We start from the raw sequence: 144,179 nt of genomic DNA, 5'->3' as shown, positions 1-144,179 counted from the left end.
CATCTCAAGTAATTCTGTTTGATTCCTCTTTATGATTTCAATCTCTTTTGTGAAGTAACTCCAGAACTCGGCTTGTTTCTCTATCTTTCTCTCTACCTCATTGAGTTTTTTTATTATAGCTGCTCTGAATTCTTTATCACTTAGTTTACCTAATTCCAAGTCCTCAGGACTTAATTCTGTGTTTTTATTGTTTTCCTTCTGGTCTGGGGCTTTTATAAATTGCTGGATGGTAGAGGAGCGGTTTTTTTTCTCATGGTGGTAGAATTCAGTTGCAGTTACAGCCTGTTGCCACTAGATGGGGGTCGAGAGCGGCGTGTTAGCTCTCTGCCTTCAGGGTAAGATGGCTGCGTCCACTGGCTTTGTTAGGGGGGAGGGGCTGTTACTCACACGCGTCAGTCTGGGTTCAGATCGGTTCTGTTCTCTGGTCTCCCAAGGCCCTTGATTTATAGGGTCCCTGTGGACGGAAGCTTTCCCCCCATCAGCGGGTCTCCACTGAATCAGCGGCAGGAGTCCTGGATGATTCCCCGGTGGTGCGGCCCCTCCCCCGCTCGTTCCCGACCCGTGCCGCAGCGATCGCAGACTCTAGGGGAGGGAGCGATGTTCTCTCCTACCATTCCAGCGCCTCCGAAGGGGTAAAGCAAGGTTTATGATCTCCGCCTTCTTGGTATTGTAGATCTCTAACTAGCTGGCATTATGTTTTTTCTCTGAAATTCAGTTCTTCCAATCTTTTGTTGTATTTTGGAGGGGAGAGAATCCCGGGTCAGCTCACCCCGCCATTTTGCTCTGCCACTTCTCCAGTATTTTCCCTTTTTGTTGACTTTTGCTAGTTTCACTACTATATGCGTTGGGGTTGGTCTTCTTGGGTTAATAAAGTTTGGAGATCTATTGGCTTCTGTCACATGAAGTTCCATCTCTCTTCCCAAGTTGGAAAGTTCTCAGCTATTATTTCTTTGAACAGGCCTTCTGCCCCCTTCTCCTTCTCTTCTCCCTCTGGTATACCTATAATCCTTATGTCACATCTCCTAATTGAGTCGGATAATTCTTGGAGAGTTTCTTCATTTCTTTTTAGTCTTAGTTCTCTCTCCTCCTCTGTCTGCAGCATTTCTATATTCCTATCCTCCAAATTGCTAATTCTGTCCTCCATATTATCAACCCTACTATTCAAAGAGTCCAGATTTTTCTTAATCTCCTCCATTGTGTTCTTCATCTCCAGTATTTCTAATTGGTTCTTCTTTATAGTGTCAAGCTCTTTTGTGACATAGCTCCTGAACTCATTGAGTTGTCCATCTGAATTCTCTTTTAACTCATTGAGTTTTTTAATAATGGTAGTTTTGAAATCATAGTCATTTAGGTTATAGATTTCATTGTCTTTGGGATTGTTTTCTGGGTGTTTATCATTTTCCTTGTGTTCTGGAAATTTAATATATTTTTTCATACTGCTTGATGGTGTGGATTTGTGCCTCCACATAGAGATAGAGTTTAGTCGCCGCTTCCATTTGTTGTGACTGATGTGGGGGAGGGGACAGCTGTTTAGACTGCACCAACCAGGAACCCTGTCAGCTGTTACTGACTGGACCTTGGCCCCTCCTCGTAGTCACAGTGGTCTTGTGAGGTCCCTCATCGGTTGTGGGGGCACTCAGAAGGGGGCCTCAGGCTGCTGGTGCCTACTGTTGCAGCCCACTTAGACGCGCTCCCTCCTTGTGTTCTGCAGTGGTGTTGTGGGCTTTCCCAGCAGCCAGGAGCAGGATCACCTATAATCGCAGCTTTGTCCCTGACAGAGCCCACAAGATCACACTTGTCCACTATAGGTCCTAACAGAGCTATGGGTATCTTCTGAAGTCTGTTGTTAGCTCACCTAGCTGTGCTACTTTTGCCCCAGGGCCTTCCTGCCTTGTGATTGCCAGTTGGGACCTCTCCACTAGTGCTGTGCAGAGGCTTTCGCTGAGGCTGCTGTAGGAACCTGGAGTTCCCCCCTGGGCTACATAGCCATTTCACTGGAGCTCCACTCTGCCCCACTCCACTCTCACGGGATCTCTGGGAGCCCCTTGCCTCGTCTGGGACACAGCCAGAGTCTGTGGGCCTGGTGGTGGCTGGTAAGCTGCTGCCTTGTGAGGAATTCTGCTCTAGGGAGCTTCCTAGTGTTCTGAATGCTGGGCGGGGCCTCCCTGCCAATGGCGAGCAGAGGCCCTCCCTGCTGGGGGGCTGCGGGACCCTGGAGCATCCCCCCAGGCTGCAGAGCCGGGAGCTGGAGCTCCAACCATGTCCCCAAGCACGTCCATGGGAAGTCTGGTCGCCCCCTGCACCGACCCATGTGCCGGAGACCGTGTGCCCAGCAGCAGCTGGTGGTCTGGAGCCATGCCAGGGAATCCGCTCACCGGGAGCTTCCCTTTGTTCTAGATTCTGGGCAGGGCTTCCCTGCTAATGGCGAGCAGAGGCTTTCCCTGCTGGGGAGGTGCGGGACCCCGGAGCCTCCCCCTGGGCCGCAGAACCAGGCACTGGAGCTCCAACCCTCTCCCCAAGCACGTCCATGGGAAGTCCAGGTGCCCCCTGCACCGACCTGTGTGCTGGAGACCATGGGCCCAACAGCAGCAGGTGGTCTGGTGCCATGCTGGGGAATCCGCTCGCTGGGAGCTTTCTTTTATTCTGGTTTCTGGGTGAGGCCTCCCTGCTAATGGCGAGCGGAGGCCTTCCCTGCCAGTGGGTGTGGGACCCTGGGGATTCCCCCTGGGCTTAGGTCTAATCGCAGGGGGCTTTGGTAGGGCTGTTGTCACCTGTTTCCACCGTCACTCCACTGGTGAGTGCACACTCCCGCCCTTGGTGTGTGGTGATGCTATGGGGGAATCCGCTGGAAGAGAGCCTTTTGCAGGAACTAGGCTGTCCAGGGGTCAGGGGTTGGGTGTCGGGGGTCAGAGAATTTTCACCTATTTTCACCTCCTCCCGGGGGGTGAAGTCCATCTGCCTTCTGATGTATAGTAGCACGAGTCTCTTAGGCGTCTTGAGATGCTGTCTGGATATCCTTTGTTAATCAGTGAATGTCCAATTAGTTGTAGATTCAACGGGGGAGAGACAAAGAAGACCACTCACTCTGCCATCTTGGTCCCGCCCCACGTTACGGACCCAGAACTCTTTCTTTACTCAGTCTTTTTTTCTATTCAAGTCTTCAGTGAATTGGGTAAGGCCCACTCACATTGGGAGGGCAATATGCTTTACTCAGTCTACTGATTCAAATGTTAATCTCATCCAGAAAGTCTCTCACAGACACACCCAGAAATAGTGTTTAACCAAATATCTGGGCATCCCTTGGCCAGGTCAAGTTAACACATAAAATTAACCATCACATCATCATTGAACACAGATAGAATAAGTGATAAAATTTGGGAGGTGACCATAAAACCAACCCTTTGTCTGGTGATGTCTAGGGGCCTTCCTAAGCTAATTTCAGGCAGAGTGGGCTGACAATGGGGCATACAAACCCAAACATCACATCATAAACAACATGGCCTAGGAATTAATGAAGACAAGCTACATGAGAGGGTCAGTGGAAATCTGGCTGGGAGCTATGGGAGGATGTACCTTTTTCTGTTATAACTCAGCCCCTTAAATGTATTAAAAAATCAGCATTTGAAGAGAAGGCCAAAACCACATGGTATAATTCTGGCCATATTGTTAAAATAATGCCAGAAGCATAGAAATGAAATGATTAGAGCTTGATTTTGGAAACAGAACAATGTGTAACCAATATAAGGTTGGAAAGATTTCTCTAAAATAGATATCAAGTGTATCCCTTATTTAAGTCATAGTAACTTACATTCTTCATATTTTTTGTTGACCACATTGCGTTATTAAAACTCCATATTTGTGGTTAGTTCACAGAATTTCTCTTATAAATTTTTCTCACTTTGAATGCAGCTGCACACGTCTTTAGTCAAAATAGCTCATATTCATATATTTTTTCATCTTAACTGAATTGCTCTGTCATCGTTGTGGAAAAAATATTGATTTACAGGTCTTATTAACTGTCTATTAATGTTTATTGGATAATGCACCATCATCTTTGCCTTGCTTGATGAATATCTGCTCTCCTGCTTGTTCCATGTGATTTACTTCTCTTTCTTAGTGCAGCTGGCAGTACATAATTAGCATTTTATATAATATAGGAGTTTCTTCGCTAGAATTCAGGAGAGTCTCACTTGGTGCAGGGAAGTTCTGACGATAATTTTCTGCTACTGTTTTGTGAAAGCATGGGGAACTTGAAGAGATTGTACATTTTAAATCCAATGCCCTGTGAATGACCTTGAAGGTCATTCATATTCCTAGGCCCCATTGATAGTGGAGCAGTTTGTGTGGAGCACAAAGGTGGTCAGGCTGAGGTGCTCACTGATCAGAGCTCAGCAGGTCAAGCCTTGGGGGCCTTGGCACGGAGCTGTACTAGCTTTTCTAATCCATCAACTCAGGGAGGCCACCTGCGTGCTTTCAAGAGTCTTACAGGTGCTCCATGTTTTAATTTAATATATTTTTTCAACTAGCAAGTTATATGGCATAGTAATAAAGACATGGACTTTGGAGAGGAAAACATGCATATTTGAATTGTGGTTTTGCCGTTTATCACCAATTTGATTCTTGTTAATTTAGGATACACTATTTTTACATCAATTTTTTGCTTCCTAAAATGATGCACTTTTAATTACAAAAATTATTCATGCTCATGGAAAATGAATAAGTACACCAAAAAGGGCAAAAAACCCTCTCAGAATTCCACTAGAGAGGGATAAATACAGTTAAGCTTGGTGTACATACTTTCAATATTTTTTCTTTGCCTACATATAAACATATAATTGTTTTAAGATTAGAATCAGAATATGTATGCATTTACTTGCTTAAATTGTAAATATTTTAATTCAACCTCCTTTTTATTGACTGCATCTTAGGAATGTACCACAATTTATTTCATTAATCAGCTATTTCACATATGTGCATATATATATGCATACATTTAAGACTTTTGCCTGCTAAAGATATTTTTCCAAATTGCTTTCTCCAAATTTATGTCCATAACTGTCACATATGAGTAGTATGTAAAAAATACTTACTGTTGCATATTATTATCCTTTAAACAATGTATGACTTTTTGATACATAAAAATTACATTTTTTGGTTGCTGTAATTTGCTTTTTGTTGATTAATAATAAAATTGAACTTGTTTTCATGTGTTTATTTGCACTTGTATTTCTTATTTTATGAATTTCATGATTTTGACTTTTCCCTATGTTTCCATTCTTAAAAATGTATTTTTCTTATTGGTTTGTAAGAGTTCTTTATATATTAAAAGAATGTTAACCTTTTCTATGTCCTGTCTTTTAGGCGATTCTAAATCAAAGATTAGAGGAGACTGCTTTCTTTTAATTTATGCATCGATTGTCTGTAACAGGCAGAGAGGGTTCAAGAGGGTGACATTAGTCAGAAAGGTTTGTTTTAAGTCCCCTTTACTTTCTGGACAAATAGTATTAATGATTGGGTGCAATCTGCATGGGATTTACAGTTTTGTGTTAACAAGGTGTATTTCTTTGTTTTGTTTCCTACATCCATGCAGAATAGGACCCTACATCTGCCTTAGGAGATGAGGACAAAAATAAGGTTGGTCCGTTGTAAATCTTTCTGAACACAATCTAGTCACTGCTTTTTCCTGGGTGAAGAACTCACCTCCTTTAGTATGTGAGATGAATCCCTGTGATGGCATCCAATTACAGCTTTTCCTTTTTCACTGGGGTACAAAGTTGCATTTTCTTTATATTCTAATAGAAACAATGGAGCATGCATGAAAACATTTTCATGATATGAAAATCAGAGCAAGCTATGATTGTTTTTATCTCATACTTTAGTTCTTTCTGTTTGTTACAATTTATATGCTAGTCTTGTGGGGCCCAATGTTATCCTGATATCAGTTTTCCAAGTTGTTTTTCCTGAATGAAGGAAGGACATATTTTTCATATGGCAAATGGCCAAAAATTTTTCATGCTAAGGCAAGATTTCTCTAGGTTCTCTGGCACAGTAAGTTGCAAATAAATTTTCTTAGTATATATTTGCCTTTTCATTTTGGTTACAGCATATTTTTCCAAAACTTTATTGGTAATATTTTCAAACATCCAGAAACATTGAACTAATACAATGAATATTTATATAGTCTTTATGTATCTTCGTGAATTGTAAACCATTATTCCTATTTAGCATGTTCTCTATATATTTCTCTAAAGCATTGGAAAGTAAATTGCAGCTATCATAATATATCACCCCTAAATCCTTCAATATGTATCTGTAAGAATATTGAATTTTCTACATAACCCTGTATACCATTGCTTCAATTCATAAAATTCACAATCCTATATTACCTAATATCCAGTTCAAATATGATGTGTTTTTGACATATATATTCACATTCTTAAATCATCAAAGCTATCAATCTTTTCCTTTGAGCTTTTTTCCTTGATAATATGCTTTAAAATAACTTCTCTACTTCAAGAACTAAAAATGCTTTGTTATACTTATGTATATTTTTATCCTATGTGATCTTTTTCTCATTTGCATTTCTAATGTATCTAGAATTCACTTGGATGATTTGGTTCTAAGGTAAAAATAAAATTTTATTTTTTCCATGCTGTTAGATGATTATCTCAGCACAGTTGATCAATCGTTCCCTCACTGATTAAAAGTGACACCTTCCTACTTGACAGGAAGCCATTATGTACTTGGTCTGTTTCACTGCCTGTCTATTCTTGTGCTAGTGATGCTCAGTTACAAGTACTACAGTTTGTTCTGAGTTTTAAGATCAGATATTCTATACTAGATAGATATTAGATATCCATATACTCATTCCATAAATCCTTGGGTTTTTCTATCTGTATCCGTCTTGCTGCCTCCTGTCTGGTTTGGTCATCATTTTACTTAGTGACTGGGCTTTCCTTAAATACAAATGTCAGTAACATCCACTGTGCATAAAATGTCAGAAGCACCTCGTTCATTGTGAGAACTAAAATTACTCATACAGATTTACAAAATGCCACCTAGGAGTCCTGTTTGAGACCACTTAGTTTAAGCATCATTTCATTAAGAAATGTCTCAAGATTACTAAGTATACTATTATCACATAAAGCACATTTGAACTCCCTTAAAAAAATATTTATGTTGTTCGTTGTACATGCAGCACCTGTCACTTGGTGTGCGCTTAATAAATATTTGTTAAGTGGTTAAGGAATAGAATAACCAGAAATAAATGGTATTGGAAAAATACAATGGCATCACAAGTCTATACTAACTAAAGATAAGAAATGTGAGAGCTATATAAATCATGTAAAATTATTACTAAAAACATAAAAGAACAGACGAATAAATTGAGAGAAACAAATAGTTTATGGCTGAAAATATCAACCATTATAAATTAGACACCGCTATCATTGGATCTAAATGATTTATTGGTTTAATGCAATTTGAAGCTTAAGTCCCATTTTTTAAACCGTGATTTAATGGTTCTAAAGGCCTTTGGAAAATAAACAGATGAAACTAACCAAAACAATATTAAAAATTTAAACTTTAAGATGGTAGTGCAAGAACCAACTGACAAACTACTGTAAGGAACAGACCCCAGATGGGCCTGGTATATATATACAAGAGTACTATGTATAAAACTGAAGAGGATGAGAGAGGCTATTCAGTACATGGCTTTAGAAAAACTGGCCAAGTAGTTGAATTAAAAAAAGATAGATCTTCATTTCACAGCAGGCAATGAAATAATTTTAAGGTGGAATAAAGAATTTAGTGTAAAAAATAATAAATAAACATTTTACTTACAATCTACCTTTTGCCTTCTAATGAAGTGGATGCAAAAGAGAGAAGGGTAATGGGTGAATTTGATGGTGAAATTGAAGAAGACTTCAGGGGTTAAAACTGCCTTACGTAAGAAGAGAGGCAGTAAGTGTGTGTGGGGGTGAGAGAGAGAGAGAGAGAGACATACAGACAGACAGACAGAAGGAGGAGTAGATACCAGGGCAAATAGGACTATGGAAGCTGAGGATGACAAATCACTATATCGTTGAAATATTTAAAGAGAATTTATTTTAAGGAAAGTGTTTTTTATTTGAATTTGTGAACTGAGATATTTCTCTGTCACTACACACACACACACACACACACACACACACACACACACCGTTGACTCCAGTCTGCTCCAATCTTATCATCACTCACCTGAATACAGTCACCTCTGTCAGGTCTTCCCACGTCTCCTCAAGCTGGAGTCATCCAGAGGGATATAGTAAATATCCCTTATCTCCAGGTGACTCTGCTGCTGCTGAAGGAGTTTTCACAGCTTCCCATTCTTCCTAAATGGTCCTCAAAGTCCTGACTTAACCGGTCACTACCAAGGTCTCCAAACTCATCTCATGTCATCTTTATCTTACTCCATTTGCCCGAGCCACATCTGAATATTTTTCTGTTCATCACAAGTGCTTACTTTCCCACTTCAGCGCCTTCATCACGTACAGTTGCTTCCATTTGAATATTCTTTTTTCACTCTTCCCCCAGCCAACGAACGCTTCCTCTTCAGGTCGTATATTTAACCTCCAAGTTTTCACTGGACTTTCAGCCTGGTAGGTCCCTGTATTTCACATGGACCTGCCATCACCGTGCACATTGTACCTACAATTCCTCATCCAGTGTTTGTCTCTAAACAGTGAGCTCTGTGAGGAGAGGGACCGCATTTGTCTTGTGTCTCTGTGCCTAGCACTGTGCTCAGCATTAAACTCTCAATGAATATTTTTTAAAGAGTGAATGGCAAATTATATAAAAGATCTGAAGGAAATATACTAAAATGCTTTCAGTGCTTAACTCTCAGTGTTGGCATGTTGACTGATTTGTATTTTCTTACTTTTACTTTCCCATGTTTCCCAAACTTGAGGAGGAAATATTGTCATGTTTTTCAGCTTTATTGAAGTATAATTGACAAATAAAATCATAATATATTTAAAGTGTACAATCTGATGATTTGCTGTATGTATACATTAAGAAAGGATTCCCACCATTGAGTTAATTAAACATCCAACAGCTCTCATATTTATTTATTTATTTGTTTTATATGAGAACTCAAGTTTTACTCTCAGCAAATTCCAATTGTATAATATGGCATTGTCAACCATGGTCATCATTTTATACATTAGATCCTCAGAACTTATTCATCTTATAAGTGAAAGTTTGTACATTTACCAACCTCTTCTATTTCCCCGATCCCTAGCCCCTGGAAAACCATCATTGTACTCTCTGTTTCTATGAGTTTGACTTTTTTTTAAGATTCCACATACAAATGATACCATGCAGTATTGTCTTTATCTGACTGGCTTATTTCACTTAGCATAATACCCTCTTGATTCATCTATATCATTGCAAATGGCAGGGTTTCCTTCATTTTTAAGGCTGAATTCTATTCCATTCTGTATATATAGACCACATTTTCTTTATTCAAGCAACTGTTGACGGACACTTAGTTGTTTCCATACTTTGGCTGTTGTGAATAATGCTTCAATGAACATGGGAGTACAGTAATCTCTTTGAGATAATGATTTCTTTTCCTTTGGCTATATACTCAGAAGTGGGGATTGCTGAGTCATATGGTAGTTCTATTTTTAATTTCTTGAGGATCTCCATGCTGTTTTCCAAAGTTGCTGTATCAGTTTACTTTCCTGTCACAGGGTACAAGGGTTCCCTTTTCTCCACATCCTCACCAACACTTGTTATCACTTGTCTTTTTGGTAATAGACATCTTAACAGGTGTGAGGTGAGATCTCATTGTGGTTTTGATTTGCATTTCCCTGATGATTAGTGATGTTGAGTACCTTTGCATGTACCTGTTTGCCATTTGTATGTCTTCTTTGGGAAAACGTCTATTCAAATCCTTTGCTAATTTTTAATCGGGTTATTTGTTTTTCACTATTGAGTTCTATGAGTCACTTGTATATTTTGGATATTAACCCCTTATCAGATATGTGGTTTGCAAATATTTTCTCCCATTCCATAGTTTTTATTTTGTTGATGGTTTTCTTTGCTGTGCAGGAAGCTTTTTAATGTGATGTAGTCCCACTTATTTATTTTTGCTGCTGTTGCCTTTGCTTTTTGTGTCAAATCCAAAAAATCATTGCCAACACCACCGTCAAGGAGCCTACCCCAATGTTTTCTTCTAGGAGTTTTATGGTTTTAGGTCTTATGTTCAACTCTTTAATCCATTTTGAGTTGATTTTTGTGTATGGTATAAAATAGGGATCCAGATTCATTCTTTTGCACATGGCTGTCCAGTTTTCCCAAACCATTTATTGAAGAGACTATCACTTCCCCACTGTACCTCTTGGCTCCTTTGTTGAAAATTAATTGACCATATATGCGTGGGTTTATTTCTAGGCTCTCTATTCTGTTCTATTGATCTATGTGTATGTTTTTATGCCAATACCATACTGTTTTGATTATAATAGCTTTGTAATATAGTTTGAAATCAGGAAATGTGATGTTTGTTCAGCTTTGTTCTTCTTTCTCAACATTGCTTTGGCTATCCGGGCTCTTTTGCTGTTCCATACGAATTTTAGGATTGTTTTTCTTTTATGTGAAAAATGCCATTTGAATTTTCATAGGGATTGCATTGAATATGCAGATTGCTTTGGGTAGTATGGACATTTTAACAATATTATTTCTTCCAATCCATGACCATAAAATATCTTTCAACTTAGTTATGTCTTCCTCCATTTCTTTCATCAATGTCTTGTAGTTTTCACTGTACAGATCTTTCAGCTCCTTGGTTAAATTTATTCCTAAATATTTTATTCTTTTGATTATATTGCAAATAGGATTGATTTCTTAATTTCTCTTTCCAATAGTCTGTTGTAAGTGTATAGAAATACAACAGATTTTTGTATACTTATTTTGTCTCTTTTTAAATTTATTATTATTATTTTTTTATTTTTCCTTCTTCTCCCCCAAACCACCCAGTACCTAGTTGTATATTTTAGTTGTGGGTCCTTCTAGTTGTGACATGTGGGACACCACCTCAGCATGGCTTGATGAGACTTGGTATGTCCCAGGATCTGAACTGGTGAAACCTTGGGACACTGAAGTGGGGCATGTGAACTTAACCACTCAGCCATGGGGCTGGCCCTGTGTATTTATTTTGTGTCCTACAACATTACTGAATTCATTGATCAGTTCTAACAGTTTTTTTGGTGGAATCTTTAGGGCTTTCTATCATGCCATCTGCAAAGAGAGACAATTTTACTTCTTTTCTAATATTGATGCCTTTTCTTTCTTTCTTTCTTTCTTTCTTTCTTTATTTTTCTGATGTAATTGCTCTGGCTAGGACTTCTAGTAGTATGTTGAATAAAAGTAGAAATAGTGGGGTTCCTTGTCTTGCTTCTGAGCTTAAAAGGAAATTTTCAGCTTTTCAGTGTTGAGTATAGTGTTTTCTGTGGGCTTGTCATATATGGCTTTTATTATATTGAGGTACATTTCATCTATACCTAATTTATTGAGAGCTTTTATGTGAAAGGATATTGAATCTTGCCAAATGTTTTTTCTCCATCTATTTAGATGATCATATGATTTTTAGCTTTTATTCTATTAATGTGGTGTATCAATTGATTGATTTGTAAATGTTATGCCATCCTTGCATCCCAGGAATAAATCCCATTTGATCATGGTGTATGATGGTTTGCTAGTATTTTTTGAAGATTTTTACACCTATGTTCATCCTGGACATTAGCCTGTAATTTTCTTTTCTTGTAGTGACCTTGTCTGGTTTTTGTATCAGGGTAATGCTGGCCTTGTAAAATGAGTTTAGAAGTAGTCCCTCCTCATCTACTTTTTGGAAGAGTTTGAGAAGGGTTTGTATTCTTTAAATGTTTCATAGAATTCACCAGTGAAGCCATCTGTTCCTGGACTTTTCTTTGTTGGGAGGTTTTTTTTTTTTTAATTACTATTTGAGTCCTCTTACTTGTAATTAGCATGTTTAGATTTTCTATTTCTTCATGATTTGATCTTGGCATATTCTATGTTTCTAAGAATTTATCCATTTCTTATAGGTTGTCCAATTTATTGCTTTGTAATTATTCATTGTAGTTTTTTATGATCCTTAGTGTTTCTCTGTTATCAGGTGTAATGTCTCCTTTTTCATTTCTGATTTTATTTGAGTCTTCTATCTTTTTCTTAGTTATTCTAGATAAAGGTTTGTCAATTTGGTTTATCTTTTCAAAAAAACAGCTCTTAGTATCATTGATCTATTTTACTATCTTTTTAGTCTCTATTTCATTGGTTTCCACTGTGATTTTTGTTATTTCCTCCCTTCTGCTATCTTTGGGCTTCATTTGTTCTTTTTATAATTCCTTGAAGTGTAAAGTTGGGTTGTTTATTTGAGCTCTTTCTTTTTTCTTAATGTAGGTATTTATTGCTACAAGCTTCCCTCTTAGAGCAGCTTTTGCTGGCATCCTGTAAGTTTCAGAATGTTGTGTTTCCATTTTCATTTGTCTCAAATATTCATTTTTTGAGGAAGATTAGCCCTGAGCTAACATCTGCCATGAATCCTCCTCTTTTTGCTGAGGAAGACTGGCCCTGAGCTAATATCTGTGCCCATCTTCCTGTACTTTATATGTGGGATACCAGCCACAGCATGACTTGACAAGTGGTATGTGTTCTGCACCCAGAATCCAACTGGTGAACCCCGGGCCGCTGAAGTGGAATGTTCAAACTTAACTGCAGCACCACCAGGCTGACCCCTCAGATATTTTTTTACTTCTTCTTTGACCCATTGGTTGTTCAGGAGCATGTTGCTTAATCCTCACATATTTTTGAGTTTTCCAGTTTTCTTCTTGTTATTGATTTGTTAGTTTCATATCATTGCAGTTGGAAAAGCTGCTTGATATAATTTCAATCTTCTTAAATTTATTAGGACTTGTTTTGTGGTCTAATATATTTTCTATCCTGGACGATGCTCTACATGAACTTGAGAAGAATGTATATTCGGCTGCTATTGGATGGAATATTCTCTATATGCCTGTTAGGCCATCTAATCTAATGTTTAGAGTAAGTCCAATACTTCTTTACTGATTTTCTGTCTTGATAACCTGTCCATTATTGAAAGTGGGGTATTGAAATCTCCTACCTTTATTGTAGTATTGTCTATTTCTCTCTTTGGATCTGTTAATATTTGCTTTATATATTTAGGTGCTCTGATGTTGGATCATAAATATCTATAATTGTTATATCCTCTTGATGAATTGACCCCTTTATCATTATATAATGTCCTTCTTTGTCTATTGTTACAGTTTTTGGCTTAAAGTCTATTTTGTCTGATGTAAGTATAACTAACCCTGTTCTCTTTTGGCTTCCATTTGTGTGGAACGTCTTCCATCCCTTTGCTTTCAATCTCTGTAACCTTAAAGCTGAAGTGAGTCTCTTGTATGCACCATAGAATTGGGTCTTGTTTTTTAACCCATTCAGCCCCTTTATGTCTTTTGATTGAAGAATTTAGTCCATTTATATGTAAAATATTTATTGATAAGTATGGACTTACAGTTGCCATTTTGTTTATTGTTTTCTGTCTGTTTTATAACTCCTTTGTTTCTATGTTTCTCTCTTCCTTTGTGATTTGATGATTTTCTGTAGTGATATGGTAAGATTCTTTTCTCTGTGTCTTCTGTATCTACTCTAGATTTTTGCTGTGTGCTTTCCATGAGGCTTACATAAAATATCTTATAACGGTCTATTTTAAGCTGATAATAACAATTTCAAACACATACAAACGCTCTACATTTTTACACTCTTTTCCTGACTTTTTCATTTTTGATGTCACAACTTACATGTTTTATACATATATATGCATTAACAAGTTATTTTTTTCATAGTTGTTTTTAATACTTTTGTGTTTTAACCTTTATACTAGAGTTATGATTGAATTACCCACTACCATATAATATTTGGGTATTCTAAATTTAACTATATACTTATTTTTACCAGTGAATTTATACTTTCCTATGTTTCCATGTTACAAATTAGCATCCTTTTGTTTCAGCTTGAAGGACTCCTTTTAATACTTCTTGTAAGGCCAGTCTAGTGGTAATGAATTTCTTCATCTTCTGTTTATCTGGGAAACTCTTTATCTCTCCTTTCATTCTGAAGGACAACTTTGCCTGGTGGAATATTCTTGGCTGGTGATTTTTTCTTTCAGCAATTTCAATATACTATCCCACTGTTCTCTGCCTGCAAGAATTCTGCTTAAATATCTGCTGATGTTCTTATAGGAGGGTGGGCAGCAGTTGGGACAGTATGCAGTCAAATCTCCCTTGGCAGGGAGAATCTTGGAGATGACATTTTTGCCTGCTCCCTCTGTCCTGAGCCTGAGGATGATAGGTACAGAAAGTGCTTGGGTGTCCATTTGAAAACTGCTTTGTTTGTTGCTTGTTTAATATGTTTCTGTGGAACTCTTGAATGCTGAGTCCCTTAGCTATCAGAACTAGGTGATTTGAGGACCTGTCCCTCAGGTGGAATTCATAAAAGTTGAGGCACTAGATGTGTGGACAAGCTCCTTCTAGGGAGATGCTGGTGTCTTGGTTTTATTGTTGGGGTTAGTCAGAGGGAGAAGTTAGGGGAAGGGTCACTGGCTCTTTCAGGATCTGTGGAATATTGCAGTCAGCACCTAGATTTGTGCTTATTAGTACCTGGATCCTCAGGTAGCAGCTTGTAAAGTATGTAGTCAAACCCCTTCCAGGGAAAGACTGGGAGATGGGCATTTTTGCCTGCTCCCTCTGCACTGAGCCCTGGAGGAGAGCCACAGAGAGTGCTCTGTGCCTCTTAACAACTGCTTCTTTGCTATAGTGCTGTGGGACTCATAAATGCAAGCCCATTGACTATGAGAGCTTGGTGATTTGGGGGCCCATCCCTAAGGTGGCAGCCTTAAATCCTGGGGCACTAGATGTGTGGTCAAAACCCTTTGCTCCTCAGAGAGAAGCTGGGAGTTGGGGGTTCCCTCCCAATTGTATGGTGCTTTGCCAGTGTTGGGGTTTATGGTGAGAGTGTCTCAGCCTTTCCTACTTATTTCAATGTATTTTCTCAGTTTTTCAATGTGTGGGAGTCACTCAACTAGTTTCTGAATTTCTCTCCTCTAGAACTGCTCCAGTTGTAGCTGTATATTTGGTGGATCTGTGGGAGGAAGGACATTCAGGAGCCTCCTATGCTGCCATTTTGGGGATGCCCTACTGTATCATTTTTATAATAATTAATATTACTTTTATAATTAGGGACAAACCCCCTAACAAATGTTGCTATTAAATTCTTCAAAGACTTCTCATAGTTTCAAGAGAAAGTCAAAGTGTCTTAGATAATCTACGAGACCCACATGATGTAGTCCTTAACTACTCTTACTCCTATGTTTCATTGTTCTTGTCAGTGTTGGGAGGCAGTATAGACCAAGTTTTGGCTTCACATTGTCCCATATTCCAGTCCCAGTACTACTACTTGGTAACCATATGACTTTAGAAAAGTGGCTCAACCTCTCTCAGACTCATTTTCCTCATCAATAAAAGGAATATAATATAATAGTATCTATATCTTGTGCCTTGACATGGATCTGAGCCTTTGATTTTCGTATTGGATATAGGGCCTAGATTTGACCTGGATTTGGAACTAGAATTTGAACCTTGTGCCTTGACTTGGACCTTGATATTGCAACCAGCATTGGATATTTTCAATAGACCTCAGACTTTGTTTTGACTTGGACACTGGACCTGGAAAAATCTAGATACAACATTGAAGTCCAATGTCCAGGTCTAAATTCTAGGTGTAAGGTCCAGGTCCATTGCCAATGTCCAGTTTTAAGTTGTAGGTCCATGTCCAAGGTCTAAATCCATAGTCCAAGTTTGAGATTCAGTTCCAAGGTTCAAGTACAAGATCTAAGGTTTGTGTGTAAGGCCCATGTCCAGGTCCAGGTCAAAGGTTCATGTCCAAGGTATAAGTCAAGGAACACATTCTATGTCAAGTGCAAGGAATTGGAAAAACCCAGGACCAAGGTCCAGGTTCAGGATGCATGTTCAACTCATATCACCAGATCCAATGTCCCTGTCAAAGGTCAGGTCTGTATCTGGGCCATAATTCCAGGTCTGAGGTCCAGGTGTGAGTTTAGAGGTTAATATCCAAGGTCCAGTTCAAAGGTACAGGTTGAGGTCCAGGTCCCAGGTCCAGGTCCAACGTCAAGGGCCAAGGATCAAGAAGTTCAAGGTCAAGAGCCAAGATCCTTGTTCCATGATCTAGGTATAGTATTGAGGGCCAGGTACAAGTTCTCTGTCTAGATCCAGGTTGTGATCTTCATCTCTGTTTCTAGCACAGAGCTCCTAAAACTCTTGGAATTTCTAGTGATGAGAGCAATAAAGGTGTCTTTTTTGTTTTAATGAGGAGACAATTGGAAAGAACCTAAAGATGGAGGCTGGTTGCCACTGAAGACAGTAATGTGATTAGAGGGTTGGAACTTTCAGTTGTAACCTCCAGGGAGGTAAGAGGGGTTAGAGATTGAGTTCAGTCACCAATGGCCAATAATTTAATCAATCACCTCTATGTATGAAGCCTCCGTAAAAACCCAAAAAGATGGGGTTTGGAAACCTTCCAGGTTGGTGAATACGTGGAGATTTAGGGAGAGTGGTGTGCTCTGAGAGAGAATGGAGGCTCTGCACTCTTTCCCCATACCTTGTCCTATGAATCTTTTCATCTTGTTGTTGATTTGTATTCTTTAACATCCTTTTAAATAAACCAGTAATCTAGTGAGTAAATGGGTTCCCTAAGTTCTGTGAGCCACTCCAGCAAATTAACTGAACCCAAGGAGGGGGTTGGAGGAACCTCTGATTTATAGCTAGTTGGTCATAAGTACAGGTAACAACCTGGACTTATGATTGGCATCCTGAGTTGGAGGAGGTCATTGGAATTTCCAGTCTGTAGCCACTCATTCAGGAGCACAGGTAACAACCTGGGTTTGTAATTGGTGTCTGAAGTAGAGGGTCGTCTTGTGGAACTGAACTCTTAATCTGTGGGATCTGATTCTATCTCTGATTCAATCTCTGTTAGAATTGAGTTGAACTGTAGGACACCCACCTGTTGGAGAATTGCTTGGTGATGTGGGAGAAAAAAACCCCTTTACACATTGAAATTGAGTCCAGAACCTAAATATATGTCAAAGGTTTAGGTATAATGTCCAGGTTTAGTATTTGTGTAAAGCAGTATTTGTAAAAGGGTACTCAGATTTGCACATTGCTCTCAAGAGAAACTACCTATTTAGAGTTGGAGCAAATTATGATGAATCTAGACAGTATTTGTGAACAAGATCCCAGAGTCACATGTTGTTCTTAAAAATACCTTCTTATTTTGCGTCAGAGCACGTTATAATGAATCCAAAGCATATTTGTGTAAATGAGCCCATAATCACACATTAATCTCAAATATACCTTCTTAATATTAGTCCAGCCAAATTAAGATATCAAAGCAGTTTTTGTGAAAACAAGCAATGTAAGTATAAACAAGTTCAATAGCATACATTGTTCTTTAAAGTTCTTAGTAGAAGTTAGAGGAAATCTAGATGAAATTGGAGTATATAAAGAAGCATTGTAAGAAGAAATCAAAATCAGAATCAGACATTCCTTTATAAAGAAAATTCCTGCCTAGTAGAAGACTCTGAGATGAAAGTAGGATTTATGTGAGAAAAATAGCTCACAAACACACATTCGTCTCAACTGTACTATTTTACTGTGGGTTAGAGTAACTTAAGATGAATCAAAGCAGTATCTATGAAATCTATGAAAACAATAATATATGTGTAAACACACTAAATATCATACATTGTTCTTCCAAGTATGTTCTTGTTATGGATTAGATGAAATCTAGTGGGTATTAATAAGATGTCGGTAAACAAGCTTAGAATCAGACATGACTCTAAAATTCCTTTGTGCCTGTTAGAAAGGCGTTATATGGGCAGAAAAGTCAGAAACACACCTTTGTCTCAAAAGCATTTTTTTAACTGTTAGAGCAAGGTAAGATGAATCTGAGCAGCTTTGGTGGAAAGACCTAGTATAATGGTAAATAAGCTTAGTCTCTGACCCTCTTCTCTAAAGTAACTTCTTACTGTCTGTTGGAATAAACTCAAGATTCATATGAGAAAAACAAAGCTCAGAAACACACATGCTTCTCAATTACACTTTCTTCTTGTGAGTTAGAACAAATTCAACTGAACCTGAGCAGTATGCATGAAAATAAGCTTAGATTTACACATTGTTCTCACCACTACCTTCATATAGTGAGTTAGAGAAAATCTAGAAGGAAATAGTGTGCATGTGTACAAATCAGCATTATAAAAGAAATCAGGCTTAGAATCAGACATTGACCTCTCAAATAGATTCTTATTGAATGTTAGAATACATTAAGGTTAAAATAAGCTGTATCTGAACAAAGACCACACATTCTGAGAATCACATATTCTAGTCAACTTTCTTTTTTTTTGCTGAGGAAGATTAGCCCAGAGCTAACATCTGTGCCAATCTTCCTCTGTTTTGTATACGGGTTGCCACTACAGCATGGCCTCTGCCAAGTGGTGTAGGTCCATGAATGGGAGCTGAACCCAGGCTGCCAAAGCTGAGTGCACTAAACTTAACCACTAGGCCACAGACCCAGCCCTCAACTGCACTTTCGTTGACCTGCAAAACTCTAATCTGAACTTTTAACCTTGGCCATAGACAATGAGCATGGAAATGAACATTAAACATAGATCTTGAACATGCATTTATCTAGTTGCTTGGACTTGAGCTTAGAACTGGACTTTGGACCTGGACATGAATCTTGACTTTTGAACTACATCCTGGACCTTTTACCTAACCTGTGGACCTGAATCTTGAATCCAGGCTTTGGTCTTATACCTTAAACCTGGAATTTGGATCTGGATCTGGCCCTTGAATCTGGACAATGGACCTGGACATAATACCTCAACCCAAAACATAGATGTCAAGAGACTTGGAACTGACTTTGGACCATTTCTTTGGTCATGGAACTAAACTTTCAACTAGAATCCTGGATCTTTACCTCTACCTTTATCTTATGTCTTAGACCTCGTTCAGGACATGATCTTGGCCCTGATACTAGGATCTTGCTCTTGATCCTCAACTAAGATTGTGAGCCTCAAACTTGGACCAGGATCTTAGACCTTGACCTTGACCTGGTCCTAGATTTGAGCCTGGATCTCTGACATGGATTTGGTCTGGACCTTGGACATTGGACTTGTACCTTGGACCTAGATGTCTAAACTCAGATATAGACCTCAGACCTTGAACTCAAGTCTGGATGTGAAATAATCTTTGATATGGTCATTGGAACTGAACCTCAGACCCTGATTTGTCAAGTTCCTTGTACCTTCCCTTAGGCCTGAAACTTAGGCCTGTACTAGACTTAGCTATTGGACGTAAACTTAGACTAGGAGCTGGACCTTAGACCTCAACTTTGGATTCTCTGCACTAGGCCTACCTTTGGATCTGACCTATGAACCTGGAGCTATATTTGGACCTTGAACATCAATGTTGAAGCTTATACTTGAACTTTGGACTTGATGTCAAACCAGGACTTGGACATTTGACTTGGGCTTCTAATCTTGGACCTAAACCTTTGAACTTAACCTCTGTTCTGGATATGGATATAAATATGACCTTGAGCATTGATTTTGAACCTGTATCTTAGATCTAGACCAGGACCTTGGACCTAGATCTGGATCTGGACATTAGAAGGAGACTTTAGACCCTCTACCTGGACCTTGTAACTGGACCTCTGAACTCAGATTTGGACCTCAGATCTGTACTTCTGACCTGGATCTAAACATGACTATGGACACGAATCTTGGATTTGGATTTCAGACCCAAATGTAGATCTTAGACTGGATTTTGGACTTTGCACCTGGACTTTGATAATGGAATTCAGATGGCATTCCTAGACCTCAGACCTAGAGATGGTTCTTAGATACAGATCTCAGAGATCTAGAACTGAACTCACATATAAATATTATCCCTTATACCTGGACCTGTGTCTCTGACATGGACCAAGACTTGGACAATGGAACTTACACTTTGGCCTCAGATTTCAATCTGGACCATGGACCACGACTTTGACTTCGGACCTGGATATAGGACATCAACCTTGGGCCTGGATTTGTCCAGGACTTTGGGCTTGATCTTTAACATAGTCATTGGTCATGGACTTGGACCTTGGACCTAGACCTCTAAAGTCTATGTTGGATCTTCCTAGATCTGGGCATAAGTTTGGACCTAGAACTTGCACCTGGACCTCTATCCTTGATCTATACTGTGGACTTGAACTTTGAATTAGCACTAGATGTTAAACATGAATTTGTAATTGATTTGACCTGGTCTTTGGATCTTGACTAAGACCTGGACTTTGGAACTATTCCTAGGACCATGGTGGTGAACTTTGTAACTAGACTTTGTACCAGGGACTCAGATCTGGACCTTAGACCTGGAACTGGACCTAATCTTGGCCATGGATGTTAGACACAAAACTTGGACCTGAAACTTTTCTGTTTCTTGTATACAACCTGAAACCTGAAACCTGAAACCTGGACCCATACCTTGCATTTGGACATTGGGCTTAAAACTAGACCTGGACTTAGCCTTTGGACCTGGACTTTAGACCTTTGCACCACAACTTGGCCAACAGGAAAGAAAAAATTTACTAACTATATTATATAATAAAAAGATTAAAAAGGTGCTGATTGGCTTTTGTGTCTCTACAACGTAGATTCTAAATTAACTTTAACATCAGCTGAAATGCTCCAACCAGTAAACCTTCCTGGCCTTAATCTATACTGGGCTCAAATTACAGTTATACCTGGAGGGATCTCACTAAATTTAAATAAGTTATCCTATAACTGGGGATCTCACTAAATTTAAATAAGATATACCCTGTACTCTTAAAGGAGTTTCAAACATAAAATAGAAGGAACATATGTATGCCTCACCTTAACAATTAGAACTATTGCCTCGCTAAATTCCCCATGGTCATAGTTCCATTTGCCCTAAAATATCCTAGAATGTATGGATGCTCTGACCTAATGAATAATAAATTAAAATTAAATTAAGGCTTGGGCACTTAAAATTGCCTTGACAAAATGGGATCCTGTGGATTTGTCCCAATCTATTATAATTGCTAATACAGCCCCAAAAGAATTAAAACAGGACTTCCAAGGATCAAAACCTATTATATGAGGCCTATTGAGGCCCAATTTAGCCTGTTCTTAAACCTGGAAAGAGTGAATGATACCTCACAATGAATTATTTAATGCCATGGTCCCATTCATTAAGGTCTCCAATATCCAGTATTGTTGAAATTATTGACTCCATCCAATCAGCAACTGGCATTTCTTTGCAGATATAGATTTGGCTGATATGTTCTGTTCAGTGCCTATTTCAACAGTCTCTCAGAATTAATTTGCCTTTACCTTTGAAGGGACACAATGCACCTTAACCTGGCCACCCATGGGGTACCTCAACAGCCCTGCCATCACACAGTTCTTGCAGGAATAATCTTAACCACATCCAACTTTCTCTAGAAACATAGGTATGACATTGCATTGATGACATTCTCCTTGAGGAGATTCATTTGGCACATTCATTCAGAACATACAAACATTCATAAAACTATCACGAGAAAGGAATGTCCCACACATAGCACAAGGCCCCACCACCTCAGCAAAATTTCTGGGCATTATTTGGTCTGTTGAGGCCACTCCATCCCTGACACTGTTAAGAAACAACTATTGACTCTATAAGCACCTACAACATTAAAAAACTTGGCGTTTTTTAGGACTTTTTGAGTTTTTGGGGCAACATTTTCCTCATTTACAATTTTACTTAAGACCATTTACTCTGTTACTTGCTCAGTGACTCACTTAGAATGAGGCCTCCTACAATAAAAGGCCCTAGAATCTGTCCAAATTGCAATATAATAGCACTTCCATTAGTGCTCCCACAGACTCTTTTATTGTAAAGTCTTCAGTAATCTCCTTTTCTGCTTTCTGGAGTCTGTGAACCACCCAGGATGACCAAAAGTTGCCCATGGGCTTCTGCCCTCCTAGGCTCCGTGTTACATACTAGTAGCATGAAATTGATGGCTGCATATTAGGTCCTCCTGGAGACGGAGTCTCTCCACCCATAGCTGTCATTATGCTTTGTGTCTTGGAGGCAGCAGCCAGCAGGTTTGGCATGACCACTGAAACCTTGCTAAAATAAAAAGGATATTTTAAGGATAAAGAGAGACCTGGGCCATCTGCCATATCCCCTTTGGGCCAATTTCGACTTCTAAGGTCTACATCCAAGACGTAGCTAGAGGTCCAGGTCCAACATCCATGAAAAAGTGGATGTTGGTCCAGGTCCAACATCCATGAAAAGTCTAATGATAAGACTGAAGTTCAGGTCTGAGGTAAGAGGGCTTATTCCAATATCCAGCATCAAAGTCCAGGCCCAGGGCAGAGGTTCAAGCTTTAGATCAAAAATCCTAGTCTAAGATTCATGTCCCAAGTACAGTTCCAAAACCAAGTTCCATAGCCAAGGTCAGGTGCAGTGAATTGGACAAATCATGTCACAAGGACTAGGTCCAGTGTCCATATCCACTCACTACCTATCTACTCACTAACTGCATCCTGCCCCAAACCCACTCAATATTTATCTACTTACTATTAACACCCTGCCTCAAATGCACTCAAAAACTACACTTCATGTCATACAAACTGACAACATAACCGCTCACTATCCACAATGCACTCCACATCCACTCCTTACCTACTCACCTCTAACCCCCTTAACCACTCACCCAAGAGTTAAAGAGTTAGAGGTAGTTACCTTCTAACCATACACACTCATTGTCTACTTCCCACCCCATACCCACTCTCTACCTACCACCCTCTCCACATCCCTTCACACCTAATCCCTGCCCCATACCCACTTATTAACTACCCTTCCCCAGGCACACTATCTATGCCCATACCACTTTACCTGTCACCACTCCACACCTACTCACTCCTTACTGTCAGCCCCACACCCACTTGCTACCCACTTGCTATCTCCATACCCACTTACTACCTATCCATTCACTATCTAACCTCTGTCCCATAGCTACTCATTACCAAGCCATTTACTACCTACTCCCCACCCCATGCTCACTCACTAGCCCCCAACCTCACACACTCAGTACTTATTCCTCACTCTACACCCACTTACTATCAACCCCCACTCCATACCCATTCACTACCGGTGAATATAAACATTATAAACACACATTACCTACTCCCTGCTCCATACTCATCCACAGTTTATCCTAAGTTCCCTATGGATAATTATTTGTTTATTCGATCATTCTATCTCTCCCTCTCTCTCTCTCTGTCCATCTTTCTGTCTATTTGTCTATCTCTCTATCCATCCATCCATTCTTCTTAATTAGCAGGTTAACAAAGAGCTAGGAAAGGCCAATTTGACTTTCTTAGCTACTCACCGTCTTGAACTGGAACCCTTATCTTATACTCATTTAATTCAAACTACTTGTGACTGAACTGTGGAAACTTTTGCATTCTGGAGAGTTTGTGTCTCACACCCCAGAAATGCTCTCTTGCTTCTCTTGTCCGAAGTGGTTCTCATGCACACATGCAGCATGTGGGCAGAGCCACACTTTTATGATTTGTTGGAGATTCACATGTATGACATATAGTGGCCACAAGTCATCAATAGTAAGAAGCTTTAATAATCCCACGTTGAAAATTATGTAATATTAGAAAACGTCCTTATGTCATGTGATGAACTATGTTAAAAACAAATGATTGAAAAAACTTGTTTGAATTATTGGTTATTTCTTTACTCTGTCCTAAGAAACATTGTTGAAGTGAGTTATTAAGAAGCATTCAGAGGCCAGAGATAAATGATACAGGGGTGGAAGAACCCAGGCAGTCTTTCTGTCTCTCCCCAGGAATTGAAGTTGTTTTGAGGTCAAATATCTTGACCCAGACATTAAAAATAGATTTTATTTTAGTTCTTTTTTCCAGGCTAACTATTATAGAATAAATTATTGACTTCCCATTTATTTCTTTCCTGAAGTCTCTTCTGGACCACAGCAAATACAATTTAGACAACTTAAGATGATCCAAACTATTAGACTACAATTTATCAGGAAAATTGTCTCCTGTAAAAGTCTTCTTTATTCACTCCTTCTTCCTCACAGATTGTTCAGTGCTGAGTCAGTGAGAGGCTGCTTTTTGAACACCATTCGTATAAAAAGGTATGCCTTTGAGAGGGCCTCAAACCATTTTATTCCTGACTCCCATGCAGCTGTTTCTCTGCAAGAGATAATATAATCTTTTAGGTTCAGTTAGCCTTTAGTTTTTATTTATGTAAGCTAGAACCTAGAGTGCATAACTATAGACTCACAATTTACAAGAATGGGTCCCAAGTCCCTTATACGTATCAATAGATTTTATAAAATTAGCTTTATTTAAACGATATGGTCATTTTCAGAAGAATTTTCCAGAGAAAATTCCAATCATAGTGATTTATATCAAAAGTATAAAACAACAGGGGCTGGCCTGATTGCATAGTGGTTAAGTTTACCTGCTCTGCTTCAGAGACCCGGGGTTTGAGGGTTCGGATCCCGGGAGCAGATCTATACACAGCTCATCAAGCCATGCTGTGGCAGCATCTCACATACAAAAAATAGAGGAAGATTGGCACAGATGTTAGTTCAGGGCCAATCTTCCTCACCAAAAAGAGTATAAAACAAGAGCTGAAATATTCTTTTCAAGTTAAGGGGAATTGGTTTCTTTACAAGTGTTTTAAATAACATGACATAAGCCCTCAAATTTGACAAAACAGTCCAGAGTTGGTTGCTTTATCCTTTACCTGTTTGAAATCTCTTTGTGTGTCCAATAGTTTTGTGATTCAGAGATTCACTCATCCACTTCATAATTCATTCACAACACATCTGCTCCAAGATTTTGTCCTTGAGTCTCAATAAGCATCATCACTCCAGATGTCCCATAGGTCTTCAACTATTCACCCACCTAATATACATTGATTAAAAGCTAAAAACATTACCTTTTCATTTTTTGAATAGTGGTATTGCAAAAAAAACCTATAGCACACAATTTCACATAATGTGTGCCTACAATTATTTTTGGTCCACAATCTATAAAGAATAAACAGTTATGCAAATTTCTGTAAATATATACTTCCAAATCACATGAATTGTTGATTTATTTAAAAATGACTATTAAAGCAATATATATTTTTTTGGTGAGGAAGATTGGCCCTAAGCTAACATCTGTTGCTAATCTTCCTCTTTTTCTTTTTTGGCCTGAGGAAGATTGTCCCTGAGCTAACATCTGTGCCAATCTTCCTCTATCGTTTTGAGATGCTGCCACAGCATGGCTTGACAAATGATGTGCAGGTCTGCGCCCGGGATCTGAACCTGTGAACCCTGGGCTGCCGAAGTGGAGCACGTGAACTTAACCACTACACCACCAGGCTGGCATATAAAGCAATATTTTTAATTGACTTAACAAGGTGCCAAGATAACAAAGAGTAAATTATAAGTGTAAATTTACCTTAGAAAATTAGAATTTTCTTGGCTGTAGGGTGGACAAACTTCTTGATTTTCCTGGAACTGAGGGTTTTGCTAGGATCTTGCATTTTCAATGCTAAAATCAGGATGGTTAGTTTGCCATTTCCTCCACTATTGTCTTCTCCCACCTGCTGGGCATTGTCTTGACAGAACTAGTTCTCAAATCAGTGCTGACCAAAGTGGTGACTAAATCAGTGTCCTCAATGCATTCACCCAGTGGGACCTGAACTTAATGTTGCTGACTACAGACCTGCGTTTATGTGCTGGGGATTAGCTCTAGATATCTACATAGCTTGTGTCACAGCAGTGTTCATGTTTTCCTTTGCTCTATTTGTCTAATGACTATATTCGATTCTAATTTGACTCTAACCTTTATGACTGGACTTAAGTTTTGGTTTACTTACTTAACAAGCTAGTTCCCTGCAGGGAGTAGAATAAAGCTGTTAACTCTACTTAGCTTGTGCAGGCTTTAAAATCTGTATAATTCCTGCAAATAATCCTGCCAGTCAAAAGTCTATACCTCCTCCCTGGACCTCTCCTCTACAAGCTGTGGGCTAAGGTCTTGCTCTGAGTGCACCAATCCTAGAAGCCAGGTGACTATTTCTGTGTGTCTTCCCAATTAGTTCTGACTCCTTGAATTTCTTCTTCTACCCAATTTGCCTAATTGAATCTCTTCCTCTACCTCAGTGGTTCTCAAACTTTAATGGACATAAGAATCTCCTAGAGAGCCTTTAACACACTGTTTTCTGAGCTCCATCCCCAGAGATTCTGATTCAATAAGTGATGGAAGGGCCCATGAATTTGCATTTCTAACAAGCTCACAAGTAAAACTGATGCTCTTGGTTCAGGGACGCAGTTTGAGAACCAGTGTTTTGAATCAAACACTATCTAGAGGGAAGACCTCCCTGATGCCTGGTTAGGTTTCTTCCAAACCTCTATCAAGCCTGGTTCCCACATCTTGTCCTTCTCTTCAGCTCGTTTTAGCCAGTGAGGTGCCGGTACACCACACAGCTCAAATAAAACTTTGCAGAAAGGCTGGAATAACTGACATTGATGCTGACACTCTCCTTTTATAATATCCTTTCACTTCACATATCATAGAGCCTATTTCAAATTTTACCTTTAGTTTACTCTTTAAAAAGGGTGCATGGTTTTTCAGATTAAGTCAGCACCTGAAATAGATTTAAATTCATTCTATGTTCCTGCCTGTTTCCTCAATGCATTTTTACTGAATCCAACAAGGTAAAGTAGGACAAAATGTAGAAATTTGCCCCAAGTAGCTTCCAGCTACTTACACACTCTTCACTGCCTGAGTGGGTTGAGTTTGAAGGTAATAAAATGGATATAAATAAGTCTTCTGAATTCTTTTTATTTCCCTTCTCAGTTTGAATTGTCATCAGAGTATGTAAGAGATAAAGAAAAAAGTAGTGTAAAGCTAACATTATGAAATGGAGGCATGCATTACTAAAACAAAATCTCATTATTTTATTGGTTATATTGTCAGCTAGGGGGAATTTTAGTCAGGATCCCATCAGCAGTCAAAGACAGGAAATAGCAATGAAGCTTGCTGAGGTAGAATTTCTTGTGTTTCTTCCTGAGGACAGATAAATAGGGAATTTGATGACTTGGGGCTTTTCTTTTATGGTTCATATAGTGGGAAATGTATATATAGAAGAGATGAAAAAAGGTTTAAAATTAGATAAAGGGTGATTTATTCACTGAATCACATTTTTGATGCAAACTCCCCAAAATTCCTAAATAGCTCTTAGGCCAAAGAAGACATAAAAGAATATAATCGTAGGTTACCGAGAAAATGAAATTCATGATTTGGTCAACCTCTGAAGCCTAAAATGTTTCATTTTGTTTGTTTGGTTTTTGTATTTTAAGTCTATTTTTACAGCAGTTTTAGATTCACAGCAAAATTGAGAAGGTACAGAGATTTCCCATATACCCTCTCCTGGATATCGGCATAGTCTCCGCCATTATCAACATCCCCCACCAGGGTGGTACATTTGTCGCGATTGATAAACATACAACCTAACAACACGTCATTATCACCCAAAGTCTAGAGTTTACATTAGGGTTGACTCTTGGTGTTGGACATTCTATGTCTTTTGACAAATGTATAATGAGGTATATCCACCATTATAGTATCAAAAATGCTTCTGTGTTCTGACTATTCATCTTTCTCTCCCACCAACCCCTGATAACGACTCATATTTTTACTGTCTCCATAGTTTTGCCTTTTCCAGAATGTCAGATAGTTGGAATCATACAGTATGTAGCCTTTTCAGATTGGCTTCTTTCACTTAGTAATATGCATTTGTGTTCCTCCATGTCTTTTCATGGCTTGATAGCTCATTTGTTTTTAGTGCCAAACAATATTCCATTGTCTAGATATATCACAGTTTATCCATTCACTTACTGAAGGACATGTTGGTTGCCTCCAGTTTTCACAATTATAAATAAAGCTGATATTAACAGGCTTGTGCAGGTTTTTCTGAGGATATAAGTTTTCAATTACTTGGGTAAATACCAAGATCTATTGGATCACATGGTAAGATCAAGTTTAGTTTTGTAAGAAACTGCCAAACTGTCTTTCAAAGTTGCAGCACCATTTTGCATTCCCACTAGCAATGAATGAGAGTTCCTGTAGCTCCATATCCTTGTCAGGACTTGATGTTGTCAGTGTTTTGGATTTTAGCCATTCTGATATGTGTATAATGGTAGCTGCTTGTTTTAATTTGTATTTCCCTGATGGCATATGAGGTGGAGCACCTTTTCATATGCTTATTTGCCGTTTGTATATCTTCTCTGGTGAGGTATCTGTTAATGACTTTATCCTATTTTCAATTAATTTTTTTGTTTTTAGTGTTGAATTTTAAGAATTCTTTGCAGATTTTAGATAACAGTCCTTTATCAGATGTGTCTTTGCAAATATTTTCTTCCAGTCTGTGACTTTCTTTTTATTCTCTTGACAGAGTCTTTTGCAGAGCCAATTTTTTTTTATTTTAATGAAGTCCTGCTTATCAATTATTTCTTTCATAAATATGCCTTTGGTATTGTATGTAAAAATCATCACCAAACTCAAGATCAAGTAGATTTTCTATGTTATCTTCTAGGAGTTTTATAGTTTTGCATTTTACATTTAGGTATGTAGTTCATTTTGAGTTAATTTTTCAGAAGGGTGTAAACTCTATGTCTAGATTCATTTTTCTTTATGTGGATGTCTAGTTCTTCCAGAACTATTTGTTGAAAAGACCATCTTTGCTCTCTTACATTGCCTTTGCTCCATTGTCAAATACCAGTTGACTATATTTATGTGGGTCTATTTACGGGCTCTCTATTCTATCCCATTGATCTATTTGTCTACTCTTTTGCCAATATCACATTGTCTTGATCACTGTAGCTTATAGTAAGTCTTGAAGCCGGGTAATGTCAGTCTGCTGACTTTGTTCTTCTCCTTCATTACTGTGTGGCTATTCTGGGTCTTTTGCTCTCCATATAAGCTTTAGAATCAATTTTTTGATCTCCACAAAGATAACTTGCTGAGATTTTGATTGGGATTGTGTTAAATCTACAGATCAAGGTAGGAAGAACTAACATTTTGACAGTATTATATCTTCCTGTCTGTGAACTTAATATATCTCTCCATTTATTTAGTTCTTTGATTTCATTAATCAGAGTTTTGTAGTTTTCCTCATATAGATCTTGTGCATATTTTGTTAGATTTATACCTGAGTATTTCATTTTGGGGGTGCTAATGTAAATGGTATTATGTTTTCAATTTCAAATTCCACTTGTTCATTTCCTGATATATCGGTATGTGATTGACTTTTGTATATTAACCCTGTTTATGGCAATCTTGCTATACTTGCTTATTAGTTCCAGGAGTTTTTGTTGATTCTTTTGGATTTTCTACATAGATGATCATGTTATCTGTGGACAAAGAAGGTTTTATTTCTTCCTTCCCAATCAGTATACTTTTGTTTTTAAACAGAGAGATGAAATAAATGAACCAAGTATTCAATTCAATTCAATAAGTTAGAATAGATAAGGAGATTCTGGTTAAGATGGCATATTAAGTTCATGCTTTGGTGCCTTCCAAATCCTCTACCCCTCCCCTAAAAAAACAGATAAAATATTAAAAAAAGACAAAGAAGCAATGTTGATAGCAGAGGTTGCTGGACTGTGGCTGTGGGTATAGCACTGTGGAGGAAGAGGAGTGAGCACCTCTTGGGTAAAGATTCTGGAGCCAGGATGACAACTGAAGCGAAGTGAGGGCTGAGCCTTCTTGCTCATGAAAGAAGACGGAAAAAAGAAAAGAAATCAAGTCTCCCTTATAGAAGGCTTTGGCTTGGAAAACAGACCAGAACAAACAACTGGACACAGGCATGACTTCATGTCCACACCTGAACCAAACTGCCCACTGGCTCAACAGCATTGACCTAAGATCATTGTTCAAACAGCATTGTCCCCAGTGTGAATACAGACTATGAGTCTTAAAACTGCCTGTTTCTCAGCTGGTATTTGGTAGATTAGGTGGAGGCAGCACAAAAATCTCTGCATTTAGGGAAGAGGTAAACAGAGAGAACAAGAAAGAGAAAATGAAAACAAAACAAAACCCAAAAGAACAACATAAAAGCTTCTCTAAACACAAGCTTGCAACATATATAAAACATATAAAATATTTAATGATAAAAAGACATAAGACAAAATCAAAAATGAGATGTTAAATTTACTGCAGATAAAATTATTGAGCAGTTTGACAAATATTTGCAATAATTACATTTGACCTGAAAAGATATAGAAAGGAAAGCATCTATAGAAATGTGAACAATATGTTAAAAAAGCAGAAAATCTAAAAAGAGCAAGATATAAAGAATCAATTAAAACCTTGGGAACAAAACTGTTTAAAAAAGGTAGATGGGAGGGCTTTTAGATTAGACACAATTGAATAGGGAAATAGTGAAGTAGAATCTAGTACTAAGAAATTTTCTGAGAGTGCAACTCAAAAAGCTAGAACAAAAAATCGAAAGTAGTAGTATAATATATTATAAATATAAACATATATTTTATATATTTATATAATGTATAATTAATGTGTAAATATAAAAACAAATTAATATATAAATATATTATAAATATAAGAAATAGTATCAGGACCTGGAAAATGGGCCTGGAAAAAGACTCTACCACATATATTTAATGAGAGTTCTACCATAAGTGAAGAGAAGCCATGATGAAGACAGTATTTTAAGAGAGAACTTTTGTCATTGAAATGTGTAAACAAACAAAACTATTTGAGACCTGAGTTAATGAGAACAGTCTAAGTTGTCCAGGCTGGATAAATAAAAACACACTGCAGAATATTAAGGATATAAAGAAAATCTAAATGCATCCTAAGGGAAGAGACCAATAATCTACAAAGGGATGAACATATTGACAGCAACAGTAGGCACTGGTAAGTAGGGATAATATTTTCAAAGTGCTGATATAGCTAATTTAACCTGTATGCTGGACAAGCCCAACTGGAAGAATGACATAACTGCAAACTTAATTGGTCTCCCATTCTCCCTTTAAAATATTTTCAGTGGAGGAAATACATTTCCTCCACTGAAAATGAGCAGGCCCATGATGTTTCTGAGCACTTTGGGGTTAATAAAAGGTTTTATTGACACTTTAAGATACAAAACACTTTTTCACGTCAGTACCTAGACTGTCCAGTCCAATTCCATAGTAAAATCTCCTAATTTAATTCAAAATTATGCCACTCTCCCTCCTTTCAGCTGAGGTTTCTGAAGAGGAGACCATGGAGGGAAACAGGAAAATTTCACTGCACTTATTCAGAGCTGGTTCTGCACTTTCTGGGCCTGAGTAATGTTTGGAGTTGGCTCTGATTCTCACGGAACTGACCTTCATACCTTCTGATGTTCTCTTTCCTGCAGCTGCCTGTACCCTCTGTCCTCTGTCCTCTGAGAACTCAATGGTCCACATTCAGCTTCTGGCGCTGAGTCCCCACTGCCCACTGAACCTCAGAGGACTTATGCCAGCACTCTCAGAGTGTAGCCCACATTTGGCCCATGGATAATGTTCATGCTTCCCTCTGCCCTGACAAACTCTGAGGTGCTGGCTGATCCTACTCTGGTCACCTCTCTCTCAGCTCTTCTGTCAGCAGTTAACCTGCTGTCTCTAGCCCTTCAGATTTCACAGGCAGGATTCAGAAGCCAGCCTGGTGTGTCCACTGCACTTCACAGACTACACACTAAGCTCTCTACATCATCCAATTGGAGCTCGATAGTAGGAGTTGGCACCACTCCTGCCTACTACCATTGCCCTGGGTAAGGATAGCAGACACAGCATAACTCCTCTCCACTGTTTTTCATAGGATAGCTAAAAGGTTGTTCAACCACTATTGAACCATTTCCTGTGAAAATGTATACACCTTAGAGGGTTGTCAGTCTTAGAACTCATTTTTGTACCTTGGTGCCTTGAATTTTCCTACTGAATATCCTATTATACCAACAAAATTATCATTTGAAATAATTTAGAAATTTTTAGATATAAGAAGACTAAGAGACTTGACAACTGCCAAAACATATTGATATGTCTTTTAGCAAGAAGAAAAAATAGAAAAATGAACTTGGAGGGAAAGTACAGATGTAATATACATAGAAATTAATTATGAAAGTATATTTAATTAACCACTACATTTATTTTTATTTTTTGTTTTGTCAAAGTTATGCAGCCACATAATTTAAGGAGTCAAATAATTCTATAGAACATGTTTTTTATTTTATTTTTTATGTTTTTGAGGAAGATCAACCCTGAGCTAACCTCTGCCACCACTCCTCCTCTTTTTGCTGAGGAATACTGGCCCTGAGCTAACATCCATGCCCATCTTTCTCTACTTTATATGTGGGACACCTGCCACAGGATGGCTTGATAAGGGGTGCATAGGTCCACGCCTAGATCTGAACTGGCGAACCCCAGGCTGCCGAAGCAGAGCGCATGAACTTAACCCATACACCACTGGGGGACCCCTAGAGCATGTTTTTAAAAACCCAACAGTTCCCATCCCCTCCACCCCCCAGGCTCTCTCTTGTTGATTTTATCCAGTCTCATTATTAAAAAAAAAAAAAGTATATTCTATGAACTTAAAAATTAAAATTTCCAGTGTAGACCATTTTCTTGAACTCCAGGCATATATATCCAGCTGCCTACTTGAGCATCGTACTTGGGTATCTATTACATTAATAGAGTCACAACTGAACTCTTGACTTTTCTCTCTAAATTTGCATCTTGCCCCATATTCCTCACATCTATAAAAGAAAACTTCAGGCTACCAGATGATCAGACTCAAAATAAAAATCTGCTATCTTTAAAAAATTCTACAGCAAATCCATCAGCAAATCCTGTTGGCTCTATCCTTGAAATATTCCCAGAATCTCTCCATTACCATCACATCCCACAGATCTCACTCCTCCACTCTGGTTTTCTCACTCTGGTCCACTCACACTAGCCTCTTTTCTGTGCCTCAAGCCTTCCCTGCACTAGCCCACGTTAGTCTCTGCTGTTCCCTTAGCCTGAAAACTTCTTCCATCTGCATAGCTTCCTGGCTGCCTTCATCCTGCCTGCAGGCCCTCTGCTTAACCCACACCTTATCAGTCAGCCTTTTCATGACCACTATATGCAAAGGGTCACTTCACTTGGCACCAATCATTTTCTTTCTTCTCTCTTTCATTTTCATTCAGTATCTATCACCATGTCATGCTCTCTCTTGCTAATATTCTCTCTCTGTCCCCTTGTCTCCATCTCTGTCTCTCTCTCTACACATACACACACTTATTTTGTTCATTTATTTTTGCTTATTAGGTTATGAAATGTCTTCTCTCCCTAGAATGTAAGTTCCGCAAGAGCAGAGACTTTATTTTACTCCTGTGCCTAGAATAATTCTTACCATGTAATAGGGATTCAATACATTCATTTTTTGGTCTTGAGGTATAAAATACATACATGTCTGGTAGCCTTGCCAGCAGCATGGCTCGCCTATATGCCATTCCTGCAGCACTCATACTCTGCACAAAGTCAGACCCAGATGTCCTAAGTGGATATGGGTCTCACTCTTGATTTTGGAGGCCTACTGGAAAGATAACTATCCAGGAGACAACAACAGTAGAATATGGATCAATAAAGAAAAGGAAAGCAGAAAGACAGACAAAAAGCAATGTGAGGACTAGTTTGGCTGCAGTGCCGTGATGATCTTGCATGTTTCCACATAGGTCACATAGGGAAGGGTTAGCCGTGATCTGACCCAAGACTATAAAAGACCCTGTGATCACCCTGGAACACAGGGAGATGAACAACCTTGTGAGCAGCTGCCAGAGGTAGTTGCTTATCTCCCTCGCTATCTCACAGGAGGCTGCCAGGAGGCTGTCTCTCCGGTGTCAGTAAAGCACTGGACGTCCTCTATATGCCACAGTGGGTACAGCTGCAGGCTATAAAACTACGTGGCTACAGTTAGAATTGGCTTCTCAGAAGCCGACCGACCCACCACCCATGCTGCATGTCATCTGGACCTTCTGGCTCAGTGTCACCCTGTGGGACTAGGACCTGGGGAAATGACACTGTACTATTTGGCATTTGCTGTAACTCATAAGCCATGTGAATCCACTGGGGTTTGGTGTCTCCTTACAGACTGAATCTATGGGAGTATGGCAGGCAGACCTATCAGATATAAGTAGTGATACTTGTTCTGCTTCTCCCCTTGTGACTGCTTGGGGACTGCTTGACTACTTGGCAGTACCATGTATCTGTGGAAGAAACATAATCTCCAGAAGCAGTTCTGATAAGCACGTTGGACGACTTACTAAACCACTCTGAGCCTTAAGTCTCTCTTTTGCTAAGTGGGGATTATAATACCTATTTTTCAGAGTGGCTGTGACAACAGCATGAGATGCTAAATTCTCGGGCTTTATTGATAATATCAAAGTCCCATATGTGGAAGTAGGGAGTCAAATCATGTGAGATTGTCTTGTGCCAAAAAATTTTCCTAAAAGGCTGTAAAATTTAAAGTTAGCCATGATAATCTTGTTTCATGATAATCACATCCCTTGGATGTTTTTTCATTTTTACGCTATAGTTTTTGCTATTAAGTAAGTGAAGATACTCAGCTGTTGCTCTAATTTTCAGTTGTGGTTATTATTTGGGATCATATTTTCTCATGTTTTGTTTACTGTTTGTAAACCTCTATAGAGTTGTGTGTGTGAAATATTTTAATCGTTTTTTTGCAGATATCTAATGAGATGTTAATATAAAAATCAACTAAAATGCAGAGTTAAATTTTGAAAAATATGATTATTTCCCAATTGTAATATTTTAAAAAATATTTTTCTAGTTTGCTGCTTTTTATTTTTTTCTCCTTCTGTAGGTTGCAAATATTTTATATTCAAATATGTTTGTTTATCCTGCTGTGATCTCTTGTATTGCTTCAAAGCTGAGATTGTTCTCATGATACAGATCTGATAAATATTCTACTATATTACTTGTAGATTTTCTTTTTAGATTTTTAAAGTTTTACTTTTTGTTTCATCTGGAAGTTATTTTGTTTAGATTTACCTTAAATATTTTTACAAAATTGCTAGGCACTACAAATACTATCTTATTAAATGATATTTCAATGTATACTTGGTCTTTACATCCTATTAATCAAATCATACATTTTAATATAAAGTTACACTATTTATGCTCTCTCCACTTTTTTTGTTGTTGATACTGAGATTGAACACTTACTTATTGTTGGTTCACTGTACTTATTTGAGCTATGTTTTTGTCAAATAACTAATTTAAAAAAATTAAGTTCATTGCTTTTTATCACAATTATAAAAACAATAGATTCTCATTTATAAGATGTGTAAAAAATAAGAAAAGTAAAAATAAAACTCACTCATAATCTAGACATTTTAACATTTGTTATATTTCATTTCAATTTTTATTGTATATAACTTTTAGTTTATAAAGTTCCATCATGTATAAAATTGGGATAATACTTGAGTCTACTCATAGAGTTGTAAGGATTACATTAAATTAAATCTATGAAGCGTTGAACATTGTATTCAACATATAGTATTTAATCAATAATTATTTTTTATTTATATGGTCGTGCAATTTTGTAATTTGTTTCACTTAATATGATACAATTCACTTAATATGATATTGAATTTCCCTATTCAGTTATAAATATTTTTAAGGAAAGATTTTAAACACAATTTTGACTGAGTGTATAATATGCCTACTGTATGTGAATATGCACATATGTGTATGTTTGTGTGTGTCATTCAATCTACCACTTTCCTCTCATGCATTTTGTTTTTCTCTGGTAGTTTGCATTGTGAGAAAGCTTTATCTGTTTAAGAATTGGGTGCTCAGTATAGAAATCTAGAGCTAAAGTTGTTCAATCAGTGATTAAGAATGATAAGTAAGTGTGTATATATGTATACGTGTATATGCACACACATGTACACATATATAATGCATATCTATACTTTGAAAAGGCCTCATTCCGAATTATACTCCAGTTCAAACATTTTAAAGTCCCAGTTTCATTTCACTTTGTCCATAGAGCATATTTACTTTACTAATTTTATACTGTTTTTCTTTTTTGCTACTATCTGAGACTGGGCATTTTCCCATGTGCTTGTTGATTATATTATGAAATAGTAGAAAGAAAACTTATAAAGTATGAATCACTAATTTAAGTCCTTTATCTATTTATCTAATTTCTTTCATCATTTCGTGGTTTCTAAATATAGCAAGTTCTTCTGTCTCCAAGTGTCAAATAAGGTTCTATTCAATTTCCGTTTGTAATTTTTCTATGCTATCCTTGTATTTTCTTCATTATTAAAGTGCTATTGCAGAAATCTGGTAATAGCTGATATGTGACAAGATGCAAAAATAAAAATAACCATATATTCCAATAATAACAATAAATATGGTGATTTTTTCAAAAAATTTCTGTTCAGCTTCTCTTTGCATCCTTGAGATTTTTGTTATTTTATGCATTGTTAATATAGTACAAATGTATTTAATTTCACAAAAATTATTTGTAAATCCCATTATTTGTTACCAAGTATGTTATCACATAGATGTATTATAATTACTTTAACCCTTATTGAGATTTAAATATTTAATTTCTCACAATTTTTCCTTTTGCAAATAATGATATGAGTATCTTTTTATTGGTAACATTTCTAATAACTTCCATTGTGAAATATATTTAAACGTGTAATTACTTGGTAAAATTTTGAGATTTATAAGGCTTTTGAAACATAAGGCAAGCTGTTTTTAGGACTTGGTCTGTGTCAGCATTCATTTATTGTGTTTGGTCTTTGCTGGGCCACTTTCAATCCGGCATCTCATGTTTTTTAATTCTGGAAAAGGTGGTACAAGTTTATTTATTTAAAATTATACATAATTGTAGACAAGGAAAAAGTGAGGGAACGTAGAGTTCTTGGAATAGAGCTCCATGAATTTACATTAACCCACTGATGTGCTAGTCCATTTTAACAACTGGCTTTCTGGATAAGAAAACAATATGCGTCATATATGTAAGTAATTTGTTATATATTTTACTGATATAAAGGATATGTAGCATTAACTTACAAATAATAGTAAACTGTACAATATTCTTTATTGTAAATTCCAAATAGTCAATTGATTCTCACATAAGGCTTTCACTGATAATTGCCCAACTTTTGTATCTGAAACCAATTTATGGTTGCAATTGACGAGTGAGTATAGCTCTGACATGAATGTTGGTTGATGTTTTCATTTGTGTTGACAAGTAAGACCATGAAGACATGTTGAATTTCACTCCTTTGTCAGAGGGCTTCTTTGCTGAATTGAATAATAGTTTTTAAACACTGGAAGAACATTTCTTAATACTTTTTATGCTATTCACAAAACAGCAGCTACAGATATGGCACAATTTTAAGCTTAATCTTCATTATTAACATTTTGCTCATCAATTTATGAAGTTAGACAATAAAAATACAATGAATCAAGCTCTTAATTGAAGCATTTGCTAATGTCCATGTTGTAAATACTTCCACCAAAGCCAATTTAGACTACTAATGTGATATCAGTGAGTGGGAAACTGGAGAGAAATGCACTGGAGCACGCCGTTGTATCATGTTTCTATCATAAAATACAATAGACATAACCTCAGAAATATAACAATAATAAAATGTAGTAATAATTAGGAAGTGATGAATTTTGAGTGTTTATTATCTTTTAAGCATAATATATTTAATTGTAAGTTTATATAATTCAATTTTTAATAAAAGCTGCATTTACCTACTAGCATGCAATATTCCTGAAAATCTAAACCATATAAAATGTAAAATCATGTAAAATGTAAATGTAAACCTGAAAATGTAAACCACAAAAATGACCCATTATGAGGCAGCTCTGGCATACCACTGCTTAACCCCAAATACAATGAAAACTTTATCTGTAGACAGTTCAAGTAAAAGTGCTAATGTCTTATCATAAAAAACAGCAGGACTTCATTTCACCTGTTACCACCACTTAGACCTGATCCCAAGGAGGGATCAGATTCAACTCTTAAAGCTGATTCCACTAGTATATCTCTACATAAAAAAAGAGAAAAGGCCTTATTCTCTTTCTTGACTTATTCATATTGAACATAGTGTATTGACTTCCTGCATTATTCTCCTCCAATCCATATCACTGTTAATAGTTACATTATAATTTGTGGTTAAATCAACACAAGTATTTATAATATAAAAATGTACTGTTGAATCATGTGGTTAATATTTCTTTTTTCTTATAAAATTCTTAATATAGTCTTGGTATTAATACCCCTCATTTCTGATTGATTTCTCTATCTATTTATTTCTTTCTATATAATTTTCTTCCACATATAGCAATGTCTTTGCTCTAGCATATTAGTAGTATTTTTTGTGTGCTTAATAATATCAGCTCTATTTTATTTTATTTTTCTTGTAGACTTCTGTGTTCTTTTTCTATTGCTGTGTAACAAGTCGTCACAAATTTTGTGCCTTAAAACCACCACGTTTATTATCTCATAGTTTCTGTGGGTCAGGAGTAGAGTTGTGGTTTGGCTGGTCCTCCTTTTAGGGGTTCCCAGGTTGCAATCAAGGTGGGGGTTGGGCTGTATTCCTTTCTAGAGCAACGGCTGCTCTTCTAAGCTCATGTGGCTGTTGGTAGAATTCAGTTATGTAAGTGTATGTTTTACTGTGATATTCTCTCTTTGATATGTCTTTTAAAAAATAATTTCATTTGGTTTTTAGCCAAACTTGTATTATCATTCTAGAGGCTTCCTTTACAGTGCTCCTAATTCGTTTTTCTTACTTAACATTTTACTATCTCATCTATCAGTTTTTGGAGGTATCCTTCATCCGTCTTATTACGTATGTAACAATTAATGATCTTATTCTACTTTCCCCTCTCTCTCCCATTTTTAGTGGCATTCTTTCTACTCTGTTAGGACATATTATATTGACATTCTATTCTTCTACCTAGAAGACTTAATTTCCCTTCCTGTTTCCTCTTTGCCTTCACTACCATGCTTCCAAAAGGCACTGCACCTTTTCTGGGTAGCTGGTTCTCCCACAGAAGCTCTGCTTCTTCATGGCTGCCATTCTAGCTCCACCCACTTTCAGGCTTTTCTCTGTAGATTTATCAAGTCCTGACCAGTGTGCAGCATTTTGGCATTTAACGTAGGACTTTCTTTTTATGGGGTGACTTGTTCTCTTCTCTACATCCCTCATGCTTCTCTACGCTTTTACAAAGTCTCTCGTCACCCCTGCCCTGCTCTTCACACTCAAAGTCTTGGTGTTGGTAGAAGCTTTGTTGGAATGTGGAATTTGGTCGAAAAGTATGGCAGTCTCTGCTTCCTGGTAATGGCCAAGGTACAACTCCTGTGTGCATTTAATTGCACATGTGTGGGAGGGTGTGTGGGAAGATTTGAAATCAGGCAGCTGCCATTTTCTTACAGATCTGAAAGTTGAGTAAATAAGGCAGACTACCCATCTTATTAGTCTTCTTGCTATATCCTCACATGGCAGAGAGAGAGAAGGGGGCCTCTCTCTTCTTATAAGGGCACTAATCTTATCACAGGAACTCCACTCTCATGACCTCATCTAAATCTAATTATCCCTGCACCTCCTAGTACCATTACAGTGGGGGGTTATGGCTTCAACATATGAGTTTAGCGGGGTGCAAACATATAGTCCATAGCACCCTTTTTATTGAATTTTTTGTTCTATCATGTTTTCAATTTTAAATAGCTTTACCTTGTTTTTTATTTTTATCATAGCATCTGATTCTTCTTCCATGCTTATTGCGTATTTTTGTATCTCTCAGGGTTGTTATCACTTTTTAGAAATTTTCCCCTCAATCCCTGAGTTGTTTCTGTTTTTCTGCTTTTCTGTTTTGGTCTCTAGCTATCAAATCCTAATTCAAACCATAATCATTTCTTGCCTGGATTATGGCACTCACCTCTGTATCAATCATGGTCCAGTCAGGACAATCATAACTACTCTACGTATTTCAAATAGAGGGATTTTTATACAGGAAATCACTTACATAATGATGGCGGAACTGAGAAGGTGAATGGGATTGTGGGGAAACATTCTGAGGGCTGGAGGTACAATTGAGTGAGATGATATTTCAGACTCTGAAAACCAGTGTTGTACAGAAAACTCTAGAATCATGTGGGGTCTGCACAGTGGGTTCTGGCACCAAAGAGAAGTTGCTGCCTGAAACAGAAAGAGGGAGAGAAAGACCTAGCCTCTCCCTCAGCCTGTCCCCCCATCTTTCCCAGAGCATCTCCTGGCTTTCTTTGGAAGTGACCTCAATTTTCAGTGCCTGAAGGCATTTTCTCTGGGGCTCCTTGGTAACTTCAGAGAGAAGCCTCAATCTGGTGCCTAGAGTGGGGAGGGGTAGAGATGGAGTGGGCAGGAGAGGGTGGCAAACTCCTGGCTGGTTGAGATTCCTATAGTTCCATTTGTGAACTTCCCCTAATTCCTGCCACTTTCATGGATTTGGAGTGTTTCCAGATGGACCCCTACCTTACTGCACAGGGAGGGACCTTGGTCTTCAGTTGCTCTCTACCCAGACTCCAGTCAGCTCCTTTCTCGGTCTCCTTGTCATCACCATGTTTGTGTTCCTGTTGCCTACCTTGGGGCTTCTGTGGGAGGAGAGTGGCTGTACTCTTTTAAACAGTCCCCTCAGCAGGGACTTAGCTGTGGACCATTCCTGGATCACCTCGGTTGCTATCACAGATCCACCCACTTTTGGTTTTCAAAATATTATTTGAAACCTCTTGCCTACTGTTCTTCTCTTCTCTTGTAATTTTTGCCTTTGTGGGTTAAGGTCTTGTAAAAAATCCTTTATTGTTGTTTAAGCAGACTTTCGGGAGAGAGAAAAGAGAAATGTATGTGTTCTGCCCCATTAACCAAAATTCTCCTGATTCTTTTTTATTATAAAGACCCAGGGCTGATACAAGTGGGAATAAACACTTTCACAATCAAATTTTATTTCACTTTGTCTCTGTCTTTTTGTTGTTCGGCATGTTTGTGTAACTTCCAAATCCTCAATGAAAAGTGAAAACAAAACAAAGAAATGAACAGAAGGAAAATGAGAATTGACATGACTAGGAGAGGTAGGAATCCTTCCTTTATTGCTGTATCTAGGATGAGAGTTCCCCCAGCTCTCCTTAGATCTGCTCCTTAAAGGAGCAAGGCAGACACCAGGGCATGCGTCATTGCACAGGAAACCCTTTCCCTGTATTGCTCCCCCACATTCACAAAAGCGGGGGTGATGGGTGTCCTGACTCTATCTTTACAAAATCTGCATAATTTATTGAATTGGAAACCCAGAGGCTTATCTCTCTCTGGTATTGCTCCCAAAGGATTCAATTCTAAAAAGCAGTCAGCAAAAATTATGACTGTTCCCCCAAAACAGTTCTGCAGAATGAATAAATATTCTTGAAATGCAGAACTGAGAGGAGAGAAAATAAACCAATCAGCCAAATAAACAATACAAACCATTTGCCTTAAAGCTGCCTCACCCATTTTGTGAGCTGATGATGAAGAGATTGCCTTGAATTTTATTTCTTATATATGTTGCATAAATTAGGAGGAGGGAGAGTAATCCATAGTGCAATTGGCATCACTCCCAACTTTTCTCCAAAACACACAGAAAAAGAAATTCTAAAAAAACAAGCAAGTAAAGTCATCAATAGTTCAACTACTCAGAAAATTACTGTTAGTATTTTTTATTTCTTTTCTCTTTTGCTCTTGCTTCACCATAGCACTCTTTCAGTGTATAAACAAAAACATGAGTGTGCATGCACCCATGTACTCACACACACACACACACACATACAGTCAGACCCACACAGATTTTCCTGTCTCCCCAGCACTTAGAATAGTGCCTTCTCCAAACAAAGAAAAAGAGTTAGAAGGGGAGGTGGGTCAGGAGTTCTATCATCAGTTGTGTGCTGTGCCTGGATGCCCTCGTCTTCAGCACAATTTACAAGACCATTTTCCTACCTCTTTCACAGTACGTGCTCTAGAAGTAAAGGGCTTCTGGTAGGCTGCCCTCATGGCTATTTCAGCACATTGAGAATTTTCTCATAAAATGTAGAGCTTCAAAACAGAAGGAGGAGATTTTCTTCTTCTCTCTGTTCTTCACAAGAACCATCTTGGCCCCTTTACAAATTTGCTCATCCTTCTCTAATAACTTTTGAGTTGTTATGATTGAGATCTTCCTAAAATATTTTTGAGTTATTTAATTCTTAGCCTGTGCCAAGCCAGACACACAACTAATATTCTGGTCTTGCTCTAAAATAAGAAGCTGAGTTACATCTATATAAAAAGTGAAATGCAATTGATTCTTCTTAATACAATTTAATATCTCAGGCACACAATTTCAGGTGGAATTTGACTTTTCTCATGCACAAACTTACAATTCAATGGGCCTGTGTTAGACACACACAGACACACATACATACACATACATATATGTATTTACTATTTTTAATGTTTCATGAACAAGTCAACCTGGTTCATGTAAAATTATAAATGTATTTAATGTATTTCTCAATATGAAAAATCTTGATCTATAGCATAATTTTTAATATCATAGTATTCAATGTCAATGAATGTATCATAATTTATTTGGGCTATTTTCTATTATTGGAAACATAGTTTGTTTCATTTTTATTTTTTGCAAGGATAAATAGTATTGCTATGATCAGTCTTCTATAAACATCTTTTAAAATATCTCCAATTATTTTCTTTAAAACATTAACAAAAGTGAAAATGTAACAAAGGATTCTGGAAAGATGGTGGAGTAGGAAGCACCAGGAGTCTGTCTCCCCATCTACAGAGCAATTACACTGGCAGAATCTGTCTGATGTAACTATTTTGGAATTCTGGAGTCTATTGAAGGCTTAAAACTTCCAGGGGAGGATTTGCCTGGTAAAGTGCAGTTAACTTTAGTCAATTTCAGCTCTTAGCGGAGTAGCAGTTACCCATTCTCCATTCCCAGCCTTGTGGCAGGCAGCTGTACACGTGTTCCTGAAGGAGCTTGCACACAACTTGCAGGAGCCAGGGTTCACAAACAGGACCCTTTACTCCAAAAGTCAGAGATCATTGCTCTACTTGCTGATTGCTGCTTCTGATCACAGAGGTGCAGACAAAGGGGCAGGAAGTCATTATTGTTGCATCTCCCTCCAGTGTGCCAAGCACCTTCTTCTCTTACTAAAGTGACTTCCAGGAGATTTAAAGGGCCAGCACCATTCCCCCTGATCATTTTTCTCTTTTCTTTCCTTTTGAGAGCCACACATTAAAGACTAGGACTTTCAAGAGTAACTGTATATATGAGGAAAATTAGAAAGTGACTGCACATGCCCAGAGAAAGGCTCAGAAAAGAACTGAGAATGCCTTAAGTTTACACCTCAGACAGATTCTCAGCATAGAGACACCCAACAGCAATCATAAAAATGAAGACAATAGCAAAAAGCAGCAAACCTGGGTTAGGGGAAGATTCTGATTTCCAGAGTTATCAAATTATTAGATTCAAATGTCCAGTTTTCAAAAAATCACAAGGTATACAAAGAAACAGAAAAGTATGGCTCATTCAAAGGAAGATATAAATCAACAGAAATGGTCCTTGAAAAAGACCTGATGGTACATCTACTAGACAAAGACCTCATAACAATCATCTTAAAGATGCTCAAAGAACTAAAGGAAGATATGGAGAAGTCATCAAAATGATGTATGAACAAAATGAGGATATCAATAAAGAGATAGGAAACCTAGAAGAAACCAAAACCAAAATCTGCAACTGAAAAGTATAATAACTAACATGAAAATTTCATAGGGGGATTTAGTGGAAGATTTGAGCAGGCAGAAGAAAGAGTCAGTGAACTTGAAGATAAGAGAATTTATTGAGTCTGAGGAACAGAAAGAAAAAAGATTGAAGAAAAGTGAATAGAGCCTAAAGAACTGTGGGGCACCATCAAGGAGACCAACATAGACACTGTGGGAGTCTCAGAAGAAAAGAGAAAGGGGAAGAGAGAGTATTTGAAGAAATAATAGCTGAAAAAGTCCTGAATTTGATGAAAGACATGAATATAAACATCCAAGAAACTCAACAAACTCTAAACAAGGTGAATCAAAGAGATCCATACTCAGACACATTATAATCAAACTTTCAAAAGACAAGCACAAAGAGAGACTTGAAAGCAGAAAGAGAGAAGAGAATCATTACATGCAAGTGATCATCAACAAGTTTACCAGCAGATTTTTCATCAGAAACTTTTGAGGCAAGAAGCAACTGGACCAATATATTCAAAGTTCAAAGAGCAAAGAACTGTCAACTAAGAATCCTATCCTATATCTGACAAAACGGTCTTTCAAAAATTGAAAGAGGGGCTGGCCCAGTGGTATACTGGTTAAATTGGTATGCTATGCTTTTGCAGCTTAGGATTCACAGGTTTGGATCCTGGGCACAGACCTAGTGCTGCTAATCAAGCCATGCTGTGGTAGCATCTCACATAAAATAGAGGGAGATAGGCACAGGTGTTATCTCAGCAACAATCTTCCTCAAGCAGAAAGAGGAAGATTGGCAACAGATGTTAGCTCAGGGCCAATTTTCCTCAGCAAAAAAAAATAAAATAAAATAAAAAATTGAAAGAGAAATTAAGACATTCCCAGAAAAATGAAACCTGAGGGAGTTTGTGACCACTAGACCTGCCCTGCAAGAAATGCTCAAGGGAGTTCTGCAAGGTGAAGTGAAAGGACACTAGACAGTAACTTAAAGCCATATGGAGAAATAAAGATTTCAAAAAGCTTAATATATGAGAAATTATAAAAGCCAGCATTATTGTGACAATGGTTTGTAACTATACTTTTTGTTTTCTACATGATTTAAGAGACCAAGACATTTAAAGAAAAAAATTATTAGTCTAAAAGCTATTATTATTATAACTTTTTGCAGAAATAGAAAAATCCATCCTAAAATTCATATGGAATCTCGAGAGACCTTGAATAGCTAAAAAAATTTTGAAAATGAAGAATGAAACTGTAGGACTCATACTTCGTGATTTCTAAACTTACTACAAATCTACAGCGATCAAAAAAGTGTGGTACTAGCATAAAGACAGACATATAGAACAATGAATAGAATCAAGAGTCCAGAAATAAACCCTCACATAGATGGTCAAATGATTTTTGACAAGTGTGACAAGACTATTCAATGGGGGAAAGATCAATATTTTCAGTTTTTCCAATTGGATATCTACATGCAAAAGAATAAAATGAGACCCGTACCTAACCCCATCTACAAAAATGAACTCAAAATGAATCAAGACCTAAGTGTAAGATTTGGAACAATAAAACTCTCAGAATAAGATAAAAGCTTCAGGACATTAGATTTGGCAATGATTTCTTGCATATGATAACAAAGGCACAGGTAACAAATGAAAAAATACACAAGTTGAATTTATTGAAAATTTTAAAGTGCTGTCATCAAAAGACACTATCAACAGAGTAAAAAGGCAACTCACAGAATGGGAAAAAATACTTGCAAATTATGATTTTGATGAGGGATTAATATCCAGAATATATAGAGAACTTCTAAAACTCAACACCAAAAAAGAAACAACCTGATTCAAAATTGGGTAAAGGACTTTAATAGACGTTTCTCCAAAGAAGTATACAAATAACCAATAATAACATGAAAAGATGCTCAACATCATTAATCATTGGGGAAATGCAAGTCAAAACTACAGTGAAATGCAATCTCATGCCTACTAGGATGGCTACCATCAAAAAGCCAGAAAAAAGTGTCAAAACAAGATATGGAGAAATTGGAACCCTTTTGCATTATTTGTGGGTATGTAAAATGGCATAGCTACTGTGGAAAACAGTATGGCAGTTCCCAAAAATATTAAAAATGGAACTTATGGATGAAGTAGCAATTTCTTTTCTGGATATATACCAAAAAGAATGGAAAGCAGGGTCTCAAAGAGATATTTGTTCATAGTAGCATTATTCACGATAGCTAAAATGTAGAAGCAACCCAAGTGTCCACTGACAGATGAATGGGTAAGCAAAATGTGGTGTGTACATACAATAGAATATTATTTAGCCTTAAAAAGGAAGGTAGTTCTGACACATGTTGCAACATGGATGAACCTTAAGAATATTATGCTAAGTGAGATAAGCCAGCCACAAAAAGACAAATGGTGTATGATTCCACTTGCATAAGGTACCTAGAGTAATCAAATTCATAGTGATAGAAAGTAGAATGGTAGTTGCTAGGGGCTGGGAGGAAGAGGAATGAGGAGCTATTGTGTAATGATTATAGAATTTCAATTTTATAAGATGAAGAGAGTTATGGAGATGGGTGGTAGCAATGGTTGCAAAATATTATTTAATCTATTTACGGCCACTGAATGTATACTTAAAAATGGTTAAGATGGGAAATTTTATGTTATACGTATCTTACCACAATAAAAAAATTGGAGGAAAAAGTGAAATTGCTGGGTCAAAACATATGCATGCTGTCAAATTGGTGATGTTTATTTTCAGATTGACTTCCAGAAAGTTTGCATCTATCGACTAACTGGAAAGATTGTTTGTCCTTTAGATGACTGATATACTAGAGTACCTCTCTCATGTGATTCTTCTTATCCACTCTTTAATTATGTTCCCTGGAGACCCATAAAACACTGTGACCTTCACAAAGATAGATATGATTATGAAAGTGTTTGGAGTGGAGCATATCTCTAACTTAGATTGGGGAGGGGAGTGCTTTCACGCTATCCTGGTTGGCTATGGATTCTAGTGAAATTAAAATGGTCTCTGGCATCAGGATGTATGGGAACATGCTGGGAGGGCAGAGGCCAAGTCACTGACCTACCTGAGGCAGGAGATGTGAAAAGTAGACTTGGACACTACAGTAGACAGTGGAGCCAGTGTGGCTATCATAATGGTCTGACCCACAGAGATCTCTGGAGTTCTACTTGCCTTTTCATTCCTGATTAATATTTGTTGCACTTGAATCATTTGTTTTCAATTTTGCTAATTATTATACCATTAGCACAGGGAGAGTATCCAGTAACCCAGGCAACCATGAGTGGTGCTGAGGCAGTTTAGTCTTAGCCCCAACGTTTTCTCCACTTGATGGAATGTTCCTGGTTCATCTTCTCATCATAAAAAGATTGTAAATATTCCATTTGCCTCTTCATGCCTATCTTGTATATTCTTCTTGCATTTTACTAATTAAGCATAGCTTCCTAAATTCACTAATCTTATGTATTGCTTCTGTAAACACAATATACAGAATGCTTCCAAACACATAATTATTCTATGTTATAGAATATAGACTATTCCAATTTTCTTTTTCATAGTTTAACTTTACTCTTTAATACATATTGAAATGAACTTCTTTTTTTCTAATTACTTAATCAATAATCCAATTACCATGTATTAAATAATTCCTATTTTTCCCATGGATCTGAAATACCAACGCTGTCTATGTTATCATGTGCTTAGATATTTTTCTGTATTTTCTCTTCAAATTCATTGAAGTTTCAGTCTATTTTGATAATGATATTATACTGTTAAATGTATTGTAACTGTATATTATGATATCTGGCAAAGAAAATGGTTCTTAATATGCTTCCTTCTGCAATTTGTGTGTGTGTGTGAGGAGACAATTTGATAATTTTTTCTACATTATGTTCTTCGAGATAAACCTTAGCTTCATTTTGCTGAGTTATAAAAAGTGTCTATTTGACGTTTTGTATAGACCTACTTGAAATTTAAAAATAAATTTTGAAAAAATTGGTTTCTTTACAATATTGCATTCTCCCTCTCTTCTCCACTTCTGCCACAGTAGAAACATAGTATGCCTCTTAATTTATATGATTTAAAAAAGTATTTCTAAATCATCTTTGTTATTTTCTTCACTTAAGCTTATCTTCACTGAAGCTTCACTGAATCTTCATTCTTAAGCTTATTTATAAACATTTTATATTCTTGTTTCAATATTTAATACTAAAATCAAATACGATTGACTACTTACTGTGCACTAGGTAGTCTCAAATCCCTCACATACATTATTTTATTCATTCTTTCAAAATGACTTATGATGTAGGTCTTATCATTATCCCTTTTTTGCAGACAAATAAATCGAAGTCTAAATAATCTGAATAATTTTCTCAAATTCACACAATGTCTTCTTTACTACATGAAAGAATCTGAAATTTTAAAGAGGAAAGGAACTACCTGAGGGTCTGTTTAAAATTGTTTAAAATTTCAGACTCCTTGGCCTATGTTCTGACATTTTGAGTTAGGAATTCTTGGAGGGTTCAGGGCAGGCTACCCCAAGATGAGTCACTCTGGTAGGCAGACTCTTTCGAGCTGAAGACAATAAAGGCTCAGACTCAGCAAGAACATTCGACCTTTCCCCCCAACTGCCTTAAAAAAGATTTAAAATAAAGGCCTGTCCCCAGCACAGGCCATCACCATAGATAACTTTGGGTTCCAGTAGACTGGGAGGATCCTTGCTAAGCCCACTCTTATCAGTGTTCTATTTACCAAACAATTGCTTTTCCATTTCCATGTGGGTTTCCTTCCTCCCCTTTGAAGATCCAAACCACTACCCCAAATGTCCTCCTTGTCTGTAGCTGGAGATACTTAAACAGTTAGCCTCGGCCAGTTGGCTGAGTTGCTCAGTTTGCCTGAGCCTCTCCCATGTATACATGTTATAAAGCTTTGTTTAATTTTCTCCTGTTATTCTGTCTCATGTGAATTTAATTCATTGTCTGGCCAGGAAAACCCAGAGTGGGTAGAGGAAATGTCTTCCTCCCCTACAAGGGGTCTCAGGAAACTGTACATTTCCTACCCCATGCTGGTGTGGGTGACGTGTGATCTACACCTTGAAAAACACTGCACTGAGCTGTGGAGAATGTGAATGACATCTTTTTCTATTCTATTTTCTTACTGGCTATTTTGCTAGAATATTAATGGGAAATCAATTGATGTCTGTGTATTTATTTTATGTCTTGCCACCATCTAAACCATAATATTACATACAAAAAACGGTTTTTACTTTATCCTTTTGGGATAATGAGAAAGATGATCATAGCACCTGGAATAGTGGCTCAAAAACTACTAAATGAATGAATTACCTGAAAATATTGTAAAGTGCCTCTCTTTGATGGTGATTATATTTACACTGAGCAAGTATTTTCTATTTACCTAGAATTTCCAGAATAATATTCTCTAAGAATATCAGTAGTGGGAAGAGGAAATGTATGCATTTATATTGTCAAGTTTATTCTTTTTTGCCCCTGCTTCTTAACATTCATCATAGACAAACAAAAGACAATAAAGATGTGAATTCTGACAGGATATAATTATTTTCCTAAATAGCAATTGAGCTATTATCCATTTTTTTCTGAATATAATTAAGTTTTGTAAATATTTCTGTATTCTTAGTCTAAATATTTTTAAAGAGCAGATCTTAAAATTTACTTGACTGCTTAAAATTAAAGCAGCAGTCTCTATAATTTGATAAAACAAATAATGAAATACTCAAATATGAGCTAAGAAAAAAAGAGAAATATAGTTTAAAAGATTTGTTTTAAAATCCCTCCTAAGGTGTAGCTCCTGTGGCCAACGCCCTTAATTTCCCACTAAAATACATAAACTCACCACACTAAAAATTAAGAAACAGAAAGATTGTTTTCAGAACTTGGGAAGAATCTCAGCTGCATAAAATCTATAGAGTCGATTTCTATATGCTTTACATGAAACCTATAGCAACATGGAGGTCACTGGTGAAAGACAGGAGGACATAAATCTTATTGCACTGGATTTTGGAGATAATATGAAGAGAGAAATTGGAAAAGACAAGTGTTTGATAGAGATAACTCTCTTGAGTAGATTTGCTGTAAAGGAGAGCTGAGAAAACAGCCAGCACCTGGAGGGCACAGTGGCATCAAAAGAAGGATGTATTTGGATGGGAGAAGTAACAAAATGTTTGCCAAATGATAGGAGTGACCCAGCAGGGTGGGAAAAACAATTGATGCAAGGAAGCCAGAGACAGCAAGAGAGAGTAAACAAAAGGGAATGAGGGGGCCGGTCTGGTGGTGCAGCGGTGGAGTGCGCACCTTCTACTTTGGTGGCCCAGGGTTTGCCGGTTTGGATCCCCGGTGCAGACATGGCACTGCTTGTCAAGCCATGCTGTGGCAGGCGTCCCACATATAAAGTAGAGGAAGGTGGGCACAGATGTTGGCTCAGGGCCAGTCTTCCTCAGCAAAAAGAGGAGGATTGGCAGCAGATGTTAGCTCAGGGCTAATCATCGTTAAAAAAAAAGGGGGAGGGGGATGAGATTTGATGAACAAGTTGAGATACTGGCCTCAACATTTCATCCATAGTAATCAGAGAGGATGAAAGGACTCTGCAGGCACAGATTCAGGTAGAGGGTAAATGGGAAGAAGGGAGGTATGGATATCTTTCCTTAATTGCTTCTGTTATCTCAGTAGAACAAAATCAGGTGATTAGCTTAGAAAGATGATAGGAGGAAGGAGTGGGAGGCATGAAGAGAGAGAGAGAAAAAATAGGAGTAGTCAGCCAGGAGAGTGAGAATGAGTGGTTTGAAGACTCGCTTGGGGCAGTGGTAATGAATTTAAAGGAGAAAGGTCAGTGTAATAATATGCTTTCCCATCCAACTCAATGGCATGGCTTTAAGTGCAGGGTAGGATTATCAAAGTAATGATGACATTAAAATATATATACATGCATAGACATGCTTCTCCCCTCCTCTAGCCTCTCAGGCTACTGCCTCTTGTTCTTTCCAAATCCGCATCACAAAAGATCCTGGAAATGAGCTGGCACTTACCCCTCTTCAGTGGATGAAAAGTAGGCATATGCCAAGTGGAAATGGGAGAGGAAAGGAGTGGAGATGCACAGGTAAAAAGTCCTGTTCCTTTCACAAATGAAAGGATGAAAGAAACCTCAGAAGAGGCAGAAAGCATTAAAAGCAAATATGAAATGGGGTAAACTTGCTGCATACAAAATCTAAGGGAAAGCCTATTTCAAATAGGTCTAAAACTGAACTGGCCTCTTGTCAAATCACCGTCACCAACGCAACAAGACTATTTTAGGTGATAGTATTTAAGTATATTTACACAAATGTAAACATCTCAGTATGTACATTCAACTTGAATCCACAATTGGGGATATAAAATACTGTCAAAAAGTGTGTCAATAACTTATTGCTAAAATTTTTACTGACCCTATAAAATCTCCATACCCCTTGCCTCCATTTTGTGATTTTCTAAAGAGTGAATTTGGTGTATTAAACATTCTGAATAACCAAACAAACCTAAGCTATTCTTTTTGGGTAAATATCTCAATTAGTAAGGAATGCTAATCATTATGCCAAATAGTCTCAAAGATATCCAAAGGCTTAGAGGCAATGGCATTCTGTTTCAAGAAGAGCCGAAGACGGGTCTCTGTGGCACAGCCATTCAGAGGGTCAGCTGGTAGAGCATCTGCCATCCTCAGCACGCCTGGTGCAGTCACCTGGGTGTGCTCACCTAGCTGCTAGAGGGGGTACGGGCTTGGAAGATTGTGTGGGGAGACCTTTCACAGGCCAGCTTGGAAGAAACATCCCACCTTTTGCCCTACCACCACTCTTCACTGCAAGGGAGCCTGGCAGCTGTGACTAGCTGTGTGCTCAAGAAGAGGAAAGGAGTTGGAGCAGCAGTTCGCAGCAGTCTCTACCATAATGTCATTGCTTATGGTGAGACAGACCTGTTTTATATGCTTTAAATTTAATTCAAGTTTTTGAGTTAGCTCCCTGATACACTTGCCAAAAATGCTGTATGACTGTTGGCTTCCTCCTTTTGATTTTATTCCTTGAGGGTGGATTCTGTCTGAAGATCAAGAGACTTATGAATGTAAACTACCTCATGAGAGACACCAGCCTTTGGATCCCTTAGTCACATCTGTCCTCCAGTAGGCTTTTGGGTCAGAATAGCTGGCTGGTTTTCCAAAGGGAGGAAGCTTAATTTAAAAATAAAAATTCAACAGCCTGGCCTGTGGTGTAGTGGTTACGTTTGGCACCACTTTGGTGGCCGCTGGATTCGGATCCCAGGCCTGGACTTACATCACTCATCAGCCACCCCACATATAAAGTACAGGGAGATTGGCACAGATGTTAGCTCAGCAAAAATAAATAAATTAAATACATAAAAATTCAAGAACAAGTACCTGATTTGAGAATTGCAGCAGGTAGGGTAAATTTAAAAGTTCCAGTGCTCATTTTAATTACTCAGTCTACTCCTGGATCAGTGAGGTGAATAGAGCCTCCATCTTGGGCAATAAAATGACAATCGCTTGTAAAAAAATCATGGCTACTTCTTCACTTTGTATGTAATTGCATATTTTTGATTCTCAGGTATAGCTTGCTAAAGATGTGCATACATGTATTTCAAAGAGATTTCAAATTCTCCAGGTTATATACAAAGTATAAACCTTACAGGTACAGATCTAGGAAAACAAGCAAACAAAATTCCTTGGTGTTTCAATTCTAAAATGTTAAGCAAAACCTGTGTAACTAAGCAAATGCAGACAGAGAGAAAACAACAAAGCCTTTAATGCAATTTCACACACGCTTGCTGAGCTCCTCCTCCATCAGCAGGGGAGGCTGAATGAGCTCCTTGTTCATTTGTTTGTGTTTTGTAACCTTCCCCAGTTTATGTTTTGGGTTTAATTCCAGCTTCTCTTTACAAGAAATGTATTGTTTTCTAATCTTCTTTGCACTTGAACATATTTTATTATTGCCAGCTGACTTGCTGGGACCAAAAAAAAGGGACAGTGCCCTCCAAGTGGGCCTGAATTTTGTTGTTTTATTGAATGCTGCTGTTCTGATTCATAGCAAGAGCAATGAGAGGTCTAGAGGAGGGAAGCGACAATGCTCACATGTCAGAAAGCTTTATGCCTCTTCAAAAAATAGCAACATTTTCCCTTTGTTATAACTATTGCAAACTCCATGTGGGCAATTTACAAAATATAGTTTTAAATTTACTACCTAGAGATAGACATTGCTAAGTCATAGAGGTTTTCATTTCAGTGCTTTATAAAATTAGATTCTGCAGATAGAGTTTTGTGCCCTGATTTTTTTTTTTTTCACCCTTGTTGTTCTTGTATGTGTAGATCTATCCAGCCTGAAGAGTTGCTAAAAGGCTTGGATGAACTGTCTTCACAAGTCTGGATTGCAAGGCAGGTTAATAGGCAGCATTCCCTCAGTACAGATTTTAGCGTGGAGCATACATTTGATGAGAGCTAAATAAGGAGTAGCTGTTGTTATTGCTGAGGTGCAATCTTCTCCTACTCTACAGCCTGGTTCTTTGACATATTGGGCAGATAAAATCCTTGAAAAACTCCAATGCCTGGTGGAGATTCTTAGAAGACATCATTCTGTTCTGACTGGTAGCACTTGGCTTATAGGGACCACATCTCCCAAGATACAATGTGTCATTTTCAGTCCTCCCCCCACAGGGGTGCTTCATGAGTGTGCAACCTGTGTGAGGCAAAGGGCCACACCCTCAAAAGCATCCCACTCTCAGAAGGGTCTTGAATGCTCTGCTGCTGCCATCTTGAAATTGTTAAACATTATATTTCTGAATTTGTATTACTTGTAAGTGAAGTCTGATGGGAAGTCCGATGTGTGTGAGAAGAGGAGATATGCACAATTTGTGTGTCTGTCATTCCTTTCCCCCACAATCAGATGTAGCATAGAGATACCCTGGGAGCACAGAATTCCTGTGGACCCGCCATGCTGAGACTTCAGCAGGACTCATAGTGTGTTACAAGGTAAGGTGTTACCTCCATGTCAAAGTAAGCAGGGTGCTGACAGTCTGGAGAGGTCACATTTTCTGTCTGAACTAGAACTTGCATTCTAAGAACAACCAGGGAGACCTTTCTTGTTCGTGTTACTTTCCAATAGTAGCCAACCACTTATGCTGAAAATGGTGACATAGAAGCAAATGGAAAAATAGGACACCCCTAGTTCCTCTTCCTTCAGTTCTTCCTTATGAGCAAGATGATGGAAGAAAGTGTTGGTAGAACATTCATAAGTGAGGAGAGGAAGAAAAGATACTAATCTGTGGATCTTGGCCGTTGAAGTGTTCTATGTTGCTTTTTTTTTTTATAGTTGCTTTTTCCAATTAAGCTGCTTTCCAATTAAGCACAAACAAAGCACGGTTTTCATTTTAAGCCATGAGTAGTGGTCGGGTCTCACGGTCACGCTGGGCTCTCTGTTTGGGGCCAGTTGTGCCCTCTGTAACAGCCACTATTTTGGACACAGCACTTACAGAGACACTGTACTCCCAAAGAAATGTGGTGGGAGCCCTTAATTGCAAGAGAACTGCACTTCTTAGCCTCCTTTCATCTCTGTGGCCATTTTGCTTACAAGTCTTGCTGGATACCTGCCTGGTCCAGCTCTAGATTTTAATAATTGTAATATTTCCAGTGTGGGGTCTGGAGAACCAGGCACTTTCCTGATTAAAGGCTCAATTATATAATCCTTGTAACTTGTATTTTACTTACCTTCCCATCTTCTTTATTTATAAGGACAAAACTCAGAATCTCCCTGGAGATGTATACTTTATTATATGCTAGGGCATCTAAAGCATTTTAAGTGAATAAAATGATACACTCAAATCTTCATCCTCTTTAAGGTTTTTTTGATGCTACCTTATTGAGGTGCTGCAGAAAAGTTAATTTGGTCTCTAATGATTGATATACAGACTGTACAGAAACACGCACAGTGCAAAAATATAGTTGAAGAGGTGCATTTATTTAATTTCTTTTATTATTCAAGCCACAGCCAAATGTGTACAGCAGATGCTTGGTACATCTTTGTTCAGAGATGCCATTCTTCAATAGTTACTGCACCTTTTTAAACAAGTTAAAAATGTACAACTTGTAATCTATGCACTGGAAAAGTTTGGCTCTGTGTGTGTGTGTGTGCACTCGTGCATGTGCATTCTGTAAGAACAGGGTTCTCTTTTGGTGAATTCCAGTTCTTATTTGTACAGCCAGCTTTTAAAGAAAATTGCTCTACTATTAGAAGTGATTAATCTCCCCCCACCTTTTCTATCATCAGAGAATTTAATTAACATGGTGTGCTCCTTCCTTTGAGAGATTAGCAATTAAAATAGTTCTAACTCTCCTCATCAACACACACCTGAGAAATTAAAATAGATGCCTGTTCTTAATTGTTGCTGCTTGTGCTGGCTCTTTGTATGATGACCTTCAACAAGTTTTCTTTTCGTATATTTGCATTCATCTTAAGAGTCATTGCACACCATTTTCTGAGGTTTTCAGAGACACCAGATCCTAAACTTTAGTGAAGTCATCACCCAGTGAGTTAATATAAATGTTCTCCTACTGATGTATTTGTACTCAGAAGCTACAAAGAACATTTATTTCTCAAGCAAAGATATGTGTTTAAAACAATGCAGAGCTAAATTTTAGATCAGTGCTTGCTGCCTTAGGCACTGAATAAGCCAGGCAAAAGAAAAATAGAAAAATAAGTCCTTTTGCCTTGTCTTCTTCCCTTGCTGAATGTTTTTTTTGTTATTACTATGGAATCCTGGCTCCTAGGATGGCCAAATGCTTGTTGCAGCTGCTGCTTGTAGTGCGGTTGCTACCTTCCATCCAGTTCTGAGAAGTGATTCTTAAAAATAGGAAGCGTTTCTTACTTGTATGTTAATAATTTACTATTTAACAAAATCTTTGGGCTGCCAATGAGAATGCTCCCATTTAAAATTAATCCTCTCAGAGGTATATAGCCCTATGATGACAGGGGCTGAATGATGGGTAGGTGGCTACTGGGAGTTTCCCCATGGATGATGAATTCAAGGGATGGGTGGTGAGGCACATCATTGAGGATAGAACAGAGCACCAATAAGACATCTCTAAAGTTATACTACCACTCTATACCTCTTGAATTAGCTCTTTGCTTGAATATTAATTTCCTGTTTGACATCTCCACTTGGAAGTCTCAAAGGTTAGACTCAGTGTATCCTAAAATGAAACTATGATTTTCCCATCCAAGGCTACTGTATGCAAACACAGTGTTCCCTGTCTCAGAGTGGCACCATCTCCTACCCAATCATAAAAGCCAGAAACCTTGATGTATCTTCCCCATCTCTTCATCTGGCTAACTCCTTATCTCTCAGGTCCCAGCTTAATGCTTTAGATCCCGTATTGACTCCAAAGTTATGTCTGTCCTTTTGCTTACTTGCATTGTCCTGTACTTTTACCCATATCATTTATTAAGTTAATCAATTATTCTTTAAGTGGGCGATTATTTGTGTATCTGTCTCTCCTATATTAGAATGTAAATACCACAAGATCAGGGACTGAAACAATTTTTCCACCACTGCATTTTCAGCTCCCTTTCCTTTCTTAGTACCTAGCATTTAGCAGGCACTCAGGAAATGTTTGTAGTATGAATAACCAACATGCTATGACTATTAGTGATGTATGAGCATCAGAAAGATTCCTCAGCGTAACCACCCCTCCTTCTGCCTACCTTGCAACACACAAATGCATTGACAATATTTATTCTACCAGTACTGTTGAAAAGTACCTTTCTTGATATCTAAATGACTTCTTGAGACTACAAAATTCTCATTCCTATCTTAATTTTATTTGCTTTATTGTATATCACCTGTAAGTTTCTAGCAGGACAAGACTAGAGGAACTCATTTGTGATTATTATAAACAGTGTGGCCACGATTGTCAGAGCTCTCTGTTACTGTTTTTTTCATCTTCCAGGAAACACGGATAAATGACTTCCCAGCGCTCTTGCAGTGAATTGGGTGTTGACTGTATTCTGGCCAATGGATGTGGAGGATGTGATGTCAGCACTTCCAAGCTGCACATACCAAGTTCTTTCTCCTCCAATGCCAAGCTTGGAGGCTGCATGTGGCATACAGAGATACCATAGATAGAAGGAGCCTGGGTCCTTGTGTCACTGCTTGGAGGAAAACCAGCCAACTCTGATTGGACTGTCATGTGAAGGAGAAAGAAACATTTACTGTAGTAAGACACTGAAATTTGAGAATTGGTGCAGCAATTAAACTGTCAGGACTAATATAAAAAATTAATACTTCAAAAGACTGTAGTAACAAAAATATGATGTCTGACATCCACTTAGAGTCAGGTGGCAAGGAATTTGCTGATTTAGGTATTACAGGGGAAGTATTTAGTAAAATTTTTACCTGCAATATCTTTGGAGGTAGATTGTGAGCCTCATAATTTGGCAACTCCAGCAAAAGCAGTTGGGGAAAAATCAAAGTGTTAACGTATGTTTGCTACAATTGGCTGTGTTGGCATGCTATTAACAAAAGAGAAAAACTCAGGAGAAAACTGGCTAGTTTGCAAGGAGAAAATCCAGAAATTTGGGGCTGTGAAGGGTTGAAAATTTCAACTCCTTCTGGAACAGAAACAATAGGAAATAAGATATTGAAATAAAAGCCTTTGAGCTAGAAAGCCATATTATGACGCAGCCAAATGGCAGTGATCAGGGTAAGGAATGTTCTTCTCATTTAAGCCAATATAGGCAAGGGCATGAGAAAGCAAAAAAAAAAAGGAGATTTCAAACTTTGTGTATGAAAATGCTTGGGATGTGGTTACAGCCATATGGAACAGCCATCTCTTTGGAAGCAAATAGATCAGAAGTCTTCTAAGTTTTTGAAGAAATTATATTGCCAAAGAAACTACAAATCTAGTCTAAAAAGTCTTTGACTGGGTCATAAGCAGAAGGTGAAATTCAAAACTGTGTAGGTTCTATGAAGGAATACTCCCAATACCCAATTCAGATGATGGAGCCTAGTGAAAAAAGGAAGAACTCTCAGAGAGAAGCACCAGAGTCTGACCAGGGATCCCCCCAAACCCAGGCAGAGGAGCTTGACAATGCCTGTTCTGCAAGGTCCAAGTGTCCTTGTGGATCAGTGACTGGTGTCTTTGTTCTTTTTCCAAATGGCAGTGTTTATTGCAATTATCCTGTCCTTGCATATTGAGTGAGAGGAGAGGGATCACTTGTCTCTCTAGTTTCTAGGTTTTGGCACCAAGAGCAGGCACAGCAGGCCTGATGGAGTGGAACTCTCCGGAGGCCTCGGCCCTTGAATTGGTTGCAGCAACTGGTGGACCTCTGGCAATCTCCCTGGGGAGGACCTGAGAGTCTTCTATGCATGGGAAGAATAGTGTTCAGGAGCCTGAGGGGTCTGGCCAAGGCAGCTGTTGTTCAGCAGTACTGTTTTTGTCTTCTTCCTGGGTACACAGCTAAACACACATCCCAACATCTTTGCTCTAGTGGGATAATGTCACTTCTGGTTAATGGCACAGCCCACATAATCTCTCACTCAGCCTTGATCACTCCTTTTTTCCCATAGGTGGTGAACTTGAAGGCCACATTTTGGAGGTGGTACAAAGAAGGAAGGAGCCTAGGTCACTAAATCATTTCTTGGAGTGTTTCATGACCTGCTATGGATGAGTGAGAGTGAGAAATAAACATGTTGTTTCAAGACACTAATTTTGAACTTTTCTGTTTCAGAAATTAGCCTAAGTGAACAGATCAGTGGACCTGTTAACCTGTTTAGTTGGCAATTGTGGCAGATGTGTCACAATCTTGGTCACAGGCTTAGATAGACCAGAGTCCCAGCACAGCTGATCATCAGATCTCATTTGCGTGGGAGGGCTGCTGATAACTGGGACAGTGTGAAACCTCTCACTGCCCTGTGCAGTCTGCAGATTGAACACGTCTTGTGTTCGATTTCTTTCCTCAGTTGCCTCCTCACTACCTGCTGATCACAGTTATCCTCCCATCCAGTTCAGGTACAATCTTTTTCATGGAAAAGGCTCTCATCTCCACCTGCAGATCACATGTGCAGCTCTTACAGCCCAGCACCGTTGGTTAATGTTTAATTTGTTGAGGACAGCAGGTGGCACTATTGCAGAGTGGTTGGAACAGGAGTCCCAGGATGGAGCTCCGTCATGAATTCCCGCTTGCAGCCCTCACCAGCTCTGTGTTCTTGGGCAGAGATTCTCTTTGCCCGAATTCTCATGTGGAAAACTGGCTGTGGGAAAAATCACATCATACATGTTGAGTGCCCTGCCCTGGCAAATACAGAGCCCTCAGAAAGCTTAGCTCTTCTCTTTCATCCTCCTTTCCATATTCATACTTGAGGACAGCCCTAGAGAGTCTTGGTAGAGCAAGCTCTCTATAGGTTCTCAGACCCTGGCCTTTGGGGTCACCAGCTCTGCAGCCCTGGACACTGTGCTGAGCCTCCTGAAATCTGTTTCCTCGATTGTAAAATGGAATATAATGCCCACTCTCACATGGCGGGGAGGGTCTGAGCATTCAGCACATATTTATGGAGTGTTTGTTAGGTCCAGATGCAGCCCTGAGACCTTTACTTCCCTCCCTCCCTCCTTCCAAGACTCCATCTAAGTCACTCTAACTTTACCTCTTCTGTACAGCTTTCTAACCAGTCTCTCTGCTTCTGCTTTTACCTCCTTCCAACCTGTTTCCACACTGTAGTCAGTGACCTTTTTAAAATGCAAATTGATTATGTTACTCTTGGGTTTAAACCCTTTTATAATATCTTCCGGTTGCCGTTAGAATAAAATGGAATATATAGTAAAGTTCTCCAGGGGTCGTATGATTTGGTCCTAACATGCATTTTCAACGTCACATTCTCACACTTCCTTTATTTCACTCTCTACATTTCTGAGGGTTATTTTTTTTTTCCGCTTCTGAAAATCTCCAGGTTCTTCCTGCTTCAAGACGATGTCTAGACTTAGAATGTCTTGCCCTCATAATTAACTCTATTTCAGTGTGAGGTCCCAGCTTGACTTGGCCTCCCCTCACCCTTAACCCCATCTGAGCATCCAAACCAAGTTAGACCCCTGAGCTTCACTGCAATCCATTCTGCTCGTGAACCAGGTTTGTTTTTGCCTGCCACCCAGAAAGTCGAACACTGAGGCAATGAGATTGCAGCAGAGAGAGAGTTGACTCACAAGGCAGCTGATGCGGGGTCGGTGAGCTGAGGAGTCGAAAGAAAGATTTCTTAGACTCTTAAGATCTGGCAGTAGTGCTCTTTTATTTAGAGAATAGTGTAGCATGGGGACAGGACCCATGGGCAGTCAGAGCTTCTGCTGCTGCCGCTTCTGCTGCCCCTGCTGGCATGGGGACAGGGCCAATGGGCAGTCAGAGCTCCTGCTGCTGCCCTGAGTTGAGGGTTAGGGCTAAATTTAAGTCATAGGTATATGATTCATCTCTTTACAAGACAAAAGAAAGAACATGAAAAAAAGTTAAAATGGTACCAGTGCAGGTGGGGTCTGGTCATTGGGTGATCCCATGACTTTTAGACAAGAATCAAATCGGATTAAGTAAAGGTTAGAAAGGTTAGACGCCACCACCCTAAGCCAGTTACATGAGATTGCCAGACAGCAACCAACTTAAGTTCTTGCCTTCCCCATTAAGAGCTTCTAGGGACAAGGTCATCTCTCCTCTTCTTTCACAAGTGCAAATGTCTCTCAAAAGGGCAAGCAAAATTCCAGTCCTCGGAGCCTGCTTCTCATCTGTAGTTTTAAAAGTAACCAGCCTAAAAATCCTCATCATAAACCGTTTTAAAATTAAGCAGCCTAAAAGTCCTCATCAGCAGCCACATGAGGAAATGAGATCATGAGCCTCAAATTCACTTCCCTGAAAACAGGGACTCGGGGCTATTTATGGGATAGGGAGCAAGGTGGTCTGAAATGTGGAGGTAGGTGATTGGAGATGAGGAGAGGTGAGGTAATTGATGATCTGTGCAAGTGTAGTCAGACTCCATGCCTCTTCACAGGACCCCATATTCACAAAATGATGGCGTTCCCATGATCTGAGGGTGGAGTTTTTAGCCTCTTGATGTCAAAAGGTTGCCTATGGGACATCTGTGTGGGTTGAGTTGGTGGTCTCAACCGGCCTGAAGTGGACAAGGAGTTCTAATTCCTGAAACACAGGTCACACACCCATTACCATGGAGACCCAGGCTCAAGGGAGATGTTATCTATAGGAGCCTAGTGGGAGTCAGACAGCATATTGCCTAAACAGCTCAGTTAACAATGGGCAGGTTAAACAGCTAAAAGCTATAATAAGTAATTGCAAAAAGGAAAAAACTTTAGTACCTAGACACTTAATCATCAATGGCTGTTTGCCAGTTTCAATTCTCTCCTCTGCAGCGAGTACCTTACTTGTCATTATTTTTTCGAGTCTGTCTTCCCTGCTGGGTGGTAAACCTTGGGGGCCCAGGGTTGTGATTGTCCTCACTCACTGCTGTGTCTCCAGTGCTTCCTGCATCCAGGTGCTCAATCCCTATTTACAGAGTGAATTTATAAGGTCAAGGTCAAGGTAAGCACATGGCTTCTTGCTGAAAACACACGATGGCTTCCAAATGCCCTATGGGTACAGGAATATTCCTGGCCCCTCCTGCAAGGACTTAAGAAAGCAGGCCTCCCAGGCTGGCACCTCACATTGGCAGGGGGTGAAGGGCAGAAGTGAAGAGAAGGCTCCCACCACCCCCAGATCTGCCCTTTTCAGAGAGGGGCATGGACAGCCTCACAGCCAGTCTGCATGTCCAGACTCGTCCACATTGCCACCCTCCTGCCCTCCCCCTCGCCACTTGGTGTTTGGGACAGAAAAGGGAAGAGATCTGTAAAGCCTCTAGAAGCAAGCTTGGACTGTTTGGATCAGAAATTCCCAAATCCAGGGGCCAGAGCATGTTCTAGAAGGATGGCCACAGGGTTGGGCACCTTGCTTTGGCATCTGTTGGGTATAGCTGGAGTTAACCAGAGCAGGACTCCCGGTCCGCCTCCTCAACTTCACCCCAAACCTTCTCTCCTCCCTGTTGAGAGCCAGCCACACGGTCTGGACTCCTAAGCCCTCCCACCCTGGGGCATCTGCATTTTCTGTTGTCTTGAGACATCTCAGAGTTCAGTCATTCAGGTCCCTGGATAGGTGTCACCAAGAGACTCTCCACTGCCCTATACATCCCAGGGCCAGTCCCTACCCTTCCCTCCCATGTGGCCTCACTTCACCCTTCACATGATTCCCTGAAGTTATTCACTGAAACTTTAGATGTTTATTATGTCTCTCCCTCTAGAAAACAGGCTTTGTAAGGCAGGGGTGCTGTATGTGTGTTTCTGGAGTGACTAGGGCAGTGCTGGGCTCAGGAGGTGCTGAACAAACCTGCCTAGATGAGGAGAGCATGCAGTAGACCTGGGGCCTCCTTGTCTGTCTCCTCTCAGGTCTTTACTGCGATTTTATGTCCTTATATAAAACAATCACCCACATATTTTAAAGTTAGTTGAAGAAAAATAGGAAAGTTAAAACCTTTATTTAAGTAATTTTATTTGGCACTCAGTTTTCTCCAAAATTGCATCAGTTCTTTCCTTTGCTTTGATGATGACAGTCTGGCTTGAAAGTGCTCATAGATAATATTTTAATTAGAACTAGCTGAAAACAAGCTTACTGTACTAATTAAATAACTGAAGAGGAAAATGTGGAAAAATTGATGATTTAGAAATGAAGTAGGGAGAAGTATTAGGAAGGGAAATAGTGGTATAATTATATCACATATTTAATATTGCTAACGATCCAAGAATAACAATTTCTATGAATATTCATAGTGATACCAGCTCAACACAAGGTTGACATAAGGGAAGCCATATTGTAGAAAAGAAACCATATTGCAACTTTAAATGACCTCTGACTAATAGCCCAGACAAGCTCTGTAGATTTTGTGGCCCCTCCCAGCTGCTTTAAGATGATAACTTTGTTCTTTTGAGTTCCTTAGGAATGTGATGACCCCCAGGCAGAGAGCCTATGCTGATGGCCATCATCAAGGACAGCTGAAAGATCAGGGTGTAGGGCAGCTGCTCCATTCTCTGATGCATATCCAGTAAAACAAAGGACTATCAAGAACTGGGACCAGATGTCTGTCTCACCCAGAAACCAGCCATCTCCTCCACCAGGAGACCTGGCCCGTATATAACTGGCCTGTAGTCTTTGTTCTGTAAGATGGTTCTGTAGGGGAGGAAGACATTTCCTCTTCCCAAATGTGGGTTTGTCTGGCTGGAGTACGAATTAAATTCACATGAGACAGAATAGCAAGAGAAAATTAAACAAAGCTTTATGAGGAACCATGGCCCAGGGCCTTTCTTCCTGAAGGAAGAAAGGGCACCCAAGAAGTGGGGTGCACATAGTGGTTATATACCCCCAAACAGGGTGTTTCACATGTGATTGAAATGTCCCTCCCACAATAGTCACAAGATTGCCCTGTCGGCACAGTGCTTGATGGACACAGCAGGTAGTGGTCTGCTGTCTCAGAGGGCGTAGTCAGAGGCAAGTCTATTGTCTGGAGCTGGGCGGTCACAGGTGAGCGCAGCAATCAGTTCCTAGCCTAAGGAAAGATGCTTAATCCTTAAAGAAATGCCAACGTTGGGAGGGGGAGGGAAGTCGTTACAGGAGGTTACCAGACTAGCACAATAAAATGCAGATTTTAAGTCTTTGCCTTTGGTATTGATTAAGAGTTTCTAGAGAGAAGGTCATCTCCTTTCTTCTTCCTGATACAGAGAGGGAGGCACCTTTACAGATAGAGATTTACTTTACAAATGTAAATGTGTCCTAACGAAGGGCAAGTTCCATTCCTCAGAGCCTCCTGCCCTGTCCCAGTTTATCAAAAGCAATCAGCCTCAAATAATCCTGATGTCAAAGAGGCATATCTTGGGGTGGCCAATTCCAGGTCCCCAAAGTTCTTTTGGACATGAGTCGGCCATCTTCTCTCATGCTAGCAAGCTGTAATAAAGTCCTTTCTCTCCTACCACCTTGCCTCCTGACTAATGGCATGCCTTGTGGCAGGCAGACAAGCCCACTTGCGTGGTAACAATAGTACAATTTTATTCCAAAAAATTTTTGTGAGTTATGATGGCAATGCTATTTATTTATTGGATTCCCTTTACTTTTCAGAAAATGTGATATTTGCTTTACTTATTTAAGGAAAACGAAAACATGGAAGAATAGCTCAAATATAAAGGGTAATGTTTTATAAATTGCTTAGCTTTATTGATTTCAAAGATTTTACAGTATTTTCCATACTACTACTAACCCTTGTAGTTATTCTTTCTATGTATTACAGAGAAAGAATAATTAACTTTAAGGTCCTAGGGCATTTAGTCTTGGGTCATTGTGGTCCACTACAGGGTAAATTCTGACTCTGGGGTCAGTTGAGTCCACTGAATTTCTGAAGCTGGCTGTCGGGCAGGGGAAACATTTACAAGACTGTGTTCTTGCTTGTGTGGCTTTAGCTCAATCTGCTCTCTTGAGAGCTTACTAATGGCAAGATGATGACTGAAACAATCATTTCACATGTAGAAGGGATGATTTACCAAGGAATCCTCCTATCATTGTGTCGACAAAAATAATCCATAACCAATCTATAAATGAAAATTTGGGAGAGTTTATCCTGAGTTAAAATGTGAGGACCATGGCCTGGGGCCTTTCTTCCCAAAGGAAGAAAGGGCACTAAAGAAGTGGGGTATACAGAATGGTTATATACCCCCAAAGAGGATGTTTCACATAGGATTGAAACATCCCTTTTACAATAGTCACGAGACTGCTCTGTCGGCACAGCAATTGATGGGCACAGCAGGTAGGTCTGCTGTCTCAGTGGACACAGCAGGATGGCAGGTCTGTTGTGTCGAGCTGGGTGGTCACAGGTGAGCACAGCAATCAGTTCCTAGCCTAAGGAAAGATGCTTATCCTTAAAGAAATGCCAATGTTGGGGGAAGTTGCACCTTTATCTTAAGGTCATTTGTTCTTACCACAGGAAATGTTTAAAGCAGATATGCAATTCATGCTCAATGGCCATGTCAGGCCCTTTTGGGAAAAAAAAAACAAAGTCAGGCCAAATTAGGTTTACACCAAATGGCTTCCTCATATACTCCAATATATCCTATTGCTTGCCATTTCTATTTGTCAATTGAAAATAATTCCTTTCATGGATCACAGATAAGGTCCAAGAACATGTTCTATGACTATCTTGGTGAGTGGAGCTGGTGGGGTGGGTGGCATAGGCTGTTTTGCCAGTTATCAATTAATTGACTCAGTTCCAAAATCACCCTTCATTGACTGATCTGTGAAAATGGAGATAGGCCTCTTCCATAGTTTTCCTTTGCCAGCTGGTTCGATGTCAGTAGAGGTGCTGGAGAGACCTGGCAGAAAGAAGGGCCTTTCCTTTCTGGCTTTTATGGCTTATTTGCCAGGCCCCTGGAGAACAAACTTCTTTTCTTTCCTGCTCAGCAGTGTGGTTTCTCAGTGTTCAGTGCATGCAGGGTGCAGCTCTCTCCAGCATTCTGCTACAGTGTGTTTTCTGTAGCTCTTGACACAGGCAGTGCCTGTGCAGCCAGGAACTGCAGACAGAATAGGATGGCCCTGTCCAGGTTGCTGCTTCTTGTATCCTCTCCTTAGCCCCACACATGGGCACACTGAGGCTGGCTGCCTGACCTTCATCCCTTGGAGGAACCCAGAAGTGCCAGGCCCATGTTGTAGACAGAGGTGTGCTGGGGACCTGCAGAGGTAGCCTTTCCAGTGTATCCACATGGACCCCAACTCTCTCTGCCTGCCCCTGTCAGCCTCGGCTTGCCTTTGTCCTGAAGGTTGTTTCCTGTGGCCCTCCTGACGTGGACCCTGTATACTTTGGGTCTCACATCTATACTACACCCCAACTCTCTCTGCCCACCCATTGGCCTCAGTTTGCCTGTGTCCCAGAGGGATGTTCTCATTGGTCCAGTGCCTGTGGATCAGCTCTGGCCCGGGAAACCCAGAAAAATTCAATACCATCCAGTGGGCGCACTCCCACTTTCTCAGTTTACGTCTCCTGGTTGGACCCAGGCTGATAAATACGTATATCTCAAAAACATATTTTGATATAAATTTCCAGATGATGTAGGAAAATGTGTGCTTTGATTCAGGTTATTTGATAAATATGTCAAAAATGCATGTGTTTTGACTTGGGGTAAATGATCTAAACAGAGTCAGAGAGCATTGCCCCTGCGGTGTGCACTGTATGCAGCTGCCCAATAGCCTGTGAAGTTCAGGGCCCTCATCAGTCTGAGCATCTATGCCCTCAAGAGGCCATCAGAACCAGATGCATCCCCCTTCACAGCCCTGTGCTCCCAGACACTGCCAGATACAAGGCTTCTCCTTTCTAGATCACCCAAACTTTGTTCCCATGCTGCTTGGCTTATCTCTTTTCTCACCTAACCCATCTCGCCAAACCCTTCCACATGGCCTCTAGAACTGTATCTCTGATCATCATCATTGATGAATAAATGAAAAGCAATAGGATATATTAGAGTATATGAGGAAGCCATTTGGTTTAAAACTAATTCAGCCTGACCTTGTTTTCCATAAAGTCCTGACATGGCCTGTTGTGAGGCATTGTACATCTCCTTAAAACATTTACAATGTCCCAAAGACAAGAATGATGCCCTTAAAGATAGGGATGTGGCCTCCCCCATATCGGCATTTCTTTAGGATAAACTTCTCTTCCTTGAAACTAAAGATTAATTACCAAACTTCTGTGTTCACCTTGTGACCACTGACCTGCTATGCCAGCTAAGCATCTTGTGACAGTAGTAAAAGGGATATTACTTTCATATGTGATGTATACTCTTTGTTCCAAGATGATGTATAACCACTCTATACACCCCACTTCTTTGGCCTGCTTCCTTCCTTGGGGAAGGGAGGCCCTGGGCTATAGTCCTCAGACCTGGCTCATAATAAATACACCACAATTTCGATTTATAGATTAATTATGGACTATTTGCATTGACATCATCATCATCATCACAATTATCTCCACCGTTCTCATCTAATCCTTACTAAGTGCTAACTGCATGCCAGGCAAGTGCTAAGCACCTAACAAGGATTATTTCATTAAGCCTCGTAAGTCCTCTACATGACTGATTCTATTTTTATCTTCGTTTGTTGATAAGGTAATAGACTCTTTCAGAGAGTAAGTCACAAACCTAGCCAACAGGGGAGTCTAGGTCTCAGGTTATTGCCTATGCTCTGGACCTGTACTGTTCAATACTGCAGCCGCTAGTCACATCTAGCTATTTAAATGTAATTAAAATTAAGTAAGATGAAAAATTGAGGTCCTCAGTTAAAATAGCCATAATCCAAGTGCTCAATAGCTACATGTGGCTGGTGGCTACTGTTTGGTCACTGCAGGAAGGGAACATTTCCATTATTGCGGAAAGTTTTGCTGGATAGCACTGCACCTCACCAATACTTCTGAAACCATCTGTAATGAAGAACCTGTTACTTTTTCTTTTCAATTTTCTTTTCAATCCATTCCATATGGACTCTTTTGTAAAATATAATAAAAATAAATTACTGAGAGAGATATGTAAACAGTGGTAGCTAAGGTGACAGAACAAGATGTCAGCCCTAGAGCTGGTGACTAAAGTGGAACTGCTGCTGACAAGCTACTGAGCCAGTATCCCCACAGCAGCCCCCAGGCCTGGATCCAGAGATTGACACTTCCCAATAACAGACTTTGGAAAAATATCAGATTGAAATCGTTGTTTGTAGTGAAAGTGATCCAAGAAAAGTTGTCCCCTCTAGGATCTCCTTGGGATCATAGACAGAATGAAGATACTGAGGGGATGCATCTGACCTTCACTCTTCTGTTCTATGGGGTGAGCATTCCAGCTGGCTCTTTAAGGTCCTTTTAAATCACCACTGAAGCATCATCTGTTCCTGTCCACCTGGAGTCTTCCAGAATGTTTGGTATTCTATTACTTCCAGGAAATGTATGAGAGCCTGGGAATAATGTTGTGACGTCAGTCTGGTGCCATTACAGGGAAACCTTTATAAGGCTGTCTTTGAGTCCATAGTTTCTGATACACTGTGCAGCTCTAAACTCCCTGGATTTTTTTGTGCCTTCCTGGTACTGGTCCCTAGGAAACAGGGTGAAGATCCCATCTTCTCTCGGTTGTCCCAAATATGTCTTGAAATTTTATGCCTGCCACAAATCAAGTCTTAGGACCCCTCTGCTGGGAGCTAATTCTCCATGGTCTGGTGTTTATTTACATCTTCTGAGCAAAGGATATTGAGAGCTTTGTTCAAGGATGTTTATATAACAGACAGCCATGGCAGTAGAAAGACAGTGACTCCTGGAAAGATTTAGAAACATCTTTCCTTGTAGAAATTCCAGAGTAATAAAGATGATGTTTCTCTCCAGACAGGAGGAGGGCTAAGTTTGACAGCAGCCCCTATCTATGTAAGACTGGGATCTCCTAGTCTTGGAGTTCCTCAAGTGTGATACAGATCCACTATGGGTGTAGCATTCACCTGGGCCTGCCTCCACATCACACTCATGGGACTAGGGGGAGAGAGGTCCCAATGCAAACATGAGGCTCATGCTTCCTGCTGTGTCAGGGGTAATAACTTGTCTAAATTCATTTGTTCTCTTTTTCTCCTTACCAACTAATCATATGGAAGTATGGCTAGTTGACCCAGCAGGGGCAGTAGCCCTGCTGTGCAGGAACTGCTTGACTGCTTGATAGTCTCTGTATCCTCGCTACTTTCATGCTCTCATCACCACCTCTCCATCTTTCCCTTTCTTCCTCATTTCTCTATCATGATGAGTTTATTCATGGCAGTCATTCATTCCTGATTCATTCAGCAAATGTTGTTGAGAATCCACCATATTTCAGGCACCGTTCCACATGCTGGGGTTACATCAGTGAACAATACATTCATTATTCCTACTTTTACAGAGCTACATTCTAGTTGGAATGGTGTGGGGAGGGTGTACTTTGGAGATGACAATAAACCAACAAGTACTACACAAGTATCAGATACTGTAAGTGCTGTATGAAGGATTAAAGTGGCATGACTGATGGATACACAGGGACTGTACTGTTTGGCTGTTTAGACTGGATGGCCACGGAGGGTCCCTGAGAAGATGACTTAAGTTGAGATTTGAATGAAATAAGAATGAATCAGTTGTGAGAAGATCTGAGAAAGAAGTTCAGACAGAGGAAATAACCAGAGGAAATGCCTTGAAGGAGGACCAACTTGGTAAGTTCTAGAGATGCTGGAGCTTAGGGTGCGGGATGAGATGAGGAAGAGAAGGAATATTCCAGGTGACAAAAGTCACCTAAGCCAGGTCAAAGGGTTTAGCCTCCATTCTGTGTGGTATAGGATGTCACTGAACAGTTTGAAGCAGAATGAAATCATGTAATTTATATTTTTAAAAGATGATTCTAGACTTACACTACAGTCATTGTAAAGGAAACTTGGGATGAGACTTAGAAGGTGCTTTCAAAGTAGAGTTGACAGGATTTTCCGATAGGTTAGATGTATGTGGTAAGTCAAAGAAAGGGAAAAGTCAAAATATCTTCTAGATTTTTGCCTTGAACAACTGAGAGAGGTTACTAGGTTGTTGTTACTGAGAGGGAAACAAAGGTAACTTTGTTGGAGGTGAGAGGATTGAAATGCCTACTGACATCCAAGCAGGCATGTGACTGGAGAACAGACTTGTTAAGGATACGTATGTAGTATTGAGAGTCAAGAGACGATGCTTGAAACTCTGGCACTGAATGAGCTTCCTTAGGGAATGTGTGTAGATAGGGTAGGGGACCTAGGATAAATTTCTGTAGGCTTTCACTGCATAGAGTTCAAACAAAGGAGTGGAGCCAGCTAAGAAAACTGAAAAGGATTGATGTGCATGGTCAGAGGTAGCCTTAGAGAGTGTGGGATCATAGAAACTGAGACCAAAGTGTATTTCTAAATAAAACTCTCCATAAAATTTGTTTAGCAGGGGGCCACCTGGTGGCGCAGCAGTTAAGTTCACACGTTCTGCTTCTTGGTGGCCCGGTGTTCAGTGGTTTGGATCTCGGGTGTGGACATGGCACCGCTTGGCAAAAGCCATGCTGTGGGAGGCATCCCACGCATAAGGTAGAGGAAGATGGGCATGGAGGTTAGCTCAGGGCCAGTCTTCCTCAGCAAAAAGAGGAGGATTGGTGGTTGTTAGCTCAGGGCTAATCTTCCTGAAAAAAAAAATTGTTTAGCAGCAGGGAAATTACTGTATCTCTTTGCAAGGGGAATCTCAGTGGGAGAGAAGGAGACAGAAGCCTGAATGAGGAGAGGTAAGCCAAGATTAATAAATGAGAAAGAAGAGCCAATGACTATATATAAACTTTTACAAAGTTTTGCTGTAACTGGGGACTTAAGAAACAAGGCGATAGCCGGAAGATGAAGGTGGGAGGGTGTCAAGGGAGGGCTTTTATTTTAGTAGAAGAAACAAAATAATATTTATATGTTGATAGGGATGATCCTTAAAGTAATGAAAATTAATGAGATGGGGAAGGACATCTAACATCATTTTCTTATTGAGTTTAGACTTTTGGAAAAAAAGAGAAAGTGATGAATCCAGAAAGGATTATACACTTAAAATTGGCAGGAGTGGGGCTGGGGGAGAAGAAAAAATAATTGATATTTTTAAAATATTACCCTGTATGCTAGTATTAAATTCATCCACTTATGTTTGTTTTTAGCATCACTACTCTCATCTCTGCTTGGGGCCACACTATCCTCTCTTCACAACTATTCCACCCCCTCACCCTGCCCATCCCTGAGTTCCTCCACTTGCAATGTAACTTCTACCCAGCTGTCAGAGGGATTTTTTAAATTCCTAAATTAAATTAGGTTGCTCTTCCAGGTTGAGTGTTTTTGTCACTTCCTATTATTTGCCAAATAAACCCAATACCATGGCTTCCAAGGCCCTAGAGGATGCTGATCTGCAGCTTACCAGCTTTCCTGCTTCCCTCCACCTCCCTATGCCCCGAGGGGCCAAGCTCTGGCTCAGCTGGCCTTATTTCAGTTTTTGCAACAACCTAAGTGCTTCTTGCTCCGCATGATTGCCATCTTAAATCTCTGCCTGGAAAGAGCTCTTTACCTAGCCTCTTTACTGGCTAGATTAGACTGTATCTAGGTTCTCCCTCCTCACCCAACCTTCTATCACAGCCCCCTTGGTATTTCACTCATAGCAGTTACCATCTTTTGTAATTTTTTATTAGCTCATTTGCTTGTTTTTTACCTCATTTCCCAAATAGAAGGCAAGGAGACTTCTGTATTTTATTCACCCAGGGGTACTCAGGATTCAACTACTGCTAGCAAATGCTGGTTCCCAATGACTGTTTCTTAAATGATAAATTGTATATTATGCCCATAACATTATCATAGAAACATATTTTGAACAAAGTCGATATTTTGATGAATTATTATTATGATGGATGTAGTCATGGATGCTTCCTTTTATATTTTTAGAGCCTTTTGGAATTTTAACTCAGGACTTTGGGCAAACTAGTCACAATAATCAACTTTATATGATATTTGTCTGCATGAGTTCATTAGTATTCATTCTGACATTTAATAATCTATAGCGCCATTGTTAATCACTCTAGTCACTGTAATTTAGATAGACAAAAGATGACTTAAAGCCAACTTTTAGTAGTATTGTTTTCAGTTATTCTCAAGCCTGATATAATTGTATATTTGAAGTAGAAATTGAGTTTGTGGTGATAGCAGAAATATTCTCATTGGAATGAGCCATTTCCCATAAAATTTGTGTAAGCATAAAAGTCTACATTATTGTCCTCTGCTTCTTATTCTCCATTATATAATACTTATCCATCAATGTTGAAAATGCATGCTAGTTATATTAAAGTTCAATCCAGCCATCTACCTTACTCAGGAGCTTTATGAAGGCCTATGGACTGAGGCCCAGGAGGGTTACAACGAAAGGAAAAATAAAACTCCCAATAGTTTACTTTAAAATGTGGATCTCACTGAGTCTGTGGCTGTAAAGAAGAGTCCCCTTATGAGAAATAGCTCAGTTTAGATGAGAAGCTGGTCTTTCTCCAGGGTTGGTTGAGGAGAGTCAAGACTGCAGAGAGCTTACTTTCTCAGTGGGCAGGTCAGTGGTTTGAGAAGGACTGAGCTATTTTCCAATAAAATACCTGACAAGTTTGGGTCCTTGTGGATATAAATTTCCCTGAAGATTGAAGAAGATGAATAAGAGACTGGTGTGTCTTTATCTATTGGATATTACTGTAATGACAGCTTGATGAAAACTCAATTCATTTTCCTCAATAATACAGATATTTTACAACATGTGAATGAAAAATTGGAGTACAGAATAGTACATTATAGTGTTAACAGCATGATCCAATGTACTTAGAATGATGGAAGTGCACCAAAATGTCCAGTGTAATTTGGGTAGGCCTAGTAAGGCAGGCACAGTTGGAGTTTGATCTTATAACATAATGCATTTTACCAATGCTTTATGGTCAAACCTCTGATTAACAACAATATGACAGAAGATTAAAAATAAATCAATGAAAGGATAGTTTATGTTTCCAAAAATCAATTCATATATATTTTTAGGATTTTTTTTAAACAACCTGATAGAAATTTGAACTTAAGTTGTTTTCTTGATCTGTCTTTTCAGTATTTGTTGACTAATTTTTTGGTTTCTGTGTTCAGGATACTTTTTTTGTACGTGCTGGTGATGTGATATTTTGGAACAAGGTCACAGATAGATGCTGACAGAAAAAGTCCAGGAATAAGTTATCTGGCGCCATATGAGAAAAGAATAATTTTAAAAAACATTTATGTCTATGAGAGCTTAGAACAATCTTCCTGTCTCAAAATACGTTTTAAAAAATTACACCATGTTTTTGATAACTGACATTTTATATTTAATCATGTCTTATTTTCCATGTTGCGCTGAGAGGACACATTATAATGTACATTTTCTCAATATTAAAGGCATTAAAGCTGTAGAATCATAGAATGGAGAAGTACTTTAGGAATAATCTTGTCAAATACCCTTATTTTACAGAAAAGGGAACGGAAGCTCAGGCAAGTGACAACCCAGGACCAGAGGTGGAGCCTCTTCCACCCTGTCTACCCTTCTTTAGGAAAATCAGCCACATTTGTTTCCACTTAACGCATCAGATTACAGAATTCCCTCATATTCTACATCCTACATGCTTCCCTCCAATCTTTCCAGCCCTGCTTCCTACGCTTCCTCGTCCCTGCACAACTGCACATACTCCTCTAGCCCTAACTGCAGAAATATAAAAGCAAGTAAGAAAAGCAAGAAAAAATTTGTCTACTATTATCTAATGATATTAAAGTGACACCAGAATTAATCTTTTTATATTAATAGTTATTTTGCTACATGCAAATAAATAACAATCTAAAGGAAAAAATAGAATATGGACATCTAGGAAAAACATTTCTTTTCTGTATTTTCAGAATGCGTTGAAAGTATCATTGAGGATTCTTAATAAAAAATGAGCTGTATTAATACCGAATTTCTTCAAAGGGTGATTTTAGGAAGTTCTGCCCACTCTGAACATCAAGTTCTTGTCTCTAACAGGTAAGGAAGGAGTTGGACAATCCAGGTAGTTATTTGCACTGTAAATATTTTAAATTTTCTGCATATTATGATGTATTGACGTCTTAAAAACCCTTTCTGGCTGAGGATAGACTACCTCTCCATGGGTAAGCCAATTCTTAAAGATGGCAAAGGGCCCAGCCTGAATCCAGTCTTTGATATGCTAACAATGTGGAGCCAGACCTCCCCATCTGGGCTGTTCACCCTGGGAGGACACATTCCTCCATCTTATTCATCCCAGGTCCTGGTGCCAAACAACTAGGGAGCACCCTTATAACTTCAAGCCCACCAAAATTTTTCAAACTAGCCAGTCCCAGGCTGTTCACCCTGCCTTGCCTTTCCTACAGAAATCTCAATAAAGGCCATGCCTAAACCTTCCCCTTGCTCCTGTCTTCTGCCTCCTGACCACCCTGATATCTTTCCCATGTGGCCCTGTGAGGTGTGCTGTGCTTCCTGCCTCTAGGACCTGGGATTATAATAAACTTTGTTTATTCCTGAGCCTCCCCTGTGGCCGCACCTCACTGACTGTCTTCATATTGAAACTTTATTTTAGAGTAACGTCAGCACAATGGTAGAGTGAGTGGTTCCTTTTATCTCTCCCCTCTAAATTACAACCAAGCAGATATCCTTTGAAAAGCTGAGGATTCCCAACATAGCACAACAGGACACCTAAGAGATCCAGGCAGATATACATCTGAGGATGTGTGGACTGGACCCCTGGGAAACAGTGGAAAACTAGGAGAGTGGCCCCACCCTCCACGTTTGGAAGTGATCCAGAGTTCAAATTTCCATACAGTGCCCCGCACAACTGAGTTGAGGGAAGGGTGGGCCAGACCCATGTGCATGAATGCCTGCAGAGCAGTGGTGACTGGAGGTGGCACTGTGTGCCCATAAATGCCTGTGACAGCAGCAACACTCTACCCAAACAACAATGAGCAGAGAGAGTGAGGGCACCAGCCCCTAGTGGCAGCAGCCCTGATACTAACTCCAACAGCAGCAGCGGCTGCATACAAGTCCCTGGGTCCCCAGGCCCCGGCCAGTGACAGCAACACCCATGAACCCAGAACTCCTGGCAGTGGTCCAATAAGTGCCCCCAGACAACTGGGGAGCAGCAGCACAGCTGGTGCATGGGACAACAGTGTCTGAGCCCATGGAGAGCCAGTGGAGGAACACAAGGCCCAGGCAACCAGAACTTGAAGCTCCAAAGGAAAAACCAAACAGAAATCAATCAATCAATCAAACAGAACACAATCAATGAGGTAAAAAACAAATTTAAAAAGCATTAAAAATAGAGTAGACCTTTTGGAGAAGAGAATTAGTGAGCTTGAAGATAGAAACAAAGAAATGATTCAGGTGGGGGAGGAGAGAGAACTAAGATTTTTAAAAAATGAGGAAATTTTTCAAGAAATATCCAACTCAACTAGGAAAACTAACATAAGGTTTATAGATATCTCAGAGGGAGATGAGAGGGAGAAAGGAGCAGAGAGTATTCAAAGAAATAATAGTTAAGAACTTTCCAAACCTGGAGAAGGAACTGGACATGCAATTACATGAAGCTAATAGAACTCCTAGTTACATCAATCCAAAAAGACCTTCTCCAAGCCATACAATAACAAAACTGTCAAAGTCAATGACGAAGAAAAAATATTAAGGGCAGCAAGACAGAAGAAAATAACCTACAACAAAACCTCCATCAGGCTTTCAGTGGATTTCTCAGCAGAAATCTTACAGGTTAGGAGAGAGTGGAATTATATATCTTAAATACTGAAAGACAAAAACTATCAGCTAAGAATACTCTATCCAGCATAATTATACTTCAGATATGATGGAGAAATTAAAGCTTTCCAAGACAAACAAAAGCTGAGGGAGTTCACTGCCACTACACCTGCCATATGAGAAATGTCAAAGAGAGCCCTCCTAACTGAAACAAGAAGGCAAAGGTTTACAAAGCTTTGAGCAAGGAGATAAATAGACAGACAAAATCAGAAAATTGCTCTATATAAGACTAGATGAGAAAACACTTAATTATAACATAAATGATAAAGGGAAAGAAAGCATCAAAAATAGCTATAAACACTCCAATTTGGTCACTAACTCATAACACAGAAAAGAATATTTGTGACAACAAAAACATAGAAGGGAGAGAGGAGGGGGGATGGAACCTGCATAGGCTAACAGAGATAAAAGACTATCAGAAGAAGGACTCTCTTATTTATGAGGTCTTTTTTTTTTTTTTTTAATGCAGGGAAGATTCACCCTGAGCTAACATATGTTGCCAATCTTCCACTTTTTTTCTCCTCAAAGCCCCAGAATATGTTTGTATATCCTAGGTGCAAGTCCTTCTAGTTCTTCTGTGTGATCCACCACCATGGCATGGAAACTCACAGACAGGTGATGTGGTTCTACAACCAGGAAACAAACCCAGGCTGCTGAAGTGGTAGAAGCACCAAACTTTAACCACTAGGCCATCACAGTTGGCTCTATGAGATCTTTTATACAAACCTCATGGTAACCACAAAACAAAAAGTCAGAGCAGAGTCACAAATCATAAATAAAGAGATAATTGAGAAAATCATCACAGACCATCATCAAACTGAAATGGCAGACAGAAATACAAAGAAAAAGAAACAATAGAAATATAGAACAATTGGAAAACAAAAGAAAACATGGTAGTATTAATCCCTCATATATTAATAATCACTCCGAATGTAAATTGATTGAATTCACCAATCAAAAGACACAAAGTGGCTGGACAGATTGAAAAACAAGACCCAACAATATGCTGCCTCCAGGAACCATGTCTCAACTCTAAAGACAAACATAGACTCCAAGCGAAGGGATGGAAGATGCTATGTCAAGCAAATAGCAAGCAAAAGAAAGTGGAGGTAGCCATACTTATATCAGACAAAACACATTTTGAGAAAAAAAGATAATAAGAGACAAAGGTGGGCACTATATAATGATAAAAGAGGCATTCCACAAAGAAGACATAACGCTTATTAATATATACGTACCTAACACAGGAGCACAAAAGCATGTAAAGCAGTTATTAACAGACCTAAAGAGAGAAATTGGCAGCAATACAATAAAAATAGGGGACCCGAACAGCCCACTTATGTCAATGGGTAGATCATCCAGACAGAAAGTTGACAAGGAAACAGTGACATAAATGGAACATTAGATCAGATGAACTTAACAGATACATATGTATAGAACATTCCATACAAAGCCAGCAGAATAAATACACATTCTTCTCAAGTGCACATGGAATATTCTCAAAGATAGACCATATTTTGGGAAACAAAACAACCCTCAATAACTTTAAGAAGATTGAAATCATATCAAGCATCTTTTTTGACCACAATGCTACGAAACTAGAAATTAACTACAAATCAAAAGCTGCGAAAGTCACAAATATCTGGAAACTAAACAATATGCTACCAAACAACTATTGGATCAATGAAGAAATCAAAGAAGAAATTGAAAAATACCTTCGGACAAATGAAAATGAAAACACAACATACCAAACCCTATGGGATGCAGCAAAAACAATACTAAGAGGGAAGTTTATAGCAATACAGGCCTACATCAAGAAACAAGAAAAATCTCAAATAAACAAACTTACCCTATAGCTAAGAGAACTAGAAAAAGAAGAACAAACAAAGCCCAAGCTCAATAGAAGGAAGGAAATAGTAAAAATAAGAGCAGAAATAAATGACATAGAGACTAAGAAAACAACAGAAAGGATCAATGAAACTAAGAATTGGTTCCTTGAGAAGATAAACAAAATTGACAAACTTTCAGCCAGACTCACTGGAAAAAAAAGAGAGAAGACTTAAATAAGTAAAATCAGAAATGAAGGGGAGAAATTATAATGGACACCACAGAAATACAAAGGATTATAAGAGAATACTATGAAAAGCTCTATGACAACAAACTTAATAATCTAGAAGAAATAGATAAATTCTTAGAATCATACAGCCTCCCAAAACTGAATCAAGACGAAATAGAGAATCTGAATAGAACAATCACAAGTAAAGAGATTGAAACATTAATCAAAAATCTCCCAAAAAATGAAAGTCCAGAACCAGATTGGTTCTCTGGTGAATTCTATGAGACATTCAAAGAAAATTTAATTCCTATCCTTCTCAAATTATTCCAAAAAATTGAAAAGCACTGGATGCTTCCTAGCTCATTCTACAAGGCCAACATTACCCTGATACTAAAACCAGAAAACAACAACACAAAGAAGGAAAGTTATAGGCCAATATTACTGATGAAAATAGATGCAAAAATCCTCAACAAAATATTAGCAAATCAAATACAGCAATACATTAAAAGGATCATACACCATGATCAAGTGGGATTTATTCCAGGGATAGAGAGATGGTTCAACATCCACAAATCAACGTGATACACCACTTTAACAAAGTGAGGAATAAAAGCATTTGACAAGATCCAACATCCATTTATGATAAAAACTCAATAAAATGGGTATATAAAGAAAGTATCTCAACATTTTCTCCACAATAATAAATGCCAAGGATCACCTGGGAAATGTGTGTCTACAGGGTATTGAATTGATACAAAGAGCATGTAATGTGTATATTTCTTCCCTGTTTACGTATGTTCATCACAGCATTATTCACAACAGCCAAGAGGTGGAAGCAATCCAAGTGCCCATCAATGGATGAATGGATGAAGAAGATGTGGTATCTATATCTATATCTATATATATATATATACATATATATATATATACTATGGAATACTTGGAATACTATTTGGCCATAAAAATGACAAAATTGTGTCATTTATGACAACATGGATGGATCTTAAGGGTATTACGCTAAGCGAAATAAGTCAGAGAGAGTAAGACAAACATTGTATGATTTCACTCATATCTGGAAGAAAAACAACACATGTATAAGGAGAACAGGTTGGTGGTTATCAGAGGGGAAGGTGTTAGGGGGAGGGTAAAAGTGTTCTATGCCTTATACTTAGTAGATACTCAATAAACAGTTTTGTTTTTGTTGACAAAACATCGACTCCTCACTCTCCAATAATTGGAATTCTTTATTCAAATTCTTCTTGGCTTTCCCCATGGTTTAGATTTACAATGACAATTATACTACGCTCCTATTGCTCATCAGTCCAGGCATCCATGAGAAGATATTTTAGATTTTCCTTAGTCTTGACTAAATTTGCAGGTGTCGTTGACATACCAAAAGTGGTTAAAGATATGGTAGAATAATCAAAATGAGGAGAGAAAAGTATGACATTATTCCCCCATGCTGTAGAGCAGGGGTTTGCAACCAGTGACAGTTTTGTCCCCAGGGGACAAAGGGGATATCTTGAGACATTTTTGGTGTCACAATTGGGTTGAGAGGGAGGTTGGAGGTTCTACTGAGATGCTGCTAAGTATCCTACAATGAAACAAGACAGCCCTGAAATGAAGACTGTCTGGCACCAAATGTCTCAGTGTTGAGACACGTTGCTGCAGAAGAGAACAAAACTCCAATTATGTTGGTGATATAGATGAGTGTCAGGTAGAACGGCTTCTGGAATCGCAGCTCCTGTGTCTGCAGGAGTAGAAAGAGGAGAAAGGAAAGAAAGAAAGTCATGGAAGCTGACCAAACCAGTCTCCTGTTATCCTTTTTCATCTTCTCACCCTGATCCTGACCCCAGAAGTACCTAAGCAGGGCTAGTTAAGGCATATTATATGTGAGACAGTAGAAGCCTAGTCTCAATATCACTCAACATATTTCTTCTTCCACAAGTTCCAATAATATGTGAAATTGTGTAATTCCCTTAACTTCATAATACTGGACACATGGCTTTGAGATTCAAATACCCAAAGATGTTTCTAGATTTAGTCTAGCAATTGAGGATGACTCCAGATTCTGATTCTTCTTTAGTCGATGGCACAGTAGAAGAGGACAGTAAGAGTCTTAGAAAGAGTTGAGATGTTTCAGAATGGTAAATATCACAACCTTGGCATATATGTGTTCTGTTTATTTTCATCTGCCAGCAGATAAAGAGGAGCTATGCACAAACAAAATGATACTCCCTGTAATTCTTTAATGTTATCACCTATCAGCAATAGCATTGTTAAAAGAAATTTAAAGGCTTTCTGTAAAGTGATAAAAATCATTATAATAATCCCCCATTAAAATATTAACTTATTTTTATCAGCTAATTAATGAGATTAGGCCACAGAAGGAGTGCAGGCCATCCCTGCTGACAGATTCAGTAGTCAGTCTGGATCCACAGTTGGGGGGGCATTTAATGATTGTCAAATTAAGGACTTTATTACATTTATAATAATTGCATGATGCTTTCAGCAATATCCAGGGAGATGGAGTAATAGTTTGAGAAAAATCAAGAGAAAATAGGCCTTATGCAAACTGCAGAATTCACTGTATCAGTAGCAAAATTAAATGAAGCCTGAGAAAAACTAGGTTGTAAAATTTTAAAGGGAAGATGTGAGGGAGTTAATGGGAAGCAAGAGCTTGATTTACTGGGAAATATCATATTTAAAATGATTCAGAATAGCATTGCTTAAGTGAGGACTAGAAAAATTCTTAGACATTACTGACAAAAAAAATGGTCATCTCCATTTGCTTTTCTGTATACTTTTTCCACATTTGCTATTCCAAATTTGGTTTCAACTGGGAGAAAACAATGTATTTAAATATTAATCATTCTGAGCACCCAATTCCTGATTCAAAAAATAAACCTGGCAACTGTTAATAGAATAGATAATGAACTACTTTTTATGAAATCTATGGGCAGACTTATTAATACGTTTTGCATGTTTATTGAGAGAGATGAAAGGAAAGGAGATAATGACTGCTTGATGAAAGTACTCTGCTGCAAGAATCAGTGATTACTTGAGTTTCATTAGATTATTGCTTTTTTCTCCTTGCGCTGTTAACCAAATACAAACGTGCAGTAATTAGTTAAAAAATAACTGAATTGTTTAAATGCTTTCTTTTTATTTTTATACGTGTTCCAGAGGTTTTTCTATTTTGTAAATAAGCAAATCTTGGGCTTATTGACTTATTTTAATGTTTGGATCTGTGATCTATTTCATTTTTTGGGCTTATACATTTATTATTTATTATTTACTTCTTCCCAATCACCTCAGAATTTTCTGTTTGTATAAATTGTTATGTTGAATAGCTTATTTCATTACTTTATTAGTTTAAATAAGCTTATTTAAAATTATGTATTCACTTGGAGTATCCCAGAGAGATCAATTTGTCATAGTCTCAGTTTCTTCCTCCTGCAACTTAATACATATTTTATTTTATTTATTTTTAAGGAAGATTGGCCCTGAACTAACATCTGCTTCCAATCCTCCTCTTTTTGCTGAGGAATATTGGCCCTGAGCTAACATCTGTGCCCATCTTCCTCTATTTTTTATATGTGGGACGCCTGCCACAGCATGGCTTGATAAGTGGTGCATAGGTCCACACCCAGGATCTGAACCAGCAAAAAGGTTCCCCAGGCCTGAAGCAGAGTGTGCAGACTTAACCACTATGCCACCAGGCTGATCTCTTAATACGTATTTTTAATTTCACTTTTTATGATGGGAATTTCATGCATAGTTTACATAGTAATAAAAGGAATCGTGAATTAAGATCTCGTGTCCCCCTAGCCTGGTTGTGACAATTATCAATGTTTTTCCATCTTCTCTTGTGTATTCTAACTATTTTTCCTTGTGGGATATGATGTTATTATAATCAAAAATGCTCTAGTTTTATAATTAATTTTTGTTGATTCCTCGTTCCAATGTTGTTTGATTATTTATTAATTTTTATCCTATTCAAGTGATTTTATCTATTTTTGATATGATTAATTTTTCATGTAGACAGTGCACATTTTATTTGATTTATTCTTGCCTATTTATTGTCTTCTGTTATCAGCAATGATTTTGAACTGGTGATTGCTGCTTCATAAGAATGTTACTCATTTTTTTCTCTTTGTATAATAATTTATGGTTTTTAAAATATTTCATATGTTTTATGGAGTTTCTTAAAATAGAGAAAACGTAAAGGAGCAAAATTCTCTTAATTTCAGACATTAATATTTCCTGATATATCTTTCCTAGCCATTTTTCCATATCTATTTGAAGTCACACTCTGTATATATCATCGTGTTTATGTTGGCTTTCAACATATAGTACTTCATAGTAATAGCTTCTCATTGAAATTGTATTCACTGAGGTCATCAATGACTTTATCATTCAAAAATCTCTTGGACATTTTCAGGGCCTTCTTTACCCAAATTCTTTCATGTATGCATTGTCATCAGTCACCCTTCCTTGAGTCTGGCTCCCATGACTTTGCTCTTTCTGATTCTCCTTGAATGGCTCTTGTTTTTCCTTCTTATGTCTATAGAGGTCTCAAATTCTTCCTGACCTTTTAAATATCAGCATTTTGTCCTTGTTCTATTGCTCTAAGTCTACAAAGTTTCCTTGATTTGCCTCATCCTTACCATGGCTCTTAGCCTTTCTGAGGGTTCGTGGATCCAAGTTAAGAATTCCTAGGGGCTGGCTCGATGGCTGAGTGGTTCAAGTTCCACGTGCTCTGCTTCAGCAACCTGGGTTTGCAGGTTTGGATCCCAGGTATGGATCTACTCCCCTCATCAGCCATGCTATGGAGGCATCTCACATACCAAGTAATGGAATATTGGTACAGATGTTAGCTCAGGGCTAATCTTCCTCAAGCAAAAAAAAAAAAAAGAAGATTGGCAACAGATGTTAGCTCAGGGTGAATCTTCCTCACAAGAAAAAAAAAGAATTCATATATAATCAAAGAAGCTCACATTTGTATCTTAAATCTAAAACAAAACTAAATTCATGATTCCCTCCCGCAAGTTTTTTTTTCTTCTAAAGATTGGCCCTGAGCTAACATCTGTTGCCAATCTTCCTCTTTTTTTTGTTCTTCTCCCCAAATCCCCGGATACGTAGTTGTATACTCTAATTGTGGGTACTTCTGGCTCTGCTATGTGGGACACCACCTCAGCATGGCTTGATGAGTGGTGCTAGGTCCACACCCAGGATCTGAACCAGTGAAATCCTGGGTCACCAATGTGGAACATGGGAACTTAACCACTGGGCCATGGGGCTGGCTCGTCCTACAAGTTTTGTTCCCCTCCTGTATTCTCTGTCTCAATATGTGACCCCATTATTTATCTAGCTTTCCACACAAGAAATTTGGGCATGAGTCCTTTCCTTTGGGACATTTTGTCACAAAAATACTCAGCTCTTTCTTATTGATTTGAAAGAATATTATTTATAAATGATATTAACATTTAAAAAATATTGAACTACACTCTTTCTTTTTCACTGATGGCGTAAAAATGTTTAATGATAATGTAACCATACACACCAATCTTTTATGGTTTCTTGCATTGAATTTAACATTTAGAAAATTTTTTTCTGAGTAGGAATGTCTTAAAATCAAGTTATGTGGGGATCCGGTCAAAGATGGTGACATAGGAGGCTCTTGAACTCACCTTCTCCCTAAAAAACACCAGATCTACAGCTGTACATGGATCAACCCCCTGTGAAAGAAATCCAGAAACTACTTGAGTGACTCCTGCACATCGGGTGAATGAGACAAAAACCAACATCAAAATGAATAGGAGAGACTGAGACATACTTTGCAACAAACCCCATCTCTGGTGCAGTAACATATGTTTGAGAGGGAATTCACAGTTCCCAGCTTCTCTCTGAGGAGTGAAGAGTTTGGACCCAACCTCTAGTGCCCTAACTTTTATTACTTCCACCTGACAGATGCTTCTCTAAAACACTTAGCTCTGAAAGCCAATGGGGCTTGTGTCTGTGAGACCCATAAGTCTATAGCAAGCAAAGAAATAGTTCTAAATGGGCTCACTGTAGCTGTCCCCCAAAGGCTCAACACAGAGATAGCTGACAAAAATGTCCATCTCTCAGCCTTTCCCTGAAAGAGATTTATTTATATATCTTAAAACTGCAGCCTAAGTGTCAGGCTCCTAATTTAGTACACATCAAAGAGACAGTTGAGATTCACCCTGGAGAGTGAGGAGGCTGACAGGAGTCACCTCCACTAGGATCTCCCTCTGCCTCTTCAGGTTGCTGGTATCTCTGTGGAAAGAGCTTGAGCACACATCTGGCACTCTGGCTTTTGTGGCTGCTGCCAAGGGGATACACATTTTGGTTGCTTGGCTCTGGTGGCCACTGGGATTTGTGTTCATGGGTCCCATGAGTCTGTAGCAAACAAAGAAACAGTTCTTAACCAGCTATCCTCCCCGGGCTCAGAGCAGAAAGAACCACCAGAAATGCCCATCTTCTAGTCTTTCCCTGAAAGAAGGCTATTTGCATATCTTAAAAGCTGCAGTCTGAAGGTCAGGCTTCTAATTTTAACTCACATCTAGGGGCTACTATGATCCTCTATGGCAACCACGAGACCTGAGGGTGCCATCTCCGTGTTCTCCCTCTGGCCAGCTCAGGTCATTGGTATCTCCCTGGAAAGAGATTGAACACATGTCTGGCACCTGGCTTTTGCAGTCACTATGCAGAGGGTGCACACCTCAGTCACCTGGTTCTGGTCACCAATGGGGCTTGCTTGTTGGCCTCAGAGAGCTGTGGCATACAAAGAAACACTTCTTAGCCAGCTATCACCTGAGGGTTCAGCACAGGGGGAGCAGACAGAAATGCCCATCACCCAATCTTCTCCTGAAGGAAATATATTTGCATACTTTACATGCTGCTGTCTGAGGGTCCAACTTCCAACAGTCTGCATAAGGTGCTGACTGAAATCCTCTTATTTGGGGACACTGACAGGTCTTGCCATGCCCTCAACTACAGGAGCTACCAACAACAAATAGGCAGGTTGGATAATCACAAAATGAAAAGGAAGAGACAATGAAAAGAAGAAAGAAGAAAGAAATTACAAAACAGCTAGAAAATAATTAACAAAATAACAATAGAAAGTCCATACCTATCAATAATTACTTTAGATATAAGTGGATTGTATTCTCCAATCGAAAGACATAGAGTGGTTGAATGGATTAAAAAACAAGTCCCAACTATATGCTGCCTATGAGAGGCTCACTTCAGCTTTAAGGACACATACAGGCTGAAAGTGAAGGGATGAAAAAAAATGGAAACCAAAAGAAATCAGGAGTAGCTATACCTATATCAGAAAAAAGAGACTTCAAGCCAAAAACTGTAACAATAGACCAAAAAAGACATTATGTAATGATAAAGAAGTCAACTCATCAAGAGGATGTAGTATTTGTAACATTTATGCTCCCAACATAGTAGCACTTAAATACATAAAGCAAGCATTAACAAACCTGAAGGGAGAGATAGATAGTAATACAATAATATTATAGGACTTCAATACTCCATTTTCAACAATGCATAGATCATCCAGACAGAAAATCAATATGGAGACATTGGTCTTACATTATATGGTAGACTAGATGAACTTTGACATTTATAGAACATTCTATCCAACAGCATCAGAATACACATTCTTCTCAAGTGAACATGGAACATTCTTCAGGATAAATCATATGTTAGATCACAAAACAAGTCTTAATAAATTTAACAAGACTGAACTCATATCAAGCATCTTTTCCAACCACAAATGTATGAAACTAGAAATCAATTATGAGAAAAAAAATGGAAAAATTCACAAAAATGTAAAGATTAAACAACATGCTCCTGAACAAACAATGAGTCAAACAAAAAAATCAAAAGGGAAATCAAAAAATATCTGGAGACAAATGACAATGGGAATATAACATACCAAAAATTATAAGGTACAGCAAAGGCAGTTCTAAGAGGGAAGTTCATAGCAATATGAACCTACAATAAAAACAAGGAAAGAGCTCAAATAAACAATCTCACTTCATATCTTGAGGAATTAGAAAAACAAGAACAAACAATGCCAAAAATTAATAGAAGGAAGAAAATAACAAAGATCAGAATGGAAATAAAAGAAATAGAGACTAAAAGGACAATAGAAAAGATCAATGAAACTAAAAGTAGTGTCTTGAAAAGGTAAGCAAAATAAACAAACAGTATGATGTTGACATGAAAACAAACGCATAAATCAATGGAATAGAATAGAGAGTCAGAATTAAACCCACACATATATGGTATATTAATTTACAACAAAGGAGCCAAGAACATCAATGGGAAAAGGATAGTTTCTTCAACAAATGGTGTTGGGAAAACTGGACATTCACATTCGAAAGAATAAAATTGGACCACTATCTTATGCCATAAACAAAAATCAATTCAAAGTAGACTAAAGAATTAAATGTAAGACCTGATACAGTAAAACTCGCAGAAGAAATCACAGGGGATAAGCTCCTTGACATTAGTGTTGGCAATAATTTTTTGGATTTGACACTAAAAGCAGAAATACACAAGTGGGACTACATAGAGCCAAAAAGCTTCTGGTCAGCAAAGGAAACCATCAACAAAAGGAAAAGGCAACCTAGAGAATGGTAAAAAATATTTGCAAATCATATATCTGTTAAGAGATTGATATTCAAAATATATAAAGAACTCATACAACTCAACAGCAAAAAAAAAAAAAAAAACACCAATCTGATTAAAAAGTGAGAAGAGGAACTGAATAGATATTTTTTCAGGAAGACATACACATAGCCAACAGATACATGAAAACATGCTCACCATCACTAATCATCAGGGAAATGTAAATCAAAACCACAATGAAGTATCACCTCCCACCTGTCAGAATGTCTATCATCAAAAAGACAACAGATAACAAGTGTTGGTGAGGATGTGGGGAAATAGGAACCCTTGTGTTCTGTTGGTGGGAATGTAAATTGGTATAGCCACTTTGGAAAACAGTATGGAGGTTCCTGAAAAATTAAGAATAGGACTGCCATATGATCCAGCAATCCTACTTCTGGGTACATGTCCAAAGCAAATGAAAACAGGATATTAAAGAGATATCTGCACTCTGATGTTCATTGCAGCATTATTCACAATAGCTAAGATATGGAAAAAACCTAAATGTCCATCAACAGAAGAATGAATAAGGAAGATTTGGTTTATGTTTGCAGTGGTAAATATTCAGCCACAAGAAAGAAGGAAATCGTGCCATTTGCGATAACACGGATGGACCTTGAGGGCATTATGCTAAGTGAAATAATCCAGACAAAGATAAATACTGCATGGTATCACTTATACATGGAATTTTAAAAAAACGTCAAACTCATAGAAACAGAGAGTAGAAAAGTGGTTGCCAGGGGTTAGGCAAGTTGGGGTAGGAATAGGGAGAGGTTGATAATAAGATTACTGAGGTCTGAGCATCCAATGTAAAACATGGTGACTAAGGTTGATAACACTGTATTATATAATTTGAATTCGCTAAGGAGGTAAAATTTAAATATTCTTACAAGAAAAAAAAAAGACAAGTATATCAGGTGATGGATGTGTTAATTAACTAGATGATGGGACTCCTTTCACAATCAGATCACCAGAATGTTCACTTTACCTATATTACGACTTCATTTGTCAATTGTACTTCAATAATGCTAGGAAGAAAGTTATGTATTCAGACTGAAAAATATTTTTAAAGCATCTCTTACAAACTTTCCACCAAAGTACCTGTGAAAGCAGGAAAATAGATGCAAATTCTACTGCATGAGACTACTGGGGAGTTTGATGCCAGAATGTAGGAAAATATCTCCCAGATGGACATCCATCCTAAACTAAGCTACTCATAGTTCCCACCCAGGCTCCCTCATGAAAGAGAGAACATCGGAATCAAGGTCCAGAGGCGTGACAATTTCTCCACTACTTACTTCCTGATTTAGAGACTTGGAGTCTGAATCGCTCAGAAAATTGCATCCTCATCTCTGTATGGCCGGAGGGACCCCTGGTCTCCCATGAACTTCCCTGGGCCCTGTCCCTTTGTGATTCCTTAGCACGTTTCCACAGCCGTTATTCCTTACTTTTATGTTTTTTTCACCACTAGACAACATGCTCTATGGGGACAAGGACTAGCATGCTACTTATGACACAGGAAGTTCATAATGAATGTTTGTTGAGTTGAATTAATGCTGTTAAAATTAGGTTAGTGTTTTGTTATTACAGAAAGGGTTGTCATACATTTCCACAGAAAAGGTAAAAAAGTACTTATCATGATTCATAAATAGATGCTTTCAATATATCTTTATTATTCTTCTCAGAGTGTTGAGTTTGCAGAAAATAAACACACTCATTCAGACTTATAAATAAAAACAAAGAAAAACACTTTTGTACCTGGCTGTGCTACAGATTGCTTAATATAATTCCCAAATTAATGTGTTATCTCTCTGAATAAACAAGAATCTTTTTCTGTAGTACTGGTTTCTGTGAATGGTAAGGCTGTTAACACAATTTCTCAAGCCAAACTCCTAGAAATCTCTTAGTTTCTTCCTTGTGTTTATAATGTCTTTCCATTGCTGAATTGAATTTTGTCCTTTAATTCTCATAGTTATTATCTTATTGAAGAATCTCATCTTTTCATATTTAGCGTACAGCTTTGCCCTATTAACTGATTCTTCTGCCTTTTGTTTCACTTCTTTGGCCTTTAATTCAATCTCCAAACTACAATAAAATGCATTTATGACTAAATCAATGCCTTCCAAAGCCAGTTGATGGCTTCCATCAGTTAGACTCCTCCTGACATAACTTTCGTGACTGGCCATGCCTATCTCCCTTTAAATATTGCCTGTCATTCCTGCCCTCTCCCTTAGAAATATTCTAAGAACTCCACACTTCTTGAAGCCATCTAAACATTGTCCTCATTTTATTCATATCGACTAATCACTTCAACTGATATATCTTCTCCTTTTGCCTCATTATCACTTATATGTAGTTTCTCCAACAGAATTAATAAGCTAGTTACTCATTTCTGTGTTTTATTGCTATAGAATTTGCATACTTCTATACTTTTACTTACTATATTCTGTTACAATTATTTATCCACATGTTTGTCACTACTTTTCTTCTTTAATCTCCCTGCATCCAAGCCAGGAATCTTCTTGGTCTTTAAATCTACAGAATCTGGAAGAGCAGCTGATATATAATAAAGTCAGAATAAGGATTAGTTGAGCCAGTGACCTTTAATTTTTAAAGACAGAAAGACCTTCTTTAGCCAAACATTTAGATTTTTGTCTCCTCTGATTCTTCTCTATCTTAAGCAATAACTGTGAATGATTTTACTCAGCATCTGTTGGTCCAATATGCATTTCTGTTCATGTTTTGCATAAGATGATAGTACAGATACATTTACAAAATCATGTAACACAATTGTGAGGATGAGAGAATCTTTTATATTTTTTCTTGTTCTGACTGAATCCTCTCAAGTAGTTTTGTTGTTAGACATCCCACCTGAATTCAGGTGCTGTTGCTATTGTTGAAATGACAAAAGAATCTATTTCTATTTTGTGAGGTTTTCTGTTTTTATTTATTTTATGGAAATCACATACTTGAACTGTTATTTCTTCACTGGGTGAGAGGAGAGAAGGGAACATTTTTTTTCAGTTTTATAACCACAATAAAATTTGAAAATCTTGAAGGTACCTGTTTTATATACTATTAGGGAGTGATTTCATGAATCATTAAAATGGACAGGTTTAGGAATTACTATTAAGAAAAGTAATTGCCACAGAAAAGAACTTTCATACAATTGTTTTTAAATGATTTACCTGTCACTATATGTTAGCTAGAGCTATTTTGTTGTTAGAATCATGACACAGATAAAGATGAAGCCTTCAGCCTGTGTACCAAAGATAACATAAGAGACAGTCAAGATTCCATTACTTGAACAAATCCTAACTCAGACAGCTATACTCTGCAGCAAAGGTGAGAAAAACCAGCTTTACGAGAGTCTCCTGCTTAGAGGTCAAATTCTAGGGAAGAAATATGAACTTAAAAAAAGAGCTGTCTAGTAGTATTTCACAGTGACAGGGGATTGTATACTTTTCTCTCCCATGTAGGTGGAATCCTATTGAAGAAATGCAATTTGTATTCTATCGGTTCCATGATTTATAACAATGGGAAGGAGGCCAACTTAAAGACAGAATGTGTGACTAAGTGCCAGCTATTTTGTCTCCTCCAAAATGTGCATTAAAATGACTGACAAGTTTTATTAATACAGGGGAAAATCTTCAGGAATTTTGGAAATCAGGAATAGGTATCATCTTATTTTAAGAAGATGAAAGAATTTCTGCTGCCTTTACTGACAATGGAATCAAACTGAAGACACACAGAACTGAGGAACAAGTTCCTCCTCAAGGAAAATAATAAGCCTGAAGAGGAAGTAGAAAGAAAAGGAAAGTCTCTGGCAGGGCCTAGCTGGGAGGCTGGAGGGCTGAAGAGAGGCAGCCTTTTGGGCTCCCCCTAGGTGTGCCTGATAGTATTAGGATTCTGACAGAAGCCTCTAGTACAAATAGCACAATAAAGCCAGGAGTTTGGTTCCATTATCTGTAACACACCCATGTTGTCAGGGAGGGAAAATTCCCAGAAAAATGTTTTCATAGCCCCTTCAGACACCTGGACTGAGATGGTAACCTACCTCCATTTTATTTTCTATATTTCCACCCAGATCAAAAAGAAACAATATGAACACTGTGAAAATCTGTACAGGACACATTAATATGATCTTTTCAGAACACTTTTAAATTCCTACTACACGTAAGCCCAAACTGGATAAGTATAAGTCTATGTTTTTGGCAACAGATTAAAGGAAAAAAGCATGGAGCATAACAAATTTAAAATAGGACTCTGCCATTTCTCTGAAATATCAGGGTCTTTGATAGCCTTGAATTACTAAAAGGAAAAGGTAAAATTTAGAATATACAAGATTCACGTCCTCAACAAGATTTAAAAGAAAACAAATCTATAGCATTTTTTCTTAGCATTTATTGAATGAGAGAATCCTTTGAGAATCTTATGAAGATTATGGATATCCCCCTGGAAAAACATTCACACAGAGAAATATTTACATAAAATTTTAGGAGCTTTATAGCCTCCTTAAAATCCACTTATTGATGCCAGATTACCTCCGTATTAGTCTGAATTCTCCAGAGAAACAGAATCAATAGAAACAGAACTAATTCATATATATATATATATATATATATATATATGAATTAGCTCACATGATTATGGAGTCTAAAAAGTCCCAAGATTTGTAGTAGGCAAGCTGGAGACTCAGGAGAACCTAGAGAGTGAGTTCCAGTCCGAGTTTGAATTCAAAGGCAGGAGAAGACCAATATCCCAGCTGGAAGACAATCAGACTGAGAGAAGGGATTCTCCCTTACTCAGTCTTTTTGTTCTATTCAAACCTTCATCTGATTGGATGTGACACATCCATGTAAGGGAGGGCCATCTGCTTTATTTAATCTGCCCATTCAAGTGTTAATCTCATCCACAAACAACCTCACAGACACTGCAAAATAATCTTTAACCAAATATCTGGACAAACCGTGGTCCAGTCCAGTTGACACATAAAATTAAGCATCATAACCTCTGATCTAGAAAAAGATGTCATAAACATAGCACAATCTGAGATAAGCTAATATTGACACAAATACCCAAATTCATTTGTCACTGGCTTCTGAAGTGGACAGATTGGTTTCAAAATCCTGGTTCAGTTTTCCTCACTGGCTGTGTGATCTTGGGTACATATCACTCAGCACATTGCCTAGGTTTGGTGAGGAGCGGCCAACAAATGATGGGTGTGGTTGTTATCTTCACAGAGTTAAAGAATATGATTCTTGGAGTTTAAAATTGCAATGGCAGCAACAAGCATCACATTGTACACTGAAAAAATTAAGGACAAACTTAAGAAAATCCCCGAAAAAACAGAAAAAAATATCAAGTTACACACAAAGGAACAGAAAACAGATTGTTCTTATAACTCCCCAAAACACCAATTAGACGGCCTTGGGGAAAAAGTCACACATCTTAGAAGGAGAACCTGTCAGCCAGATGGTTGCCAAGAAACATTTGTTCATGGAGAAAACTACAACAATATTTTCAGGTGCTAAACAAGTACCAAATACACAAATGCCCTTTGTGAACAAGTGCTGAAGTATTCTCTCCACAACAATAAAAATGAATCAATGTGCCAATAAAAGAATGAGAAAATTATGACCAGTAAAGAAAAACCAAGAGCATTGAAATGAGTCAAAATGCAGAAATGTCAAAAAATCATCCTAAATGCAGCTACAGGACTGATTGTAAAATGTTTTTTGTTTGAAATAAAAATCTGAATAATTAAAAAATGGGGTTAATAAGTACAGATTAAGTGTTTAAAAATTGGGATAGTGGAAGAGAGAGTGTCTAATAACTCATCTTTGAAAATAACATTTACAAATGACTGAGGCACTGGGTAGGTAAATTCTAGTAGAATTAGAAATCTGGCCCTTACGTTGTTACAAAAAATGACACTAAACAGGAGAGCCTAGACAGGTCCACAAAAGTGAAAATAGATGCAAATAGTCAAAATTCTCTTTTAATTAACATTTGTAAACTATTCTCTTTTTGGTGATTGAACAAATTTTTAAGGAAAGGCCTAAGTTTGATAAATTTTTTTATTTTTTCCTACCTCAAAATATCTTTCTGTTACTCTGACATGATAATGCCATCTTGGGCAGGTAAAGAGCTCCAGGTGTATGTTATTTTCACCTCACAACTCTAAGTAATATTACCTGTTGTCTTCTAAGTTTAGACGTATGAAAGACAACATGTAAGCAAGTCTGATTTTTGCACGTTTTTCATCAATCTCCCCTTCAATATTCCAATAGATAAAGTGTGAAAAGGATAGAAAAAGAGTTACCAGGACATAAATTTAACCATCCTATTGGTGTGTCTTTTTAGATGCCCTCAAGGGCCTCCCTTGGATTGGCTGACTCCCCTGCTCCTAGTCCAAACCTTGTAGACTTGGATGAAATGCCCTGTGGGCCATGGGAGCTGGTTTACTGATAAACTCTCTCTTTTCTCTCTTCCCTGGACTATAAGATGCATTTCTTTCTTACAATGGGGAATTTCTGTGTTTCGAACAAAGACGTGTGCTGAGGAATCTGTTGTGTCCCTTCATGGCTCCTCATCACAGAGAGTGATGCGTGGTGTGGCATTGCTTTGCATCTTCCCTTTCCTCACACCCTCAGCTCACTCTCACTGCCCTGAGACTGCATCTTCCAAATAAACTGTGAGCACCTTCATCCTTGCCTCGGGCAAAGCTAACTAATGAATAATTTTATGGAAATGCTTGTCCTCATTGGTAATTTATGAAATAGATAACAATCAAGTTATAAAACAATCATGGAAACTATTTTTAATCCATCAAACTAACAAAGTATTTTTTTCCCTTAAATGATGGAGTCATGGTAAGGGATGATTAAAAAAAAGGCATTCACATGCCTTCCATGTAATAGCGCAATTTATTTCAATTTGCGAGAAAGCAATTTGGCTAGAGACTTTTGGCAAGAGATTCAGAAATATTTCTATCCCTTTATTCTATAGTTCCACGTCCTACAAAGTATTCTAAGAAAATAAGTGAAATAAAGAAAAAAGTTTGATGCACAAAAATGTTCATTTTATCAATACTTAGCAGACATATATTGGGGAGGGCAAACATAAGCTATTTGAAAAATAAGAATGAAGTAAATTCTAGTTAACAAGAATATTATTGCAGTTAATATACTTAGAAAGAGTTTATAATAACATGGAGAAATTCTTCTCATAATATTAACTAAAAAAATATCAGAACCAATAGCATACATGCATATATATTAACTATAGAGTCTAGCTATTTAAACAGTGTAGAAAAATGTTTAAAAGAAATATACCAAAATATTGAAAATGGTTGGGTTTGGGTGATAGCAATTGAATGTTTTTCTTCTTTCCATTTTTATTTGCATAGCTCAAATCTGAACTTAAAGAAAATACATTTATTTACAATGAGAAAATTTAAACAAAAGGTGGATAATTTAAATGTGCAAAATTGTTCAAGGCAAATAACATTTTTAAAGAAAATCTAATTTAGCATTCTGATTTTTCTGGATCTTTGGATTTTTATTTGACCAAGTACCTTTCTCTTTCATTAAGTTTTCTTCAAAGTGTAATATTTGGCAAATGTGGAGGAAAAAGACTGAACACATCCCCAGATTCTGTGTCTTTGAATTTGTTCTCTTAACTTAGAGTACTAATCCAGAAAAGTTGATGTGACGTGTCTGTGCTAAGTCAAGAGTAAAACTATTAATAAGTAAGAATAAAACGTTCTGAGTGCCAGAGGGTACAATATCTACAGACTAATAATGTACTGAAAGTTGTATGGTAGAATTTAATCTGGAAGTTTATTTTTCTGCCTACAGAGAACAGAAGAAATAGTTGAATAATGATAAACTATATAGAGCATTAAGATTTGCAAAAAGCAATTGGTAAAGCTGTAGGAGACAAAACCATCTTTGTTGTGATTGATTTGCATCCTTGTGTTTACGCCGTTGACCAGCTCTCCCCCCTCCTCCACTTTAGAGAAACTATGACTCTGCTCACAGGAAAGTCTTTAGACATTTAAACTTATTTTTTCATGACTTTATAAAAGAAAATGGTGGATTGAGATTGAAGTCCTCAAAGCTAACAGTTTGTCACAGATCTGGCCATCTGACATAGTTACTAAAATTCATTATAAATCCAGAAATGTTGTGTGTAACCTGTTTCTTCATCCTGCTTGAACCAAGGAAGTACAAAAAGGTTCATTCTGATAGAACTAAACTATGCTATTTGACTCTTGTGTCCATGTGATGCAATATGATATCTACATTCTTCCCTCACCTTTGCTTCCCTCCTCCTCTGCACATTGCCCATAAGCATCAAAACATCATCCAGTTATTTCTTATTAGTTCCAGGGTGTTAATTGCTCAGTCAAGGCAAAGAATTTATCACTCTCCTTCCTGGGGGCCCCATTTTCCACTACAGCCATTCATAGGGCAAAGTATCACAATGGATGGAAATCTTCCAAGTCCATATCCTGTCAATGCCCATTTCCAAATCTTGGTGATACCTGTGCACTTCCATCATTGCCAGGCACCTCTGTCTAGGGCAATTCCTCCATCATGCACCTCTGCCCTGCTACCTGCAACCTCTGATGTCTCTGCTGAGGTGCTGAATATCTCAATATGCCAAAATTTGCCAAAATGTCAGTATTGTTACTGTATCTCTGGAACTTTCAATGAAGTTGAATGAACTTGCAAATGAAGCCACGATGTGCTTTGTGCTGAAGTGGGAAGAATTTCCTCTTGCCTTTATGCTATCCTTAACTCAAGGGGTAACAAAGTGATATTGACTTGAACATTGATGCCTTGCATAATATAGAGGGAAAATAAGTATTTACATTTTAAATTACATCTCCCTTTCTCACTCGGAGTCAGATAGGAGCCTTTGATAGGCCAAGCTGGGTAAATTGTCTCGATGGATTCTACACAGTATTCAAAGTTGTCTTTCTTCACTACCTGCTATGGTTTTACTTGTAGGCTTTTCTGACCAAATTTTCTTTTTAGAATTCTGTCCTAGGAGGTCTCCTTCTGTTAATAGACTCTGGATAGGCTCCCTCCCTAGTATTAAGTATGTGGAAGCTCAGCTTTGATTCAAACTGATAACAGTAAAACTTAGCATTAGGCCCAAAATTCCTCTTTTCATGCTATATACTTCTTAAGCATACATGGATATAGTTTTAGATTGATACATTTTTTATAAGTCAGAAATACAAGCCAAAATTTAAATGCAAAGTAGTTTATTTTGAGATATATATAGAGGACTTTGCAATGCTCTCATAACAAATTACCACAAACTTATTGACTTAAAATAACACAAATGTATTATGCTACAGTTCTGTAGGTTAGAAGTCCAAAACAGTTCCTACTGGGCTAAAGTCAAGATGTCAGCTAGGCTGTGTTTCTTTCCAGAAGTTCTAGGACAGAATCTGTTTTCCTGCCTTTTTGAGTTTCTACCGGCTACCCACATTCAATGGCTGGTGGCCTCCATCTTCAAGGCCAGCAATGGCCTGTTGAGTTCTTCTCACATTTCCTCACTCTGATCTTCTGTAGTCACATTTCCCTCTGAATCCCTCCTGCCTCTCTCTTCCACTTTTAAGGACCCTGTGATTACCGTGGGCTCCCCCAGATAATCTAAGATAACTTCCCCAATTTAAAGTCAGCTGATTAGCAACCTTAATTGCATCTGCAACCTTAATTCCCCTTTGCCATGTAACGTAACATATTTACAGATTCCAGATATAAGAACGTGGATTTGGGGGGGGGGGAGAGCAGTGGATAGGGGCATTATTCTGCCTGCTACAAACTTGTAAGTTTTTAAAAAAGGATTTGTTCTTGTACTTTTCATGTTTTATCCTTTTCTGACTCTCTACACCTTACTGTTATGTACTCAAGGTTAGTACCAATGAGGAAGCTGGGTAGCTCTCTCTCCACTGTGCAACAGTTGCTTTTTGAGGATGCCATCCCTGCCTGTTGACTTCTCTCTCCTCTAACATCTCCTTCATTATATCTCTTCTCACAAAAGTTCAATTGCAAAATCCCCCAAACAGGAAAGAAAAGGAGGCCTGAGATAGCCTGCTTCATCTTATATGAGATGTGTCTTCCAAAGGAATGCATGGTAGTAGGCCCCCTGCTCCTAATCAAATAGAAAGATGCACTAACGTAAAGATTTAATTTTTCTCAGATACCTCTGCACATAAACTATGCTTCCACCTCCTCAAAGAGTTTTTCAAATCACATGACAGCCTGATTCTAAAATTAATCTGAAAAATCAAAGGCCTGAAAATTGGAAAAGTATTCCTTGAGTAAAACAAGGCAGCTGTTTTTTCAGATTATCAGAGCATATACGGATATAGAAATTAAGATAATGTGGCATTGGTGTGGGTATAGACACATTGACCAATGGAATAAATAGACCACAGAAAAAGATACATACATATATAGTTACATTTGATATATCTCAGATGTGGCACTGCAGATAACTGAAGAGAGAATGAACTATTCAATAAATAGGTGGGCACATTTTTCCTATGAGGGAAAATTAAGTTGGATCCCTACATCATATCATATATAAATATCATTTTTTTCATGGATTCTTTAGGGTTTTTTGTATATAGAATCATGTCATCCACAAATAGTGACAGTTTTACTTCTTCCTTTTACATACTATTTTCTAATCGAAGTCTAATGTATGAACTTTAAAGAAAATATAGTAAATGTGATAGGAAGAATTCTGCTTTGGCCCCAAGATTTCTGCCCTTCTACCCTGCGTAACTGCCTATCCTTGACTATGGGTGGGTCCTGTACATATGATGGAATTTTACTCTTGTGATTAGGTCACATTATATGTCAAAAGGTGACAGGTTTTTGTAGGCTTAAGTACCTTAATCAGTTGACTTGAGTTGATCAAAAGGAAGATTATCCTGGGTAGGCCTCACCTGATCAGATGAGCCCTTTAAAAGAAGGCCTAAGTCTTTCCTGAAGGGAGAGATTCAAAACATAGAGACACCTTCTTGCTGATCTTGAAGAGACAAACAGCCATGTGTGAACTGTCTATGCGGAGGCATAGCCTCTTGGAGCCAATGGGCTCAGTCTCACAACTGCAAGGAACTGAATTCTGTCAAAAACCTGAATGAGCCTGGAAGAGGACCCCAGGCTCCAGATGGGGACACAACATGACTGACTCCTTAATTTCAGCTTTCTGAAACTCTGAGCAGGGATTCAGCTAACCTGTGCCAAGATTCCTGCCCATGGAAACTGAAAAAAATAAATATGTGTTGTTTTAAGTCAATTAACTTGTGTTAACCTGTTATGAAATAATAGAAAATTGATGCAGGAAACTATTATTATGAAACTTAAGAAGGGAGGGAATTGTTAAATGACACATAAAAATGATTACTGTTGCATAAAAGAATAATAAAATTTATATTAAATTAAGATTTCATGTTTCCCTTATGGGAAGATGGAGTAGATGTACTTTTCCTGATTCCTCTTTCTTAGTACAACAAAAAATCTTTGACATTTTATACAAAAGAAACATAAGAAAACTTTGAAAGGTGAGCAGATCAAGGCAGATTGACAAGTGATGTTGGGACCCAAGAAATGATGCAGTGTTGAGTTCCTTAGATTTTCTTTTTCCCTCCTGTATTTGAAAATTAGAGCTGAAAAGGCAGGCAACCCAGAAATGCCAACAGGTGCAGACATAAAAAGCCCCAACAAAAGTCTGCTTTCTCTAGTTTACAGGACCAGGAAAAGAGCAACCAGGCTGTAATGTGACCTGCCCAACCTCCCTCCAGAGCGGTGTCAGAGAAGTCTGTGTCGGGAACTTGGGCTTTAATCCACTCTCCTCACACATAAACTCCTTTGAAATAAATGAAAGTAGACTTAAATAAGGGAGAAACATATCATTTTCATGATTTAGAAAACTCAACATAATAAAGATGTCAATTGTTTCTAAATTGATATGTTTTAATCCAACTCCTATCAAAATCACAGCAAGGCTTTTTGTACATATAGATAAGATTATTCTAAAATTTATATGAAAAAGGAAAATAACTAGAATTGCTAAACGATGTTGAAAAAGAAGAATAAAGTGGGAAGAATCAGTGTACCCAATTTCAAAACCTGTTGTGTAGCTGCAGTAATCTGTGTGGTATTGGTGGAGGGATAAATACACAGAGCAGTGGAACAGAATTGAGAACCGAGAAATAACCTCACACAAGTATTCCCAACTGACTTTTGATAAAGGCGCAAAAGCAGTTAAATGGAGAAAGGATAGATATTTCTTCAACAAATGATGCTAGAGCAAGTGGACATCCGCAGGCAATAAAAATGAACCAGAACCCAAGTGCAATACTTTCTATAAAAATTAACTTAGTATGGATCATTAACTTAAACGTAAAACTGTAAGACATTTAAAAAAGAAAAAATAATAGCAGAAAATCAGATCTGGGGCTAGATTTGACACTGAAAGCATTATCCATAAGAGGGAAAATTGATAAATTGGATTTCATCAAAATTGAAAATGTTTGCTCTGTCAAAGTCCATGTTAAGAGTATGAAAAGCTAAAGAATGGGAGAAAATATTTTCAACTCAGCCAACAAAAGATTATTATCTATACTCTTAACAACTCTCACAAATTAACAGTAATGAAAGAAGCAAGTGAAGTAGAAAATGGGCAAAAAACATGAAGAGACATTTTACTGAAGATGTCATGAAGACAAACAGATGGAAAGATAAGCATGTGAAAGATGTTTAACACCATTAAGAAATTTAAATTAAAACCACAATGAGACATCACTACACACCTATCAGGTGGTTAAAATAAAAAATATCGACACCACGAAATGATGGTAGAGGATGTGGAGAAATCGGATCACTAATACATTGCTGGTGAGAATTTAAAATGGTATAACCACTCCTGAAAACAGTTTGACGATTTCTTAATGGAGTAAATATGCAACCACTATAAAACCAATTAATTGCACTCCTGGGCAATTATCCTAGAGAAATAAAAACCTATGTTCATAATAAATAAAAACTTGTACACTGTTTATAGCAGCTTTACATGTAATAGGCAAAATATCTAAACAGCCCAGATATCCTTCAATAAGGAAAAGGTTAAATAAACTGAGATGCATCCATACCATCTAATACTATTCTCTAAGTAGTATTGCTACGTATAAATGGAATGAACTATTGTTATGTGCAAAAACCTGGATGAAGGCCCTGAGAATTATGTTGAGTGAAAAAAAAAGCTAATTCAAAAAACTTACATACTATATGATTTCATTTATATAATATTCTCAAAATAACAAATGTTAGAAATGTCAAACAAATTAATAATTTCCAGAACTTAAAGGTAAGTGGGTATGCTCTATAAGGGCCAAATAAAAGATCACAGTGGGGATCAATGTCAATGTCTTGGTTGCAATTTTTTGTTTTTATCTTTCAGGTTTACATCGTAATATATTTTGAATTCTGTGTAGATTACATCATGTTCACCACCCAAAGACTAATTATACTCTATCACCACACATATGTGCCTAGTCACCCCTTTCCCCCTGCTACTCCTTTCCCCCTGATCCCTCTTCCCTTCCCCTCTGGTAACCACCAATCCAATCGCAGTTGCTATGTGTTTGTTTGTCGTTGATTTTATCTTCTACTTATGAGTGAGATCATATGGTCTTTGACTTTCTCCCTCTGACTTATTTCACTTAGCATAATACCCTCAAGGACCATCCATGTTGTCACAAATGTCCAGATTTCATCGTTTCTTATGGCTGATGTAGTATTCCATTGTGTATATATACCACATCTTCTGTATGTAATTGTCCCTTGATGGGCAGCTAGGTTACCTCCAAGTCTTGGCTATTGTGTATAATGCTGTGATGAACATAGGGGTGCATGTATCTTTATGCATTTGTGTTTTCAAGTTCTTTGGATAAATACCCAGCAATGGGATAGCTGAATCATATGGTAGATCTATTCTTACTTTTCTGAGGAAACACCATACTGCTTTCCATAGTGGCTGCACCAATTTGCACTCCCACCAGCAGCATACAAGGGTTCCCTTCTCTCCACATCCTCTCCAACGTTTGTTGTTTCCTGTCTTGTTAATTATAGCCATTCTGACCAGAGTGAGGTGATATCTCATTGTAGTTTTGATTTGCATTTCACTGATAGCTAATGATGTTGAACATCTTTTCATGTACCTGTTGGCCATCCACATATCTTCTCTGGAGAAATCTCTCTTCAGATCTTTTGCCTATTTCTTAGTTGGGTTGTTGGGTTTTTTTTGTTGTTGAGACGTATGAGCTCTTTGCATATTTTGGATATTAACCCCTTATCTGATATATGGTTTGTAAATATTTTCTCCCAATTGTTAGGTTGTCTTTTTGTTTTGTTGATTGTTTCCTTTGCTGTACGTAAGTTTTTAGTATGATGTTGTTCCATTTGTTCATTTTTTCTTTTGTTTCCCTTGCCCAGTGGTACATGGTACTTGAAAATATGCTGCTGGGACCAGTGTCAAAGAGCGTGCTGCCTATGTTTTCTTCTAGAAGTATCATGGTTTCGGGTCTTATATTCAAGTTTTTAATCCATTTTGAGTTGATTTTTGTGCATGGTGTAAGACAATGGTCTACTTTCATTCTTTTGCATGTGCCTGTCTAGTTTTCCCAATACCGTTTATTGAAGAGACTCTCGTTTCTCCACTGTATGCTCTTGGCTTCCTTGTCGAAAACTAGCTGTCCATAAATGTATGGGTTTATTTCTGGACTCTTGATTCTGTTCCAATGATCTGTGTGTCTGTTTTTGAGCCAGTACCATGCTGTTTTTGTTATTACAGGTTTGTAGCATATTTTGAAATCAGGGAGTATCATGCCTCCAGCTTTGTTCTTTTTTCTCAGGGTCCTTTGTCTATTCGGTGTCTTTTGTTGTTCCATATAAATTTTAGGATTCTTTGTTCTATTTCTGTGGAAAATGTTGATGGAACTTTGATAAGGATTGCATTGAATCTATAGATTGCTTTAGGAAGTATGGACATTTTAACTATGTTAATTCTTCCAATCCAAGAGTATGGAATTTCTTTCCTTTTCTTTGTGTCTTCTTTGATTTCTTTCAACAATGTTTTATAGTTTTCAGTGTACAGATCTTTAACCTCTTTGGTTAAGTTTATTCCTAGGTATTTTATTCTTTTTGTTGCAATTATAAATTGGAATGTATCCTTAATTTCTCTTTCTTCTACTTTGTTGTTAGTATATAGAAGCACAACTGATTTTTGTATGTTGAGTTTGTATCCTGCTAATTGACTGTATTTATTTGTTATTTCTAAAAGATTTTAGTGGATTCTTTAGGGTTTTCTATATATAAAATCATGTCATCTGCGAATAATGGCAGCTTCAATGTTCCTTTTCCAATTTGAATCCCTTTTATTTCATTTTCTTGCCTGATGGCTCTGGCTAGGACTTTCAATACTAAGTTAAATAAGAGTGGTGAAAGTGTGCATCCTTGTCTGGTTCCTCTTCTTAGAGGGATAGCTTTCGGTTTTTCTCCATTGAGAATGATATTAGCTGTGGGTTTGTCATATATGGCCTTTATTATGTTGAGGTATTTTCCTTCTATACCTATTCTAATTATAGTTTTATCATAAATGAATGCTATACCTTGTCAAATGCTGTGTCTGCATCTATTGAGATGATCGTGTGATTTTTATTCTTCATTTTGTTAATGTGGTGTATCACACCGATTGATTTGCGGATCTTGAACCATCCCTGCATCACTGGAATAAAACCCACTTGATAATGATGTACGATCTTTTTAATGTATTGTTGTATTCCGTTTGCTAGTATTTTGTTGAGGATTTTTGCATCAACGTTCATCAGTGATATCGGACTGTAATTTTTTCTGTGTGTTGTCCTTGTCTGGTTTTGGTATCAGGATAATGTTGGCTTTGTAGAATGAGTTAGGAAGCCTCCCCTCCTCTTCAATTTCTTGGGAGAGTTTGAGAAGGATGGGTCTCAAGTCTTCTTTGAATGTTTGGTAGAATTCACCAGGGAAACAGTCTGGTACTGGACTTTTATTATTTGGGAGGTTTTTAGTTATTGTTTGGATCTCCTTACTGGTGATTGCTCTATTCAAATTCTATCCTTCTTCAAGGTCCAGTGTTGGAAGGTTGTATGATTCTAAGAATTTATCCCTTTCTTCTAGATAATCCAATTTGTTGGAGTATAGCTTTCATTGTATTATCTTATAATCTTTTATATTTCTGGTGTGTCTGTTGTTTTTTCTCCTCTTTCAGTTCTGATTTTATTTATTTGAGCCTTCTTTCTCTTTTTCTAGGTGAGACTAGCTAAAGGTTTGTCAATTTTGTTTATCTTTTCAGAGAACAAGCTCCTGGGTTCATTAATTTTTTTCTATCTTTTTTAAGTCTCTATTTCATTTATTTCTGCTCAATTTTTATTATTTCCTTCCTTCTGCTGATTTGGGGCTCTCTTTGTTCTTCTTTTTCCAGTTCCTTTAGTTTACAGTTAGACTGTTTATCTGGGATTTCTCTTGTTTGTTGATGTAGGCCTGAATTGCTATAAACTTCCCTCTTAGAACTACTTTTTCTGTATCCCATAGTTTTTGGCTTATTGTATATTCATTTTCACTTATCCTCCAGGTATTTTTTTATTTCTCATTTAATTTCTTCATTGATCCAACCATTGTTCATTATCATTATATTTACTCTCCACATTTTTGTGGCTGTTCCGATTTTCTTCCTGTAGTTGATTTCTAGTTTTATACCTTTGTGGTCAAAAAGATGCATGGTATTATTTTGATCTTTAAATTTATCGAGACTGGTTTTGTGGCCTAATATGTGATCAATCCTGGAGAATGTTCCATGTGATTTGAAAAGAATGTGCATTCTGCTGATTTTGGATGAAATGTTCTGTATATATATCTGCTAAGTCCATCTGGTCTAATGTGTCATTTAAGGCCAGTGTTTCCTTATTGATCTTCTGGTTGGATGATTTATTCATTGCTATAAATGGACTGTTAAAGTCCCCTACTATTATTGTCTTACTGTCTATTTCTCCTTTTATGTCTGTTAATAATTGCTTTATATATTTAGGTGCTCCTATGTTGGGTGCATAGATATTTATAAGTGTTATATTTTCTAGTTGGATTGTTCCCTTTATCATTATGTAGTGTCCTTCTTTGTCTCTTGTTACAGTTTTTGTTTTAAAGTCTATTTTGTCTGATAGAAGTATTGCTACCCCAGCTTTCTTTTCTTTGCTATTTACATGTAGTATCTTTTTCCATCCTTTCACTTTCACTTTGTGAATGTCTTTAGGTCTGAAGTGTGTCTCTTGTATGCAGCATATATATAGGTCTTGTTTTTTAATCCAATCATCCACCCTATGCCTTTTGACTGGAGCATTTAGTCCATTGACATTTAAAGTAGCTATTGGTAAATATGTATTTATTGCCTTTTTGATACTTGTTTTTCTTTGAGTATTTTAGTATTTCTTCTCTCTTCCTTTCTTCTTCTCTTGCTCTCTTCCCTTGTGGTTTGATGGGATTCTTTTGTAATATGTTTGATTTCTTTCCTCTTATTTATTTACTTATTATAGGTTTTTGGTTTGTGATTACCTTTAGGTTCCTATATAATATTCTATGTATATAGTGATCTATATCAAGTTGATAGTCTCTTTAGCTTGACCTCTTTCTGAAAGCTCTACTCTTTTACTGCCCTTCTCTTACATTTTGTTTTTGAGATCATATCTAATCTCTTGTTTTGTGTGTGTCTATCCATTACCTTCATTATCGAAATAGGTAATTTTAGAACTTTTGTCTTTTAACCTTCATAGGTGATTGATCTACTACCTTTACTATATCAATCACTTTACCAGTGATTTTATTGCCTGGTTTTTTTTTTTTTGGATAGTTTCCTTATCCCTATTTGTGTTCTTCCCTCTCCCACTTAAATAAGTCCCTTCAGCATTTCTTGTAGCATTGGTTTCTTGGTAATAAACTCCTTTAGTTTTTGCTTGTCTGGGAAGCTCTTTATCTCTCCTTCCATTCTGAATGATCACCTTGCTGGGTAGAGAATTCTTGGCTGTAGGTTTTTTCCTTGCAGCACTTTAAACATGTCATGCCACTCTCTTTTAGCCTGTAGTGCTTTGGCTGAAAAGTCCATTGATAGCCTTATGGGCTTTCCTGTGAGTATCACTTCTTGCCTTCCTCTTGTTGCTTTTAAGATTATCCATTTATCTTTAATTTTGTACATTTTAATTATAATGTATCTTGGTGTGCACCTCATTGGGCTTATCTTGTTTGGTGCTCTCTGTTTTCCTGTACTTGGCTATCTGTTGCCTTCCTTAGCTTAGAAAAGCTTTCAGCTATTATTTCTTCAAATTGATTCTCTGCTCCTTTCTCCCTCTCTTCTCCTTCTGGAACACCTATAATATGAATGTTAGTGTGCTTGATATTATCCCAGAGTTCCCTTAGACTGTTTTTATTCTTTCTAATTCTTTTTTCTTTTATCTATTCAGCTTGGGTGATTTCATCTAGTTTTTTGTTCAGCTCTATGATCCATTCTTCTGTATCATCCACTCTGCTATTAAGTCCCTCTAGGAATTTCTCATTTCCAGTAGTGTATTCTTCATTTCTGATGTGTTCTTCTTTATACTTTCCATTTCTTTGCTCACCTTCTCACTGTATTTATCCATTCTTCTCCTAATGTCAAAGAGCAACCTTATGAATTTTTCTTTGAATTCTTTGTCTGGTAGATTGCTTATTTCTGTTTCACTTAGGTCTTTCTCTGGGGTTTTGTCCTGTTTCCTTGCTTGGAATGTATTCCTTTGCCTCCTCATTATGCCTGTTTCTCTGTGCTTATATCTTTGTATTAGGTGAGTCAGTTATGTCTCCTGATCTTGGAGAAGTGGCCTTTGTAAGAGGTGCCTTTTGAGGCTCAGCAGTGTGCTTCCCTCTCATCACCAGTCCAAATGATCCAGGAGTGGCCCCTGTGTGGGCTACTTGTATACTTTTGCTGTGGCAATGTGCTCTTACTGCAGATTCACAGGGAGTCTAGTCTTTCCCTCCCTGGCTGGCTGTTTGTAAACAGGATTTGGGCAGCCCCAGCACCATTGGCTACAAGGTCTGATAGCACACTCCTTTTGCAGTTTTCCTGTTAATTGGGTAGGTACCCAGTGTAGCTGGTTGCTAGGCTCAGGGGCTTGCAGTTGCTGTAGTCCTCTGGCCTGCCAGACTGATGTCAGCTTTCTTAGGATTGAAGCTGAATGGGGCTCGCCCTAGACATGGGAGCACCCAATTGTTTTAGGCTTGGGTAGGTGGGGCTAATACTCTTTGTGGCTGTTTGTGAAGCAGGGTCTTCTGCTACTGATTAGCCCCACCCCCCACAGATTCACACTCACTGTCAACACTGTCCTGGCCCATGCATGCCTCCTGACCCCCTGGAGGATATCCGGTGACCCCCTGCAGAAGCCCCAATCTCTCCCCCAAGTCTCCCCACAGTTCATCTGCTCCTCACACAGGCCCTGCCCCACAGAGTTGAACACACTCACTTGCTGGTTGAGGATCATAGCACCCAGCCTATGCATGCCAACTAGGAGCCTGAGGGCTTGTTTTTGGGTGGGGCCTGACCCTAGGACAATCTGCTTGCCCTGACTAAACTGTATTAAATCTGCACTCAAGTGGGTGTGACAGACCCCTGAACTAACAGGCCAGGGGAAGAGCTGCAATGGTGTCTGCCAGCATCTGTGCCAGTATGCCTGTACTAGGTCACAACAACAGCTGTGACCAATGTCTCAGTCTCTGGAGAGGTCTCACTTATCACTGAGATGCCCTCAGAGCCTACCAGGAGAGTCCTTTTTCACCAAAGGACTGTGCAGCCTTTGCTCTGGTGATTTTAGGTTGCTCTCTGTGATGGGTGGATTTGTGCATAGGCCCATTAAGAGCCGGGTTTTTTCAGACCCCACTACTCCAGGGAGGGCTGTGTACCTGAGGGTGGCCTCTGCCCTGCCAGCTGTGAATCTCTGCAGCTCATGAAGGTGGCTTTTTTCTCTCTAGAAGGAATTTCTGTTTCTTCTTCCTCATTCAGGACTGTCCCTTGTTGTGGGGGTTCTTTTTATCCAGTTATCAGTTTTCTCTCCAGGGTAATTTTTCCAAAAATAGTTGTAACCTGGTTGTGTTCATGGGAGGAGGTGAGTTCAGAGTCTGCCTATGCTGCCATCGTGAAGAGATGCGGTTGTGATACTGTACTACAGCTTCACAAGTTATTTCCATTGGGGGGAACTGAATCAAAGATAAACAGAATCTCCTTGTGGTATTTCTTACAATTGCATTTAAATCTACAATGATCTCAAAATAAAAAATTTAAGTTAAAAATTAAGACCTTATGATTACTAAATGCTAAGCCCCAAATTGAGATTTTTCAACTAATAAAAATTGGCAAAGCATTAAAATACAGAATATATACAGACAAAATTCTACAGAGCAACAAATAGTTAATCAGTACAAAATCTGGCAGAAGCTCAGTAGGCATTTTTAAAAATTTCATCACATAGAGTGACATCAGCATCATGGAAGAGTGTTCTTTACTCTTAGAATCTCCCACCTAACATACAATGAAAAGGAAACTTATAAACCAACACAGAACTTTCACACAACACAAGAGAGGTCTGAGAGATCCATGCAACCATACATCTGAATATGGCAGTGCAGGATCTCCCAAGAGGCAGTGGAAGGAGGAAAGGGGATCTCTTCTCCCTCCCCCAATGGCAGCAACAAAGGGAACTGGTCTGTGTGCAGCTTTCAGAAGAGAAGGGGGAGAGGCTACAGTCCATGGGAACATCTTCACTCTCAGAGATGCCTCCCAGCCTGTGGGAAAGCTCCACACCAGGAAGGCTAAGCAATTGTGGGTGTGTCTTCACCAAGGGGATCACCACAGGAGGGCAGAGAGTGAGTACAGATCTGAAGCACCCCATTATCATGCATGTGAAACAAACCACCCTGCCCTCCACCTGGAGCCCATCTCAGTCAACCAGAGCAAGGGACTCCCACCAGAGTGCCTGCACATCTGCTTGTAAAGCAGTGATGACAAGTGTGCAAAACAGACAGCCCTTGTCAGTATAGCTTCTTAAGGACAGGCATAGCTTCCAGGATTATAGCAGGCCCAGAATACAAAGCTCCTGCCCCCACGTGTGGCAGCAGGTAAATTCTGCAACCAGATGCTACCACTATGTGAAGGGGTAAATTCACCCTACCAAATAGTTTGAAGAGGTATATTAACACTCCAGACCAGAAAGAAAACAATAAGCACCTAGAAATCAAATCTGAAGGCACAGAAATTTCCAATTTAAATTTCTTTTTTTTAGGTCTTATTTTTACTTTTTACCCCCAAAGCCCCACAGTATATAGTTGCATATTTTTAGTTGTGGGTCCTTCTAGTTGTGGCATGTGGGAGACTGCCTCAGCATGGCTTGACTAGCAGTGACATGTCCATGTCCAGGATCCGAACTGGTGAGATGCTGGGCTGCCGAAGCAGAACATGCAAACTTAACCACTTGGCCACAGGGTCAGCCCTGAAATTTACAATTTAAATGACAGAGAATTCAAAATAGTCATCATGAAACTACTCAATGAATTGCAAGACAACTCTGAAAGACAATTCAATGAAATCAGGGATAAAATTAATGAACAGAGGAAATTCTTCACAAAAGAGATTGAAACCATAAAAAAATCAGATATATTGGAGATGAAATCCACAATGAATGAGATAAAGAAAAATCTAGAGTCCTTAAATAACAGAGCTGGTATTATGGAGAACAGAATTAGCCATTTTGAGGACAAAAATATAGAAATGCTTCAGATGGTGGAAAGAGAGAACTAAGACTAAAAAGAAATAAAGAAATTCTCTGAGAAATATCCTACTCAATTAGAAAATGCAACATAAGGATCATAGGTATCCAGAGAGAGAAGGGAGGAGAAAGGAGCAGAGAGCTTTTTCAAAGAAGCAACAGCAGAGAACTTTCCAAATCTGTTGAAGAGGCTAGAACTACAAATAAAAGTAGCTAATAGAACTCCTAAATACATTAATGTAAAAAGATCTTTTCCAAGTAATATATCAAAAATGGCAAAGGTCAATTACAAAGAAAATATATTAAAGGCAGCAAGAGGGAAGATGTCAACCTACAAAAGAACCCCTATAAGACTTTCTCAGCAGAAACCTTACATGCTAGGAGAGAATTTTGATATATTCAAAATTCTGAAATAGGAAAACTTTCAGCCAAGACAGAGGAGTGATGTCAGCATCAAGGCAGAGTAGACTCTCCCCATAAACTCTCCCCTCTGAGGTACAAGATAAGGATATTCTTATTCCAACAGGACACCCACACAACACAAAAGATGTCTGAGAGTCCCATGAAGACTTATGTGTGAAGGTGGAGGTGCCAGAACCACCCCTAAGGAAGTGCAATGAGGTAAGAGAATTCTTTACTTCCTACCCTAAAGGCAGTGACCCAGAGATGGCACGTGGCTTGCAGAGGAAAAAGGGAGTGGGTGGCTCTCCACAGGAACACCATTGCTCTCAAAAGTCCCTCACAGCCCGGGGAGAAAGCCTTACACAGAAGTGAGTAGCCATCCTGGGGGGGGTTTCCATCAAGCTAACACCCTGGGAGAGTAAATAGTGAGGGCACGGTGAGAAGTCCCTGAGATAGTGCAGGAGAACAAAAGCCCCCCATCCACCACGTCCCTGTTCAGCACCTGGGAGCTGTGCCATGGATCATGGCAGGCTCAGAATATGCAGCTCTTGACCTCCATGCAGTGACAGTAGGTGGAACCATCAATCAAATACTATCACAATGCAGAAGCACAAATCTATGCTGTCTACCAGAATGAAAAAATGTTAAATATACAGACGTGAAGGAAAATGACAAGTATACAGAAATCAATCCTGAAGGCACAGAAATGTATAATCTAAATGACAAAGGTTTCAAAATAGCTATCAATAAAAAAGTCAATGAGTCACAGGAAAATGAAGATAGATAGTTCAATGAATTCAGGACCTACTTGACAAAAGAGATTGAAACTATAAAGAAGAACTAATCAGAAATATCAGAGATGAAAAACATAATGGATGAGATAAAGAAGAATATGGATTCCCTGAACAATGGAGCTGATATTGTGGAGGAATGAGTCAGAAAAATTGATGATAGAAATATAGAAATGCTTCAGATGTAGGAGGAGAGAAAACTAACACTAAAAAAGAAATGATGAAATTCTTGATAAATATCCAACTGAATTAGGAAATGCAACATAAATATTATAGGTATACCAGAGTGAGAATAGAGTGAGAAAGGACCAGAGAGCTTGTTCAAAGAAATAATAGCAGATTACTTCCAAATCCTGGGGAAAGAGCTGGAATTAAAAGTAAGAGAGATCAACAGATCTCCTAATTATATCAATGCAAAACTGCTGCAAGGCATATAGTAGTGAAGCTGGCAAAAGTCAATGACAAAGGAAAAATACTAAGGGCAGCAAGCCCAAAGAAAATAATTTACAAAGGAACCCCTATAATGCTTTCAGTGGATTTCTCAGCAGAAACCTTACAGAGTAGGAGAGAGTGAAATGATATATTCAAATCTTTGCAAGACAAAAACTTTCAACCAAGAATACTCTATCCAGAAAAAAATATCCTTCAGATATGATGGAGAAATAAAAAGTTTTCCAGATAAAAGCTAAGGGAGTTCATGACCACAAGACACTCTCTATAAGAAATTCTCAAGAAGGCCCTCATACCTGAAAAAAAAAAAGAAGAGAGCAGTGACAAAGCTCAGAGTAAGGAGATAAATAGGTAGACAAAATCAGAAAATCTTAGTTATCCATCATGACAGGTTAGCAAATGCTCAAGTATATCATTAAAGATAAAGGGAAGGACAACACCAAAAATAAATATAATCTTGTCAGTTTAACCACAAACTCACAACACAAGACGAAATAACTTGTGAGAAAAACAACTTAGGAGGAGAAGAGGAAAGGGATTGAACTGGCTTAGTCTAAGAAAATAAGATGTTATCAGAAAATGAATGATCTCATCTATGAGACGTTTCATGTAAACCTCATGATAACCACCAAAAAAATAAGTAGAACAGAGACACAAATAATAAATAAGGAGAAAACTAAGGAAACCAGCAGAAAAAACTACCTAACTGAATTGTCAACCTGAAATACAGGGGATGCGAAACAAAGGAAATGTAGGAGAATCAGAAAATGAGCAATAAAATGGCAACATTAACTTCTCATATATCAATAATCACTCTAAATGTAAAAGGATTGAATTCTCTAATAAAAAGACACAGAATGACAGGATGGATTAAAAAACAAGACCCCAAAATATGCTTCCTTCAGGAACACACCTCTGCACCAAACACAAACACTGGCTCAGAATGAAGGGATGGAAGATGATACTCCAAGCTAATGGCAAACAAAAGAAAGCAGGTGTTGCCACACTTATATCAGACAAAGGAGACTACAAGATAAAACAGGTAAAGAGAAACAAAGAAGGGCAGTATATAATGATAAAAGGGACTCTACCAAAAAGACATAACACATAACACATAAACATTTAACACAGGAGCACCAAAGTACATATAGTAAGTATTAACAAAACTAAAAGGAGAAAATAACACAATAATGGTAGGGGACCTCAACACCTCACTCACATCAATGGATAGGTAATCTGGACAGAAAATCAACAAAGAAACAGTGGAAATTGATGAAAAACTAGACCAGATGGATTTAATAGATGTATATAGAACACTATATTCCAAAACAACAGAATACAAATTTTTCTCAACTGCACATCCAACATTCTCAAGGTTAGATCATATGTTGGGAAACAAGGCAAGCCTCAATAAATTTAAGAAAATTGAAATCATATCAAGCGTCTTTTCTGACTGTAATACTGTAAAACTAGAAATTAACTACAAGAAAAAGCAGAGAAACAGACAAAGATATGGAGACTGCACAACATGTTACTGAACAACCAATGGGTCATTGAAGAAATTAAAAGAGAAATAAAAAAAATCTTGAGATAAATGAAAATGAAAACATACCATACCAACTTATATGGGATGGGGCAAAAGGGGTCTTAAGAGGGAAATTAATTGCAATACAGTCTCACGTTAACAACCAGGAAAAATTCCAAAGAAGAAATCTTAAACGACACCTAACAGAACTAGAAAAAAAACAAAGCTCAAAATCAGAAGGAGGGAAATAATGGAAATCAGAGCAGAAATTGAAAAAAAAGACAGTAGAAATGATCAGTGAAACAAGGAAGTTGTTCTTTGAGAAGATAAACAAGTTGACAAACCATTAGCCAGACTCACATAACCAGACTCAAGGAAAAAAGAGAGAAAGCTCAAATAAATAAAATTAGAAATGAAAGAGGAGAAATTGCTATGGATACCACAGAAATACAAAAGATTATAAAAGAATATTAAGAAAAACTCTATGCCAATGAATTGGACAGCCTAGAAGAAGTGGATAAATTCTTAGACTCTTACAACCTCCCAAAGCTGAATCAAGAAGAAATAGATCATCTAATGGGAGAAATCACAAGTAAAGAGATTGAAACAGTAATCAAAAGACTCCCAAAAGATGAAAGTCCAGGATCAGACGACTTCCCTGGAGAATTCTACCAGACATTCAAAGATTTAATAAAATATCCTTCTCAAACTATTCCAGAAAATTGAGGGAAACAGAATACTCACTAACACATCCTATGAGGTCAACATCACTTTGATCCCAAAGCCAGTCAAGGACAACACAAAGGAGGAAAATTACAGGCCAATATCGTTGATGAACACAGATGCAAAAATCCTCAACAAACATTGTCAAACAAAATACAGCAATATATCAAAAAGATCATATACTATGATCAAGTGGGATTTATACCAGGGACACAGGGATGACTCACCATCCTCAAATCAATCAATATGATACATTACATTAACAAAATGAGGAATAAAAATCACATAATCACTTCAATAGATGCAGAGAAAGCATTTGAGAAGATCCAACATCCATTTATTACAAAAACTATCAATAAAATGGGTATAGAAGGAATGTACCTCAACATAAGAAAGGCCATTATGAAAAAGCCACAAACAATATCATACTAAATGGGGAAAAACTGAAAGCTATCCCTCTGATAACAGGAATAAAACAAGCGAGCCCACCCTCAAGACTCTTATTCAATGCAGTACTGGAAATTTTGTTCAGAACAATTAGCCAAGAAAAAGAAGTAAAAAGAATCTAAATTGGAAAGGAAGAAGTGAAATTCTTCCTGTTTGCATGCAACATGATTTTATATATGGAAAACACTAAAGAATTCATTGGAAAACTATTAGAAATAATCAACAACTACAGCAAAGTTGCTGGGTACAAAATCAACTTGCAAAAATCATTTGCATTTCTATACTCTAAGAATGAATTAACAAAAAAAGAACTCAAGAATAAAATCCCATTTACAATTACAACAAAACAATAAAAGACTACCTATATTTTTTTCCAGAAGTTTTATGATTTCACGTCTTACCTTCAAGTTTTTAATCCATTTTGAGTTAATTATTGTGTAAGGTGAAAAATAGTGGTCTACTTTCATTCTTTTGCATGTGGCTCTCCAGTTTTCCCAACATCATTTATTGAAGAAACTTTCCTTTCTCCATTGTATGTTCTTAACACCTTTGTCAAAGATGAGTTGTCCATAGATGTGTGGTTCTATTTCTCGGCTTTCAATTCTGTTCCATTCTTTTTAAGGTTGAATAATATTCCGTTGTGAATATATATCACATTTTGTTTATATAGTCATCTATTGATGGATATTTGGGATGTTTCTACCTTTTGGCTATTGTTAGTAGTAATTCTGTGATGAATGCATATGCTAGAAAAGAAAAAAGATCTAAAATTAATACCTAAGTTTCTACCGTTTTTTCTTAAGAAACTAGAAAAAGAAGAGGAAATTAAAACCAACGTAAGCAGAAGTAAAAATAATAGTAAAGAATTAGAATAGAAATCAATGAAATTGACAACAGGAAATCAACAGAGAAAAATCAATGAAACCAAAGGATGGTTCTTTGAAAAGATCAGTAAAATCAATAAGCTTCCAGCCAGGCTAAAAAAAAAAGAGAGGACACAAATTGCTGTATGTGTTTGAGTCCCTGCCTTCAATTCTTTTTAGTATATACCTAGAAGTGAATTACTATATCATATGGTAATTCTATGTTTAATATTTTTTTTAAATATTTTTTTATTTTTTCCTTTTTCTCCCCAAAGCCCCCCGGTACATAGTTGTATATTCTTTGTTGTGGGTTCTTCTAGTTGTGGCATGTGGGACGCTGCCTCAGCGTGGTCTGATGAGCAGTGCCATGTCCGCGCCCAGGATTCAAACTAACGAAACACTGGGCCGCCTGCAGCGGAGCGCACGAACTTAACCACTCCGCCACGGGGCCAGCCCCTAATTTTTGAAGAATCAACAAATTGTTTTCCACAGTGGCTGCACAATTTTACATTCCCACCAGCAATGCACAGTGTTCCATTTTCTCCACATCCTTATGAACATTTATTTTCTATTTCAAAAAATAATAGCTATTCTAATGTGTTATATGTGAAATGGTATCTCATTGTGGCTTTCAATTGCATTTCCCTAATGGCTAGTGATGTTAGCCATCTTTTCCTATGTACGCTTTCTTTAGACAAATGTCTATTCAAGTCCTTTGCCCATTTTTTAATTAGGTTATTTTAGTTGAGTTGTAGAAATTCTTTATATGTTCTGGATACTAATATCATCAGATATATGATTTGCAAATATTCTCTTCCATTATGTGGATTGTCTTTTCAATCTCTTTATAGCGTCTTTGGCTGCACAAACATTTTTAATTGTAGGAAGTCTAATTTATCTACTTTTTTTTTTGTTGCTTGCGCTTTTGGTGTCTTATCCAAGAAATTATTGTCAGATCCAATGTCATGAAGGTTTTTCACCGTAAGTGCAATTGTTTTCTTAATTTCTTTTTTGGATCATTCATTGTTATATAGAAATGTAACCAATTTTTTGTGTTGATTTTTTATCCTGCAACTTTGCTGAATTCATCTACTAGCTATAACAAGGGTTTGTATGTATGTGTACAAGCTTTCGGGTTTTCCACATTTAAGGTCATTTCATCTGCAAACAAGTAATTTTACTTCTTCCTTTCCAATTGGGAAGCCTTTTCCTGGCTAATTGTTTTGGCTAGAACTTTCCAAACTATGTTGAATAGAAGTAGTGAAAGCAGGCATTTTCACCTTGCTTCCGTTCTAGGGGAAAAGCTTTCAGTCTTTCACCACTGAGTGTGATGTTAGCTGTGAGTTGTTTACATATGGCCTTTAGTATGTCAAGGAGATCTTCTATTCCCAGTTTATTTAGTGTTTTAATAATGAAAGACTGTTAAATTTTGTCAAATGCTTTTTCTGCAACTATTGAGATGATCATGTGAGTTTCCCTTTATTCTACTAATGTGGTATATTACACTGAATGATTTTCATATATTGAACCATCCTTGCATACTGGTAATAAATCTCATTGGTCATGGTCTATAATTGTTTTAATATGTTGCTGAACTTTGTCAGTATTTTGTTCAGGATTGCTGAATCAATATTCATTAGGGATATTGATATGTAGTTTTCTTTTCTTGTGGTAGCTTTGTCTGGCTTTGGTAGCAGAATAATGCTGGCTTCATATACTGAGTTTGGAAGTGTTTATCCACTTCAATCTTTTTGGAAGAGTTTGAGAAGATTGGTTTTATTTCTCCCTTAAATGTTCGGTAGAATTCAGTATTGAAGCCAACTGTTCCAAGACTTTTCTTTGTAAGAGGTTTTTTATTTTGATTCAATCTCATTGCTAGTTATAGGTATATTCACAGTTTCTGTTTCTTCATAATTCAGTTTTGGTAGATTGTGTGTCCATTTTATGTAGGTTATCCCATTTGTTGGTGTACAGTTCTTCATAGCACTCTTTTTTTCCCTTAAAGATTGACACTTGAGCTAACATCTGTTGCAAATCTTCTTTTTTGTTCTTCTTCTTCTCCCCAAAGCCCCCGGTACATAGTTGTGTATTCTTCTGTGAGGGGCTGAGGTTGTGCTATGTGGGACACCACCTGAACATGGCCTGACAAGCGGTGCCATGTCTGCACCCAGGATCTGAACTGGTGAAACCCTGAGCTGCTGAAGGAGAGCTCACAAATTTAACCACCTGGCCACAGGGCTGGCCCTCATAGTACTCCTATAATTTTTTTATTTCTGTAAAATTGGTAGTAATGTTCCCCCTTTCATTTCTGAATTGAGTAATTTGTGTTCTCATTTTTTTTCTTAGTCGATCTAGCTAAAGGCTTGTGAATTCTTTTGATCCTTTCAAAGAACCAACTTTTGGTTTTACTGATTTTCTCTGCTGTTTTTCTATTCTCTTGTATTTATCACCACTCTAATCTTTATTATTTCCTTCCTTCTGCTGGGTTTGGTTTTAGTTTGCTCTTCTTTTTCCAGTTCCTTAAGGTGTAAAATTAGGTTATTGATCTCAGATCTTTCTTCTGTGTAATGTAAAAGTTTAAGCTATAAATTCCCTTCTTAGCACTACTTTCACTGAATTCCATAAGTTCTGGTAGTTTGTGCTTTCACATTCATTTATGAAAGGTATTTTCTAATTTCTCTTGTGATTTCTTTTTTCATCCATCAGTTGTTTAATAGTATATTGTTTAATTTCCACATATTTGTGAATTTTCCTATTTGTCTCCCCTTATTGATTTCTAGTTTAATTCCATTGTGATTTGGAAAGATAACTTTGTATGATGTCAGTCTTTTTATATTTATTCAGATTTGTTTTGTGGCCTAACATGGGTCTATCTTAGAGAATGTTTCATGTGCACCTGACAAAAATGTGTGTTCTACTATCATTGAGTGAGAGTTTTGCATTTGTCTGTTGGCTCCACTTGGTTTATAGTGTTGTTCAAGTCTTGTATTTCCTTATTGATCTTATGTCTGGTTGTTCCATCCATTGCTGTAAGTGGAATATTAAAGACTCCAACCAGTATTGTAGAACTGTTTATTTCTACTGTCAATTCTGTCAGTGTTTGCTTCATATATTTCGGGGCTCTAGTGTTTGGTGCATATATGCTCATATTTGTTATATCTTCTTGGTGAATTTACTCCTTTTATCCATATATAATGTCCTATTTGTCTGTTGAAACAGTTTTTGACTTAAAGTCTATTTATCTGATCTATGTATAGTCACTCCAGTACTCTTTTGGTTACTATTTTCATGGAATGTCTTTTTCTATCCTTTCACATTCAGCCAATTTGTGTCTCTAAAACTAGAGTGATTCTGTTGTAGACAGCATATAGTTGGATTGTGTGTTAAAAAGTGTTCTTTTTCTTTTGCCAATCTCTGCCTTTTAACTGGAGAATTTAATACATTTACATTTAGAGTAATTACTGTTAAGGAAGGACTTCTTCCATTTTATTGTTTTCTATGTGTCTTTTTGTCCATTATTACTGCCATTCCTGCCTTCTTTTCTGTTCAATTGATTTTTTATGATGGCATCTTTTGATTATCTTCTCATTTCCTTTTGTGCATATTCTATGGATATTTTCCTTGTGGTTAATATGAGAATTGCATGTAACATCTTAAAATTATACAAATCTAAGTTGAATTCATACCAACTTAACTTCAATCACATATAAAAATTCTATTCTTATATAGCTCCATCCTTCTCCTTTTATGTTATCGATATCACAAATTACATCTTTGTACATTGTGTGCACAAAGCCATAGATTTATAATTATTTTTATGCATGTGTCTTTTAAAAATTTTATTCAGTTAATGATGTTACAATCATGTGAAATCTCAGTTGTACGTTATTGTTTGTCAGTCGTGTTGTAGGTGCACCCCTTCACCCTTTGTGCCCACCCCCCACCCCACCTTTCCCCAGTAGCAACTAATCTGTTCTCTTTGTCTACATTTTTAAATTCCTTATATGAGTGGAGTCATACAGAGATTGTCCTTCTCTATCTAGCCTATTTCACTTAACATAATTCCCTCAAGGTCCATCCACGTTGTTGCAAATGGGAGGATTTTGTTCTTTTTTACATCTGAGTAGTATTCCATTCTGTATATATACCACATCTTCTTTATCCAATCATCTATTGATGGGCATTTAGGTTGCTTCCACATCTTGGCTATTGTAAATAATGCTGCAATGAACATTGGGGTGCATGGGACTTTTGGAATTGCTGACTTCAATTTCTTTGGATAGATACCCAGTTGTGGGATAGCTGGGTCATATGGTAGTTCTATTTGTTAACTTTTTGAGGAATCTCCATACTGTTTTCCACAGTGGCTGCACCAGTTTGCATTCCCACCAGCAGTGTATGAGGGTTCCTTTTTCTCCACAACCTCTCCAACATTTGTTACTTTTAGTTTTAGATATTTTTGTCATTCTAATAAGTGTAAGGTGATATCTTAGTGTAGCTTTTCTTTTTTTAGATTTTATTTTTTTTCCTTTTTATCCCCAAAGCACCCCCCCCCCCACCAGTACATAGTTGTATATTATTCTTTGTGGGTCCTTCTAGTTGTGGTGATATCTTAGTGTAGTTTGGATTTGCATTTCCCTGATGATCAGCAATGATGAACATCTTTTCATGTGCCTATTGGCCATCCTTATATCTTCTTTGGAGAAATGTCTGTTCATGTCTCCTGCCCGCTTTTTGATCAGGTTGTTTGATATTTTGTGGTTGAGTTGTGTGAGTTCTTTATGTATTATGGATATTAAGCCTTTGTCAAATGTATAACTTGCAAATATTTTTTCCCAGTTAGTGGGTTGTTTTTTTGTTTCAATCCTGTTGTCATTTGCCTTGAAGAAACTCTTTAGTCTGATGAAGTCTCATTTGTTTATTCTTTCTATTGTTTCCCTTCTCTGGGAAGACATGGTGTCCAAAAAGATCCTTTTAATACTGATGTCAAAGAGTGTACTGCCTACATTTTCTTCTAGAAGCCTTATTGTTTCAGGTCTCACCTTTAGGTTTTTGATCCATTTTGAGTTTATTTTGGTGAATGGTGAGAAAGAATGTTCAGGTTTCATTCTTTTACAGGTGGCTTTCCAGTTTTCAGCACCATTTGTTGAAAAGGCTTTCTTTTCTCCATTGTAGGCCCTCAGCTCCTTTGTCAAAGATTAGTTGTCCATAGCTGTGTGGTTTTATTTCTGGGCTTTCAATTCTGTTCCATTGATCTGCACACCTGTTTTTGTACCAGTACGATGCTGTTTTGACTACTGTAGCTTTGTAGTATGTTTTGAAGTCAGGGATTGTGATGCCTCCCGTTTTGTTCTTTTTTCTCAGGATTGCTTTAGCAATTTGGGGTCTTTTGTTACCCCATATGAACTTTAGGATTCTTTGTTCTAATTTTGTAAAGAATGTCATTGAGATTCTGATTGGGATAGCGTTGAATCTGTAGATTGCTTTAGGTACAATGGACATCTTAACTATGGTTATTTTTCCAATCCATGTACATGGGATGTCTTTCCATCTCTTTATGTAGTCATCAGTTTCTTTCAGATAAGCCATGTAATTTTCATTGTATAGGTCTTTCACTTCCTTAGTTAAATTCACCCTGAGGTATTTTATTCTTTTTGTAGCGATTGTGAATGGTATTGTGTTCTTGGGTTCTTTTCCTTTTAGTTCGTTATTAGAGTATAGAAATGCTATTGATTTATGCAAATTGATTTTATACCCTGCAACTTTGCTGTAGTTGTTGCTTACTTCTAAAAGTTTTCCAGTGGATTCTTTGGGGTTTTCTATATATAAGATCATGTCATCTGGGAACAGTGAGAGTTTCACTTCTTTCCTCCCTATTTGGATTTCTTTTATTCCTTTTTCTTGCCTATTTGCTCTCGGCAGGACCTACAGTACTATGTTAAAGAAGAGTGGTGATAGAGGGCATCCTTGTCTCGTTCCTGTTTTCAGGGGGATGGCGCTCAGTTTTTGCCCACTATGATGTTGGCTGTGGGTTTGTCATATAGGGCCTTTATTATGTTGAGGTAGTTCCCTTCTATCCCCATTTTGTTCAGAGTTTTTATCATAAATGGCTGTTGGATCTTGTCATATGCTTTCTCTGCATCTATCATGTGGTTTTTATTCCTCAGTTTGTTGATGTGGTGTTTCATGTTGATTGATTTGCAGATATTGAAGCATCCCTGTGTTCCTGGTGTGAATCCCACCTAATCATGATGTATGATCCTTTTTATGAATTGCTGAATTTGGGTTGCCAAGATTTTGTTGAGAATTTTTGCATCTATGTTCATCAGCAATATTGGCCTGTAGTTCTCTTTTTTCATGCTGTTCTTGTCAGGCTTTGGTATCAGCATGATGTTGGCCTCATAGAACGTGTTAGGGAGTGTTCCATACTCCCTAATTTTTTGGAATAGCTTGAAAATGATAGGTATTATATCCTCTCTGAAAGTTTGGTAGAATTCCCCAGGAGAGCCATCTGGTCCTGGGGTTTTATTCTTTGGGATGCTTTTGATTGCTGTTTCAATCTCTTTCCTTGTGATTGGTCGTTCAAATTGTCTGCCTCTTCTTGAGTGAGCTTTGGGAGATTGTAGGAGTCCAAGAGTTTATCCATTTCCTCTAGGTTATCCATTCTGTTGGCATATAGTTTTTTGTAGTATTCTCTTATAATCCATTGTATTTCTGCAGAGTCTGTTGTTATTTCTCCTCTTTCATTTCTGATTTTGTTTATTTGAGCTTTCTCCCTTCTTTTCTTTGTAAGTCTGGGTAGGGCTTTGTCAATTTTATTTATCTTCTCAAAGAACCAGCTCTTTGTTCCATTGATGCTTTCTACTGCCTTTTTCATTTCAATAGCATTTATTTCTTCTCTGACTTTTATTATTTCTCTCCTTCTGCTGAATTTGGGCTTCGTTTGTTCTTCTTTCTCTAATTCAGTTAGGTGTAGTTTAAGATTGCTTATTTGGGATTTTTCTCATTTGTTAATATGTGTCCGTATTGCAATGAATTTACCTCTTAACACAGCTTTTGTTGTATCCTATATGAGTTGATATGGCATGTTATCATTTTCATTTGTCTCCATGTATTTTTTGATTTCTTCTTTAATTTCTTCAATGATCCATTGCTTGTTCAATAGTGTATTGTTTAGTCTCCACATCCATGTGCCTTTCTCAGCTTTTTTCTTGTAATTAATTTCTAACTTTACAGCATTATGATCAGAGAAGATGCTTGTTATTATTTCAATTTTTTAAATTTGTAGAGGCTTGCCTTGTTTCCTAACATATGATCTATCCTTGAGAATGTTTCATGCGCACTTAAGAAGAATGTGTACTCTGCTGTTTTTGGATGAAGTGTTCTATATATGTCTCTTAAGTCCAATTGTTTTATCTTTTTGTTTAGCTCCACTGTTTCCTTGTGGATTTTCTGTCTGGATGATCTGTCCACTGATTTGAGTGGGGTGTTGAGGTCCCCTACTATTATTGTGTTATTTTTAATATCTTCTTTTAGGTCTTTTAATTGTTGCTTTATGAACTTTGGTGCTCCCGTGTTGAGTGCATAGACATTTATAAGCATTATTCCTTCTTGATGAAGTGTCCCTTTGATCATTATACAATGTCTATCTGTGTCTTTCTTTACATGCCTTATTTTGAAATCTGTTTTGTCTGATATAAGTATTGCAACACCTGCTTTCTTTTGTTAGCTATTAGCTTGGAGTATTGTCTTCCACCGCTTCACTCTGAGCCTGTGTTTGTCCTTGGGGCTGAGGTGTGCTTCCTGGAGGCAACAAATTGTTGGATCTTGTTCTTTAATCCATTTTGCCACTCTATGTCTTTTTATTGCAGAGTTCAATCCGTTTACATTGAGGGTGATTATTGATGCATGAGGGCTTAATGCTGTAATTCTGTCGCTCATTATCTTGTTTTTCTGTGTTACCTTTGTTTCTTGTCCTGTGTGTTTTAGCCTACCCATTGACTTCTGCAATTTCTTATGCTGGGTTTCTTAGATTTTTCCTTATTTATGTTTTGTGTCTCTTTTCTGTTTGTTAGTTTAGTGGCTACCCTGAAGTTTGTATTCAGAATCTCATGTATAATATAGTCCATTTTCTGGTGGTCTCTTACTTGGCCTAGACTGATTTAGTCCCTTTCCTCTTCCCCTCCTAAATTGTTATTTTCATCTCTTATTCCAACTTGTGTTGTAAGTTTGTGGTTAGAGTGATAAGATCGTCTTTGCTTTGGTGGTTTCCTTCCCTTTATCCTAATGTTATAGTTGACTATTTGTTTTCTTTCTGTTTCTCAGAATTGATAATTTCAATCCTCCTTTCTTCAAGTTAACTGGTCCTTCTTCTGCATCCTCAAATCTGCTATTGAGCCCCTACAGGAAATTTTTTATTTTAGTTATAATTTTCAGCTCCACAATTTCTCTTTGGTTCCTCCTTATAATTTGTATCTCTTTGTTTATATTCTCAATTTGTTCATATATTGTTTTCTTAATTTCTTCTATTTCTCTGTCCATATTTTACCCTAGTTCTTTGAACATATTTCAGATACTTGTTTTAAAGTTTTTGTTTAGAAGGTATGATATCTAGGCTTCCTCAGTCAGGGTTACTTTCAACTTTTGGAAGTTTTGAATGAATCATCTTTTTCTTTTTCTTTGTATGTCTTGTGATTCTTTTAGTTGAAAATTGGACATTTGATTATTATAATGTGGGAACTCTGGAAATCAGATTCTCCCCACTCCCCAGGATTTCTTTGTTGTTGTTATCATTGTTGAATGTTGAAGGCTGGAGTAGTCCATTTGAGACTTTTCCAAACTAGTTTTACAAACAGTATTTCTTATGTGTGATCATTGAAGTCTCTATTCCTTTAGCTACTGTTCAGCTAATGTTTGACAGACATTTTCTTGAGTTCCAGGAGCTGAAAGAAACAAACAAGCAAGCAAACAAAACCGCCAAAAAAATCAAAAAGTAACAAAAAGAATAGTCACCTTTCCAGTCTTTAAAGACTGACTCTATGCTGGGACACTCCTTAATCACTTAGGTAAGCTTGTTCTGGCTTAGGGGTCATCCCAAGTTGAAAGCTTAAGGTTTTCTCAGTAGTTTTCTGAGCATATGTCTTCTCCAGGCATGCATGTGGTTTTCTAAATTCCTCTGTATTTGGCTGCTTTTGAGTGTCCTAAATTTCCTAAAACATCTTGCCCCAGCTTTTCTTCTGGGTCTTTGATGGCCTATTGTACATCTCCACCTAATACCTCTTGCAACAGGTATCTACGGGATTGTAGTCACCTTGTAGCTTTTACAAACAGTGCCCTTCATTTTTTCCACTTACCTTCCAAGACATGCAAAACAAAGATGAGTATCTTGTGTCATTCCTTCAGGTATCCCCCCAGACAAGTTAGAACAAATGTATGCAACAATTTGCAAATAAAGTCTGCTCGGCTGCCTCTAGTTCAAGGGGGAGGATCTTGGAACAGAGTTGCCATCTGCTCAAGACCAAGATCACCAATGGACTGGGAAGGAGGTGGTACAAGGATGAGTAAAAATGACACAAAACTTTCCTACTTTTTGAAGATGACTTTTTCTTTATTGGTATTTGCTTGCTGGAAGTGAACCTTTGACTATTTTCCAGGGATCCCACATAGTTGGTTCAGACAACTTCTTCAACTTCTTGTGTTTTTTCTTTTTGCCATTTCCATGGGGGATTGAGAACTTGGAGTTTCCTAGTCCACCATTTTGCTACTCTGAAAATTGTTTTTATAAATAACGTTTAACCATATGACATAGCATATACCAAAATAACTTTTTCTTGCATTTAAATTACATATGTGCATAAAACAGAAAAAAATAAACACAAAACTCCTTTTTTTATGCTGCCTCCTTCTCCAAGTGATGAAGATGAGGAAAAATATAGATTGATGATTGTCAAACTTCTCCAAATATGTCATGGGCAATTCTTTATAAAAATGCATTAAAAAGAATTATTAGAAAAATGGAAATGAAAAAGATGCAAAATATTAAACCTATTTTTTAATTATTAGACTCAATAGACATAGAATTCTATGTCACATTGCTATAGAAGTTTCCAAATGGCTCTTCTCAATTTCTGTTACTGACCAGTAACCACCAGTTCTCAGCCAGATATTGGTCATCAGACTACACTTTGAATAATCTAAATTAATGATTATCTATCCTCTGAATTAGAAAGACTCATAAGAGCAAGGAAGAAATTACTAAGAAAAGATAATTTTGACTACATAAAATAATAAAATTATGGTACATGAAATCATCCAAACATTGAAGATAGAGAATCATTTGGAAAAATATTTGCCTTAAATATTGTGAAAAGTTGATAACTACATAATAATTTTTAAAGAGTTCACACAAAAAGAAAAGTAACCAGTAAGTTTCTAATAGTTAATTGAAGAAAGAAATATGCACAAACTATAAAACTGAAATTGGTAATAAAAGCAGAAAACATATTTTCTTGGAAGAGAAGAAGATATCAATCACAATAAATCTTGAGATATGGGGTCAGCCCCATGGTGTAGTGGTTAAGTTTATATGCTCTGCTTTGGTGGCCCAGGTTCACAGGTTTGGGTCCTGAGCACAGACCTAGCACCACTTGTCAAACCACCCTGTGACAGCATCCCACATAAAATAGAGGAAGATTGGCACAGATGTTAGCTCAGCAACAATCTTTCTCATACAAAAAGAGGAAGATTGGTCACAGATGTTAGATCAGGGCCAATCTTCCTCACAAATAAAAACAAAACAAACAAAAACCCCAGATAAAATTTTTGGCTATAAAGTTATAAAAAAATTTTGTCCTAGTAATTTAGAGATTAGGTCACAGGTTTGTGTTGAGAGATAATTATATAATTGTTAATTATAGGAGAAAAACAACACATACAAACAAGAGTGAACAAGACTAAAGTACAAGGGTGCTCAAAACATTTTGACAGAAAGTAAGGTATATACCGTACTGGTTAAAAGCTTGGGCTCTGAAAGTAAACTGTAAAGAATTGAGTTACACCATCACATACTACCTGTGTGACCTTGAACAAGTTAATCTTCTGTTCTTTTTTTTCTCAATCTGTGAAGTAGTGATAACAACAATTTTATCTCATAGGGCTGTTGTGAAGATTAAGGAGATGGCCTATTGCATATCTCCACCCAATACCTCTTGCACCAGACGTCAATGGGATGTTAGTAACCTTGTAGCTTTTACAAACAGAGCCCGTCATTTTTTCCACTTACCTTCCAAGACATGCAAAACAAAGATGTTTTGTGAAACTGTGCTTAACCCATACAAAATACTCAATAACTAATAACTATGATTATAATGAAACCTCCATTTACAGGTAAGACAAGCATGCAGGGTTTGCCAAAGTAAAAGACCTGTGCTTTAGAATTTTCTTTAATTCATTTTGACTGGAGTTTATACATACCTCTAGACCAGAAAGAAGTAGAAAGGATCAGATGAAAAAAGTTTTCTTGGTTATATTGTTCCATCTACATTCCCAGTACCTCAGCTCCGGGCTTCACACAAATAATGCACCTCCAAAATCACTCTTTCAAGAATGCATTTCTCGTAAATGCTGCTATTCAGTAGGGGATCACAACTCTGACTCGTCTCAAAGTAAGAGTATCAGAGATGGGAATGGTATCTTCCAGCCAGATCCTGAGGCTTGAGATGGGGGCACCTGTGTGTAGGGCTGGTTGTGTATTTCTGCAAAGCTGGGTTGCAGACCTTGTGTCTTGAGAGTGTGTACTCTCTCATGAACAGTGAAATTAGTGAAGAAATCACATCTAGATTGGAGATTTATTAATGGCTATAACTTTTTAAAAAATACTTTAAAAATATATCCCACGTTTTCTACTATTAAACTGTTACTGTTATAAGAAAAAAAATGAATTAACAGCAATAATAATAAAATCACAAACCTAGGAAACTTTCCAAGTGTGAATTTCTTCAAACTATCCCTTCTCAGCTGGCTTTCTAGGACACTCGATTTGTGTAACCTGGAGACCTTTCACAAATCCCTTCTCTCTCCCTCCACCCCCATTCATGCCATTGAAACCCAGGAGTTCCTGGCCACCTGGGAGGTACATCTTGAGAAATCTATTGTCACTATGTGCTTTCCCTGGCAAGGGCCCAATCCACACTCCTCCTAGCTTCTTTCCTGTCACACACTCAGAATTAGTGACAGCAAATCTCACAGGTTTTCCAGCCCATTTTGCTCAAAGGACAAGTTTGTTTGAGAAAGATAGAAGATTGAAGATAAGAATCAGCTTTGAGGCCAGGTTCCATTTTCAGCAACAAGTTGGCTTTGTTAGGGGGAAAAGGAAGCTATGAGACCTATACATTGAACTGAAGACAAACCATCTGAGGAGAGTGAAGGTTGCTGATTTTTCACCTGGACTCACTTACTTTTCTGTAGATTCTATGATCGTATCTGTGATTTCCAACTACAGCCTGTTTCTTGGCTTAGTTTCTCAACTTGGATGTTGGACTTCTGAATCTGCCTTGAAGTGTTTCTCAGCCTCCTTGTATAAATCCTCTGTCTGACTTCCATCTTTCAAAGCACAGCCTTCCAGGATTTATCTCATATGTGATGCACAATACTACTACAGTTACTAGCTCGGATTATAGCTCACTTCGATCTGCCCCATTTGGTGGACAAGTTGTATTTCTTAATCCTATATAACTGGTCACAATCACGGAAGAAACATTTCCAAATAATGCATAAAACCTCTTGTCAAGAGACTTTGTAATGGCATTTGTCAAGAGTGTTAAAAGGAAAAACATTAAATTACAGAAGAATCCTCTGATTCAAAAAAAATTGTCTGAAGACACACGCTTGAGTAGATTACACTGAAACCCTGGCCCCTTTCATTCACTAGTTATTGTGATGGAGAGAACATGACTTGTAGCTATAATAACATCTCTGTAGGCATGATAAATTTATCTGCAATTGGACCAATTGGGATTTCATGGTCTGAAGCAGTGTGCATTTGCCAGTCTTGTTCACTTGTTTTCAACAAAATGAATCAATCATATTGTTCACGTCACTCAGGAGAAAAAAGTGAAATGGTCTAATATTAGCTTGTGTACTAACCTCAGACAATTGGTCTTTGTGCAGTTACATTTTCTTATCTGCTGATAGATTCTTGTTGTAAAACTTAGAACCCATTTGTGATGAGTCACAGCCCATTACTCATCTGTTTCTCTGTTATATATCTTTCTTATAATGTAAGGATTTTATTTTCATGACATTTATCTAAAAATATCTCACACTTATTAAGAAATAACAGCAAATACAATCAGCATTTCACATTAAAGCAATTACTTTGATGAACATATGTTTAAGAATAAAATGATTGAAACATGGGAAGTTAAATTAAAATAACACACAGAGAAAACCACAAAAATAGCTTCCAAAATAACTAACGCATTGGTGTAAAAGATCCAATATTATTGCATTACAAAATATATGAGTATTCAACATAGCTTTATGGATATCAGATAGAAATATGAATGCTCTGAAAGTGTGTAGTACATGACAATTATCAAGAATTTTTTGCCTTTACTCCCTGAATCCAATAGTAACAACAGAGTTTTTTACCTCCTCCACCCCACCCCCAGAGTAACAGAGGATGAGGAAGAAAAGACAAAACAATAAATTGATTAAAAAACTGACTAGAAGTGACGCAGTTGAGTTGCCTCTCAATTGTTTGGAGACATCACTTTAGACATCATCTTTGGTGGTGGTTGTCTGCATTGCATTCATCTTAGCATTCCCAGTGCTTAAAACACTGCTTACATGTATTTAGCAGACAATTAAAGAATTTTTTTTATTTACCATAATCCCACTGCTCTGTGGTAACACTGTGAGCATTTCATCATTTGTCTGATAACATTTTTAAGAACATATGAATGTACATATGTGTGTATATATATGTAAATATATTTGTGTATATATAGATATACTTAAATACATAATTGGATTTATGCTCCATATGTCTTCAGAATCTTTTCATTTAATTTTTTTCACTGCAATACTTGCAGATATTTTTAAAAAGTCAAATTGAATTCTAGCCTTATAACAGACGAAAGCTGTCTCCTAATTTATTTCTTCCCACTCCTGATTCCTGGTCCTTAGTGACAACTATATTCAACACTTGTAGCTATTTATTCTGGTATTTAACTCTATATTTCTAAATAGCATGTTTATACTACTCTTACAAAATAATCAATTTACATTTTTATCAGCTTCCTTCCTACTAAGAGAGATGATGATTTAATTTCCCTACATTCCTCATCTCCACATACACCATCTTACCATCTCTAAAGACAATCACATGTGGCATCCATGGACATTAATATGACTATTATATTATTATTTCTAATATTTGAACATTTATATGCCTTTATATCTTTGTCATATAACCTTTTTCACTTTGTTTTCTTTAACAAATTACAGGTTTTTGCTTATATTTTTATTCATATATTTTCTCATACCTATTTTCTTTGAAGTTGCATTTCATAATTGCAGAGGTGGTTTATCAATTTATTATTATATTTCGTTTAATAGTAAATACAATTATCATCTTTTTCTTGAGTGGGAAATGTCGTGGTAATATGAAACCATGTAATGGAGAAGAAAGAGCATAAGTGAAACAAATTTAAGCCACTACACTATGAATACAAACATGGCACATTCTTTCACTTTTCCTAAATAAAATCAGTTCTAACTCAGTTTCCACACACTGGCATTAATGGAAAATCTGAAATCAGGCAATGTTAAAGATCTTTTTTATTCATCTAGAGTTTTGAGTCTCTTTATTTTATTGCAATTCAATGACAAAGACTGAGAGTTCTGTTTTAGTAATGCAGTCCTGTAGCATTCTTGTCTACTTCCTGAAATTTTATAACACAAATTTGCTACCCCTGGATCTAAATGTGATTATTGAAATATATTCAGTGCGTAAAGCCTCTTCCTTCTTAATGGTGGGTGAATGTTTATCAGTTAAAAACACTTTGTCTTGTCTGATATGTGCTCTTGAGAATTCAAATTTCTCTGAAATTATTACTCCAGTAATTAATTTTGATCAATATTATTTTTCTATGTTGTGTTTCTTCCAAAACCAGAGCCAATAGGATTTTAAAGCATATACGTTTTTAATTAACATACTTAAAATTAAATTTCTTTTACTTTTGTTATAGTAAGTTTTTAACTTGTAAATTATCCTGAATCATGACCTCTTAATAGTTAAGATTATGGTTGATAGATTGATAACAATGCTAATTACTTAAAGGGCATTGCTATTTAGAATCAAATAAAAAAGAGAATATTTTGTACAGAACTATATGGAACACAGTAAAACTTGTAGTTAGAGAGAAATTTGTGTTCTTAAATGCCTCTATCATTAAAGAATAAAAAAGAGATCATCATGGTGGTGTGCAAGGATCCTTTTGTCTCTCCTCTTCAATCTACAGTGAATAAAACATCCATAACCTGACAAAGGCTACATTGTAAAGCACACCAAGACACAAAAAAGATCCACACATTGATGTATAGAGAAAGGTGGGTAAATTGGAGCACACAGAGAAGGCTAAATGGGGGAAGAGCAGAGTCAGAGCTCAGCATCCTGGATCCCAGCTGCAGCAGCTGAGTCAGCCACTCCCAGCCCCAGATAACTTGGTGGGTAGCAGCAAAGGCACATGTGCAACTCCTGCCAGCCAACCACAGTGGCACCTGTCGCCATGGGAAGTGAAGCAGCAGCAAAGATTGAGCCCCATGATTCCAAGCCCCCAGCCTCAGCTTGGAGCCTAGCAGCAGGAGGTGTGCACAGAACTCAGACATCCCAAATGTAGGAGTGGTTATAACCACAAAAGTAACAGGCAATAGCTGAGATGGTGCCCTATATACCAGGCTCCCTCTCCACTCTCACCCTCCCCTCACCACTGTGGCAGAGGTTCAAACCCAGGTGATCCAAGATGTGGCTGAAGCAACAGCCATCCTTGTATCCCCAGTGGCAAAGCCAGTGACTGCAGTGACAACAGCAACAGGAAGTCATCAGTAACACTCAGAAGCATAGGCAGTGACAAAAAGAGTACTGGCAGCACCCCAAGTAGAGGCAGTGGAGGGAGGAACTCATAGATTCTCAAATATAGCCAGAGGTATGTCAGATAATAGATACTAAAAATAAGCCCTATAGCACCACCTACTAAGAAACAAAGTAATCAATTCTAATGTCCAACAGTTGAAATGTTTGAATCAAAACAAAGCTATACCAAGAAAAAAAATGTGTTTGCTACAACAAATGTGCTGGCAGAGGAATAATTCAGCAAGCACCACAAAAGCCATAACACATGGCACTTCAAAAAGAAAGCAATTCTCCAGAAATAAAACATAAAGGCACAGAAGATTGTGATCTAACTGATAAAGATTTCAAAACAACTGTCATGAAAAACTCAAAAAACTACCAGAAAATTCAAAAAGGCAGTTCAATGAGTGCAGGAATAAAATCAATGAACTGAAGGAACAGTTTATCAAAGAGACTGCAACTCTGAAAAAGAACCAAACAGAAATTCTGGAGCTGAAGAACTCAATAAATGAGATGATGAATGCATTAGAAAGCATTGGTAATAGAAGAGATCATATGGAAAAGAGAATTAGCAAACTCAAAGATAGAAACCTAGCAATGATGCAGGTAGAAGAGGAGAGAATTAAGACTTAAAACACTTGTAGAAATTCTACTAGAATTAATCAACTCCATAAGAAAGGGCATGAAAAGTTTAATGGGTAACCCAGAAAGAGAAAAGAGGGAGAAGGGAATAGAGAGATTATTTAATGAAATAATAGCTATGAATTTCCCAAACTTGGGGAAGGACCTGGATATACAAACCCATGAAACTAATAGAACACCTACTTATCTCAGTGCAAAAAGACCTTCTCCAAGACACATGATAATAAAACTGTTGAAAATCAATGACAAAAAAGGATATTAAAAGTAGCCAGGGAGAGAGGCTGGCCCCATGGCAGAGTGGTTAAGTTCACACATTCCACTTCAGCGGCCCAGGCTTTTGCTGGTTCAGATCCTGGGTGCAGACATGGCAACACTCATCAAGCCATGCTGAGGCAACATCCCACCTGTCACAACTATAAGGACCCACAACTAAAAACTATGTACCAGGGGGCTTTTGGGGGAAAAGAAAAAAAAAGTAGCCAGGGAGAAAAAAAATAAAATACAAAGGAACCCCCATTAGACTATCAGCAGATTTCTCAGCAGAAGCCCTACAAACCAGGATAGCGAGATATATTAAAAATATTGAAAGACTGAAAACTTTCAGCCAAGAGTAATCTATCCAGCAAAATCATTTTTCAGAGGGTCAGCCCTGTGGCTGAATAGTTAACTCTGTGTGCTCTGCTTCAGCAGCCCAGGGTTTTGCCAGTTTGGGTCCTGGGCATGGACTTGGTACCACTCGACAGGCCATGCTGAGGTGGCATCCCATAGCACAACCAGAAGGACCTACAGCTAGAATATACAACTATGTACTGGGGGCTTTGGGGATAAGAAAAAAATTAAGAAGATTGGTAACAAATGTTAACTCAGGCGCCAATCTTTAAAAAAAATCATCTTTCAGATATGAAGGAGAAAAAAAAGCTTTCCCAGACAAACAAAAGTTGATGGAGTTCATTGCCACTAGACTTACCTGACAAGAAGCGTTGAAAGAAGCCCTTCTACCTGAAATGAAAAGGCAAAGTTTTACAAAGATTTGAGCAAGATGATAGGTAGATAGATAGACAGAATCAGAAAATTGCAAATGTGTATCAGAAATAGTATAGTGCACACTTAATTTTAACATAAAGATTAAAGAGAAAGGAAGCATTAATAATAACTAAAACAACTTCAATTTAGTAACTAATTCACAATACAAAATGGGATAATTTCTGACAACAAAAAGATAAAAAGGGAAGAGGAAAAGGATGGAACATACACAGGCAAATGAAGATAAGAGGCTATCAGCAGACTAAGGACTATTTTATCTATGAGATCTTTTATACAAACCACAAAAGAAAAATTTAGAAAAGAGTTACAAAACATAAAGAGGAAACTGAGAAAAACATCACAGAAAACCACCAAACTGAAATTGCAGACAGAAATGCAAGGAAAAAGAAACAATGGAAATATAAAGCAACCAGTAAACAAAGATAAAACGGCAGTAGTAAGTCTTCATACGTCAATAATTACCGTAAATGTAAATGGATTGAATTCATGAAACAAAAGACACAGAGTGACTGGGTGGATTAAAAAACACGACCCAAAAATATGCTAATTCCAGGAGACCCATTTCAGGTCTATAGAAAGGCTCAATATAGGCTCAAAGTGAAGAGATAGAAGATGATACTTCAAGCAAACGACAACAAAAAGAAAGCAGATGTAGCCATACTTATATAAGACAAAATAGCCTTCAAACCAAAAAAAGAAAACAAGAGGAAAAGATGGACATTATATAGTGATAAAGAAGAAAATCCATCAAGAATACATAAAATTTATTAATACATATGAACCTAACATAGGAACACTAAAGTATATAAAACAATTATTGACAGACCTAAAGGGGGAATTAACAACAACACAATAATAGTAGGGGACTTTAATATCCCCCTTACATCAATGGATATTTCATCCAGAAAGAAAGTCAATAAGGAAACATTGTCCTTAAATAAAACATTAGATCAGTTGAACTTAACATATGTATTAAGTTCATTAATTATTAATGCATTATTCTCAAGTGCACAGAGAACATTCTCAAAGATAGACCAAATCCTGGGAAACAAAACAAGTCTCAATAAATTTAATCTTATTAAGCAATTTTTCTGACCACAATGGTATGAAACTAGAAATCACCTACAAGAAGAAAGCTGGAAAACTCACAAATAGGTGGAGACTAAACAATATGCTACTGAACAACTATTGGGTCAATGAAGAAATCAAAGGAGAAATTAAGAAATACCTGGAGAAAATAAAAATTAAAACACAACATACCAAAACCTGTGGGATGCAGCAAAAGTGGTACTAAGAGGTAAGTTTATAGCAATACAGGCCTGCATCAATAAACAAGAAAAATTTCAAATAAGCAAGCTTACCCTATACATAAAAGAACTCGAAAAAGAACAAACAAAGCCCAAACTCAGTAGAAGGAAGGAAATAATAAAAATCAGATCAGAAATAAATGAAATAGAGATTAAAAAGACAATAGAAAGGATCAATGAAAGTAAGAGCTGGTTCTTTAAAAAGATAAACAAAATTGACAAACTTTTAGCTAGATTGACTAGAAAAAAAAGAGAGATGCCTCAAATAGATAAATTCAGAAATGAAAGAGGACAAATTAAAACAGATATAACAGAAATACAAAAGATTATCAGAGAATACTATGAAAAGCTATATGCCAACAAACTGGATAATCTAGAAGAAATGGGTAAATTCCTAGAATCATATAACCTTCCAAAGCTGAATCAAGGAGAAATAAAGAATCTGAATAGACTGATCACTTGTAAGGAGACCAACACAATAAGCAAAAACCTCCCTAAACAAATGTCCAGGACCAGACAGCTTCTTTGGTGAATTCTACTAAATATTCAAAGAAAATCTAATAACTATTATTCTCAAACTCTACTGAAAAATTGATGAGGAGAGAATGCTTCCTAACTCACTTTATGAGGCCAACATTACCCTGATACCAAAACCAGAGAAGAATGACAGCAAAAAAGAAAATCACAGGCCAAAACCGCAAATGAACATAAATGCAAAAATCCTCAAAAAATATTAGCAAATTCAATAAAATGCTACATTTAAAGGATCATAAACCATGGTCAAGTGGGATTTATTCCAGGGATGCACGAATGGTTCAACATTTACAAATCAGTGTGATATACTACATTAATAAAATGGAGAATAAAAATTACATGATAATCTCAATAGATGCAGAGCAAGCATTTGACAAGATTCAACATCCATTTATCATAAAAACTCTCAATGAAATGGGTATAAAAGAAAAATATTTCAACATAGTAAAGGCCATATATGACAAACCCACAGCTAACATTATACTCAATGGTGAAAAACTGAATTCTGTCCCTGTAAGAACAAAAATAAGACAAGGATGCTCACTCTTACCACTCTTATTCTACACAGTATTGGATGTCCTAGCCAGAAAAATTAGACAAGACAAAAAAAAAAAGGTATCTAAATTGGAAAGAAAGAAGTAAAACTGTCTCTATTTGCAAATGACATAATTTTATATATAGAAAACCCTGAAGAATCCACAAAAAACTATTAAAAATAGTAAATGAATATAGTAAAGTTGCAGTGTACAAAATCAACATTCAAAAATCAGTTGCATTTTCATACACTAACAATGAACTAACAGAAAGAGAACTCAGGAATACAGTCCCATTTGCAATCACAACAAAAAGAATAAAATACCTAGGAATAAATTTAACCAAGAAAACAAAAGACATGGACACTGAAAACTGTAAGACATTGTTGAAAGAGATGGAAGAAAACATAAAGAAATGTAAAGATATTCGATAGTGATGGTTTGAAAGAATTAACACAGTTAGACTGTCCACATTGCCTAAAGTAATCTACAGATTAAATGCAATCCCTATCAAAGTCCCAATGACATTTTTCTTAAAAATGAAAAAGAATCCTAAAATTTATATGGAACAAGAAAAGACCCTAAATAGCCAAAGGAATCCTGAGAAAAAAGAAGAAAGCTGGAAGTATTATATTCCCTGATTTCAAAATAATACCACAAAGCTATAGTAATCAAAACAGCATGGTACTGACAGAAAAACAGACTTGTAGATCAATGGAACAGAATTGAGATCCCAGAAATAAACCCACACATTTATGGGCAGTTAATTTTCAACAAAGGAGCCAAGAACATACAATGGAGAAAGGAAATTCTCTCCAAAAAATGGTGCTGGTAGAATTGGACACCTATGTGCCAAAGAATGAAAATAGACCACTATCTTATACCATACAGAAAAATTAACTCAAAAGGGATTAAAGACTTGAATATGAGACCTGAAATCATAAAACTCCTAGAAGAAAACATAATCAGTATGCACTCTGACATCAGTCTGGGTGGTATCATTTGGAATATATCTCCTTTGGTAAGGGAAACAACAGAATAAATAAACAGGGGTCAGCCCTGTGGCCTGGTGGTTAAGTTCAGCACACTCCACTTTGGTGGCCTGAGTTTAGTTCCCAGGCACAGACCTACACCATTTGTCAGCAGCCATGCTGTGGCAGTGACCCACATATAAAATAGCAGGAGATTGGGACAGATGTTAGCTCAGGGTGAATATTCCTCTGCAAAAAAAAAAAAAAAAAAAAGAATAAACATACAAATGAGACTACGTCAAACTAAAAAGCTTCGGAGCAGCAAAGGAAACTATCAGCAAAATGAAAAGATAACCTACCTATTGGGGAAGATATTTGTAAACCATATATCTGATAAGGGGTTAATATTCCAAAATATATAAAGAACTCATACAACTCAACAACAAAAAAAGAAACAACCCAATTAAAAAAGAGGCAAAGGATCTGAATGACATTTTTCTAAAGAAGATATACAGATGACCAACAGGCACATGAAAAGATGCTCAACATGATTAATTATTAGGGAAATGCAAACAAATCAAAACTACAATGAGCTATCACCTCCCACCTATCAGAATGGCTATAATTAACAAAACAAGAAGTAACAAGTGTTGGAGAGGATGTGGAGAAAAATGAACTCTCATATACTGCTGGTGGGAATGTAAACTGGTGCAGACACTATGGAAAACAATATGGAGATTCCTCAAAAAATTAAGAAGAGAACTACCATATGATCCAGCTATTCCATTTCTAGGTATTTATCCAAATACCATGAAAACATCAACTCAGAAAGGTATTTACACTCCTATGTTCATTGCAGTGTTATTCACAATATTCACAATAGCCAAGCCTTGAAAAGAACATAATTGCCCATTGATAGATGAATGGATAAAGAAGATGTGGTATATATATATACACACATATATATGTATATATATAAACAGATGTATACACAGATATACATGTATGTATGTATGTGTGTGTGTATGTGTATATATATACACAATGAAATACTACTCAGCCATAAAAGAAGATGAAATCTTGCCATTTATGACAACATGAATGGACCTTGAGGGCATTATGCAAAGCAAAATAAGTCAGAGAAAGACAAATACCATATGATTTCACTCATTTGTATTAAATAAACAAACAAATACATAAATACAAAGAACAGGTTTGTGTTTACCAGAGAGGAAGGGGGGTACTGGGAGGGTGAAAGGGATAAAGGGGCACATTTGTATGACCATGGATGGCGATTAGACTCTTGGTGAGGAACATGGTGTCATCTATACAGAAGGCAAAATATAATGATGTACATCTGAAATTTATACAATGTTATAAATCCATGTTACCTACGTAAATATAAAATTAAAAAAAGACAAAAAAGTAAATAAGTAAAAAAAGAAATTTTGAAGGAATGACATTATTTACCAAAAGAATCAGGATATTGGAATTATTGTAGAAAAATCAAATATGAAATGGCAAACAACGACAAAATTCATTTATAATAAACGGTCACAAGATTTTTCTTTGAAAAGACTGATACCAAAGCTACACAACTTGTATTATTGGGGAAAGCAAAAGGAGGGAAAATAGACATGTAGACTCCATGAGGAGTGAGAAAGATAATGTAACATAAAAGAGGATTATTAAAAATCTTGAAACACTGCTACTTACAAGTGAAAGGCAACAGCTTTGTAAACCAAGATAAATAGCACAATTTACTGGAAAAATATAAACAACCAAAACTACCCAAGAGAAAGTATAAAATTTTAATGGACTAATTAGAATAGAAGAAATTCAGGAGTTAATAAAAGACATCCCATTGGAAAGGGCCCTCAGAGCAGATCTCTTCATAGCTGAATTTTAGATTATTAAAGATTGACAGAGCTACTGAAACTATCCTTGCCCGTAACAAGATATAAATCTTCCTGTTTCATTTTACAAAGCTAGTAAAATTTTAATAATAAAATGTTATCATGATAGCATCTAAAGTAAAATTATAGAAAAATCTCAATTATAAGTAAGAACCAGATCATTTAAAATGAAAAGTTAGCAAAAGCCCCAGACTTCCATCAAAATAGTAATACACTACGACCAAGTGGGTTTTAATATAGGAATAAAAGAGTAGTTTAATATGAAAGTATGTATCAAATAATCCTTTACATCAATAAATTATAAGAAAAAAACATGATAATATCCATTCATTCTGAAAAGGTATCTCATAAAATTTATAAGCCATTCCTTTTTTTTCTAAAAGTAAAACAATAGCACACGTAATGAATTCATAAGTCTTCAAAAGAGGTTTATAGTGAAAAGCCGTCTCATCACTGTTATGACACTGAAACTACAGAATGTCAAAGGAAAAAAAATTCTTAAAAGCAACTGGAAAGGCAATGGAGATTATCTACAAAAGTGAACCGCTTCCAGCAAACAGCTCAACATTAGACATGAGTAAAATAGGGGTAAGCCCAGTGGCACAGTGGTTAAGTTCACACGTTCCGCTTCTCGGCGGCCTGGGGTTTGCAAGTTCGGATCCCAGGTGCGGACATGGCACCGCTTGGCACACCATGCTGTGGTAGGCATCCCACATATAAAGTAGAGGAAGATGGGCACGATGTTAGCTCAGGGCCAGGCTTCCTCAGCAAAAAGAGGAGGACTGGCAGTAGTTAGCTCAGGGCTAATCTTCCTAAAAAAATAAAGAAATGAGTAAAATAATATTTTTAGTACGTAAAAGAAAATGACTGTGCCAAACTACTGCAATGAATAAAAATATGTTTCAGGAACTTTGGTAAAATTAAAACATTTTCATTAAAAGAGCTGAGAATTCACTACCAGACCATCATTAAAGGAAATTCTAAAGAATGTACCTCAGAGAGAAAAATCTCCCTGACGGTTTAAAATGCAAAGCAGAATAACGAGCAAAGATATTGTTAAAAACACTGGTAAAATTAAGTAGACAAAAATAAAATAACTAGTTTATAGAATGAGAGATTAATGAATAACTGATATACTAGACAGCAATAACATACAAGTTGAAAGGAGATTACTGTAGTTAAATCTCTCCTATATATTTGAATTTTGAAAAGGAAGATAAAAGAATTGACTTTAAGGCAATCACCAAAATATTCAGAGAAGAATGATAAACCATACAGTGAAAGCAAAAGTATAATGAGATAGCGAAATAAATAATATTACAAAAATTCTCAATCAAGATGAAAGAAGGCAAAAAAGGGAGGGAGTATAAAAAGTGGGACAAATATAAAGAATGTAATAAAATGGTCAAAGTAAATCCAAAGATATCAGCAATGACATTAAATATATGTGAACTAGAAGCCCCAGCTAAAATACAAAGATTATTAAAGTGATTTTTAAAAAATCTTCACATGTGATAATTCCAAATAACACATCTGAAAAGCATAAGAAAAGAGAAAAATTGAGTTATAGACTGAGGAATAGTATACCATGCAAATATTAATGAAAGAAACTAGATGTTATTTTAATATTACATAAAATAGATTTTTAATAAAAAATCATTACTAGAGAATAATATGTTTACTACTTAATGATAAGGTAAACAGGTAAGTAACAAATAACTTGATTTCAAAATATATAAAGTATAAGTAGAAAAAAGCTACAAGAAGATATTAATAAATCTCCAGAGGAGAATCAGTTCCTTGTTTCTTTGGCTCCTGGTGGCTTCTATTATTCCTGGCCTGTGTCTTCAGTCCTCACTCGCTACCTCAGTGGTTGCCTTACCTCCTCCTTTGTTATGTGTATCTGATCTCCTTTGGCCATGGACACTTGTGATGGCATTTAGGGCCCTCCCAGATAATCTAAAGTAATTTCATCCCCAAATCCTCAGCCTAATCACATCTGCAAAGACCCAAATATGGTAACATTCAGGATTCGGGGATTAATATGAGGAAATGTCTTGGGAGCCATCATCAGATTACCACAGAGTGTGAACTGGAAAATCATCTCCGTAGGGCAATATCTAACTAAATGAAAATCTGTCATTTTTGACATAGTAATTCCACTCTTAGCAAAAAGAAAAAAGTATATTTATTATATCATCATAAATTAAAGGAAAAAAAGAAAAGAAAAAGTTTATCAATAGAAGACTGAGATAAATTATAGTACTCCAGCTCCTCATTCTCTTTCAGTTATATTTGTTATAAATACATACCAGCTTATGATTTTCTTTTCATTCTGTGGTGTCTTTTTTGTGAACGGAAGTTCTCAATTGTAATGTAGTCAAATTTGTCAGTCTGCTACTTCTGGGTTGCCCTATTTGTGTCTTATTTAAGAAATGCTTAATTTTAATGTCTTAAAGATATCCTGCTAAATATTCTTCTAGGAAGTTTAAAGTTTAACTTTGATATTTAAGTCCATAATTCACTTGGAATTCCTGTAAAGCGTGGAAGTTTATGTAAGTAGTGTAAGTTGATATGCTGTCTATGACATATATTAAATTTCTGTTTTTTCAAGGAGCTGTTTCTGAAATCTTTGTCGTTTGTTCCTTTTTTTAATTCATCTATCCCAGTATCAACTCCATACTATCTTAATCACAACTGATTTTTTAATAAAAAGTTTTGAAAAATAGTGGAACACAGACTCTCACATAATTTTTCTATTCAGGAATGTCTTACCTTTCCCTATTTCTTTGGTCTGCCATATACATTTCAGATTCAGTTTGTCATATTTCATGGGAAAACTAGTTTGGGGAAAATTGACATTTTTATGATACATCTTCCTGTCCATGTCCATGTTAGTACATGGTATGTCTCTGCAATTCTTCTTTGATTCTTATAAAAAACTTGAATAATGTTTTTAAATTCCCTATAGGCAGGTCATAGTCATCCTTTATTAAGTAGCTTTAATTTTTGTTACTATGAATATTTTAAAAATTAATTTTCTGTATGTTTCCAGCATGTAAAGTATGCACAACATTTTTACATTGATTTGAGATCTGACAATGCTGTTAACCGTTTCTAGCAATTCTAATAATTTTTATGTAGATGGTCTGGGGATTTTTACATAATCATGTCATGTGCGAAGAATGGAACTTCCTTTTTTTCTAAGCCTTATATCTACTATTTCACTTTTAAATTTACTATATGGGCTAGAACTTCCAAAATGTTGTAGAATAGCATTGGAAAGATGGCCCTCATGTTTATCTACCTATCTCTCTCTCTCTCTCTCTCTATCTATCTGTGTATGTGTATATATATATAAATATACATATATATGTATAGTTTGTTTGTTTTAAAGTCAGATTTATTGAGGTATATTATTCAGGTAGTAAAACTCACCCTTTTCAGATGTACGGTTCAATTAGTTTTGACAAACATACGTAGTTATGCAAACTCCACTATTATATAAAAGCTTGTAGAATATTTCTATTACCCCATAAAGTTACCCAAACCTCTCTTTCATCTCTAAGCAACCTCTAACCTGATTCTGTCCATTGATCCAGAATGGCATAGCATATAAATAGAATCATAATATAAGTAATCGTTATGTCTGTTTTTATTTTTTTAAATTCAGCCTAATGCTTTTGAGATTCATGCATATTGTTACATGAATTAGAAAACATCCACCTTCCATACAATCCTGAAATCCCACTCCTAGGCATTTATCCAAGAGAAGGAAAAATGTATGTTCACTCAAAGATTTGTAGGCAAACGTTCATAGCAGCTTTATTTATAATAGCCCCAAACTGGAAACAACCCAAATGTTTATCAGTTAGTGGATGGATTAACCTATTGTGGAACCTCCACACAATGGAACACTGCTCAGCAATAAAAAATGAACTACTGCTCTTGATTTTAAAGTGACTCTTTAAAATCTTTCATAGTAGGAAAGATGATTTTTATAAGGTTTTGGTCAATGTATTCTTTCAGGTTTAAAAAGTTGGTGAGAATGAGGAACAACTGGAACTCTCATATACTGCTAGTAGAGATGTAAATTTGTAGAACCACTTTGGAAAAATGTTTGATAATATCTAATAAACCTAAATACATGCATACCCTATAACCAGAAGTCCCAGCCTGAGATATACACCCGTAGAAATGTGTACTGGAGTGTTCATAGTAGTACTGTTAATATTAGCCCCAGACTGAAAACTACCCAAATGCCCACCACAAGTACAATAGATAAATAAAGAATGAATATTCTCACAATGGAATGCTTTACAGCAATGAGAATGCATGATACACAACTATACATATAACTGTGTTGTCTTTTTCTGATACCAATAACCAATCCTACGATTCTCTAACTCTAACTGAATGTCCAACTTATTGAATTCTGACACTATCCGGAGTTGGTGCAGACACACCCCACAGGTTAAAGGCTCAGTTCCACAAGACTGCCCCTACCTCAGGTGCAAATCCATGGGCAACTTGTTCTTCTGACTGACTGGCTATAAATTTGAGTTCCCAAAACCCCCTCTTCAGATTTGATAATTCCCTAGAACAACTCACAGAACTCAGGAAGGTGCTTTACTTACTATTATCTGTTTATCATATATGAAAACATATATACATCCTCCAGTGTGTTGGTGTGGCGTTCTATGTATGTCCATTAGACAATGCTCTAGGAGATGAATGGCAATATATTAGAGTGGTCATCTTGTGACCCCCCCCCAACTGACTTAAAGTGTGCATAGTGACCCTCATCCCAATACTGACAACTCTCTCCAGCCACTTCTCTGAATTGACCTGCTGTCCATCTCACTTTGGGTTGAGGAAATACTTAGCATTTATCATATTGTTCTAAAATTTAGAGGCTTTATTAAATCTGAGTCTAAGAGAATCACATTTTAACATCCAGATGTTTGAAAACCTTTCTTTAAATTATGAGTATGGAGAAATATAGTCAGTCTTTATATGGTTTTTACATATGTGTAATCACAAGACCAAACTATTGAAGTATATTGCTACATAGAAAAATAGTAGAAATAATTTTAGCCTGTTCTTATTAAATATTACATTATTTTGAGTGTGTATTTTATAACTCTCATCCTGATGTGTTTATTTTTGTCTATATTCAAATTTTGAATATTTTTGAAGAGAAATAAAATGTGTTAATTTCTCTGGCTAGCTTGTTAAAGATTCTTTAGAAATTCTGACTCAGTGTACCAAGCAGAGGGTGCTGAATTAACAGCCTCAGCTGGGCAGTAAGATATTGAGAGAACTATGGTTCTGATTGAAGTAACTGCAATAAACGAGCAAATGAGCTCAAATGAATGGCTTAAATATTGTTTGTGGTTTGCAAATTAGATATACACAGGCAAGAAAAATGTTTCTATACTTTCCTTCTACAATTATGCTCAGTTTGTTACAATATTTTCCTTAAGTAAACAGATTGGGACTCTCAAACCTGGTTTCTGATTTTGGCAAAATAAATTTGCAAATAACCTTGGTTCTGGGGCATACAATTCCAATCAAAGCTATTTACAGTGTAATTTGGCAGACTGCAATCCAAAATCAGGGTTGTTTAGAATTTCATCATCCCAAAATGTAAAAAAAAATTCAGCATGAGTTTTCTTTTTCTTTTTGGAAACTTTTCTTTTAATTAAAAATTCCCAAATCTTTTTAGATAGCAAAAGCATAGAAAGAAAACTCTCATTAAAAGAAGGACTATTATCAGTTAGTATCCTGGCAAAAACAGACGGCACACTCAAATTGTGTAATTTGAGGCGTTTAATAAAGACACTTGTTACAAATGTATAGGCAGGGTAGAGGCTGGTGCCATGCCTTGGAGAACTCCTGGGCCTGATGGGGCAAAAGCAAGGAGCAATTAACCAGAATCTGGAGAAGCAGAGGGCTGTGTGGAGAGGCACGTCACTATAGGAAGTAGGTTGCTAGTGCATGTAACCTCACAGGGAAGAAACCAGGGGAATAAATACCAACCTCCCTCTCTTCTCTCCCTCCCTCCTATATCTTGTTAATGCTCCCTATTGTCTGAGTTCAACTGGAGGCCAAAGGTCAAAGGCTCAGTTATTATTAGTTTACCTTCAAGGCACACAGCAAGGAGGGGAAGGGTAGACATCAATCTAGAGGGGCAAATGGAAGGTATCAATACAGTACATTCCTTTGGTCCCTCAGCCTCTTCCCTTGTACTTCACCAAGGTGAGAAATTCATGTCCTCAACATAAAGAACACAGAAAATCCCAACAGCTTACATAACATCATGGAGAGACATCTAGACAGACCTCCACCTGAAGCCTAAAACGTTACCTACAACTAGGTGTCTGTACATAAAGTAGAAGAGAATAAAAGGGAAGGAATAAACAATTAAAGAAGAGCTGCTCTGCTCCCAATTATGTAGCTCGTCTCAAGGTCTATGTTGGTAGTCGCTGCTGTCTTCTTCTTCTACCTAGTCTATATTGTCTTTACACTCCACTAGCACCTCATCTAACTAAGATTCTTTGCCTGGTAGGAGGACCCAGATTTTCACTTAGTTGGAGGTCTTACCTTTATTGAATGGCCACAGTTCTCTAGTGATAATCTCTTGTTTCCAATATAGAACCTACTTGCCCTTGTAATGTAGTAATAAACCCAATGAGATCAACCACATCTGATAATGGAGTTACTCCCTGCTCTATCTGTTGGTTTGGTGATGTAAGTGGTCCAAAATGGCTAAGGATGAGTCTCAGCTTCCAAATAGTGGAATAATGACTATGTTCCCCAGTGAAAGTCCCCCCACCTTGGGCATAAGGAATCTAAAACCACCAAGGCTGAGATTGTAGGGACCAAAAGCAAACATTCATCAAGGGTTTTATGAGGAACTAGTGCTACTTCTACCTCCATTCCTTGGTTCCTGAACCTGACTGTAGGTAAGATGGCACCATGTATTAGGCACTGGTTAAGGAATATACTGCCTCCTCTTAGACAGTACCTAGTGTAGGAGAACACTATCTCCGAACTGGTATAATAACTGAGCTTTCAACTACTGGGATAAGGAACAGGTGGTAAGAAGAGAATTGCGTTGCCACATATCCTTCACCACAAAATGAGTTATTTGAACAAAAGCAACATGTGCAGGATTATATGATGATGGATAAAGCATTCTACAACTCCATAAATAGTGGCATTGGCAGAAATGGGGGCAAGGGAGAGTAATTTTTTTCCTTTTTTTCTTTTTATTTTTTGAGGAAGATTAGCTCTGAGCTAACATCTGCTACCAATCCTCCTCTGTTTGCTGAGGAGGACTGGCCCTGAGCTAACATATGTGCCCATCTTCCTCTACTCTGTATGTGGGATACTTGCCACAGCATGGCTTGCCAAGCAGTGCTTAGGGCTGCACCTGGGATCTGAACTGGCAAACCCTGGGCTGCCAAAGCAGAACCTGTGAACTTAACTGCTCCACCACCTGGCCGGCCCCAAGGAAGAGTAATTTTTTACCAAGACTATGTGTCTGTCCCTGTGAAGACAAGT

Source organism: Equus caballus, chromosome 4 (assembly GCF_041296265.1).
Source record: "Equus caballus isolate H_3958 breed thoroughbred chromosome 4, TB-T2T, whole genome shotgun sequence".
Taxonomy (NCBI): Eukaryota; Metazoa; Chordata; class Mammalia; order Perissodactyla; family Equidae; genus Equus; species Equus caballus.
The sequence above is the reverse complement of the archived record's forward strand: the minus strand, read 5'-3'. Positions refer to the sequence as shown.